At 42.6% G+C, this 144,179-nt stretch overlaps 3 protein-coding genes across 4 annotated transcripts in view; 1 reads left to right on the top strand and 2 right to left on the bottom strand.

The window, feature by feature from the left end:
* Positions 1–33,144: 33,144 nt before the first annotated feature.
* On the bottom strand, positions 33,145–98,988 carry SORT1 (sortilin 1). 2 transcript variants are annotated; one of them, XM_063140641.1, is made up of 20 exons: positions 98,803–98,988; positions 64,996–65,055; positions 61,346–61,419; positions 59,226–59,328; positions 57,737–57,901; positions 56,567–56,640; positions 54,555–54,604; positions 53,925–54,055; positions 52,874–53,018; positions 51,714–51,869; positions 50,249–50,355; positions 49,456–49,558; positions 49,056–49,224; positions 45,890–46,080; positions 43,887–44,076; positions 41,101–41,217; positions 40,361–40,469; positions 39,806–39,912; positions 37,268–37,379; positions 33,145–36,823 (listed from the first exon to the last, which is right to left on the bottom strand). In XM_063140641.1, exons 1-20 carry the CDS (start codon positions 98,986–98,988, stop codon positions 36,809–36,811), a joined length of 2,364 nt encoding a protein of 787 aa, XP_062996711.1. In that variant the 3' UTR covers positions 33,145–36,808. The 2 variants fall into 2 exon arrangements, with proteins under 2 accessions (XP_062996711.1, XP_062996717.1); XM_063140647.1 differs by lacking the exon at positions 98,803–98,988 and having other exon boundaries at positions 53,925–54,052; positions 64,996–65,049.
* A 9,569-nt stretch (positions 98,989–108,557) lies between these two features.
* On the bottom strand, positions 108,558–124,849 carry PSMA5 (proteasome 20S subunit alpha 5). Its single transcript, XM_063140630.1, has 9 exons — positions 124,665–124,849; positions 121,018–121,084; positions 118,366–118,492; positions 116,817–116,884; positions 114,897–115,004; positions 114,731–114,789; positions 113,131–113,233; positions 111,528–111,614; positions 108,558–108,835 (listed from the first exon to the last, which is right to left on the bottom strand). The coding sequence occupies exons 1-9, from the start codon at positions 124,691–124,693 to the stop codon at positions 108,758–108,760; spliced, it is 726 nt and encodes a 241-aa protein (XP_062996700.1). The 5' UTR covers positions 124,694–124,849; the 3' UTR covers positions 108,558–108,757.
* Positions 124,850–141,925: 17,076 nt separating this feature from the next.
* SYPL2 (synaptophysin like 2) overlaps positions 141,926–144,179 on the top strand; it is a 17,396-nt gene continuing 15,142 nt past the window's right edge. Inside the window, exons 1-2 of the mRNA XM_063140667.1 lie at positions 141,926–142,033; positions 142,245–142,316. Of these exons, the coding sequence (XP_062996737.1) occupies positions 141,977–142,033; positions 142,245–142,316 (129 nt within the window). The 5' untranslated portion in view covers positions 141,926–141,976. The remainder of the gene's footprint in view (positions 142,034–142,244; positions 142,317–144,179) is intronic.

Below are 144,179 nucleotides of genomic sequence, written 5' to 3'. Positions count from 1 at the left end.
TTAGACACAGCTAGTACCTCAGAGACTTAAAGCTACCCTGCCACACATTAAAGGGCTGGTGGATTAAAAACTGTGTTAGACACAGCTAGTACCCCAGAGACTTAAAGATGCCCTGCCACCCGTTAAAGTGCTGGTGGATGTAAAACTGTGTTAGACACAGGTAGTGTCCCATTCATTGGGATCCCAGGGACTTATAGCTACTCTGCCACCCTTTAAAGGGCTGGTGGATTTAAAACAGTGTTAGACACAGGTAGTCTCCCATTCACTGGAATTCCAGGGAGTTATAGCTACCCTGCCACCCATTAAAGGGTTGGCTGATTAAAATCTGTGTTAGACACAGCTAGTGTCCCATTCATTGGGATTCCAGGGAGTAATAGCTACAATGCCACCCGTTAAAGGACTGGCTGACTAAAAACTGTGTTAGACACAGCTAGTGTCCCATTCATTGAGATGCCAGAGACTTATAGCTTCACTGCCACCCATTAAAGGACTGGCTGACTTAAAACTGTGTTAGACACAGCTATTGTCCCATTCATTGAGATGCCTGAGACTTATAGCTTTACTGCCACCCGTTAAAGGGCTGGCTGACTTAAAACTGTGTTAGACACAGCTATTATCCCATTCATTGGGATCCCAGGGACTTATAGCTACCCTGCCACCCGTTAAAGGGCTGGCAGACTTAAAACTGTGTAAGACACAGCTAGTATCCCATTCATTGGGATGCCAGGGACTTATTGCTACCCTGCCACCCATTAAAGGGTTGGCGGACATTAAAATGTGTTAGACACAGCTAGTACCTCAGAGACTTAAAGCTACCCTGCCACACATTAAAGGGCTGGTGGATTAAAAACTGTTAGACACAGCTAGTACCTCAGAGACTTAAAGCTAACCTGCCACCCATTAAAGGGCTGGTGGATTAAAAACTGTGTTAGACGCAGCTAGTAACCCATTCATTGGGATGCCAGAGACTTATAGCTACCCTGCCACCAATTAAAGGGCTGGCAGACTTAAAACTGTGTTAGACATAGCTAGTACCCCAGAGACTTAAAGCTACCCTGCCACCCGTTAAAGGGCTGGTGGATTAAAAACTGTGTAAGACACAGCTAGTAACCCATTCATTGGGATGCCAGAGACTTATAGCAACTCTGCCACCTGTTAAAGGGCTGGCTGACTTAAAACTGTGTTAGACTCAGCTGTTGTCCCATTAATTGAGATGCCAGAGACTTATAGCTACCCTGCCACCCGTTAGAGGGCTGGCTGACTTAAAACTGTGTTAGACACAGCTAGTATCCCATTCATTCAGATGCCAGAGACTTATAGCTACAATGCCACCCGTTAAAGGACTGGCTGACTAAAAACTGTGTTAGACACAGCTATTGCCCCATTCATTGAGATGCCAGAGACTTATAGCTTTACTGCCACCCGTTAAAGGGCTGGCTGACTTAAAATTGTGTTAGACATAGCTAGTATCCCATTCATTGGGATCCCAGGAACTTATAGCTACCCTGCCACCCGTTAAAGGGTTGGCGGACGTTAAACTGTGTTAGACACAGCCAGTACCCCAGAGACGTAAAGCTAACCTGCCACCCATTAAAGGGCTGGTGGATTTAAAACTGTGTTAGACACCGCTAGTATCCCATTCATTGGGATCCCAGGAACTTATAGCTACCCTGCCACCCGTTAAAGGGTTGGCGGACGTTAAACTGTGTTAGACACAGCCAGTACCCCAGAGACTTAAAGCTACCCTGCCACCCGTTAAAGGGCTGGTGGATTAAAAACTGTGTTAGACACAGCTAGTAACCCATTCATTGGGATGCCAGAGACTTATAGCAACTCTGCCACCTGTTAAAGGGCTGGCTGACTTAAAACTGTGTTAGACTCAGCTGTTGTCCCATTAATTGAGATGCCAGAGACTTATAGCTACCCTGCCACCCGTTAGAGGGCTGGCTGACTTAAAACTGTGTTAGACACAGCTAGTATCCCATTCATTGAGATGCCAGAGACTTATAGCTACAATGCCACCCGTTAAAGGACTGGCTGACTAAAAACTGTGTTAGACACAGCCATTGTCCCATTCATGGAGATGCCAGAGACTTATAGCTTTACTGCCACCCGTTAAAGGGCTGGCTGACTTAAAATTGTGTTAGACATTGCTAGTATCCCATTCATTGGGATCCCAGGAACTTATAGCTACCCTGCCACCCGTTAAAGGGTTGGCGGACGTTAAACTGTGTTAGACACAGCCAGTACCCCAGAGACGTAAAGCTAACCTGCCACCCATTAAAGGGCTGGTGGATTTAAAACTGTGTTAGACACCGCTAGTATCCCATTCATTGGGATCCCAGGAACTTATAGCTACCCTGCCACCCGTTAAAGGGTTGGCGGACGTTAAACTGTGTTAGACACAGCCAGTACCCCAGAGACTTAAAGCTACCCTGCCACCCGTTAAAGGGCTGGTGGATTAAAAACTGTGTTAGACACAGCTAGTAACCCATTCATTGGGATGCCAGAGACTTATAGCAACTCTGCCACCTGTTAAAGGGCTGGCTGACTTAAAACTGTGTTAGACTCAGCTGTTGTCCCATTAATTGAGATGCCAGAGACTTATAGCTACCCTGCCACCCGTTAAAGGGCTGGCTGACTTAAAACTGTGTTAAACACAGCTAGTATCCCATTCATTGGGATGCCAGGGACTTATAGCTACCCTGCCACCCATTAAAGGGCTGGTGGATTAAAAACTGTGTTAGACACAGCTAGTACCCCAGAGACTTAAAGATGCCCTGCCACCCGTTAAAGTGCTGGTGGATGTAAAACTGTGTTAGACACAGGTAGTGTCCCATTCATTGGGATCCCAGGGACTTATAGCTACTCTGCCACCCTTTAAAGGGCTGGTGGATTTAAAACAGTGTTAGACACAGGTAGTCTCCCATTCACTGGAATTCCAGGGAGTTATAGCTACCCTGCCACCCATTAAAGGGTTGGCTGATTAAAATCTGTGTTAGACACAGCTATTGTCCCATTCATTGAGATGCCTGAGACTTATAGCTTTACTGCCACCCGTTAAAGGGCTGGCTGACTTAAAACTGTGTTAGACACAGCTATTATCCCATTCATTGGGATCCCAGGGACTTATAGCTACCCTGCCACCCGTTAAAGGGCTGGCAGACTTAAAACTGTGTAAGACACAGCTAGTATCCCATTCATTGGGATGCCAGGGACTTATTGCTACCCTGCCACCCATTAAAGGGTTGGCGGACATTAAAATGTGTTAGACACAGCTTGTACCTCAGAGACTTAAAGCTACCCTGCCACCCATTAAAGGGCTGGTGGATTAAAAACTGTTAGACACAGCTAGTACCTCAGAGACTTAAAGCTAACCTGCCACCCATTAAAGGGCTGGTGGATTAAAAACTGTGTTAGACGCAGCTAGTAACCCATTCATTGGGATGCCAGAGACTTATAGCTACCCTGCCACCAATTAAAGGGCTGGCAGACTTAAAACTGTGTTAGACACAGCTAGTAACCCATTCATTGGGATGCCAGAGACTTACAGAAACTCTGCCACCTGTTAAAGGGCTGGCTGACTTAAAACTGTGTTAGACTCTGCTGTTGTCCCATTAATTGAGATGCCAGAGACTTATAGCTACCCTGCCACCCGTTAAAGGGCTGGCTGACTTAAAACTGTGTTAGACACAGCTATTATTCCATTCATTGGGATCCCAGGGACTTATAGCTACCCTGCCACCCATTAAAGGGCTGGCAGACTTAAAACTGTGTAAGACACAGCTATTATTCCATTCATTGGGATCCCAGGGACTTATAGCTACCCTGCCACCCATTAAAGGGCTGGCAGACTTAAAACTGTGTAAGACACAGCTAGTATCCCATTCATTGGGATCCCAGGGACTTATAGCTACCCTGCCACCCATTAAAGGGCTGGCAGACTTAAAACTGTGTAAGACACAGCTAGTATCCCATTCATTGGGATGCCAGGGACTTATTGCTACTCTGCCACCCATTAAAGGGTTGGCGGACATTAAAATGTATTAGACACAGCTAGTACCTCAGAGACTTAAAGCTACCCTGCCACCCATTAAAGGACTGGTGGATTAAAAACTGTGTTAGACACAGCTAGTACCTCAGAGACTTAAAGCTAACCTGCCACCCATTAAAGGGCTGGTGGATTAAAAACTGTGTTAGACACAGCTAGTAACCCATTCATTGGGATGCCAGAGACTTATAGCTACCCTGCCACCCGTTAAAGGGCTGGCTGACTTAAAACTGTGTTAGACACAGCTATTATTCCATTCATTGGGATCCCAGGGACTTATAGCTACCCTGCCACCCATTAAAGGGCTGGCAGACTTAAAACTGTGTAAGACACAGCTATTATTCCATTCATTGGGATCCCAGGGACTTATAGCTACCCTGCCACCCATTAAAGGGCTGGCAGACTTAAAACTGTGTAAGACACAGCTATTATCCAATTCATTGGGATCCCAGGGACTTATAGCTACCCTGCCACCCATTAAAGGGCTGGCAGACTTAAAACTGTGTAAGACACAGCTAGTATCCCATTCATCGGGATGCCAGGGACTTATTGCTACCCTGCCACCCATTAAAGGGTTGGCGGACATTAAAATGTGTTAGACACAGCTAGTACCTCAGAGACTTAAAGCTACCCTGCCACCCATTAAAGGGCTGGCTGACTTAAAACTGTGTTAGACACAGGTAGTACCTCAGAGACTTAAAGCTAACCTGCCACCCATTAAAGGGCTGGTGGATTAAAAACTGTGTTAGACACAGCTAGTAACCCATTCATTGGGATGCCAGAGACTTATAGCTACCCTGCCACCCGTTAGAGGGCTGGCTGACTTAAAACTGTGTTAGACACAGCTATTGTCCCATTCATTGAGATGCCTGAGACTTATAGCTTTACTGCCACCCGTTAAAGGGCTGGCTGACTTAAAACTGTGTTAGACATAGCTAGTACCCCAGAGACGTAAAGCTAACCTGCCACCCATTAAAGGGCTGGTGGATTTAAAACTGTGTTAGACACAGCTAGTATCCCATTCATTGGGATCCCAGGAACTTATAGCTACCCTGCCACCCGTTAAAGGGCTGGCAGACTTAAAACTGTGTTAGACACAGCTATTATCCCATTCATTGGGATCCCAGGGACTTATAGCTACCCTGCCACCCGTTAAAGTGCTGGCAGACTTAAAACTGTGTAAGACACAGCTAGTATCCCATTCATTGGGATGCCAGGGACTTATTGCTACCCTGCCACCCATTAAAGGGTTGGCGGACATTAAAATGTGTTAGACACAGCTAGTACCTCAGAGACTTAAAGCTACCCTGCCACCCATCAAAGGGCTGGTGGATTAAAAACTGTGTTAGACACAGCTAGTACCTCAGAGACTTAAAGCTAACCTGCCACCCATTAAAGGGCTGGTGGATTAAAAACTGTGTTAGACACAGCTAGTAACCCATTCATTGGGATGCCAGAGACTTATAGCTACCCTGCCACCCGTTAAAGGGCTGGCTGACTTAAAACTGTGTTAGACACAGCTATTATTCCATTCATTGGGATCCCAGGGACTTATAGCTACCCTGCCACCCATTAAAGGGCTGGCAGACTTAAAACTGTGTAAGACACAGCTGTTATTCCATTCATTGGGATCCCAGGGACTTATAGCTACCCTGCCACCAATTAAAGGGCTGGCAGACTTAAAACTGTGTTAGACATAGCTAGTACCCCAGAGACTTAAAGCTACCCTGCCACCCGTTAAAGGGCTGGTGGATTAAAAACTGTGTTAGACACAGCTAGTAACCCATTCATAGGGATGCCAGAGACTTACAGAAACTCTGCCACCTGTTAAAGGGCTGGCTGACTTAAAACTGTGTTAGACTCTGCTGTTGTCCCATTAATTGAGATGCCAGAGACTTATAGCTACCCTGCCACCCGTTAAAGGGCTGGCTGACTTAAAACTGTGTTAGACACAGCTATTATTCCATTCATTGGGATCCCAGGGACTTATAGCTACCCTGCCACCCATTAAAGGGCTGGCAGACTTAAAACTGTGTAAGACACAGCTATTATTCCATTCATTGGGATCCCAGGGACTTATAGCTACCCTGCCACCCATTAAAGGGCTGGCAGACTTAAAACTGTGTAAGACACAGCTATTATCCCATTCATTGGGATCCCAGGGACTTATAGCTACCCTGCCACCCATTAAAGGTCTGGCAGACTTAAAACTGTGTAAGACACAGCTAGTATCCCATTCATTGGGATGCCAGGGACTTATTGCTACCCTGCCACCCATTAAAGGGTTGGCGGACAATAAAATGTGTTAGACACAGCTAGTACCTCAGAGACTTAAAGCAAACCTGCCACACATTAAAGGGCTGGTGGATTTAAAACTGTGTTAGACACAGCTAGTACCCCAGAGACTTAAAGCTACCCTGCCACCCGTTAAAGGGCTGGTGGATTAAAAACTGTGTTAGACACAGCTAGTTGTCCTGAGACTTAAAGGTACCCTGCCAACCGTTAAAAGGCTGGTGGATTAAAAACTGTGTCAGACACAGCTAGTATCCCATTCATTGGGATGCCAGAGACTTATAGCTACCCTACCACCCGTTAAAGGTTTGGCGGACATTAAACTGTGTTAGACACAGCTATTGTCCCATTCATTGAGATGCCAGAGACTTATAGCTTCACTGCCACCCGTTAAAGGGCTGGCGGATTTAAAACTGTGTTAGACACAGCTAATACCCCAGAGACGTAAAGCTACCCTGCCACCCGTTAAAGGGCTGGCTGACTTAAAACTGTGTTAAACACAGCTAGTATCCCATTCATTGGGATGCCAGGGACTTATAGCTACCCTGCCACCCATTAAAGGGCTGGTGGATTAAAAACTGTGTTAGACACAGCTAGTACCCCAGAGACTTAAAGATGCCCTGCCACCCGTTAAAGTGCTGGTGGATGTAAAACTGTGTTAGACACAGGTAGTGTCCCATTCATTGGGATCCCAGGGACTTATAGCTACTCTGCCACCCTTTAAAGGGCTGGTGGATTTAAAACAGTGTTAGACACAGGTAGTCTCCCATTCACTGGAATTCCAGGGAGTTATAGCTACCCTGCCACCCATTAAAGGGTTGGCTGATTAAAATCTGTGTTAGACACAGCTAGTGTCCCATTCATTGGGATGCCAGGGAGTAATAGCTACAATGCCACCCGTTAAAGGACTGGCTGACTAAAAACTGTGTTAGACACAGCTAGTGTCCCATTCATTGAGATGCCAGAGACTTATAGCTTCACTGCCACCCATTAAAGGACTGGCTGACTTAAAACTGTGTTAGACACAGCTATTGTCCCATTCATTGAGATGCCTGAGACTTATAGCTTTACTGCCACCCGTTAAAGGGCTGGCTGACTTAAAACTGTGTTAGACACAGCTATTATCCCATTCATTGGGATCCCAGGGACTTATAGCTACCCTGCCACCCGTTAAAGGGCTGGCAGACTTAAAACTGTGTAAGACACAGCTAGTATCCCATTCATTGGGATGCCAGGGACTTATTGCTACCCTGCCACCCATTAAAGGGTTGGCGGACATTAAAATGTGTTAGACACAGCTTGTACCTCAGAGACTTAAAGCTACCCTGCCACCCATTAAAGGGCTGGTGGATTAAAAACTGTTAGACACAGCTAGTACCTCAGAGACTTAAAGCTAACCTGCCACCCATTAAAGGGCTGGTGGATTAAAAACTGTGTTAGACGCAGCTAGTAACCCATTCATTGGGATGCCAGAGACTTATAGCTACCCTGCCACCAATTAAAGGGCTGGCAGACTTAAAACTGTGTTAGACACAGCTAGTAACCCATTCATTGGGATGCCAGAGACTTACAGAAACTCTGCCACCTGTTAAAGGGCTGGCTGACTTAAAACTGTGTTAGACTCTGCTGTTGTCCCATTAATTGAGATGCCAGAGACTTATAGCTACCCTGCCACCCGTTAAAGGGCTGGCTGACTTAAAACTGTGTTAGACACAGCTATTATTCCATTCATTGGGATCCCAGGGACTTATAGCTACCCTGCCACCCATTAAAGGGCTGGCAGACTTAAAACTGTGTAAGACACAGCTATTATTCCATTCATTGGGATCCCAGGGACTTATAGCTACCCTGCCACCCATTAAAGGGCTGGCAGACTTAAAACTGTGTAAGACACAGCTAGTATCCCATTCATTGGGATCCCAGGGACTTATAGCTACCCTGCCACCCATTAAAGGGCTGGCAGACTTAAAACTGTGTAAGACACAGCTAGTATCCCATTCATTGGGATGCCAGGGACTTATTGCTACTCTGCCACCCATTAAAGGGTTGGCGGACATTAAAATGTATTAGACACAGCTAGTACCTCAGAGACTTAAAGCTACCCTGCCACCCATTAAAGGACTGGTGGATTAAAAACTGTGTTAGACACAGCTAGTACCTCAGAGACTTAAAGCTAACCTGCCACCCATTAAAGGGCTGGTGGATTAAAAACTGTGTTAGACACAGCTAGTAACCCATTCATTGGGATGCCAGAGACTTATAGCTACCCTGCCACCCGTTAAAGGGCTGGCTGACTTAAAACTGTGTTAGACACAGCTATTATTCCATTCATTGGGATCCCAGGGACTTATAGCTACCCTGCCACCCATTAAAGGGCTGGCAGACTTAAAACTGTGTAAGACACAGCTATTATTCCATTCATTGGGATCCCAGGGACTTATAGCTACCCTGCCACCCATTAAAGGGCTGGCAGACTTAAAACTGTGTAAGACACAGCTATTATCCAATTCATTGGGATCCCAGGGACTTATAGCTACCCTGCCACCCATTAAAGGGCTGGCAGACTTAAAACTGTGTAAGACACAGCTAGTATCCCATTCATCGGGATGCCAGGGACTTATTGCTACCCTGCCACCCATTAAAGGGTTGGCGGACATTAAAATGTGTTAGACACAGCTAGTACCTCAGAGACTTAAAGCTACCCTGCCACCCATTAAAGGGCTGGCTGACTTAAAACTGTGTTAGACACAGGTAGTACCTCAGAGACTTAAAGCTAACCTGCCACCCATTAAAGGGCTGGTGGATTAAAAACTGTGTTAGACACAGCTAGTAACCCATTCATTGGGATGCCAGAGACTTATAGCTACCCTGCCACCCGTTAGAGGGCTGGCTGACTTAAAACTGTGTTAGACACAGCTATTGTCCCATTCATTGAGATGCCTGAGACTTATAGCTTTACTGCCACCCGTTAAAGGGCTGGCTGACTTAAAACTGTGTTAGACATAGCTAGTACCCCAGAGACGTAAAGCTAACCTGCCACCCATTAAAGGGCTGGTGGATTTAAAACTGTGTTAGACACAGCTAGTATCCCATTCATTGGGATCCCAGGAACTTATAGCTACCCTGCCACCCGTTAAAGGGCTGGCAGACTTAAAACTGTGTTAGACACAGCTATTATCCCATTCATTGGGATCCCAGGGACTTATAGCTACCCTGCCACCCGTTAAAGTGCTGGCAGACTTAAAACTGTGTAAGACACAGCTAGTATCCCATTCATTGGGATGCCAGGGACTTATTGCTACCCTGCCACCCATTAAAGGGTTGGCGGACATTAAAATGTGTTAGACACAGCTAGTACCTCAGAGACTTAAAGCTACCCTGCCACCCATCAAAGGGCTGGTGGATTAAAAACTGTGTTAGACACAGCTAGTACCTCAGAGACTTAAAGCTAACCTGCCACCCATTAAAGGGCTGGTGGATTAAAAACTGTGTTAGACACAGCTAGTAACCCATTCATTGGGATGCCAGAGACTTATAGCTACCCTGCCACCCGTTAAAGGGCTGGCTGACTTAAAACTGTGTTAGACACAGCTATTATTCCATTCATTGGGATCCCAGGGACTTATAGCTACCCTGCCACCCATTAAAGGGCTGGCAGACTTAAAACTGTGTAAGACACAGCTGTTATTCCATTCATTGGGATCCCAGGGACTTATAGCTACCCTGCCACCAATTAAAGGGCTGGCAGACTTAAAACTGTGTTAGACATAGCTAGTACCCCAGAGACTTAAAGCTACCCTGCCACCCGTTAAAGGGCTGGTGGATTAAAAACTGTGTTAGACACAGCTAGTAACCCATTCATTGGGATGCCAGAGACTTACAGAAACTCTGCCACCTGTTAAAGGGCTGGCTGACTTAAAACTGTGTTAGACTCTGCTGTTGTCCCATTAATTGAGATGCCAGAGACTTATAGCTACCCTGCCACCCGTTAAAGGGCTGGCTGACTTAAAACTGTGTTAGACACAGCTATTATTCCATTCATTGGGATCCCAGGGACTTATAGCTACCCTGCCACCCATTAAAGGGCTGGCAGACTTAAAACTGTGTAAGACACAGCTATTATTCCATTCATTGGGATCCCAGGGACTTATAGCTACCCTGCCACCCATTAAAGGGCTGGCAGACTTAAAACTGTGTAAGACACAGCTATTATCCCATTCATTGGGATCCCAGGGACTTATAGCTACCCTGCCACCCATTAAAGGTCTGGCAGACTTAAAACTGTGTAAGACACAGCTAGTATCCCATTCATTGGGATGCCAGGGACTTATTGCTACCCTGCCACCCATTAAAGGGTTGGCGGACATTAAAATGTGTTAGACACAGCTAGTACCTCAGAGACTTAAAGCTATCCTGCCACCCATTAAAGGACTGGTGGATTAAAAACTGTGTTAGACACAGCTAGTACCTCAGAGACTTAAAGCTAACCTGCCACCCATTAAAGGGCTGGTGGATTAAAAACTGTTAGACACAGCTAGTAACCCATTCATTGGGATGCCAGAGACTTATAGCTACCCTGCCACCCATTAAAGGGCTGGCTGACTTAAAACTGTGTTAGACACAGCTATTATTCCATTCATTGGGATCCCAGGGACTTATAGCTACCCTGCCACCCATTAAAGGGCTGGCAGACTTAAAACTGTGTAAGACACAGCTATTATTCCATTCATTGGGATCCCAGGGCCTTATAGCTACCCTGCCACCAATTAAAGGGCTGGCAGACTTAAAACTGTGTAAGACACAGCTATTATCCCATTCATTGGGATCCCAGGGACTTATAGCTACCCTGCCACCCATTAAAGGGCTGGCAGACTTAAAACTGTGCAAGACACAGCTAGTATCCCATTCATTGGGATGCCAGGGACTTATTGCTACCCTGCCACCCATTAAAGGGTTGGCGGACATTAAAATGTGTTAGACACAGCTAGTACCTCAGAGACTTAAAGCTACCCTGCCACCCATTAAAGGGCTGGCTGACTTAAAACTGTGTTAGACACAGGTAGTACCTCAGAGACTTAAAGCTAACCTGCCACCCATTAAAGGGCTGGTGGATTAAAAACTGTGTTAGACACAGCTAGTAACCCATTCATTGGGATGCCAGAGACTTATAGCTACCCTGCCACCCGTTAGAGGGCTGGCTGACTTAAAACTGTGTTAGACACAGCTAGTATCCCATTCATTGATATGCCAGAGACTTAAAGCTACCCTGCCACCCATTAAAGGGCTGGTGGATTAAAAACTGTGTTAGACACAGCTAGTAACCCATTCATTGGGATGCCAGAGACTTATAGCTACCCTGCCACCCGTTAGAGGGCTGGCTGACTAAAAACAGTGTTAGACACAGCTAGTGTCCCGTTCATTGAGATGCCAGGGATTTATAGCTACCCTGCCACCCGTTAAAGGGCTGGCAGACTTAAAACTGTGTAAGACACAGCTAGTATCCCATTCATTGGGATCCCAGGGATTTATAGCTACCCTGCCACCCGTTAAAGGGCTGGCAGACTTAAAACTGTGTAAGACACAGCTAGTATCCCATTCATTGGGATGCCAGGGACTTATTGCTACCCTGCCACCCATTATAGGGTTGGCGGTCATTAAAATGTGTTGAACACAGCTAGTACCTCAGAGACTTAAAGCTACCCTGCCACCCATTAAAGGGCTGGCTGACTTAAAACTGTGTTAGACACAGCTAGTACCTCAGAGACTTAAAGCTACCCTGCCACCCGTTAAAGGGCTGGTGGATTAAAAACTGTGTTAGACACAGCTAGTAACCCATTCATTGGGATGCCAGAGACTTATAGCAACTCTGCCACCTGTTAAAGGGCTGGCTGACTTAAAACTGTGTTAGACTCAGCTGTTGTCCCATTAATTGAGATGCCAGAGACTTATAGCTACCCTTCCACCCATTAAAGGGCTGGTGGATTAAAAACTGTGTTAGACACAGCTAGTACCCCAGAGACTTAAAGATGCCCTGCCACCCGTTAAAGGGCTGGTGGATGTAAAACTGTGTTAGACACAGGTAGTGTCCCATTCATTGGGATCCCAGGGACTTATAGCTACTCTGCCACCCTTTAAAGGGCTGGTGGATTTAAAACTGTGTTAGACACAGTTAGTATCCCATTCATTGGGATCCCAGGGACTTATAGCTACCCTGCTAGCCGTTAAAGGGTTGGTGGATGTTAAACTTTGTTAGACACAGCTAGTACCCCAGAGACTTAAAGCTACCCTGCCACCCATTAAATGGCTGGTGGATTAAAAACTGTGTCAGACACAGCTAATATCCCATTCATTGGGATCCCAGGGACTTATAGCTACCCTGCCACCCGTTAAAGGCCTGGCTGACTTAAAACTGTGTTAGATACAGCTAGTATCCCATTCATTGGGATCCCAGGGACTTATAGCTACCCTGCCACCCATTAAAGGGCTGGCAGACTTAAAACTGTGTAAGACACAGCTATTATTCCATTCATTGGGATCCCAGGGACTTATAGCTACCCTGCCACCAATTAAAGGGCTGGCAGACTTAAAACTGTGTAAGACACAGCTATTATCCCATTCATTGGGATCCCAGGGACTTATAGCTACCCTGCCACCCATTAAAGGGCTGGCAGACTTAAAACTGTGTAAGACACAGCTAGTATCCCATTCATTGGGATGCCAGGGACTTATTGCTACCCTGCCACCCATTAAAGGGTTGGCGGACATTAAAATGTGTTAGACACAGCTAGTACCTCAGAGACTTAAAGCTATCCTGCCACCCATTAAAGGACTGGTGGATTAAAAACTGTGTTAGACACAGCTAGTACCTCAGAGACTTAAAGCTAACCTGCCACCCATTAAAGGGCTGGTGGATTAAAAACTGTTAGACACAGCTAGTAACCCATTCATTGGGATGCCAGAGACTTATAGCTACCCTGCCACCCATTAAAGGGCTGGCTGACTTAAAACTGTGTTAGACACAGCTATTATTCCATTCATTGGGATCCCAGGGACTTATAGCTACCCTGCCACCCATTAAAGGGCTGGCAGACTTAAAACTGTGTAAGACACAGCTATTATTCCATTCATTGGGATCCCAGGGCCTTATAGCTACCCTGCCACCAATTAAAGGGCTGGCAGACTTAAAACTGTGTAAGACACAGCTATTATCCCATTCATTGGGATCCCAGGGACTTATAGCTACCCTGCCACCCATTAAAGGGCTGGCAGACTTAAAACTGTGCAAGACACAGCTAGTATCCCATTCATTGGGATGCCAGGGACTTATTGCTACCCTGCCACCCATTAAAGGGTTGGCGGACATTAAAATGTGTTAGACACAGCTAGTACCTCAGAGACTTAAAGCTACCCTGCCACCCATTAAAGGGCTGGCTGACTTAAAACTGTGTTAGACACAGGTAGTACCTCAGAGACTTAAAGCTAACCTGCCACCCATTAAAGGGCTGGTGGATTAAAAACTGTGTTAGACACAGCTAGTAACCCATTCATTGGGATGCCAGAGACTTATAGCTACCCTGCCACCCGTTAGAGGGCTGGCTGACTTAAAACTGTGTTAGACACAGCTAGTATCCCATTCATTGATATGCCAGAGACTTAAAGCTACCCTGCCACCCATTAAAGGGCTGGTGGATTAAAAACTGTGTTAGACACAGCTAGTAACCCATTCATTGGGATGCCAGAGACTTATAGCTACCCTGCCACCCGTTAGAGGGCTGGCTGACTAAAAACAGTGTTAGACACAGCTAGTGTCCCATTCATTGAGATGCCAGGGATTTATAGCTACCCTGCCACCCGTTAAAGGGCTGGCAGACTTAAAACTGTGTAAGACACAGCTAGTATCCCATTCATTGGGATCCCAGGGATTTATAGCTACCCTGCCACCCGTTAAAGGGCTGGCAGACTTAAAACTGTGTAAGACACAGCTAGTATCCCATTCATTGGGATGCCAGGGACTTATTGCTACCCTGCCACCCATTATAGGGTTGGCGGTCATTAAAATGTGTTGAACACAGCTAGTACCTCAGAGACTTAAAGCTACCCTGCCACCCATTAAAGGGCTGGCTGACTTAAAACTGTGTTAGACACAGCTAGTACCTCAGAGACTTAAAGCTACCCTGCCACCCGTTAAAGGGCTGGTGGATTAAAAACTGTGTTAGACACAGCTAGTAACCCATTCATTGGGATGCCAGAGACTTATAGCAACTCTGCCACCTGTTAAAGGGCTGGCTGACTTAAAACTGTGTTAGACTCAGCTGTTGTCCCATTAATTGAGATGCCAGAGACTTATAGCTACCCTTCCACCCATTAAAGGGCTGGTGGATTAAAAACTGTGTTAGACACAGCTAGTACCCCAGAGACTTAAAGATGCCCTGCCACCCGTTAAAGGGCTGGTGGATGTAAAACTGTGTTAGACACAGGTAGTGTCCCATTCATTGGGATCCCAGGGACTTATAGCTACTCTGCCACCCTTTAAAGGGCTGGTGGATTTAAAACTGTGTTAGACACAGTTAGTATCCCATTCATTGGGATCCCAGGGACTTATAGCTACCCTGCTAGCCGTTAAAGGGTTGGTGGATGTTAAACTTTGTTAGACACAGCTAGTACCCCAGAGACTTAAAGCTACCCTGCCACCCATTAAATGGCTGGTGGATTAAAAACTGTGTCAGACACAGCTAATATCCCATTCATTGGGATCCCAGGGACCTATAGCTACCCTGCCACCCGTTAAAGGCCTGGCTGACTTAAAACTGTGTTAGATACAGCTAGTATCCCATTCATTGGGATCCCAGGGACTTATAGCTACCCTGCCACCCATTAAAGGGCTGGCAGACTTAAAACTGTGTAAGACACAGCTATTATTCCATTCATTGGGATCCCAGGGACTTATAGCTACCCTGCCACCAATTAAAGGGCTGGCAGACTTAAAACTGTGTAAGACACAGCTATTATCCCATTCATTGGGATCCCAGGGACTTATAGCTACCCTGCCACCCATTAAAGGGCTGGTGGATTAAAAACTGTGTTAGACACAGCTAGTAACCCATTCATTGGGATGCCAGAGACTTATAGCTACCCTGCCACCCGTTAGAGGGCTGGCTGACTAAAAACAGTGTTAGACACAGCTAGTGTCCCATTCATTGAGATGCCAGGGATTTATAGCTACCCTGCCACCCGTTAAAGGGCTGGCAGACTTAAAACTGTGTAAGACACAGCTAGTATCCCATTCATTGGGATGCCAGGGACTTATAGCTACCCTTCCACCCATTAAAGGGCTGGTGGATGTAAAACTGTGTTAGACACAGGTAGTGTCCCATTCATTGGGATCCCAGGGACTTATAGCTACTCTGCCACCCTTTAAAGGGCTGGTGGATTTAAAACTGTGTTAGACACAGTTAGTATCCCATTCATTGGGATCCCAGGGACTTATAGCTACCCTGCTAGCCGTTAAAGGGTTGGTGGATGTTAAACTTTGTTAGACACAGCTAGTACCCCAGAGACTTAAAGCTACCCTGCCACCCATTAAATGGCTGGTGGATTAAAAACTGTGTCAGACACAGCTAATATCCCATTCATTGGGATCCCAGGGACCTATAGCTACCCTGCCACCCGTTAAAGGCCTGGCTGACTTAAAACTGTGTTAGATACAGCTAGTATCCCATTCATTGGGATCCCAGGGACTTATAGCTACCCTGCCACCCATTAAAGGGCTGGCAGACTTAAAACTGTGTAAGACACAGCTATTATTCCATTCATTGGGATCCCAGGGACTTATAGCTACCCTGCCACCAATTAAAGGGCTGGCAGACTTAAAACTGTGTAAGACACAGCTATTATCCCATTCATTGGGATCCCAGGGACTTATAGCTACCCTGCCACCCATTAAAGGGCTGGTGGATTAAAAACTGTGTTAGACACAGCTAGTAACCCATTCATTGGGATGCCAGAGACTTATAGCTACCCTGCCACCCGTTAGAGGGCTGGCTGACTAAAAACAGTGTTAGACACAGCTAGTGTCCCATTCATTGAGATGCCAGGGATTTATAGCTACCCTGCCACCCGTTAAAGGGCTGGCAGACTTAAAACTGTGTAAGACACAGCTAGTATCCCATTCATTGGGATCCCAGGGATTTATAGCTACCCTGCCACCCGTTAAAGGGCTGGCAGACTTAAAACTGTGTAAGACACAGCTATTATCCCATTCATTGGGATGCCAGGGACTTATTGCTACCCTGCCACCCATTATAGGGTTGGCGGTCATTAAAATGTGTTGAACACAGCTAGTACCTCAGAGACTTAAAGCTACCCTGCCACCCATTAAAGGGCTGGCTGACTTAAAACTGTGTTAGACACAGCTAGTACCTCAGAGACTTAAAGCTACCCTGCCACCCGTTAAAGGGCTGGTGGATTAAAAACTGTGTTAGACACAGCTAGTAACCCATTCATTGGGATGCCAGAGACTTATAGCAACTCTGCCACCTGTTAAAGGGCTGGCTGACTTAAAACTGTGTTAGACTCAGCTGTTGTCCCATTAATTGAGATGCCAGAGACTTATAGCTACCCTTCCACCCATTAAAGGGCTGGTGGATTAAAAACTGTGTTAGACACAGCTAGTACCCCAGAGACTTAAAGATGCCCTGCCACCCGTTAAAGGGCTGGTGGATGTAAAACTGTGTTAGACACAGGTAGTGTCCCATTCATTGGGATCCCAGGGACTTATAGCTACTCTGCCACCCTTTAAAGGGCTGGTGGATTTAAAACTGTGTTAGACACAGTTAGTATCCCATTCATTGGGATCCCAGGGACTTATAGCTACCCTGCTAGCCGTTAAAGGGTTGGTGGATGTTAAACTTTGTTAGACACAGCTAGTACCCCAGAGACTTAAAGCTACCCTGCCACCCATTAAATGGCTGGTGGATTAAAAACTGTGTCAGACACAGCTAATATCCCATTCATTGGGATCCCAGGGACCTATAGCTACCCTGCCACCCGTTAAAGGCCTGGCTGACTTAAAACTGTGTTAGATACAGCTAGTATCCCATTCATTGGGATCCCAGGGACTTATAGCTACCCTGCCACCCATTAAAGGGCTGGCAGACTTAAAACTGTGTAAGACACAGCTATTATTCCATTCATTGGGATCCCAGGGACTTATAGCTACCCTGCCACCAATTAAAGGGCTGGCAGACTTAAAACTGTGTAAGACACAGCTATTATCCCATTCATTGGGATCCCAGGGACTTATAGCTACCCTGCCACCCATTAAAGGGCTGGTGGATTAAAAACTGTGTTAGACACAGCTAGTAACCCATTCATTGGGATGCCAGAGACTTAAAGATGCCCTGCCACCTGTTAAAGGGCTGGTGGATTTAAAACAGTGTTAGACACAGGTAGTCTCCCATTCACTGGAATTCCAGGGAGTTATAGCTACCCTGCCACCCATTAAAGGGCTGGCTGATTAAAATCTGTGTTAGACACAGCTATTGTCCCATTCATTGAGATGCCTGAGACTTATAGCTTTACTGCCACCCGTGAAAGGGCTGGCTGACTTAAAACTGTGTTAGACATAGCTAGTACCCCAGAGACGTAAAGCTAACCTGCCACCCATTAAAGGGCTGGTGGATTTAAAACTGTGTTAGACACAGCTAGTATCCCATTCATTGGGATCCCAGGAACTTATAGCTACCCTGCCACCCGTTAAAGGGTTGGCGGACGTTAAACTGTGTTAGACACAGCCAGTACCCCAGAGACTTAAAGCTACCCTGCCACCCGTTAAAGGGCTGGCTGACTTAAAACTATGTTAGACTCAGCTATTGCCCATTAATTGAGATGCCAGAGACTTATAGCTACCCTGCCACCTGTTAAAGGACTGGCTGACTTAAAACTGTGTTAGACACAGCTAGTACCCCAGAGACGTAAAGCTATCCTGCCACCCGTAAAAGCGCTGGTGGATTTAAAACTGTGTTAGACTCAGGTAATGTCCCATTCATTAGGATGCCAGGGATTTATAGCTACCCTGCCACCCATTAAAGGGCTGGTGGATTTAAAACTGTGTTAGACACAGTTAGTATCCCATTCATTGGGATCCCAGGGACTTATAGTTACCCTGCTAGCTAGTACCCCAGAGACTTAAAGCTACCCTGCCACCCGTTAAAGGGCTGGTGGATTAAAAACTGTGTTAGACACAGCTAGTAACCCATTCATTGGGATGCCAGAGACTTATAGCAACTCTGCCACCTGTTAAAGGGCTGGCTGACTTTAAACTGTGTTAGAAACAGCTAGTATCCCATTCATTGGGATGCCAGGGACTTATAGCTACCCTTCCACCCATTAAAGGGCTGGTGGATTAAAAACTGTGTTAGACACAGCTAGTACCCCAGAGACTTAAAGATGCCCTGCCACCCGTTAAAGGGCTGGTGGATGTAAAACTGTGTTAGACACAGGTAGTGTCCCATTCATTGGGATCCCAGGGACTTATAGCTACCCTGCCACCCATTAAAGGGCTGGCAGACTTAAAACTGTGTAAGACACAGCTATTATTCCATTCATTGGGATCCCAGGGACTTATAGCTACCCTGCCACCAATTAAAGGGCTGGCAGACTTAAAACTGTGTAAGACACAGCTAGTATCCCATTCATTGGGATCCCAGGGACTTATAGCTACCCTGCCACCCATTAAAGGGCTGGCAGACTTAAAACTGTGTAAGACACAGCTAGTATCCCATTCATTGGGATGCCAGGGACTTATTGCTACTCTGCCACCCATTAAAGGGTTGGCGGACATTAAAATGTATTAGACACAGCTAGTACCTCAGAGACTTAAAGCTACCCTGCCACCCATTAAAGGACTGGTGGATTAAAAACTGTGTTAGACACAGCTAGTACCTCAGAGACTTAAAGCTAACCTGCCACCCATTAAAGGGCTGGTGGATTAAAAACTGTGTTAGACACAGCTAGTAACCCATTCATTGGGATGCCAGAGACTTATAGCTACCCTGCCACCCGTTAAAGGGCTGGCTGACTTAAAACTGTGTTAGACACAGCTATTATTCCATTCATTGGGATCCCAGGGACTTATAGCTACCCTGCCACCCATTAAAGGGCTGGCAGACTTAAAACTGTGTAAGACACAGCTATTATTCCATTCATTGGGATCCCAGGGACTTATAGCTACCCTGCCACCCATTAAAGGGCTGGCAGACTTAAAACTGTGTAAGACACAGCTATTATCCAATTCATTGGGATCCCAGGGACTTATAGCTACCCTGCCACCCATTAAAGGGCTGGCAGACTTAAAACTGTGTAAGACACAGCTAGTATCCCATTCATCGGGATACCAGGGACTTATTGCTACCCTTCCACGCGTTAAAGGGTTGGCGTACATTAAAATGTGTTAGACACAGCTAGTACCTCAGAGACTTAAAGCAAACCTGCCACACATTAAAGGGCTGGTGGATTTAAAACTGTGTTAGACACAGCTAGTGCCCCAGAGACTTAAAGTTACCCTGCCACCCGTTAAAGGGCTGGTGGATTAAAAACTGTGTTAGACACAGCTAGTGTCCCATTCTTTGAGATGGCAGAGACTTATCACTACACTGCCACGCATTAAAGGACTGGCTGACTTAAAACTGTGTTAAACACAGCTTGTATCCCATTCATTGGGATCCCAGGGACTTATAGCCACCCTGCCACCCATCAAAGTGCTGGCAGACTAAAAACTGTGTTAGACACAGCTAGTGTCCCATTCATTGGGATGCCAGAGACTTATAGCTACACTGCCACTCATTAAAAGACTGGCTGACCTAAAATTGTGTTAGACACAGCTATTGTCCCATTCATTGAGATGCCAGAGACTTATAGTTTCACTGCCACCCGTTAAAGGGCTGGCTGACTTAAAACTGTGTTAGACACAGCTAGTACCCCAGAGACGTAAAGCTACCCAGCCACCCGTTAAAGGGCTGGTGATTAAAAGCTGTGTCAGACACAGCTAGTATCCCATTCATTGGGTTCCCAGGGACTTACAGCTACCCTGCCACCTGTTAAAGGGCTGGCTGACTTAAAACTGTGTTAGACTCAACTAGTGTCCCTTTCATTAGGATTCCAGGGATTCATAGCTGCCCTGCCACCCGTTAAAGGGTTGGTGGACATTAAACTGTGTTAGACACAGCTAGTATCCCATTCATTGGGATCCCAGGGACTTATAGCTACCCTGCCACTTGTTAAAGGGCTGGTGGACTAAAAACTGTGTTAGACACAGCTAGTGTCCCATTCATTGGGATGCCAGGGACTTATAGCTACGCTGCCACCCGTTAAAGGGCTGGTGGACTAAAAACTGTGTTAGACACAGCTAGTACCCCAGAGACTTAAAGATACCCTGCCACCCATTAAAGGGCTGGTGGATTTAAAACTGTTTTAGACACAGCTAGTATCCCATTCTTTGGTATCCCTGGGACTTATAGCTACCCTGCCACCCGTTAAAGGGTTGGCTGACTTAAAACTATGTTAGACACAGCTAATGTCGCATTCATTGATATGCCAGAGACTTATAGCTACGCTGCCAGCCGTTAAAGGGCTGGTGGACTAAAAACTGTGTTAGACACAGCTAGTGTCCCTGTCATTGGGATCCCAGTGACTTATAGCTACCCTGCCAGCTGTTAATGAGCTTGCTGACTTAAAACTGCGTTAGACACAGCTAGAACCCCAGGGAGGTAAAGCTAACCTGCCACCCACTAAAGGGCTGGCTGACTTAAAACTTTAACACTACTAGTGTCCCATTCATTGGGATGCCAGAGACTTATAGCTACACTGCCACTCATTAAAAGACTGGCTGACCTAAAATTGTGTTAGACACTGCTAGTGTCCCATTCATTGAGATGCCAGAGACTTATTGCTACCCTGCCACCCGTTAAAGGGTTGGTGGATTAAAAACTATGTTAGACACAGCTAGTATCCCATTTATTGGGATGCCAGAGACTTATAACAACTCTGCCACCTGTTAAAGGGTTGGCAGACGTTAAACTGTGTTAGACACAGCTATTGTCCCATTCATTGAGATGCCAGAGACTTATAGCTTCACTGCCACCCATTAAAGGGCTGGCTGACTTAAAACTGTGTTAGACACAGCTAGTACCCCAGAGACATAAATCTACCCTGCCACCCATTAAAGGGCTGGTGGATTAAAAACTGTGTCAGACACAGCTAGTATCCCATTCATTGGGATCCCAGGGACTTATAGCTACCCTGCCACTCGTTAAAGGGCTGGCTGACTTAAAACTGTGTTAGACTCAACTAGTATCCCATTCATTAGGATTGCAGGGATTCATAGCTACCCTGCCACCCGTTAAAGGGTTGGCGGACATTAAACTGTGTTAGACACAGCTAGTACCCAAGAGACTTAAAGCTACCCTGCCACCCATTAAAGGGCTGGTGGATTTAAAACTGTGTTAGACACAGCTAGTATCCCATTCATTGGGATCCCAGGGACTTATAGCTACCCTGCCACTCGTTAAAGGGCTGGTGGACTAAAAACTGTGTTAGACACAGCTAGTACCCCAGAGACTTAAAGCTACCCTGCCACCCGTTAAAGGGCTGGTGGGTTAAAAACTGTGTAAAACACCGCTACTGTCCCAATCATTGGGATCCCAGAGACTTAAAGCTACCCTGCCACCCGTTAAAGGGCTGGTGGATTAAAAACTGTGTTAGACACAACTAGTGTCCCAGCGACTTATAGCTACCCTGCCAGCCATTAAAGGGTTGGCGGACATTAAACTGTGTTAGACACAGTTAGTGTCCCTGTCATTGGGATCCCAGGGACTTATAGCTACCCTGCCACCTGTTAAAGGGCTGGCTGACTTAAAACTGTGTTAGACACAGCTAGTGCCCCATTCATTGGGATGCCAGGGACTTATAGCTACCCTGCCCCCCATTAAAGGTTTGGCGGACATTAAACTGTGTTAGACACAGCTAGTATCTCATTCATTGGGATGCCAGGGACTTATAGCTACCCTGCCACCCGTTAAAGGACTGGTGGATTAAAAACTGTGTTAGACACAGCTAGCGTCCCAATCATTGGGATCCCAGGGACTTATAGCTACCCTGCCACCCGTTAAAGGGCTGGTGGACTAAAAACTGTGTTAGACACAGCTAGTGTCCCATTCATTGGGATCCCAGGGACTTATAGCTACCCTGCCACCCGTTAAAGGACTGGTTTACTAAAAACTGTGTTAGACACAGCTAGTATCCCATTCATTGTGATGGCAGGGACTTATAGCAACCCTGCCACCTGTTAAAGGGTTGGCGGACATTAAACTGTCTTATACACAGCTAGTACCCCAAAGACCTAAAGCTACCCTGCCACCCATTAAAGGGCCGGTGGATTAAAAACTGTGTTAGACACAGCTAGTATCCCATTCATTGGGATCCCAGGGTCGAATAGCTACCCTGCCACCCATTAAAGGGCCGGTGGATTAAAAACTGTGTTAGACACAGCTAGTATCCCATTCATTGGGATCCCAGGGTCAAATAGCTACCCTGCCACCCATTAAAGGGCTGGCTGACTTAAAACTGTGTTAGACACAGCTAGAACCCCAGGGACTTAAAGCTACCCTTCTACCTATTAAAGGGCTAGTGGATTTAAAACTGTGTTAGACACAGCTAGTACCCCATTCATTGGGATTCCAGGGACTAATAGCTACCCCATAAAGTATTTAGTTAATTCTTCCAGAAAAGCGTCACGCAAACGGAGTTTCTTTACTCTGTGATATAAAATTTTTGCTGCCGAAACGAATGCTGTTGCTAATGTCTTTGTCAGTGCCTTGGAAATCCATGACAATACCTGGATTCCTTGTCTGGGAGTCGACAAGGCTCGTCAGGACACACCGAAGAGAGTCCCGGGGAGATGACATCGTGGGGGAGAGTGAGATGCAGGAGCTGAACTCGTCCGCCGCACGCACGCAAACACAAACACACTGAGGGAGAAAAGTGTTTTGCAGGAGGAGCCACCGCCGCTGGGATGCGCCAGAAGAGCCGCCGGGTGGGAGGGGGCATTATTCAAATGGAAGAACACGTGAGGGGGAAGCGGCCCGAGCTGCGTCTTTGAATGGGGTAGAGATTCTTCCGCAGGCGACGCTGCCTAGCTCACAGTACACACAGTAAAGAAAGAGGCGCTTCTTTTAGGTACATCTTTAAAAAAGGCGCCTTCGCAACAACATGTAGATCTGGCCCAGATCGGTAGAAGCCCTATGGGGACCACCGTCCCAGTGCGTACCAAGGTAAGGGACCTTTTGAAATCCCTATTGGCTTGGCCTCCCCTTCAGGTGGAACTGTGGGTCCGGAGCACGCTCGAATCCCAACCCAGGAATTCTGTGAGACCAAGCAAAACAGGAATGTGGACCTGACAGCCTCTGTAAGTAAAGAATGTAAAGTTTATTACTCACCCCATAGAGCATGTCTTGATACCCTAAACGTATTGTGACCTTGTTGCAAGGCATGATGTGGCCTTTTCCTCCTTTGGAGGCTGGTTTGAGTTTCCTGACTCCTCTTCATGAAATCCCAACTTCCAGCCTGATCACCTGGGGGTCTTGGAATTTAATGAAATCTCTTTTTGCATTTAAGAAAAGAGAATATTGAGGATATAAGGACACACCATGTTTCAGAGGAGAGGAAAACCCGTACCTTCTGGGTATTTTGAGCCATATACAGAGTGGTTTGCCAGACTGAGCTAGTAGATGAACTGCTGTCTGACTATTGCAAGAACCTAATGAAGTGTGTTCAAGCTTCTCATTCACAGGTAGTCAAAAGATTGCATCAACTACTAGAGCCTGGAGATTGGATCTATATCAAATTGTTTCAAAGGAAGAACGTCCTGCCACCGAGGTGGAAAAGTCCGTATCAGGTGCTTCTTGCGACCAACGCCGCTGTTAAGGGTAATCAATGCCATAAGTGTGAGGGCTACAACAGCTGGGTCTACTTCTCGCACTGCAAAAGAGTGACTGCCGACACCAGTCAAGAGATGACACCAAGGGACAGAGACAGCGATTCCCAACGGAGCGATGCAGGCTGCCCAGCCCAGAAAAACCTGACTGCAGTTGCGGATGGCTTTCTCATGACCACCAGATGGACTGCTAACCCCTCGGGAGACCTCAAAGTGAAGTTGAAGAGACTGAACTGACAGGATTTGCCCTCAGTGAAAACTGGTTTAGAAACTAGTTATTCATGGGTTCAGCCACGCTGGCCTTACTTAGTGTGTTTGCTTTTCACAGTCATTATTATTGTTACTATAATTCTGTTGATAGAATTCTCATGAAAAGAGAAATCTTATTAGTCTTCCCATTTGTAACCCCTGTGAGTTCCTTCTACTAAGGCAACACTTTCCTTCATCATGTAAAGCAGGTAGAACAAGACTCAGAACAAGACCCACTACTGGGTCTGTTCTCACAGGCCCAAAGATGCCAAAAGTGGCCTACCCATATTTTCAGTCCTGGCCAGTCATGAGTGGGATGGGGAAATGTCTCCTGGATGTAGGCCCGAAGTAACAAAAAAAAATTACCCTCTAGCACAAGTGGGTACCCTCCCCATATGCTAATAGTACCCAAATATATGCTCAGATGAGCCAAGGGAAAAGCAGGAGTCTGGCAGATCCCTTCCAAGACAGTCTGACCAATGTGCAGATTATATTTGTCTATGCATATGCAGCTGGAACATTTTGGCAATGCAGAGAGAGTGTCCACAAAATGCTTCCGTGCAGTGACCCTGGCCTGTGTTCCCTTTCATATATTTCCTCCTCTGGGAGAACCCTGAAATCCTTGCCTGCTCCCCAGATTCACAATTATCTCAATGCTAATGGAGGAGCAATAATAGAAACGTACCTCAGAGGAGCTGTTCCCTTTTATGAGGCAGGTGCCAATCACATGGATATTTTAAAATTATCCTCAGCCCTAGAAGAACTGGGAAACTCTATGGCCAAAGCCCTCGGAGCCATGAGTTCTGAAATGGGGCCAGTAAGGAAATTGTCCCTACAAAATAGAATGGTTGAGGGAGCCCAATGGAACTTTTGGGGACCACTATGGAATTCATTAAGTAGTTCAGGGAAGAAGATACTCATAGCTCTGGGTTGTATATTTATGTGTTTTGCTTGCTTCCAAATGTCCATTTGCTGCTTCAAGTTGTATGTTGGGAAGGCTGCCAAGGCCATCAGCACATGGCTGACTTAGAACTGTGTTGCACATAGCCAGAGTCCCCTTCATGAGGACGTCTCAGCTTAGCAATGATGACCTAATAGAAGGTGGCTTAATGATGGGGCATCGTGATGGATCCTTCCTGGAAATGTAGCTGAGTGTGAGGAAACCGCCAGGGTGAAAAGCCCAGACACATTGAATGAGATTTCATATTAAATTAGAACTCTTGTTTGAGCGACTACAGGAAAACAACAATTTCACCTGAGGCACATCTTCCCATCGCTAGTTTATAGAGCACAACCTTTCCCAACCTAGTGCCCTTCAGAGGTTTTGGACTATGATCCCCAGCATTTCTGATCATTGGCTGTGCTGGCAAGGGCTGATGGGAGTTGAAGTTTTTTCCTGTATAATATTGCCAGGATTCGATCATTTTTGTCTGTCTCCTCTGCCAAAATGCTTGTTCATGCACTGGTTATTTCTCGGTTGGACTACTGCAACCTTCTTCTCACGTCAGTCCGTTGGTTTCTGTCCACCACTCTGCCACTAAGATCATCTTCTTGGCTCGCCGCTCTGACCATGTTACTCCACTTCTGAAATCTCTTCATTGGCTTCCAATTCACTTCAGAATCCAATATAAACTTCTCCTGTTGACCTTCAAAGCTTTTCACGGTCTAGCTCCTTCCTATCTCTCCTCTCTCATCTCACACTATTGCCCCGCTCGTGCTCTTCGCTCCTCTGATGCCATGCTTCTCGCCTGCCCAAGGGTCTCTACTTCCCTTGCTCGGCTTTGTCCATTTTCTTTTGCTGCCCCTTATGCCTGGAACGCTCTTCCAGAACATCTGAGATCCACAAGTTCAATTGCAGCTTTTAAAGCTCAGCTAAAAACTTTTCTTTTTCCTAAAGCTTTTAAAACTTGATACTGTTTGGACTTTATACTGTTATACTGTTAGTTTTACCCTACCCTGTGCCTGTTTACCCTACCCAGTGCCTGTTTGCATTCTCTTCCCCTCCTTAGCGCTCTACTATGATTTTAATAGATTGTAAGCCTATGCGGCAGGGTCTTGCTATTTACTGTTTTACGCTGTACAGCACCATGTACATAGATGGTGCTATATAAATAAATAAATAAATAATAAGTTGAAAACATTAGGAGGGTACCAGGTTGGGGATTGCTGATATATCAATATATGTGGAGTTTTATGGAGAAGGTGCCAACAAAGGTGAGCCAATTCAATTGTACCTGCCTAGGCTTCCTTTCGGGTACAAACGGGGATGGCAGAGGGCAGCCACCTCACATTGGAATTGCATAAAAGCAGAAGAAGCATATTTATTGGGTTTTTTAAAACGTATGTTGTGTATGCTGCATGTTTTTATGGTTTCAAATGTATGTTGTGTATGCTGCATATTTTTATTGTTTTAAATTGTATATGTTTTTAATTTTATGTCAACCACCCAGAAAGCTTTGACTATGGGGCAGTAGAGAAATGTAATAAATAATGATGAAGCAAGGATGGCTGGAGCAGAAGGTTGTTGCCTTGATGTGTCACGTTATTCTACCCCTCCAATAGACAAAAATATAGCCCGCGTATGCTTTCATCTTATCACCAAGAATGTAGGTGTCACTGAAGAGAAATGAGATGCTTCAAAGGGGATTAGCTAAATGTGGTCCAATTTCAAAGGTGTGGTTGGCTGGGATGCAAAATTGGGTTTGTTCTGCAACACTCAAGTTATTCATCTCCCTCATTGCTTCCCTCCCTTTAGCTTCAGACATTCTATTAAGACTTCTTTTATTACTATTTCACTTACCTTTGGCAGAGCAACATCAGTTAAAATTATGTCCAGGGAGGAGATATGCTGCTGCAAGATTGTCTGTCATGTCCTTGGCCTGGGAAGGGAGAACGAAAGCCTGCTGTCAGAAAATACAGAGGGTAGTCTCTGGCTTGCCCTTTTGCCACAGCCAGCCATCTGCTCCCAATGTGAAAACTGACACTAGATAATCCCAGGGTAGTGGTACAGGGCTCACAAGTAGGCCATGTTGGTACATAGTTTATTAGCTGGGATGCTGACATCTTTCACCATCCCCACCCTTCAGAATGTCCTATTCCCTTTGAGCTTAGCTGCAGTCTTCACAATAAGTGGGGGTGAAATGGATTTTCCCAAGGACACTGCATTACAGCAGGGCCTGGAACTCTACTGTGAACCCCTGTTTAGACTACAGCTTCACATACCATGATGCACCTTTGGGGAATGGGCGATTAGCTCCAATGTAGCCATTCATTTCCTTCAGGTCAGGAAGTTCGTTGAGGTTGTTTTCAACATTTTATTTGGTATTTTGAGCCACATGCCTAACAGAACGGCTTGGGCAAAGGTGTATGAAATTAATATGAAGAAAACAAATTATGTCAATAAAAGTGTCAACTGGTAGAATTAAAAATATCTTTATAAAACACTCACTAGAACTAGCCCAGCCTTCCAAAAGAGCAAGATTAAGCAGTTTGCAAAAAAAAGCTGCCAGGTAGACCGTTTTCCCTGGAGAGTAAGAAAGAGGGCCGTGTCACCACAGATCACGGCTGGGGAGCCTATGGCCCTTCAGATGATGTTGGCCCTCAAATCCCATCAGTCCCTCCCAAGATGAGAGTTGTTCCCCTTGGAGCCAGAGTTCAGGCACTCCTTGCCTAGGAGAGGATTCTCAGACGGGGACAGGGCTCCTTCAGATGAAACTGTGCTGGGCAAGTTATTTTCTTATCCAAAACCCTCCCCCACTTTGAAAGAAATCCCACTTAAACTCACTTTCAAGATAGTATTAAGATCATAGGTGTTATGGAGTTATAGAAGAGGGCCACATTTATGGCATGCATTTGACTTCTGGACTTTGGTCACTGGTGGTTACATCAGCATAGGATTGGCTGGTCTGGACAATTGTGCTTGATAATTATTTCCACAAATTAATTCTTATTAAATTCTACCCCAGTTTTCTATTTTTTTAAAAAAAAACAGCACTGAGAGCCAGTGTGGTGTAGTGGTTAGAGTGTTGAATTGGGAGTTGGGAGATCCGGGTTCTGGGCACTATTCAGCTGTGGAAGCTCACTGGGTAAGTTTGGGCCAGTCCCAGACTCTCAGCCTAACCTTCCTCACAAAGTTTTTGATGTGAGGATAAATTGAGAGAACGAATACGTATGCTGCCTTGAGTTCCTTGGAGGAAAAAAGGTGGGATATAGATGCAATAAATAAATCATTTTATGAAACACACAAAAATAGCAAACAATGCAAAATGATAACAAACCAAAAAAAACCCAAAACTAAAGGTTTTAAAACAGCTGCCAAGGAAAAGCTTGGCAGTGCCTTAAAGGCTAGACCTGGAAAAAGTTTATTGCTCCAGAATTTGTTTAGCTGTGGAGCAGTATATAAATGTTGTAAATAATTATTTCATGGTTCTGATGTGTCCCTTTTATGTTATGTGGTACATTTGCACATATGCATCTGTAAGCCTGTATGCATTTATCTATTCATGCCACATGAACTCCGTATACTATTTGTTTCACCAGTTGAATGAATAATCAAATAGATAGCCCAAGCTGGGTTCCCCTATCATACCCTCCTCAAGCCAGTGGACCCCATGAAATTGATTGGGTTGCCTACCCCTTATTTCCATCCCTGGGGATAATTTGAGGGGGATTATTCATTCAGCCCTGTCCACCACTGGAATGCTGCCCACAAGAGTGTCTCCAAAACAGAACTCAGTCCTCAGGCTCAAAGAAATTCATCACCCCTGAAATAGATGAGTCCTTCAAACAGAAAACTGTCTTATGATACTCCTTCAATTAGCCCACTGTCCTCAGTAAAGCAGGGCACCTGGCCACCATACGCAAAGCTGTTATCCAGAATTACTGGAATTGGAATTCAGGATGTGCCAATTTTGTTATTTTCTCTGGGTGACCTTGGGCAGGTTGTTTTTCTTCATTGAAAACCAGCCCTCCTTCACCTTACAGGTGTGACAGCCTGGCATCTTGAGCTGAAACCATCTGGGGCTTCTTCTACTCCCCTCTTTGGTGCATTGATAGAACTGGGTGGCCAAATACCTATACCAGGAAATGGTGGTTGTTTTGAAGAACTATCAGTGATGGTGCCAGTGGCAGAAACTCTGCTGCAGCAAGAGACCTGTCTCTCCTGTGAAAGACTGCAAACAAGACCAAGATTTTAACACATTTATTTCTTTGTTATGTTTCTAGCCTGCCTTTTCCTGTAAGGAGATTGAGGCAGCATCTGGTGCCTCGGATAGCTGCCAGGGCCCAAACACTCTGACCAGGCCCACCTTGGATACCTGCCCTGGACCCCTTAAGAAACATATTCTGGCCTCATCCTCAAAGCCCCACCAGGCAGCTGGGCCTAGCTGCTGTTCTAATTTCCCACGATGCCCTAGAATGAGATTATTAACCCCACTATAACACAGATCCAGTTAAACTGCAGAACACACTGTACGTGTAAAATATATATTTTGCTATTTTTAAGAAGTACATCACTACAGCAGAGCTATTAATACAGGGTGTTTAAAAATATAAATGGATTTCAGCTACTGGCATTAATGCCTAGTATATTTAATTCTTCTTATAAATGGTAGCTAGAATGGTTGTGCAGAACCAGTGAGCATCTAGAGATGTCAGTGCTCTTGAGGAGGAAATAATGTGGTCTGAATTCACGGACAAAGACAACCTCCTCACCCTCTAAGTGCCCCTCCAGGTTAATCCCTCAAATAGCTGGGCCAAGCGAAGACTCATTTGACTGCTTAGCAAAGCCTTGACAGGGTTTTTAGGAAATTTCACAGGGTCTCAACATCTCCTCGTGAAATCCATGACATGGAATTACAGAAGACTCGTCATGAAAACATACACTAAAGACATAATTAGCAGGTAGAAAGACCCACAATGACACTTATTAAATGCTATTACCTCTGCTCTGAGAGAAGCAGAAGTGTTCTCAACACTTAATGGTGGTGATGAAAAAAGTACAGAACAGAAAAGACAAAGTCCCCTGTTACAAATTCAAAATGAACACTAAGAATTTTTCCTTTACTGACTGGTAGACCACTGAAAGTATATAGTCACTCAGGAAAGTGAATTTATTTCTCAACATTATAGTTTCTGAAAGTTGCTATTAGAACGTGATGCCTACAGGTGTATCTGAGACTTTTCATAGGCGAAACACCACACCAGTGGTCTGTAGACTGCCAGATAGAACAGATATAGTTGTTTTTGTAAAACTGTTTATAATTGATATGGCCGTTTTGAAAAACTATTTGGCATAATTGTACCATCAAATATAATAGCTTTTGTAAAGAAATAATTAACTGGTCTAGTGCAGTGTTGTCAAATTTTTTATTCTTGAGTGTGTTTATTTTGATTTATTTGGTGATGATAAAAGGACAAATCAATATATGGAAAGTTGAATTTACATGCTGGAATTGCCTGGATCGTCTTAAATTCAGATGACAAGCAGAAGCCCTTTGAGAAAACACAACAGAGCACATGATTTTGCTGCGTGGATATTATTCCATTACCATTCTCCAATCAGGTCCAGAGCACAGCAGCTATTTTCTTTTAACAGTAGATAGGATATCAATTGCTACAGTTTGTTCAAAATTCCAGCATAATTTTTAAATTAGCCAGCTGGGTGGAAGCTGTATCAGTTGCGTAGTGATCAATTTTGAAGTGCAGGAGTTGAGCATAACAGGCCTCGTCGCCATGTTCCTAAGTAGAATTCTTTGTCACACCCCCAGAATATATTTTCTCGATTATTTATTCTCACACTAACACCCAAGTTAAAAGCTCTGTCCCATAAAATGCAGACATCCAAAACAAATTACTAATAAAAGCTCACAATTAAATTTACAGGGCATGTGTCATCCAGGATCTATCTTCTGTGAGAGGAAAGACCCTCCATCCACTTTTTTAGGCCAGCCCATCCCACCCCCCATTCATCCAGTGCAGTAGGGTCTCCTGTGCAGCATGTGTTAGGAGGTTGGAGGGGCAGCTGTGGGGAGGAGGGGCTGGGTAAGACTACTGTTTAAACCACTGGAGCAAGGGTGGGAAACCCTGGACATCTTCCCCTGGCCAATTTGGCAGCCCCCACTGCGTGGACCCTGAGTCTCTACCCAGATTTGGTGGTGTGGTTGCAGGGTAGGGTGGAGGAGAATGCTAATTTCCCTTTAAAATAAAGCACATGCAACTCGTTTTAAAACAAATTCATTCTCCCAGGTGTGTCCAGGGAGTGCAATTTTACTTTAAAACAAACTGCATGGCTTGCTTTACAGGGAAGTTAGTGTGTTTTTCCCACTATAGCAATGGTAGGGTGCAGCCCCCTGAACATGACCACTGCTGTCTTACGGGCTGCCTATACGGCAGCAGGTTATCACCGTGATAAGCAAAACCCTGCAGTTTGTTGCTTCAGTGCAGCGGCAGCTAATCTTGTAGGAGCAGCAAAAGTGCAGTGTTTCTGGCAAGCAGGCATGCCCCCTGCCCAATCAGGGGTCACCATCCACCCAGCCATGACTCCAGAGCACCGATGGCAGATACACCGGACTCGCCTCGCTCCGGGGGGAAAGTTTGGGCAAATCCCAACTTTTTTTTCTCTTTGCAGCTTTGCGGGAAAGCCCCATGATAGCTGCGAGGTGGCTGCTGCGTCGTATAATCAAACCCACCCACCCTGGGACTTCCAGTGCGTATAGACAGCCCCCTAGAGTGAAGCAGGTATCCCAAAGGAAATGAAAGACGTATCCGGCCTTTGCTTGTTTTCCTCACTCTGGGTTCCTATGCTAATCTATAGCTACAAACCTATACTAGAAAAACCTGAAAGCCTCTTATCAGCTCATTCACATACCAGAGCCAGGAGGATGTTAATTACCCTGACGCTCCAGCATCATCATTCCTGTGTTCCTCTGCTTTCCTTCTTCACTACACCACTGCAGTTCTTTCAAGAGTTCATACATGATGTGATTCACAGGATGGTTAGTTATTACTTGATAATATGAACCATGTGGGATGGCTAGCATCAGTCATCATGTACTATCCAACAAGTCTTTACTGACCATTCCTTGTGAATTGTTTTGCTCAGAACAGCTGGATGGAAAACTTTTATTTCCATTTCATGAGCCTTTACTCCTCTTTCATGAAGCAAAGCTAAGGGACTCACCAATTGTAATGCAGAGGCAGTGCCACAGATTGTTCATGGGGGAAACAGGACTATAGTTATAGGGAAGCAGAATGGTTGGAAGCAGAGAGTGAGGAAGGGTCAAATGTGAAATGGTAGCTCAGTCTGCTCCTGTCACTTCTACCTTCCCTTTCCACACCTATGAGAGGAAAAGGTAGTGCTAGAAACTACAAAGAGTCATAGCTAATCTGTATCCTTTATGTTCAAGTATTGTGCCATGCAGCAAGCCTGAAAAAGGTGCTAAATGATGCTGAGTTGTTCCTTATCACCATGTTCAAGCTCTGCAAACTCTAAACTGAGAAACACTGTCCTAAAGGCAGGACAGTAAAGGCAGACAACAAAAAGCAAAGACAGACAACATAAAAGTCCAATAAAATTCCATTTTTTTTATTTCTAACCCCAATATTGCAAATATACAGAAAAATACCAGTACAAATTTATAATATAGCCAGGCTTATTTACAGACTCTATACATAGCTCCTTCCTTTTCCTTCTGCACCTTACCTCAGACAGTACATCTTAAGAAATTCTGCGTAGAGAAGTGTATCAGCTATGGCTTTTTGTTACGTAGTATTCTACAGCCATTATGCATGTTATGGAGTCTTTTTAAAAATCTGGTCTGCCTTAGACATGTCGGGAAGACAAAGCGCATGCAATGGCAACATCCCTATGGCTGCTTTGTTGCTTGGGCAGCAGTGAGAAAGATGTAATGTTATCTATGTATTCACCACTATGGAGGCTACTGTTGCCTAGGGCAACAAGTATGTGTTGGCAACTAGCCCCTGGTTCATTTACTGGGGAGGTTTCAAGTTACTGGGAATGTTCTTACTGTATCAGCCAATGTATTTCAATAGGTACCTATGATAAACATTCTTCTCCTGCCTGCCTTCTAGAGATGCTTTAATATATGTGAAAGTTGGACATAAAATGGGAAGAGTCAGCAGTCAGATTGTTATATTCACATCGTATTGGTTAAGGTCTTCTCCAGCTCCATTATAAGTTCTCTTACATTCCCAGTCCAGTACATGGAGTTTTAGTAATCACATGCATAGCAGAGCAATTTAAATTTGGTTCTGTACTGGAGAGAGCTGTACACAAAAAAAGTTTTTTAAAAAAGGGGGGGAGAGAAAAAGAAAAAAAAGAACAGTTTTGGAGCACCTCTGTGAGACACAGGATTATTTAGCCCTGTTCAGTTCAAGGTACTATGAATTTAACAAACATACTGCCCTATAAGTGAAAAAGAATCAGAAGAATCATTTTAAGTGGAGTAAGATTCTTTTGAGGATAGACATTCCTTCCCACCATTTGTTGGTGCACCTTTCTTCAATAAGGGACAACAACAAAAAATGTATACAAGGGCAGGATCTACACTACTGCTTTAAAACGGTTTATAACAGTAGGACAACTGTTGGGGCCCAGGACATACCCCAGATACAGTTTTCAAAATGTTTTCCAAGTGCCATATGTAGATCTGGCCCAGGTGACTGGAAAAACAGGGATTCAATCAAATTATGCAGGGGTGCAAGGGAGGAAGCAAAGGCATTATCAAAAAGCACAACAAAGTAAAAAAAAAACTGAGAGAAAAACAAATCCAGGACAGGAACTTGCTTCCAAGATTCTTAATCTTGTATTACTACTACCAAAGGTGGAAAACTCTGTGACTTTACCTCTTAACTACTTGGAAATACTCAATAACTTTTGAATATCTAACATACCCTACTTCATTTGATACTAGTCACCAGTGAAATGCTAACCACATACCTCAAATAGATTTTAAACACATACCTCACTCTCATTGAACATACTGGCTGCATGACATGGTGAACGATAATGAGAGAAATATTAACAACTCACCAAATCAGAACACTAACCTAGACTTTTGCCAGCAGGAGTATGAATGTTAAATCAGAACAGATCTTATAACTAGTGATGTTGCCAAAACTTGCAACTACCTGGATCAGAATAAAAAAAACTTGTCCATCTTGTAATGCTCACCTCCATTACAGAGCAAGCTCACTTCTCAGTGAGCTCAGCTAACAATCCACCCCTCTGCACTTCCCGCCCTACCATCCGCAATGCTAAAATGGCAGCATCCCATACAGCAAAGATTTTGGGAAATATACTGCAGATCCCAGGACTCCTTGTGCCTGAGATGCCTGCTATGGCAGTATGCTAGGTAATAGGGAGGGAGGGAGGGAGGCCTCGCAGTGAAGCCTCCGGTGAGAACTCCCTGCTTGCACGACCCACTCTTAGGTAAGCTGGGGAGAAGGAAAGTAGGGTGGGGCCGAGTGCAGGAGCTTGCAGTGATATTGGGGAGATTTGTAGGGGTGAGAGTGTCAGGTGATCAGATCCAGTCATGCTCCTGATGACATCATTGGGAGTACCATGGGAACCAAACTTTTTTTTTATTTTCTTTTGAAAAAGCTCAATTCTAAAACAAGCAGAGCTCATTCATCAATACCACCACACCTTCTAGCAGATGTGGTCCTCAATGAAAGGAAAGCAAGGCTTCCAATAACTAAAAGTATATTCCCATGAGCAGGTATGCCCATGAAAATTCCTCCTTTGTGCAGCTAACATTATATGAATGCTTTTGTCTTAATAAAATGTGACTTGCACTCCCCTGTATTGGATCAGAACCAAAGCCTAATGTAAAGGTTAAGAAGTACCACCGGGAGCCTACACTGATCCACATAACAAAATGAGTGTTAGGAAGGTCATTCAGTTCATTCATGCCTCTTCAAACACCTCAGCCCCTTAATGGCAATGGAAATCAAACACCAGCTATGCCACAGATGATTTCCTATTTTGTGTTTCCATGGCTTCTGTTCAGCAAGAAGCCCTCTGTTCCTACTCCAACAGATGTTAGATTGGAATTCTTCTATTGACAATTGGCATCCGAACAGACCAGCTTTAAGCTACAGAATTAAGATATTTTTTAAATAACTTTGTGAAGATTCACTTCACAATTCTGTGAACTAAGTATTATTGGAAAGCAGAGTATGACTTCATATGGGCAATGTAGCAGTCTAACTGTACAGGTAAGTGAGGGTTGATAAATGCACAAAAAGTGGAGCATGGGCTGCAACCACTAATCTATTGCTTTCAAGAAAATGGGTGCATAGCAAAAAACAGAACATTGAACCACATCATGTTGCTTAACGAAACTTTCCTTCAAGAACCCGATCGAAAGCACCTAATTTCTGTTACTTCAAGAGATCATAACATTCTAAACAAGTCTTATTTTTAAGAGATTTGTGCTGCTTAATCCTACTGTTTATAAAATTATCCTCTTCCCACCCAGATATTTTTTTTCTTTTTTAAAAAAGATTTATGGCAGCACACACGCTGATTTCACAGTTAAGTTCCTTGCAATTGTAGAGCCCAGCCACAGTGTTGCTCCGAGACTTGAAATTATCTCTGCTTTGCACAACACACATCTATGCAGTTGATTACACTTTAGTTAAAAACAAAAAAACAGCCCCGTTTCAGGACAAAGCCCTTTGGGATGCTGGTTAGTTCTCAGAGTTCCTGCCCCAGCATCTCACTGCTCTGCTTGCTAGGAAAAGTGCTGGTCACGCTGCAGGAGCTTCAAAGCAGTATCATCACAGTGTTGAGTCAAACATGTCCCCTACCTGGGAATTTGGGCCATTCTTCCAGCAGCAAAATATATTGTACCTAGTAATGCTAATATTTTAGTGAAATGTTGCTTCCACTTTCCTATTTAGTTCTCCTTTAAGAGCAGGAAAGAAATCTGATTAAAATAATGTTACATTTTTAAAAAGAAGCTTTCCCTTCTTCCTTATTCAGAGCTGCAGTGTCTTCTCCCCACACCTTACCGCCCCCGCCCCCAATGCAGTTCTTGCAGTCTTGCTGGTTTAAGATAGTTTGATGGAAGCAATAGAAACACAGAATCCCTTGGATATGGGGAAGGCATCAAAGTTGGGAATAAAATGGACTGTCGGCATTCATGCCTTTTCGTAGCAGCATCCAAACCCATATGTATCCAATTCTAGTAAGATCTGCAATATTACTCCAGGAGGTCCTGAGCAGAAAAAGAAAAAGAGAAAATTCTTCTTGTTAGTATTCAGGATCAGAATTCTTCCCAATTTTTCTCTGGCAAATGTAAGCCAAGCATTCTATTAAAATAGTTCTTAGCCCCACTAGCCCCATTCAGAAGACACCTTAAACCATGGCTTTAACCATACTGAATAAAGCAAAAAGCCTTATTCACTATGGTTAAAGACATGGTCTAAGGTGTCTTCTGAACACAGCCTGGCTTTCTGGCTTAACCACCATGGTTAAAGCCATGGTTTAAGGTGTCTTCTGAATGGGCCCACTGCCTCACAGAAACATAGTTATGGTATTTTCAAACAGGCACAGGTCAAAATCACACACTGGGAATTCCCATTTTTCAGTCCAAGCTGACAAATACTGCTTAGAAAAATGCACAGCATACATTCATACTTATTGGGTCACAATCACTTGCCTCATCAGAATCATCATGGTAACCAGTTTTGCTGGCCCCTGGTGTTTCAAGTCCTTCAAAGCCATTAGCTTCCGCATGCTGTTGTAGGACGGAATATCGGTGAACCAGAAACCTAGGGGCATGACAAACACAGATGAAAGAACTTGACCCAGGGCTGTTTCACCTTTGGTCAAAACAGATCAGTGCTCTTTAAAATAGAAGTGAAGATAAAGTCCACAGCTTTTCAGAAAGACTCCATATGTGGGTTATTGTTGCTGAAATACAATTTCTCTGGGTAAAGCACAACTGCACTATAAAGGTAGAAAGGATCAAAACAGATATTTTAAAAAGGTGAAGTATTCTAAGTGGGCATGGAGCTGGCAGGGGGGCATTCACTGAGCCTAGAATTAATGCACATGGTTCTAGATTAAGTGCTAAGTGCCCTCATCAGTTTGAATCTAGACATTTCAAGCACACCAGACATAACTTCATGTTTGGAACAATGTGACAGGTACAAAGCAGGAAATTTAAGGTGGAGAAGTGGCAATTGGAGGAATTGCTGAATTTTTCTCCTGCTTACAATTTCCTCTCCCAGCACCCAAACAGTGGCCACCTTCTCCAGCTGCTTTTTTCCAAATGGGGCTTACCTCCAAACTCAGAGCACATTTAGAAGAACAGCAGCTGGAGTGGAGTGCATTTAGAGAGGGTGGGAGTGAAGAGAAGAAACTGGGAAGGGTTCACCACCACTTCCCAGTTTATATATGCATGTTTGCGTTCTAAGGATCATAGGTCTGTCACAGCAGTATCTTGTTTAACTGGGGCTCTGGTAATCCATACACTGCAGCAGAAACAAAAGCATTCTAGACTAGTTTTGCCTGACTCGCAGGGAAGCAAAACTTATTCTCAACATTCCACTCCGATCTGAATCCAATTTCACTTCATAGGAAGACTCCTATCCCTAAACAAGTACTAGGGTTCATTCGCACATTACCACCAAGGCACAAAAACTGCTACCATGTACTCTAATTCCACACAACACCGGCAAAATTTGCAAAGAGGAACCATGTGGCTGAGCAAATTATGCAATTCCTTCCCAGAGAGGGATGATGCAGAACAGGAAAGAACCACATCATTTGCCCAATCCACCTAATTCCTCTTTAAACAATAGTGGTGTAATGTAATGCCTCAACAGTAATAACTGAATTAAAGCTTAGCCTGTTCAGCAAGTGAACAGCAATTACTAAAGTGTGTAAGAAATACTTTCCTGGCAAGATCGTTTCATAAGGATGTCATTACCTTATGTGCAATTCTATGTTCCTTTTAGAATGGAAGAGGATCACTACCTACAAGGCCTATTTGTGTAGTGAATACTATGGAAATACAAATAATCTACCTCCAGCTTACATGATAGCTCAGTTCAGACAACACATTAGTCAATGCAGTGTGAAAACTGCACTCAAAGGTTGAGTTCCTAAGGGGTACTCCCAACACAACATGTTCTAGCTCCACCATTGTGTGACTGTGTGATACCGTGGAGTTGAGTAAAATCCATCACAATGTTTGACTGACAGCTCATCAGCCCTCTCTCCTCCCCCTAGTCCTCCTGACAGAATCCCATCAGCCATTGCTGCAAAAAAACAATCCCGGCAGCTCTCCTAGAGTGGCACTCACTCCTTTCGCCGCTCTTGCCACCGAACTCTGTAGCCAGTGAGAAAAGTCAATGCAATACAACGGGAAACTCCACAGAGCCCTCTACACAACACGCAACACAACAGTTGTGCAGGAACTCTCCCCTGCACAATGTGGATATTCTCCATGGAGTGTTTTTTTTTTAAAAAAAACAATCCACCATTGCGTGGAGTTTTTGCGCCAGACAACACATTTCTCAATAGTGGTGTAAAAACTCCACTGTGGAGTTCTGAACTGAGCTGATGTGTAGAAAGAGCTTACGTAGCCCTGCCTCCCAAAGCCAGAGACCAATCCCCCACCCCAGTAGCAAAGTTCTTCCAACAACCTTTTATTTTCCATGTTTCCCATTATATACAGGCTGCACACACACCCATCTCCGGCACTGAAGCAACTAATTTAGAGACTTCTCCCTTAGTGGAACTAGTCCACCACCGTTCTGACCATTCTACAAAGCCTGTGTGGCCAGGACATGCTTTTCCTTTGATTGCCCAGGCAGCATGGCAACGTTCAGTATACATGGGAGGCAGGCAATGTACCAATATTGAACCTGGATAGAATAATAGGGCATAGCTGTACTAGAATCTACTCCAAATAAGCTCAATCACAATGTGCATGATAATGTCAGGATAAATTAGGCAATTTTGTCTGGTCTAAGACATTTGAGATTTAGCGAGATCAGGCGGATAAAGATTTAGAACCTGTGTAGGACAAAAGGCTTGCCATGGAACTATTGCTAAGAAGGCATGCCTTTGCCATCAAAACACGCTAGTCAAATCCAACTACTTCAGCATCTATGTAACAAGAGGGCAAAATGTGTATGCTCTGACAGTCCTTTAGAACTTATGTTGTCATCCTGCCCACAAGCCTCACCTTCCCCCACAAACGTATTTCTTAATGATGACTACTCCAGCTACAGCAGTGATGAGCATCAAGCCTATAACAGCCAGGATGACTGGAGTGGAGTTGGAGGAAGCAGACTGTAGAAAGAAAGGAGAAAGGATTGGTTAAGTTTATATAACATATTATTAGAGGACAAGACCACTGCAATTACTAAACCCTTTCTACAAAAACCTTTCTAGCATATTTCTTCATACCTCAAAGCCCTGCATGGCACAGTAGTGCTGAGAAGATTTGGGAAAGCAGAATGAAACTGCTTATTTTGAAAAGGGTGAAGGCCTCTGTCACTGGATTCCCTAGCTCAAAATGCTAATCACACCTTTAGCAGCCAGCTTGGAAAGCTCATTCATCCCTCCGCCTGCAGAGAGCTGAGGTTAATACTAGCAAAGAAATTTAAGAAAACTGACTTCTCAAACATTAACTATTAGCGGGCAGTTGTTCTTGCATTCATTTTACAGTGGCTAGAATGTTCTGTCTAGTCTTGCCACCTACAGTTCTTCCATCAGATTTATTTATATTTTTACCTACCAACTGACTGGGGCTCAAGTAGTTGCTTGTACATTTTTTTTTCAGATCAGTCTCTTCACGGTTGGGGTTCTCCCCACCAAGACATTTGTCTCCTGGAATCTTCCGGTATCTGGAAATCAACAACAATCTCAGTAGGCTATTGGGAAGTTCCTTTTTACATGAAACCGCTTCCAAAGCCAGCAAAGATTAGCTAACTGCTTCATAACCCCGTCATCAACGGAGGCTGAGAAAACAGTCTCATCATTACCAGGCTGGCTAACCTCTCATCAGCGCAGAGCTTTCAAACATTCCCAACAAGCCAGGATTCTTTCAGGCTCGCCCACTAAGAGGCGTATCTACGTCCCTACACTGGCCCTGAGGAAAAAATGGAACTCATGAACTCATAAATGCTCACTTTATGGTCCCCAAATTATTTCAGTAGTTCTTCTTTTGCCCACAGAATGTATTGGATGAATTGTCTTAAATCTATGACAGACCTCCAGACTTCTTATTCCTCTGGAGTTACACTGTGATGGTCACAACTGCAAGAGGAAAGTTTCTTACTTCTCCAGCTACCCTATATTCATTGAGAGGAAGAAGATTATTTTACAGAGTACTGTGGATCCTTGGAAAATAATCCTTTTCCAAATCCCTGCATGTAGAAGTAAGCCAACTCCTACACCAACAATAACTTGCTACTGAGTTAGGATATCAACTCACATACTAATGCTAGTGGACTAGAATCTTATTTTAAAAATTACCCTTTGGTCTTTAACCGCTCTCGCTTCCCATACAAACAGAACTCCAGATCATGACCCTTCAGTTCTGGCTGCTCCACACATTCAGACTGATTTTCTGGGCGGAAGTAGCCAAAATCGCTGCAGCACAATATACAAGAGCAGGAAAACAGGCATTTAACTCATCCAGGGCACAAGCATCAATTCATATTTCATTATCACTGCAAAAGGCTGAAAGGGGCTGGAAACAGATTAGAGGAATTGGCCGCAGCCTAGCCAGGTCTTTGAGAAAAGGATGTCTGTCCATCCCTTTCCACACACATATAAGACTCTTGGCTTGCCTGTGGTGCAAGCTGAAGGGAAAGAACCAAAGGGCTCTTGTCCTGTGGTGTGCAGCCTGTAAACCAGTGGTGTTGAACCTCTTTCAGCTTAAGGGCTGAATTCAATTTTGGAGAAACTGTCAGGCTCTGCATTTCAAGGGTGGGCCAAAGGCAAAGGAGTTTGGGGTGAAACTACACACACACACACAAAATTAAAGCACTTATTACTTGTCACTAAATATTAGGAGAGACATTTTGACTTTTTAGAACTGGGGATAAAAACTGCACAAAAGCCAAGAAACCACCAAACCATTAGTGGTCAGGAGGAATGGGAAGGGTGGGCCTGCTCCTGAGGAAGCCAGACTTCACTACAATAACATATTTCTTAGCTACATCAAGATTGGCAATACTACATGAGTATTTGAAGAGTATTTGGAAGATGCAGTTGGTCCAGAATACAGTAGCAAGAATGATAGTGGGCGGTGGTTGCCAACTTGCTTCCAGGCATAATTAAATGTGTTGGTTGTAACTTTTCAAGCCCTAAATGGTTTGGGGTTCAAGAAACTTGAGGAATTGCCACCTCCTACACCATCCTGCCAGCTCTTGAAGAACAGAAGGAGAGGCCCTTTTCTGCGTCCCATCTGTGGAACACCTTGTTCTGTGAAGTGCAGATCGCTCCCTCCCTGGCCCTTTCTTTGCTGGTTGGTAAAGTCCTTTCTATCCCGGCATGCTTTTTCCTGTTAAGTATCAGCTGTTTTATTTAAAGTTTATGTTTTACCTGTGGTCCGTCCTTTGTTGTATTTTTATTGTATTTTATGAGGTTGTGTTTTTAAATTGTTGCAGGCTTTACAAACTGAAACCAATGATACATTTTTAATAGCTACTCAAGAATTTAGTGTCTACACTTCATCTACTTAACTGCAATTACATCACTGGCCCAATATTCTAAGCATGTTAAGGAGGTGTTGTCCTGGAATCTCTGATTACTTCCTGCTATAAATTGGCATCTAATTATGTGGTACTTTACAGAAAATTGCAGCTGGGAGTAGATGATACAGATACTCTGTACAGCCAGAGGTCTTATTGCTGGCTTTGGTACAGTCACCATTATCCTCTCTGTGAGAAATATAAAGCTGAACTCTATTGTGAGGGATCCAGGTAGTTTTCGCCATTTCACCAACACTCAAAAGCACCTACTGTAATAAATTTTGTAGTCCAGACAATGGCTGTGCAAGTGTGATGGGCACATATTTGCTAGTGCCTGCGCTGTAATAGGCTGCCAACCCCATAGTCCTGCTCCTTAATGTCTGCACCGCACCCTGACTTCTTAACATTTCACACACACAGCCCATTTTCTTCTTTTTCTTTAAACTGTACTTTTTTAGGCAGCAACCCTATACCCATTTATCTGGAATTAAGCCCCACTGAACTTAAGATGACTTCCTTATGTGTAGACATGTCTGGGATTCTGTTGTTGGGGCCTGAATGTTTCCCAGCTATCCTGTAGGAGTACTTGACAGCCTTTAAAACAACAAAAAGTGGTGAATATAAGCAAGGCTGAACACGGGGAATTTCTAATGCAAAATCTAGCAGCTTTATGAGAAGCCCTTGAGTGGCAAGCTCTTCTTCAAGATCAAGTTGCTAGTCTGTAACTACAAAGAAGGGCATGAATATTATTTCAGCAGCATCTTCTATACAGGGGTAAGGCAACTTGTGGCCCTCCAGATGTTTTAGCCTACAACTTCCATCATCCCATAGCATTGGCTAAGCTGGCTAGGGCAGATGGAAGTTGTAGGCCAAAATACTGGAAGGGCCACCAGTTGCCACCACTTTGCTAAAGAGGAGGTCTTGGTAGGGTTTCTAGAGGTCTATGTGTGGGGTATTTGCTGCCTTGCACAATGTGGCTTCCTTTACTTCTCCAGGAGCCTAGTCACTCACTTGCCATTATATATTTATGGCCCCCTATCCTGCCCTTCCCCCACTACCGGGTCCAAGAACTTCATATCTTGCCAAAACCAAATTCTGAATCCATGTAACGAATGCAAGTTTGCATGATTTATTCTACTTTGGATGATTGTTGCCACTTTTGTCCCAAATAAGTAGTGCAGGGGTAGATGCAGGCACATGATATGACATCGGCTGGTGTGGAAAATTTGCCAACTCAAAATCTTCCATGTTTGTTCACCTACAGAAAATAGACCAACATTGACTTGAGCATCTTGTTGGTTTAAACTGATAATTTAATTTGGGCTGCAAAATTGAGGATTTATTTTTGGAAACCTCTGGTTCCACTGTAGTTGGATAACTAATACTTAAATCGCTTGACTACCTCTCAAAATATTCACTTACATATATAGAGCCACACACTGCATTCCCTTAATATTTCAGGGAAGCTCAAATGGAAATAGCTATGGTTACTCCACTGGCCATTTCAGAACACTAAAAACACTGTGATGGAGAAGAACGATGGGAGGAATTCCCCAAACTTACCAAAGGAAGTCATCTAATGTGCAAATGCAGACAGATGGTTGCTTGGTCACCATGTAGTCACGGCCATTCTGACAGACAGATGACTTACGGAGTCGTAGGTATTCCTCCTTGTAACCTAGTATACAGCCATCTGCAGGGTTACTGGGGTCATTGGAGTGAGCCAACCACTTTGTATAGTCCTTCTCTTCACCTAAGGAAGAAACGACAACTCCTGAGACAGCCAAAAGCTACTAAAAATAATAATTGGTGACTCTTTCAGGTGCTTTCCGCAGAATTCTGTGGCGGAATCACCCACAGAATAAGGGTGGGGCCTCACTGGAATCCAAGGCAGTTGCTTTGTAGTTCTTACGGTTCCAACACCTTGAGTGAACTACATATCCTGTCGTCCTTTGCACACCACTACACTGTTACCCACTAAGTCAAAGCAACAAAGAGCAACAAAGAGCAAGAAGGTAAAAGAACAAAATTTCTCTCTCTTCTGTTTCTGATTAAAAGGAGTGCATTTTGGGGATAGGGGATGACAGGAATGGCTTTTAAGGATGGGAGAGAGACTGAGGAATTTTTCTGAGTCTTTACTTCAGCTTGGGGAAATTATCTGAGTTCTTGTATTTTCTTGCTGAAGAACCCGTGTAATTTCCAAGTTGTGTGTGTCCATTTGATTGCAGCTGGAATAACTGAGGTAGTGTCTTATGTAACTTGAAAAACTAACCTGTACAGTCTTAAACAGGCACAGTATCACACTAGCAGCCTATACAACAGTGGAGGGGAACCTCTGACCCACATACCTAATCGAATCCGCTGATGTTCCCCATCTAGCCTGCGAAGGTTTTGGCTCCCTCTGTGGGCCCTGATCTATGCCCAAGTCCCATTCCCACCAGGGGCACTTCCCCCCAGTGAAGGGGCAGGAACACCCATTATCTTCCATCACTGATCTGAGATTACACGGGGATTCCCCTCCCTGCCTCAGATGAGGACGCACCTGGAGTGCTTCAGCCACAGCTTTGGCTGGGACCATTTTGCCTTCTCCACACTTTCGCCCATCAGGGTGTTGGCGAAGCAACCATGACAACAAAGCAGTGGCTGGTACTACAGCCAATGCTGCATGTCAGTGAATAAAGATGTCAAGGGTGTGGCCATTCCCCCCAATATCATCTGGCAGGTGGGGGCGTGGGGGGCTTCTGGGCCCCACCCCAATTCAGTTCCCCTCCCCTGCCATACAAGATGCTCCAGTTGAGTCATGCAAATATAGTCAAGTCAGTTTGAAGGCAAGCAGCCTCGGCTGGACTACTGCAACCTTCTTCTCTCTGGCCTTCCTTCCTCTCACATCAGTCCGTTGGTTTCTGTTCACCACTCTGCCGCTAAGATCATCTTCTTGGCTCGCCGCTCTGACCATGTAACTCCACTTCTGAAATCTCTTCACTGGCTTCCAATTCACTTCAGAATCCAATATAAACTTCTCCTGTTGACCTACAAAGCTTTTCACGGTCTAGCGCCTTTCTATCTCTCCTCTCTCCTCTCACACTATTGCCCCGCTCGTGCTCTTCACTCCTCTGAGGCCATGTTTCTCGCCTGCCCAAGGGCCTCTACTTCCCTTGCTCGGCTTCGTCCATTTTCTTCGGCTGCCCCTTACGGCTGGAACGCTCTTCCAGAACATTTGAGAACTACAAGTTCAACCGCAGCTTTTAAAGCTCAGCTAAAAACTTTTCTTTTTCCTAAAGCTTTTAAAACTTGATTTTGTTCTGACTTTATACTGTTAGTTTTACCCTACCCAGTGCCTGTTTACCCTGCCCTGTGCCTGTTTGCATTCTCTTCCCCTCCTTATTGTTTTATTATGATTTTATTAGAATGTAAGCCTATGCGGCAGGGTCTTGCTATTTACTGTTTTACTGTTACTCTGTACAGCACCATGTACATTGATGGTGCTATATAAATAAATAAATAAATAAATAAATAATAATAATAACAACATCCCTCTTTGTTATAAGGAAAGAAAGATTACTCACAGTCCCTTTTGAGGAGATCATTAAAGTCAATGGTATATGAGATCCACTGGCGGGACAGAAAGCTCTCTCTAAATCCCCAGATACTAACGTTCATCGACTTGGCTCCTGGTTCTGATGCCAGGCCAGTAAAAGTAATAGGTTCCTTATTGAAAATGTAGTTGTGCCAGCACTGGCCTTCATCTGTTGAGAACCTAAAAGAGGTAATGATTAGAAATGAGGTTTGGAATGATCACTGTGGGTCATTTAAAATCACCAGAAAGCCACATGAAGCCTTTGGCAGCCCCCCTAATGCAAGGCAGGTTAAGGGAATGTTAGGCCAAACTACATGCTCACTGGTCACTCTGTAAAGCCCTACATGGTTTGGGTCCAGGCTACCTGTGGGATCACCTTCTCCCGTACAATCCGCCCTGCACACTCAGGTCCTCTGAGAAGAATCCACTTCAGTCTGCCAAAATTAGGCTGACAAGTATTACTCAGAGGACCTTCTCTTCTGCTGCTCCCATACTGTGGAATGGCCTGCCAGAGGAGACTCATCGACTTAATAGTCTTTTAGCATTTAGGAAAAAAAGGAAAGGAACCTCTTGTGCAAGCACTTGAGTCATTACTGACTCCTAGAGGGGCGCCTGCTTTCGCTGATGTTTTCTTGGCAGACTTTCATAGAATCATAGAATAGCAGAGTTGGAAGGGGCCTACAAGGCCAACGAGTCCAACCCCCTGCTCAATGCAGGAATCCACCCTAAAGCATCCCCGACAGATGCTTGTCCAGCTGCCTCTTGAAGGCCTCTAGTGTGGGAGAGCCCACAACCTCACCAGGCAACTGATTCCATTGTCGTATTGCTCTAACAGTCGGGAAGTTTTTCCTGATGTCCAGCTGGAATCTGGCTTCCTTTAACTTGAGCCCATTATTCCATGTCCTGCACTCTGGGAGGATCGAGAAGAGATCCTGGCCCTGCTCTGTGTGACAACCTTTTAAGTATTTGAAGAGTGCTATCATGTCTCCCCTCAATCTTCTCTTCTCCAGGCTAAACATGCCCAGTTCTTTCAGTCTCTCTTCATAGGGCTTTGTTTCCAGACCCCTGATCATCCTGGTTGCCCTCCTTTGAACACGCTCCAGCTTGTCTGCGTCCTTCTTGAATTGTGGAGCCCAGAACTGGATGCAATACTCTAGATGAGGCCTAACCAGGGCCGAATAGAGAGGAACCAGTACCTCCCGTGATTTGGAAGCTATACTTCTATTAATGCAGCCCAAAATAGCATTTGCCTTTCTTACAGCCATATTGCACTGTTGGCTCATATTCAGCTTGCGATCTACAATAATTCCAAGATCCTTCTCGTTTGTAGTATTGCTGAGCCAAGTATCCCACATCTTGTAACTGTGCATTTGGTTTCTATTTCCTAAATGTAGAACTTGGCATTTATCCCTATTAAATTTCATTCTGTTGTTTTCAGCCCAGCACTCCAGCCTATCAAGATCACGTTGAAGTTTGTTTCTGTCTTCCAGGGTATTAGCTATCCCGCCCAATTTTGTGTCATTTTTATTTCTTTAACATCCCTTATTTCCTTTAGCATCCCTTTTTATTTGTTTTAGCATCCCTCGCTAATCTCAGCTCATTCTCAGCTTCAGCCTTCCTGATGCCATTTTGGCACTTCTGTGCCACCTGTCTGTACTCTTCTTTTGTAGCCTGGCCTTCCTTTATTTATTTTATTTATTTATTACATTTTTATACCGCCCAATAGCCGAAGCTCTCTGGGCGGTTCACAAAAATTAAAACCACAAAAAAACATCCAACAGGTTAAAAAACACAATTTTGAAATACAGTATAAAAAGCGCAACCAGGATAAAACCACTTCCTTCCACTTCCTATATGTATTTTTTTTGTTGTTTTCAGGTCATCTCTAAGCTTTTTGTGGAGCCACATTGGTTTCCTCTGTTGTCTTCTATCTTTTCTCCTTGTTGGAATTGTTTGTAACTGTGCCTTTAAAATTTCCTTTTTTAAATACTCCCACCCATCCTGCACTCCTTTTCTCATTAGGCTCACTTGCCATGGGACCTTACTTATCATAGTTCTGAGTTTATTAAAATTTGTAGCGGGGTGTTTTGCCATTGCCTTCCCCAGTCACAGTTACCTTTCCCCCAGCTAGCTGGGTACTCATTTTACCAACTTCGGAAGGATGGAAGGCTGAGTCAACCTGAGCCGGCTGCCTGAGAACCAGCTTCTGCTGGGATCGAACTTAGGCCATGGGGAGAGTTTCGGCTGCAGTAACTAACTTGTACCGCTGCATTTCGGCTGCATTCTGTGCCACACGAGGCATTTAAGAAAGCTATAAAGACTGATCTATTCCGGCAGGACTATCCAGTGGAATTTTAGGATGTTTTTAGGATGTTTTAATAATGTATACTAAGTTTTTAATTCAGTTTTTTGTATTTTATACTTATTGTTGTTCTCCGCCTCGATCCAAACGGAGAGGCAGGTAAGAAATATAATAATAATAATAATAATAATAATAATAATAATAATAATAATAAAAATAATAATAAAAATAATAATAATAATATACAGAAACCTTGGGAGCTACTACTTCTCCAGGAGAGTGCAATTGCAATGGAGGCCAAGGCTAAGAGATTTAATCACTCCTTCTAGCTGCTTTGTTCCTATATGGAGTTCCAGGTATATTTACCTCAAACAGAATCTGTTCTGTTTTGGAATATAGCTTGTTTTTTAAATGGTACACAGGGACAAAAACTGGCCTTCTTCTGAAAAATTTTGTCCAAAGCAACTGCTTCAAGGAAAGCTTGGCTCTACTTGTCTGTTCGAGGGTGTTCAGATACAAGACTCTTAGTGCTACCAATCATTCTACATCTATTCCTCCTTAAGAGATTTTTTGTGTGTGGAAAGAAAAAAAGACTTTTGAGGGCAACAAACTGAAGATAATGTCTGGCCCCCCCAGGAAAATTCTGTGAATTGAAGCAGGCTAATTGCGGGATAAAAGCCTTGCCGGAAAGCACCCCTAATGTTTCATACATTCTAAACTAAGATTGATCCAGTTACACCACTATTCTACAGGGACCTTGAACATGATAGTGACATGATTGTCAGGAGGGGAACAATGAATCTCTCTTGTCTGCCCACCGTACGAGAATTAGCAAAAGTGAGCTCCTGCTTACTTAATCATATTGATAGGATGATGGGTTTGCTCCACAGCCACAATGATGCCCCCAGAATCCAAGATGGCATAGTGATGTGGTCCTTTCAGCATCCGTGCCCAAGTGTAGCCGCCATCATCAGAAATGTAAACATCTGGGTTTGTTATTGAAATGGCATCTCCAACGCTTCCTGCAACATAATGCCCAGTACAATGGAAGTGAGTACACTACAGTTTTCTGTTGAAGGACAACCACATTTGTTCCTTCCAAAGTTGACCCACTCTTTCCAAGAAGGAAAAAAACCCAAGCCCAGGGGTTAGATCTGTAGAATACACAAGCCAGACGAAGATCACAAGTACAACCTCTGCACTTTCCCATTATTTCAACTTATCCTATGCATGCATAAAGGTTAATTCCTTACCGTGAGCAATGACAATTCCAACAGCATTAGGTTCAGACAAAGGTGCCATCGGTACATTCAGCTTCTGGGAGATGCTGTAGGATGCATGGATGTGAAGGCTGCACTGTAAATATAAGATAATCCAAATAAGAAAAGGAGGCAAAATACAGGGATATAACAGATTTGGCCTCATTAAAAGCAAAGCTAGCAAAACTGGTTGAGACTCAAAAAATCTACCAAAGGAGAATCTCTAATGCCGCAAAGCCAAGGCAGATTGATCTTAAGCTTCAAAGCCTCGCTGGACAAGACAGCATGTTGAGAACAGAATATCTATACGGCCTGAGGCATCTTCTTCCTCACAAAAGCCCATTCCTTCCAGCTTCTTGAAAGAGGCTGAATTGTGAAGAATTATCTGTTATCACCATTTGCTCAGATTGGGCCCAAATCACTATAAACTGTTTATTCAGCATTCCGTTTGCAAATGCTGAATAAATATGCCTATTTTCTTTTTCTATCTTTATTGTGAATTCTATGGATTACCCTGTCATGGCGCTGCTATTGAAAGCCAGTGTCCCAATGAGCAATTCCAAAGGCTACAGCAGCTTCAATAAGCTTAAAAATTGGCACCCAAAATCAACTGATAGGCTCCCTGTCCTATCACACCCTAGCCTTACATTCCAGCCTTAACTAAGTTTACTAGGAAGCTTCAATGTCAGTAAAAGCTACTTCCACACAAACAGCTTAGAACTACAGCCTGGACCTAGCAATATTTTCCTGCATTTCATTTCTGCCATTACAGAAAAGACAGACAAACCTTTTCCTTATTTTTAGCTGTTGAGTCGCACTCTGCATTTTCAGGTTTCCTCAAGTTCACCCATTCCCCTCCTTGATCAAAGGAAATCACCGATTGAATTGAATTATCTGGGGGGGAGGGGAGAGAGAGAAAGAGGAAACAAGTAAATCTTTGCTTTTCTGTGATATATTCTATGCAACATACCCTCTAAAAATTTTTAAAATTGACATTTTGCTTTGTTTCCAGTCCATGTTACAAGCACCATCCCAAGCAATCAAGTTTGTTTGTTTGTTTATTTATTTATTTATTACATTTCTATACCGCCCAATAGCCGGAGCTCCCTGGGCGGTTCACAAAAGTTGACAAGACATCTTGCAGAAGCAGTCTGAATGCTTACAAAACTGACTAAAGGACATTTTCACTACCAAAGAGCAATGGCACTCTCCCAAACTGAAAGCAGAAAAAAATGCTGCTGTGTTTTTTGAACCATAGTAGAAAGAATATCCTACTGAGCAATTCAAAGCCAAAAGTTTAGGGGAAAAAAATAAAGATTACTGAGAAACACACTTTAATGAAGTTTAAAACATCACCTGAAATTTGTTCAGGAAAATGTAGATAAGCAAGAAGAACTTTACCCTCATGTCAGGAGCACCAAACTTACTTGCAACGGAAATAGCTTTATTTCTACACGAACTACATGGTCAAGTTTTAAGAAACTACACAGGCATTTAAATTGAAAATAATGAAATAATATAAAATAGACAGTTCCACCAAAGAGGTAGCTTAGGTCCAGGGACTATGGGCACATCTATACAAGGCTTCTTTCAGGAACGTTATATGCTGTATGAATATCCACTTCACATTGGTTCATTCAGAACCAAGCATGCAATAGTCATTCACCTGTCTGCACAGCAGATGGGGATGGAAACAATGCCGGTCTGCCTTGTTTACATGACTTTAGATACAACGTTATGTAATTGCCCCTTCTCTTGGGGACAACTTTTCCAGCATTTACAGTTTGACACTGAAGCGCCAAATCAGAAATGGGAGTCATTCCTGTGCAGATGAGCCATCTTTCTGCTTTGAAGAAGACACCTGTGATTCCCATTTATAGGAAGAGTGGAATTGCCAGCCTTACATCACAACTTGCCATATCTGGCCTTCTCACTTTACTCAAGCAGACCTGCACAGCAAGACACTGCACTGTCTTAGAAACACTGTGAAGATAACAGGATTACTTCCCACAGTCTAAATACTTATGAGGCAACCCAGCCTCAAATAAGCTCATTCTAAGAAGCCAGAAAGCATAAGCTTTATGGAAGTCCTGATTAATTCTGCTGACACACACACCCTCCCCAGAGAGGCCTCAATTCCACCCCATGAATAAGTTAAGTTTTAGCTACTTTCTTAGAAGAATTCTTGCTTCAGTCCAGCCACTCTCTAATCCCTCTGTGACCATCACACCAGGCCAAGAGTGAGCACTCACCCTCTGAGAGCACGCTAGTGATGTAGATGCCTCGCAAGGAGGTCACATTGGTGAAGTCTGTCTCTCCTCCAGTGGTGGTGTAGAGGTGCCTTTCTAGAGACTTAGAATATATGATGCCTTGATCATCAGAAGTGTAGATTGTTCCATATCCAGTATCTGCAAGCAAACAGCAGATTGCAAGGGTTGGGGGTCAGAGCCACACAGAACAGGTCAACTTAGCACTATCAATATCCAATATTAAAAGTTACCAGGCCTGGAAAGCTGGCTGTATATAATCTATGTCCATTTCAGAACACCCTAAAATCTATTACAGTAAACTGGGTGAATAACTAAATGAATGAGAACTATCATACAGTGTGCTTGATAACTAGTGTGGGAAAGGGGGGGGGACCAAAAGGATGCCAAATGTTTGTAAACACAACTGGCACCAAGAGTAGCTTCCCAAAGTGATGATTTTAAAATATTCTGGCTGTCAGTTTACCAAGTATATGATTCAAATGCTTTACCATTCTGGTTAAGTTTGTCCACACTTTTTTTAAAAGTGTGTGTGTGTGTTATTTCTTGGATTAACTTTACTTATTTAATTTATATATCACCCTTCATAATAAATCACCCAAGCGGTTTGCAAATAAAAATATAAAATGCAAGCACGAATAAAATGATCATATGAAATCCCTAAAATGCAGCCAGCAGGTAGAAATTAGTACAACAGAATTTTCAAACAAAACAGAAGACTCAAAGGTCTCCTGAAAAACATTTAAAAGACACTTTTGATGCCTATGCTGTATGCTTTTCATCTTCATAGCTTCTCTGAATGGCAGTTTTGCAACCCAAATGAAGCACATTTTGGGCCTGGTCACATAACAGTGTGCTGCCTGAACCCAGGACTTTTTCTATAGGGTGGCTTGTTAAGCATGCAGTGTGGTTTGTTAACCACCCTGAACAACCCAACAACATGGGTTCCCAAGGTGGCTTGTTAGAGAAAAATAAGAAGCCACCCTGTGGAAAATCTCCTTGGTTTAGACAACATCCTAACCCACAGTTCAACAACAACCCATGCTCAACCACTGTGTATGGGTTAGCAGGGTGTAGGAAGGAAGTCATTGAGATTTATATCTATTTAAGTACACACCACCCATCCTGTCTCCTCTCTTTCTCACCTCCAGGTTCATCTACATGCATGAACACCATGTCATCATTAGCTGCCAAGATAGAGTAAAACTGTTCTTGTCCTACTGAAGGAAGCTGGGCCATGTTCCAGGTTTCACCTTGATCCAGTGACACATGGATTCGCCTTGTAGTTCCCTGGAGAACGCAATGATTGTTAAAATCGCTGATTATTAAAATTGTTTTGAGATATGTGTGTGTGTGTGTGCATGCACATGCATGTGTGTTTACTGACAGTTTATATGTTTCAATGTAAACTCTTTTTATATTGTGTACAATATTGTATTTTTAAGTTTTTTAATCTCTGCAAACTCCCCAGAGAACTTTGGTTATTGGGCAGCACAGAAATGTAATAAATGAAATGACAACATTATTTACCTTCTCGTACCACCCATACTGATGTTATTGGTATTTGTGTCAGAAGATATTCAGACCAAGAAACAACAAGAACCACAAAAAGAAATCCCACCAAAAAGTCATGATACTATGCAGAATAAGTACTTCCCTCCAAGAATTCCCTTAGTCATAGAGCTAAAATATTTTATTTTGGAGTGGGAGCTGTAGAGATCCTTCCTCATTATATGCTGAAACACTACCTTTAAAATAGAATAAAAACAATTTTCTTTTTTTGGTTTGTTTACTAATTGGCAACTTCAGCAAAAAATAACACATTTTTGTTATTTATGCAAGGGATATTTATCATTCAAAGGACTGCTCTGTCACTGTGTAGCATTAAGACATCTCTGTTAAGATATGTCAAGATTTCTTAATAAAAGCATCGTTCATGATGGTGATGATGATATACACTGTGTTGGGCTTTTCACATAGTATTTTTTTACCTCTTTGTAACATGATTGCTGAGAACATGACAAACACAAACTAAATATACACCAAGACTTGTCTTGTCGTCTTTGAGCAAACTTAAATATGAACTACTATAACCCAACAACGTGACTCAAGCACTGGACTTCCTTTACTATTTGTTGTAGAAACTAAGCTCACAGGGCCTGTAGAAATCAAAAAGAAGAAGAGGGAATTTCCTACCTTTTCTGTCATCACAGATGCAAAGAGGAAGCGCCCACCTAGGCCAAAGGAGTAGATTTTGTTTCCTATCGTCTTGAACGTCTTCCCAAAGTCTTTGGTTCTCTTCAGTTCGAGTAACCCAAGATCAGCTTCTTGAGAAGAGGTACATGAATTAATATTGCTCCCATTAGAAAGATATATAAGCCCCCCTTCGTGCAATACTCACACAAAGAGGGGTTATAGGGCCACACGGCTGGCCCAACCACCACAGTCCGCTTCCCAATGTCCGTGTGTTGAGCATGAATAACAGCAAGTCTATGTGCATAGGCTTCTCTTTTGCAGACATCCATTCTCATGTGTGGATGTCAGGGGACAGAGGTGGGAAGCCATGAGACCTCATGGGCAGAGCGTCACAGCTGTGTGAGTAATGCATGCCGAGGGCTAAAGAATAACTAAAAGAAAGCTGGGAAGAGCTGAATCTCTTAACTAGGGCCATGATAGATTTATAGTGCTGACCTTATTCGTATGTTGCCCTTCAGTTTAACATGACTTCAAGGATGAGTCACAACAATAAAAATGGTATAAAATGCAAAAGAAAACTCAGAGTAACTCAACAGAAACACTAAAGTCATTGAAACAGGAAATACTTACTACAAGAACCATTCAGATAGGTAGTGAAGAAGATGGTTATTCCAGAGCCCCTAGAAAATATCAAGACAAAAGACACACAGCTTATAGTGCTGGGGGGAAGAAAGCTGGCTGACTAAACAATTCGCAATTCAACACTTCAAAGTAGTGTATAGGGAGAGACATTATGAAATATTGCAGCTTTGTTACAATGCAAACTATGTTAGTCCTTAGTGGCTGCTTTTGGATGTCACTTTAATCAATGACGGCTTAATAAACTACACACCGTAGCTTATTTTGGAAATGGTCCACAGTGCCCTGTCATACAAACAGGCTAATAAGATACTGTGTGCAGCTTATTCAGCTACTTTGCCTAATCTCACCCTTCCCCCTGTCCCACTGCAGTCCTCCCACCTGGGCAGTGCCACTGTTTCAGCCACTCATTACATTGCTGGAGGGGCTACAAGGAGGGAAAATCTTGGGTGCATCCAAAAGGGGGTAGCACAAATAAACCATTGAGGTTTTGCAGGATAAGGACCAAACTTCATACACAGTCTCCCCTAGTCAGGAGGCACCTGATTCCCCTTCCAAACCCTGTGCACTTACATCCAGAGGAAGGAAAATCCCAGGTGCAGAAAGGGAGTAGCACAAATAAAAGCTTGCAAGGTTGCAGAATTGGGACTAAACTTCATCTGCAGCCTCCCTTAGTCGCTCTTTTACAGTTTATTGATGTAGTGCATTCGGACTATGTCGGGGAGCCACTGCTTCACAGTTGCGCACTTCAGCGATCAGGCAAGTGGCATTAAATAAAGGTTTTCCTTTTATTAAAATTGTACATTAATGTTGTGCTATGTTGTGCAGCCATTTTTCATCCCTGTATCCCATTAGGGAGAGTCACGCAGCAGCTATGTGAACTGCTCTTCCAATGTGACTCTCCAGGGCAGTGCCTGACAGATGAGACAATAACCCATGGTGGATTAAATAACCCACTATGCAGACCGTGGTTTATCACACTGGCTGATTTCAGGGAAATAAGCCACCGTCAGTTAAAAAACAAACAAATCACTAGATGACACATTAACACACAATGGGTTCAATAATCCATGGCGGGTTATTTAACCCGTTGTGGGTTATTGTATTGCCCAAATCCAGTCATTATCATCAAAAATGAGGATCTTTGACAAAGAGTTCAGAAAAACTATCAAGCCAAAACACAGCAACTCTTCGGAGGTTAAGGATCCGAAGTAAAAGCATTTTAACAAGCAGCACAAGGCTTTTGCACTTTGTAGGGGAGGGCCACAATGAGACAACTCTCAGATTCTGAAACAGAGTCTTTGTCTTTCAGGACAGTTATAAAGCTGAATGCTTAGTGGTTCTGCAAACACAGTGGTTAAAAGAATGTACAAGGTCCAATATCAGCTTGCAAATAATGGGTGTGGTTGTTTTTTTTTTAAAAAAATGCTCCTCTTTCAAAACAAGATGCTCAAACCTTCTGCCCATAAAGGAGAATAAACCCTGCTGTATATTTTGGATAGCAAAGCATGTATTTCTATATAGGAAACCTAAAACCCAGTCACTAGGTTACTGCTACTAGCAATAATTTATCCCCTCCCCACAATAATAGCTAACTATCACTGCTAGCAATAAGGTCTCCCCTCTCTTCTCTGAACTGCAAAGAACTTGAGATGGAGGTAGAAGGAGTCCTTTTCATGCCTGATCTAACACACTAGGCCTGACACCAGAGAAGCAGAAGTAGTGAGAAGCATGAGTTGCACCACTTCAGAGTGTTCAAACAGTGAAAAATGCCAGTATAAACAGAAGGAGTTACAGTGACTTTTCTGGAAAAGCACATGCTACAAATGTGACCATGAGTAAAGCTCTCGAATGCCTTCTTAAGACTGAGAAAACAGCATTAAAGATTTTATTCAAAGGACAGTCATCTTTATGTTTTTGCAAACAGCCTGCTCCAGTGCAATCAAGAGAATATTAAACTACAAACTTTCCCTGGAGAGCGTGTTTGTTTTTCAGCTGCTCACCATTTGGCCAGGCAAACATCTTTGTGGATTTCTTTCCATTTCTCGCCAAAGGTCTTGGATACCCAGAGGCTGCCCTGAAACATTTAGAAAGGATTGTGCGTTATTTGAGGCATGACTTTCAAGCTCCCATCACAAATATTTATTTACTAAAAATACTTTAGCCCATCTTGCTCAGGATGGCTTACAATTTGATCAATATATTTTAAAAATAAAATACAAAATAGTCAATAACAGAGAGAGAAAGCAACACACAAAGCACTTCAACTCAGGTGCTGGTGGGATATGGAGGTGAACCTCCATAGAGGGTTTCAAAGCATGGGAAAACTCATTTGGGAGAAGACCTTTAAGTACCTTGATTCCAAAGCCATTTAAGGTTTTAGATCCAGAAACTGACCAGAAGCCAGTGAAACTGTTGTAACAAAAGGAGTCTCATGCTCCCAATGACCAGCTCCAGTCAGCAGTCTGGTTGCAATATTCTTGACCAGATGAAGATCCCATACTCTAAGCTTGCCATGAAATTAAACCTATAGCAGCTCATAATCCTCCTACAATAGAACTGTCTGTTGCCGATGTAAAGATTAGAAATATGTATATCCTGCACTTTCAATGTAAAACCACGCTTAGGATGACTCACACCATTATGACCACAGAACAGCTATAATTACTAGATATAAACTATGATCCTGCCAATTATAGCCACAGGGGGCCATGCAATAGCCCCCTACTCCCACACATCATGGGCCTGTGTGCATGTGTGAACCGCCCAGAGAACTCCAGCTATTGGGCAGTATAGAAATGTAATTAATAAATAATAAATAAATAAACCCACCATGGCTTAAATATGCCACCATGGCTCGTTTAAATCAGCAGCACATGCCATGGATTATTTGAGGGTTGTTTCCCCGTTAAACAAGCCATGGGTTTGGATGACACATTAAGCCATGTCCTTGTGGGTAATTAGGTTAATGGTACACAGCACACGCTGCCAATTTAAACAAGTCCCCATGGCTTAAACAAGCTACTGTAGCTTGTTTTGATTGTGTGAACTGGAGCACTAATTCTAAATGGCTTCTTGGAACTCAGATTTGGGGCTTAAATTACCACACCAGTGAAGAAATAAGCAGATAGTTCAATACACCTGCATGTGCATGTAAAATGACCAGTCCTTACTTCAGTACTAAGCACCAACAACAACTCAGAATTCTGAGGGTGATAAACTATTTGAGTCAAGGGATGGAAAGGTAGATCTGTCAGTACAAAGTTCTTTGCAAAATCAGATGATCTGAAGATTCTTCCTGTGTGAAATGGGCCAGATCTATCTCCGGTCAGTATCACCTAGACAAAAAGATAAACATGGTGATCACCTCTTATGTTTCAGCACATGGAGCTCATCCACACTACCAGTTTATCACAAGTACAAACATCATCAGAAGCTATGATTGCAAACAGTGTATTTTTAAAGGAGGCAAGTTAAGGCCCCATTAGAAAAATTGTAAGACAATAAAAAGGCCAGTTGGATAGGAGGACAGAATTTTTCAGTTAACCCTGACACTTCCCCTCTTGCTCTTGACCCTTGTGGAAATTTACAGTGCAAATTTGGACAAAGGCACTGATTGACCCTTGTGGAAATTTACAATGCAAATTTGGACAAAGGCACTGATTGACAATGATATGACTACTGCTGTTGCTGGTTTTGTCATTGTTATTGTTGCTGGTTTTATTGTTGGCTTCCGTTGTTTTTAATGCTATTCTACTGTCTTTATGTTTTTACTGCTTTTAATAATTTAACTGTTTTTACATATTTTATTGTTGTAAGCTGCCTTGTGACGGTGTTTGCCTTGAAAGGTAGCCAAGAAATGTTTTAAATAAACAAATAATAAATTAAATAAAAATATCCATAAAACCCAATAACCACCTTGATGACACCGGATGAACCGATGCTATGTGGATATTAACATTACTTCTGTTTTGGCAGAAAACTAATGAAAGTCAGAATAAATGCAGTGGAAGGCCAACAAAACCACTACTGCATTTAACTGTGGGTAACAAATACATCCTATGCAGCCTACCTGCGCAACAAACTTAATACAGTGCACTACAGAAGAGGGCAGGGGGGAAGAGTTAATATTTGAAAAGAATATGTTCTGCCAAGGATACCAACCTGCTCTAATAAGTGGAATTTGTGAAATTCACATAACCATGTCCAGACTATTGTGCGATTGCATTGACGATTTAATCTACAAAATGGCAGTTTGAACAAGCAGACAAAGGCTCTAATTTACAAGTGGGGAAATAGAAGCATCAAGAAGGATGTTATGTCATACAGCAAATCAGTGGATAACAGTGTATAGTTAGGTAGGTAGAGATTTTGTGGAAGAAGTCACACACATAATAAGGGTATCTAGGCCATATTGTGCCACCACTCTGCATGACTTGGCAAGCAACCAACAGCTGGAGAACGGGAACAAAGCTCAAAACCATCTGAGGTTCCAGGCATCTAACAGCAAAAAGAAGGTGTCAAATCTGCCCCCTACTATTAGACAAAACTATTAAATGCAGCCTTCAAAAGATCTTCCATCTTAAGACTAACTCCCATCTTTATAACAAAGGATAGGCTAAAAAAACAGCCCCCCAAATCATATTAGCAGACAATTCTTACCTTCCCTGAATTCTCTGGTCCAATAGCCATTCCAAACTCTGTTCTGATGAAAGTGTTGTTAATGAGATCTGTGATGTCTGTGAACGTTTTCCCATAGTCTTCACTAAGATGTAGGAAAGAGACACAAGTATAAAAACTCCTCAATACAGGAGGATACTGCAGAAGTCACTATTTTATTTATTTGTTTTCATTTGGAGGCCTCTTAGAGCAACTGAGAACACCAAATAAGTAACAGAAAAAACTGAAACATTTTAAAGCCACCATCTGGAGATTACATAACAGCCCTTGCATAGTGTGTTTTCGTTATGTGGTGAGCCAGGTATGTAGTACCTCGTCATGAGGTTGAGAACTTTCATACATGAGCATAAATATCATGGAAAAAATCACCCCACACACAATACAGCTGCTATACATGGACATGCATAATATTTATTTATTTATAACAGGCAATACATTTAAGAATTTATCCCTTTCCTTTCACATAGGCATCAAGGTGGACAACAAGATAAACATTTAAAACAATAATAAATGAAGAAGCAGATTAAAAAGCAATATTGAGCTGGTAAGTAAATACCCATAAAGTAGCATTCAATATAAAAGGAGGGACCAGTTATCATAAAAGTTATCATTTTCCAGTAAACACCTAGTTGGGCAGAGTGGACTTTGCTTGGCATCTTAAACATAAACACAGCATGCAAACACATCAAGAGCGAGACTTCCACAATTCAGAATTCAAGTATTTAAAGTGGTTGATGCTACATAGCAACTATAATGTGCCTAGCCCACAGAATCGAGACGGAAGATCGCAAATCTATCCTGCTAAGACTTCTACAAAAGATTGTTAACAACAATCCTTTGAGAAGGATTGTTGTTAGCAATGTCTCTTGTTTACCCATCTAACCATGCTGCAAATGCTTCTCCCTTCAGTTCAAACTTTCCACCTTGCAGCAAGTCTTCCTGTGCAAACCAAAGAGTGCCTAGGGCTTTTCTAGACTAAGAACAAAGCCTTTATACTAGGCTTGCTCTACAACAGTATGCAATGCCCAGTTGTGTCTCTCTCTCTTGGGCTAGCTACCGTTTCCAGCTTGTTTCAAACTTTGAATATGTTGGTATTGTTCTTAATGCAAGACCATAAGTAAACCAGAGATCTCTTCTGCCTCTTTGGAATCCTGAAGTTGGGAGCAAATGCACTCTGACCAGCCATCTACACAGGCAGAAAAGCTTAGAGGATAATTGAATTACTCAGCTGCTCCATGTCTTTCCCCATGCTCTTGGTTAAGAGAGTGCCACCATTGCATGCCCACCCTTGGCAGGAAAACTCTAGTAGTGGAGAAAGGCAAGAGAAGGTAAAATCAACCAGATCAAGAGTTACAAGGAAGGAAAGATCCTAATCACTGCTGCTCGCTTCTGTGTCTGGGAACGTGAGTGTATGACTGTGGTGGGGGCTTTTCAGAAAGCATGAGCTCTTCAAATGCTCTCATGCTCTTGCCACTCATAGGGCCTACCTGGATAGAGCTTTTTTCTCATAGGATTCTCAACAGGCAGAGTGGGTCTGGCTTTCGTATGGTCATGCATGAAGATGAACCAGACGATAAGGGATCCTGGGTCAGTGTGTTAATATTTTAGGGAAGACAGTGTAGCATGCATTGTTTACAAGCCAGGCATAGGTATGAATGAGCCCCCCAGAAAAGCTGCTTCTGGCAGAGAATAAGCCTGGCATATGAACTACTGTTAAGCCAATATGGCTTCCTCAGCTATTGCTGCTGCAATTCACTATGGATTTTTTTGGCCAGCTTATAGCAATTCTTCCCACCCACCTCCATGCCAATGAGTTGGGCTTTACAAGAGTTGGGATGCCAATGAGTTGGGCTTTACAAGAGTTGGGTTTTACAAATATATACAGGATACACTCTGGTCCACAGGAACCAATCCTGATTTCTGCCAATCCTCTCATCCTAGTGGTTTTGTAAAAAGGATGATCTATCACTAGTTCAAAAGCCCTGCCCCTAACAGTTATACCTAGGCAATTTGAGGTTGCTCCTTAATCCTCCTATACAGGATTTGAAGCCAGATGAGAAGGTTTGCATTCAGTTCCTCAATATTCACAATTATGTCCTTACCTTCGGTAGAGTTTAGATTGCCCAAAACTCATTATCACCAGAGGTACCTGAAATGTGGTCAACACAAGAATAACCTAGCAAGAGAGAAGCCAGTTAGCTCTGATAGTCTGAGAGAACAACTGCTGGAATTCACAATGTCTTAAGGCCAAGCAACTCTCCTACCCCAATAAGGACTAATTCATATTATCATATTTGGCGGTACATGGCATAGCTAATACAAGTTTACTTTTTACAGTGTTTTTGTGTGTGTGTCATGCTGGACTGAATTAACATTTTAACATATGTACAGTCCACAATACACTTTTAAAAAGTCTTTCAGAATATGGTTATTTGTAAAACAGATTTGTGCTGGAGAATTCAAAAGGTCAATTAAATACACAAAAATGCAGCAAGTAATTTACTGTTTATTCCCAAAATGGTTTGTCTAACTTTACAACTTTCCTTACTCTTCTTGATGACCTTTTGAAAAGGTTACTTAGTTCAGCCACCTACTACTTTGATATAATATCCTGAAATGTCAAGCTGCTCTTCTCCCCAAAGAGAGGATAACTCACTTAATCCCTGTTCACCTAACTGGCCTGACACAGCTTTCAGTTATTTATTTATTTATTTAAAACATTTATATCCCGCCCTATATCATTAAGATCTCAGAGCGGTGTGCAGATAAAAACATACAGCATAAAACAATAAATATGCACAGTTAAAAACAAATTAAACCATGATCCAAGTTAAAACAATATATAATTTAAAAGCAGTAAAAGCAGTTAATAGCTGATTGCTGTATAGAGCCAGAGTTCTACAGGTTAGTATGAAATATAGGCTTTTATTACAGCCAAAATTGTGCCATAACCCCTCTTATATCAAGGATGTGGTAAATTAAGTAATTGTTAAAGTAGGAATCCATTCCATCTTACTCTTACCTAGTTACTCTTAGCCATGAGCTAAGAAGCAGAGACTGTAAAACCCTAATCAAAAGAGGAACTTAAGCTATCAGCAGACTCTTACTTAAAAGGAGAGGGGAGCACTTAAGTATCTGTACAATTTTGATAAAAGTTGGATTAGATTCACTGTACAGCAGTATAGAAAGACTGAATCTGTAATGAAGTCCATCTTTGAACTCTGCATCCTGAAAACTGAAATGCCCAAGACCACCATTCTGGTTTGGAAACTATACGAACAGCTAATTTGCCTATCCATATCATGGGGAACTAGTAACTAAGACTTCACTTTGTAATCTTATAAGACATCTGTCACAAAAGAACCAAAACAAATAGACAGGGACTCCAACCATACATTTCAGGCTGAAACCAATTCTGGAATTCATTTATTTAAACATTTATATCCCACCCTATATCATTAAGATCTCAGGCGTGTAGTGGTGTCTGTTCAGACACATACCAGAGATGGAGATACCCTTTTATACTACAACAACACTTACATAATTTGTTCAGTAAATCAAGCACCTATTAATTAAATGTGTTGGGTTGAACCCTAGAGATCCCACAATAATTTTTACTAGAGCCTGGCAACTGGAGAGTACATAGGCTCATTGAAGGCTGTCAGTGGGCCTCAGGCAGGGTTTATTATTAATTGCAGTATTTATATACCATTCCATATCTAAAATAGGTTTACTGACAATACCACCAGTTTAAGTAAAGGGGTGGGGATAGTAGAAGTAGCAGGACATCACTTTTCAGCTAGCTTCATGCTAGGTGGGTTGAAATAGGGTTATAGCCTTGCATGGGAAGAGAAGAAATAGTCATTTCATTACCTGTTGTTTCTGGGCACTAATTCAAGTGTTCCCCATTGCTCCTGGGTTAAAAGGAAGCAAGTGGATGGGTGGGATATTTGCATGGACGTCCAGCAACCACAGATCTGGTACTTCTTCTCCTCCCATTCAAGGTTAACCCCTACCTCACTTGAGCTGGCATGAAGCAAGCTATAAAGTTATGCCACCACCCTTGCTATTGTCACCTGCACTACAACTTTCACTGCTACCTTAGCGGAGGCAGCAGCAGTAATGTGCTATTGCCTCCCTTACACACACACACACATGCACCGCTCTTCATTCTTGGGTGACCTGTCTGCCCACTATTTAGCGCACACGCTGATTTAGTCGCAATCTAGTTACCCTCCTAAAATTCAAAGTCAGTACAAAGTTAAATCAGCCTGAAGTGACACACGTTTTTGCAGTTATGAAATGTGGGGGTTGGGGGGAGATTATTTAACCCTTTCATCAGTACAAAGGGCATTGGATTTGTGATTTCATCAAAGGATAGGTGTGCCTATTTAAAATGATGAACACTTCACATATACCATTGTTTGAAGACAGGCGTAAACACTTGCATGCTTTATCTGAGAATATATTACATGACGCTTATTCTGAAGCAACTTTAATAGTTTAGCACTCTGTTTTCATGAGGCATATGCTTGTATTGTAATATTGACATTTTCAGTTATGCATATTGCACTAAACTGGCTCGCTTACTGGAAAAGCAATATTGCAGTCTTGATTTCATCTCAGAGACCATGCCCTCATATTAACAACGTCGATAAGGCTGCGCATTAAGGCGCAGCGCCGCCACTTTGATGCGCCTTCTGACCATCTACAACGGAAGGAGCACAGTTGTGGGCTTTCTGGCCACCACCGCCACGCCTGCCCACCCGAGCAGTCACGTGACTGGTCTGGGAGTGCCTTGGAGCATCTGCGCCCCCTCTTCTAAGGGTAGAAGGGGGGTTACGAAAAATGGGACTGACGTGTGTGTTTTTTGGTTTTTAAGCTGTAAATGCGAAGGATCGCATTTACAGCTAACTGGAGGGGGGTAAACAAGGGGGAAGGAACAGGGTGCTCCCTCCCTGGTGGGATTTCCAACCCACCCACCCCCGTTACATATATTTTTTGAAAACAAGGCTCCGCAGAGGTGCGGAGCCTTGCTCCAAGCTAAAAAAGTCAGGGTAAGTACCCAACATTTTTTAGTGCAGAGCTTTGGGGCTTTGCCCCTGGATTGCTTTGGAGTGGCGGCTGTGTCATGTAGATTACCTGCTGCCACTCTGAAACAATCTAGGGGCAAAGTGCCTGTGTAGACAAGCCCCCAAAATACCTATCATAGCTTTTTAGCAACTCTTTGTGTCTGTAACTTGGCTCAATGTTGCCCCACTAAAAAAAAAAAAGTGTTGGTTGCAGCTTGCATTTTGAGATATTTTTTTTCCTTGGGGAAGTAGCAACATCTTTGTGCAGGATGTGAAGAAAGAGGCGGTGAATATTTCTTCCTGTCTAACAAGGATTCAGAACTGAGGCAATTCTTACAAGTCTGGATGGGCAGCTAGATGTTTCTCACCAAACCCAGAGGGAGTCACTGAACAGATACAACACCTACACTGTTTCTCATCTCGTTCTTAGACCACGAGTACGATGGTAACAGCTAAAAGAAGAACCTAACTAGCTTGCAGCCCCTACATCTGGAGAGAATGACTCCTAGTGACTCACCAGACAGGAGTAATCTTAATCTTTCTATGTGGGAAGATTAAAGTGAAAACATCAATTATTTGAAAGTATGGAGTGATGCTCCAGGTGGAATTATTATTTCACATATTGTACTTTCATTTCTTTTGAATAGTTAATGTCTATCCAACCCATTTGTATTACTTACCCCGGTGCTGTCCCCAATCCAGGAGAGGGATACTGAGCCACTGAGATCATTGAAGACATGCTGTAAAGGCAATTACAAATATAATTCAGTCTATAATGTGTGAATGCAGCTCCCATATAAAAAAGGCACAGATGAAGCTTTCCCAGATCCATTAATGCAGGGAGTCACCAATCCTTTTGGTCCCAAGGGCACATTTAGGAATTTTTAAAACTATTGTGTGCACCATCATAAAATGGCTCCCATGGCGGATGTGGTTTGTCATCTAATGGCTGCCATGGGGGCCTGGCTAGTCAAGAGGTGGCGGAGGAGAAATAGTGAGGCTAGGAGGAAGAGGGAAATGGAAAGAGTTGCTTTCTGGCCCGCCCAATCTTCTTCTGTCCACACAGACCTTTCCCCTTTGCTCTCTCCCTACACACCTCTCTTTCGACTCCTAGGCTCTAGCCTCACTATTTCTCTCCCCCAAACTCTTTCCTCGCTGTTTCTCTTACTTCCTTATCCATAGCGCTCTCCTTTCTCTCCCTTCCTATCCTTGCTCTTTCTCTCCCACTCATCCCTGTCTCTTGCTGTTTCTCTCCACTCCCAGCCTCTAGCCTATTTCTCTCCCCGCCACCTCTTTTCCTCCCCATTCTCCTCGCCTCTAGCCTTGCTCTCTCTCCCTCTCTCCCTTTGCCTTGCTTTCTTTTCAGGTTCAGGAATAGGAAAGAGAACCTAGAGCCCTAACATTTCTCAAAATATGGAAGCAATGAGTGAATAGCGTTGTAGGTGCCATTGAAGTTGCCCGTAGGCACTACACTGGAGACCTCTGCATTAATAAGCTTGCCACCTAATATACCACATGTGTGCATTCTTTTTACTCAGGATATTGCTGGATTGTTGCTAACTCTGCAAGGCTGGAGAAATTGGGAGAAATTTTATGCAGGGGCTCTCCCACAGCCCTGTTTATATTTAAAAAGTCCTTAAGCCAGACAAATAACAAGGAAGAGATGCACAACCAAGTATTTACTCTCTGTGTCTCTCTCTCACACACACACAATCACAGAAGAAATAGCATAGGCTGTAGGCAGGTTGTAAACACCACTGTTGCTTTGCATTGCTTCTTCAAGTCATGCCATGTAAGACTCAGAAATGCCCAAATATATGTTACCACCACCATCAGCTTCTGATCACTTTGGTTTCTTTTCCACCATAATGGCTCGTTATCGAGGCAAACAAGCTGTACACCTATTATTTGATACGAGAAGCTTACTTGCCTTTCAGCATAGCCAACGCACCTAGTGTGATAATCCATTCTCCACTACCAGATGCCTGAGTATAGTCAAACACAACAACAAGGGGTCCTGAGAACATCTCAATAAGCCTCTATGATCATTAACGCTTTAAAAGCCCTCTTCCAGGAAATCATTCTCTTGAAGCACATGGAGCCCTCCTGCATTTCAGGAATATCCAAGTGGCAATGAGAAGGGCATCTGTTAAGTAGAGTGGTGTCAAACATGTATTCTTGTTTGACCTTGCAAAATTGGTCAAATGTTGCTGAAGCACATTCATATTCAGGCTTACTCCACAAGCGATTGGAAGATTTACTCCAGGTTATGAAAAAGAACCCCCGAGTCTTCTGTTCCTCAGAGTTAACCAAAATGTATTGAAGCACTTGAAATACAAGTACTAGAGTAAGCAGCACCGCTCTGTCATGATGCAGCTAAGGTTCAAACTACATGATACGCAGAGTTCAGCGATGCTTTTCTCCACGGTTTGTTTTAAAAACAAAAGCAGACTGCAAGTCTGAGCCGAAGAATGGTGCGCTGAGAGGCTGCTTGACCCTTTCCACTCATATCTGCTTTCAGCTTGAAATCACCTCCCCTCAGACTGCTTTTTCTTTTTTCTTTTTTACCAATGGGAGAAAATGGAAAGGTGTTCCCATCGTTTTCAAATCCCCAGCCTGTGGGTAAAAAGTAGCTTTTGGAGGGCCCTTTGAGGGAAAAAGTCAGGGTAAGGTCCCAACTTTTTTACCGCGCAGCTTTGACAAAAAGCCCTGCGGTGGTTGCGAGTTGGCGGCTGCGTCCAGCGCCACTGCACAGCCACTACGAAGCTTAAAAGACACATAGACAGCCCCTTGGTCTATTACTTTCATGAGCAATCATTTTGATAAAATTGATATTACAGGTTTTGGGGGCAAAAAACCCACTGGGAATCAAGGCTCCAGGACATCATTAATCCTCCTGCTACATTCATGGCTGCTTGCTTCAAATGCTGCTTTTACAAATCAGATGTTAATACTCACGCTGTAGAAGTACAGTATGAGGTGGTACCTCATAGAACTGTTAAGGCATTTTATTTCAACAACTCTCAACTCTCAGCCAGTTGTGAAAATGGGAGACAGGGTGGGTGGGGGAATGAAAATATGTATCACCAAAACAATGGTAAATAAGAGGAAAGTTGCAGGAGCAATGCATTTCGCAGACTACCAGATAGATAAAGTGCCTGAAGATCTTCTGTATTTTGCAGCGTTTGAAATTATTTCCAAAGGCACACAACTACACATATATAATAAATTTCAAAACTGGAGTAAGAGAATACTTTTTATCAGATATATCAATTTTTATATTCATCAACTGCAATGAAGAGCTCACCGTGTCTGAGGCTTTACAAGTCTGGCCGGGACTTCAAGTGAACTTCTATATGGAATTGAGGAATGAATCCCTCCATTTATTCATGGCAATAGCTTTCCCGATGGTGCCAATAAGCTACATTTTCTGAAGAAGCTTCACGCAAAACAGGAAAAAACCCGGAGGCCTATTGTTCTCTTTGTAAAAATAGCATTGCAAAAAAAAGTGCATTCCCTCTGTATAAAATATCTTCGCTTAGCATTTGCTCTTTATCATCAACTGTTTGATTGTTTGTCTAAACACTCTTGATTCAGCCATGTTTCCTTATAGAAAATCTTCTTCTTATTATTATTATTATTATTATTTATTTATTTATTTATTTATTTATTTATATAGCACCATCAATGTACATGGTGCTGTACAGAGTAAAACAGTAAATAGCAAGACCCTGCCGCATAGGCTTACATTCTAATAAAATCATAATAAAACAATAAGGAGGGGAAGAGAATGCAAACAGGCACAGGGTAGGGTAAACAGGCACTGGGTAGGGTAAAACTAACAGTATAAAGTCAGAACAAAATCAAGTTTTAAAAGATTTAGGAAAAAGAAAAGTTTTTAGCTGAGCTTTAAAAGCTGCGGTTGAACTTGTAGTTCTCAAATGTTCTGGAAGAGCGTTCCAGGCATAAGGGGCAGCAGAAGAAAATGGACGAAGCCGAGCAAGGGAAGTAGAGACCCTTGGGCAGGCGAGAAACATGGCCTCAGAGGAGCGAAGAGCACGAGCGGGGCAATAGTGTGAGATGAGAGAGGAGAGATAGGAAGGAGCTAGACAGTGAAAAGCTTTGTAGGTCAACAGGAGAAGTTTATATTGGATTCTGAAGTGAATTGGAAGCCAATGAAGAGATTTCAGAAGTGGAGTTACATGGTCAGAGCGGCGAGCCAAGAAGATGATCTTAGCAGCAGAGTGGTGAACAGAAACCAACGGACTGATGTGAGAAGAAGGAAGGGCAGTGAGAAGAAGGTTGCAGTATAATTGAGTTTCACTGTAGCACTATCAATGTTATTTCATGTTTCAGCAATGATACTATACATATAGAACATAGAAATTGATATATTGGAATTAGTCTCCTTGTTTGTTCTTTCTGTAAAAATAGCGTTGCAAAAACAGTTTGTTCTTTTTGTATAAAATATCTTTGCTTAGTGTTTGCTCCTTATCATTGACTGTTTATTTCATAGAATCATAGAATAGCAGAGTTGGAAGGGGCCTACAAGGCCAACGAGTCCAACCCCCTGCTCAATGCAGGAATCCACCCTAAAGCATCCCTGACAGATGCTTGTCCAGCTGCCTCTTGAAGGCCTCTAGTGTGGGAGAGCCCACAACCTCCCTAGGTAACTGATTCCATTGTCGTACTGCTCTAACAGTCGGGAAGTTTTTCCTGATGTCCAGCTGGAATTTGGCTTCCTTTAACTTGAGCCTGTTATTCCGTGTCCTGCACTCTGAGAGGATCGAGAAGAGATCCTGGCCCTCCTCTGTGTGACAACCTTTTAAGTATTTGAAGAGTGCTATCATGTCTCCCCTCAATCTTCTCTTCTCCAGGCTAAACATGCCCAGTTCTTTCAGTCTCTCTTCATAGGGCTTTGTTTCCAGGCCCCTGATCATCCTGGTTGCCCTCCCCTGAATACGCTCCAGCTTGTCTATGTCCTTCTTGAATTGTGGAGCCCAGAACTAGATGCAATACTCTAGATGAGACCTAACCAGGGCCCAATAGAGAGGAACCAGTACCTCCCGTGATTTGGAAGCTATACTTCTATTAATGCAGCCCAAAATAGCATTTGCCTTTCTTGCAGCCATATCGCACTGTTGGCTCATATTCAGCTTGTGATCTACAACAATTCCAAGATCCTTCTAGTTTGTAGTACTGCTGAGCCAAGTGTCCCCCATCTTGTAACTGTGCATTTAGTTTCTATTTCCTAAATGTAGATCTTGGCATTTATCCCTATTAAATTTCATCCTGTTGTTTTCAGCCCAGCACTCCAGCCTATCAAGATCACTTTGAAGTTTGTTTCTGTCTTCCAGGGTATTAGCTATCCCACCCAATTTGGTGTCATCTACAAAATTGATAAGCGTTCCCTGCACCTCCTTGTCCAAATCATTAATAAAAATGTTGAAGAGCACTGGGCCCAGGACTGAGCCCTGCGGTACCCCACTCGTTGCCTCTCCATAGTTTGAGAAGGTTCCATTGAGAAGGTTGGACTACCGCAACCTTCTTCTCACTGGCCTTCCTTCTTCTCACATCAGTCCGTTGGTCTCAGTCCACCACTCTGCCGCTAAGATCATCTTCTTGGCTTGCCGCTCTGATCATGTTACTCCACTTCTGAAATCTCTTCATTGGCTTCCAATTCACTTCAGAATCCAATATAAACTTCTTCTGTTGACCTTCAAAGCTTTTCACGGTCTAGCTCCTTCCTATCTCTCCTCTCTCATCTCACAGTATTGCCCCGCTCGTGCTCTTCGTTCCTCTGATGCCATGTTTCTCGCCTGCCCAAGGGTCTCTACTTCCCTTGCTCCGCTTCGTCCATTTTCTTCTGCTGCCCCTTACGCCTGGAACGCTCTTCCAGAACATCTGAGATCCACAAGTTCAATTGCAGCTTTTAAAGCTCAGCTAAAAACTTTTCTTTTTCCTAAAGCTTTTAAAACCTGATGTTGTTTGGACTCTATACTGTTAGTTTTACCCTACCCTGTGCCTGTTTACCCTACCCAGTGCCTGTTTGCATTCTCTTCCCCTCCTTATTGCTTTACTATGATTTTATTAGAATGTAAGCCTATGCGGCAGGGTCTTGCTATTTACTCTGTACAGCACCATGTACATTGATGGTGCTATATAAATAAATAAATAAATAATAATAATAATAATAACAACAACAACAACATTGAAAAGTACCCTTTGAGTCCGATTCTGTAGCCAACTGTGAATCCACCTAATAGTTGTTCCATCTAGCTTACTTTTAGCTAGTTTGTTAATCAGAATATCATGGGGCACTTTGTCAAAAGCTTTGCTGAAGTCAAGATATATGACGTCCACAGCATTCCCACGGCCCACAAGGGAGGTTACCCGATCAAAAAAAGAGATTAAATTAGTCTGACAGGATTTGTTCCTGAGAAATCCATGTTGGCTTCTAGTTATCACTGCATTGACTTCAAGGTGTTTACAGATTCACTTCTTTATAATCTGCTCCAGAATTTTCCCAGGGATAGATGTCAGACTGACTGGTCTGTAGTTCCCAGGTTCCTCCTTTTTGCCCTTTTTGAAGATAGGGACAACGTTAGCCCTCCTCCAGTCGTCCGGCACCTCATCCGTCTTCCATGATTTTGCAAAGATAATAGACAAAGGTTCTGAGAATTCTTCCGCTAGCTCCTTCCTTACTCTAGGATGCAGTTTATCGGGCCCTGGAGATTTGAACTCATTCAAGGAAATTAGGTGTTCTTTGACCATTTGTTTATCAATCTCAAACTGCAATCCTGCCCCCACAACTTCTGCTTCACTTTTTCCAGGGGGGTCATAAACCCGCTTTTGGGAGAAGACTGAGGCAAAGTAGGAATTGAGCACCAGCCTTTTCTTTGTCATCTGTTATCAATTTGCCATCCTCATTAAGCAGCTGAATCACCATTTCTTTCCTCTGTCTTTTACTACTCACGTATCTAAAGAAAGCCTTTTTATTTCTTTTAGCATCCCTTGCTAATTTCAGCTCATTCACAACTTTAGCCTTCCCGACGCCATTTCAGCACTTCTGCTCCACTTGTCTGTACTCTTCTTTTGTAGCCTGGCCTTCCTTCCACTTCCTATATGTATCCCTTTTTGTTTTCAGGTCATCTCTAAGCTTTTTGTGGAGCCACATTGGTTTCCTCTGTTGCCTTCTATCTCTTCTCCTTGTTGGAATTGTTTGTAACTGTGCCTTTAAAATTTCCTTTTTTAAATACTCCCACCCATCCTGCACTCCTTTTCTCATTAGGCTCATTTGCCATGGGACCTTACTTATCATAGTTCTGAGTTTATTAAAATCAGCTTTCCTAAAATCCAGAGTACGTGTATGGCTACACTCAACTTCTGCCTCCTTCATAATCAAGAATTCAAGTATGACGTGGTCACTTTCCCCCAGAGTTCCCGTAACTGCGACTTCATCCACTAAGTCATCCCTATTGGTCAATATCAAGTCAAGGATTGCCGATCCTCTAGTTCCTTCCTCCACTTTTTGTAGGAGAAAGTTATCACCCATACATGTCAGGAATTTCTTGGAAGGGCCGCTTTTGGCAGTATTGGTCTCCCAACAGATATCAGGGTAATTGAAGTCCCCCATCACTACTACATCACACTTCCTTGAAACACTCGCAATTTGTTTCTCAAAAGTTTCGTCCTCATCTTCTACTTGATTGGATGGTCGGTAGTAGACTCTGATTATCATGTTCTTTTTATTCCTTGCCCCATTTATTTTAATCCAGATGCTCTCGATGGGGTTCCCAGTCTGATCTGCCTGTATTTCTGTGCAGGGATGGGTATTTTTTAACATACAGTGCAACTCCACCTCCCTTTCTATTTCTTCTGTTCTTTTTGAACAAGTTATATCTGTCAATTGCTATATTCCAGTCATGGGAGTCATCCCACCAAGTTTCAGTTATACCTATCAAGTTGTATTTGCCTTTATGTAATAAGAGTTCAAGTTCATTCTGTTTGTTTCCCATGCTCTGGGCATTAGTATATAGACATCGAAGACCATGTGTTTTATAGTCTGGCTTTTTTCCTACATTGTTGCGGACACTATTTTGGGGCACTTTTGGAGCTGTTCTCTGTACTGCGGTGCATTGGCCTCCATCCATTGTTGCCTCGAAGTTTACATCTCCCGCCCCCTTAAGATTCAGTTTAAAGCCCTCCTGATCAAGTTCTTCATGCTGTGGCTGAACACATTCTTTCCAGCCCTTGTGAGGTGCAACCCATCCTTTGCCAGCATCCCATGTTCCAAGTAGTGTAGCCCTTGGTCCCAGAATCCAAAACTATTTTGTCTAAACACTCTTGATTCAGCCATGTTAGCTTGTTAATATAAACCGTATAAGTGCATTTCACTGTAGCACTATCAATGTTATTTCATGTTTCAGCGATAATACTATATATATAGAATATAAAAATTGATATATCTGATAAAAAATATTCTCTTATCCCAGTTTTGAAATTTATTATATATTAGTAGTTGTGTGCCTTGAGCATTACATTTGTTTGATTTTGTCAACTGCTGCCTTCTGTATTGATTTACTGAAATTATTTCCCACCATCCCAAGTGTTAAGACTGCTGCTTGTTTAGTAATCCAGTCAAATGGTAGCAGTTTTCAACATTAATACTACTCCCGTTGACTCTTGCATCTAAGAGACTTGCAATTAGGATGGTCATTTATAACTAGTAAAAAAAGACCACCAAAAAAGAGGGCAGTGATTTGCATAACATTTGCATATGATTTTTTTGCAAAGATGCATATATAAAAATTATAATTTAAATAGAAATACAGAACATTACATCAAAATTTGAAAGACCGTGACCGGGGGGGGGGCTAGCTATACATTTAAAAAGGAGCCATCTTTCATCCACCACAGGGCTTTCTCATGAAGCTGTGCATTGGAAAAAATCAGGGACTTTCCCTGATTTTTCCCACCACAGAGGTCACTACAGCTCTTCCTCCATCTGACCTCACTCCACCGTCACGCTGGGGCATTCCCGGCCAAAAGGTAGCCTCTGCTTGGTTGCCGGAAGCCGAGTAAGGGGCAGGGGGCAAGTCTGATGACCTGAATGGCCGCCAAGAAAGCTCGCACTGTCTCCTCCAGTTAGGATTACTTGCTGCCGCCCCACAGCAGCAATATCACAGTGTTTGGCGGTAGAGTGGCGCCAACGTGGCACTATGAAGGCAGGGTCCAGATAGCCTGTGTGTCTGCCTGTTCAGTCTGCTGCCCTGATGCTAACCACTGAAGGGCAACAGTTCTTACGATTTTTATCTTTAAACTAGAACTGGATAGGACATCACTTCAAATACAGGATGCCTTCAAATAGAGGATGGTCCTCAGGCAGGCTGTCAAATAGAGGACTGTCCTGTGTAAAAGAGGACACATGGCCACCTCATGGCAGTGAATCAACTGTATAGCAATATTGGGGGAAGGAAACCTTTCAATGCAACCCATTAATTCAAAACACTTTTGAAATACAAACAAACTTGTATGAAATAGTTTCTCTTCCAGAATATTTTTAATTATCAACATTACATGTCAGGGCTTTGGGTGGCAGGAAACCATTAATCTCTTCTTTTTCCTTATTTTACCATGAGATTTCACATCTCTAGGCAGGACAACAATTTTGTAAACTACCCAGAGAGCTTCAGCTATTGGGCGGTATTGTTGTTTATTCGTTCAGTCACTTCCGACTCTTCGTGACTTCATGGACCAGCCCACGCCAGAGCTTTCTGTCGGCCGTTGCCACCCCTAGCTCCCCCAAGGTCAAGTCTGTCACCTCCAGAATATCATTCACCCATCTTGCCCTTGGTCGGCCCCTCTTCCTTTTGCCTTCCTCTTTCCCTAGCATCAGCATCTTCTCCAGGGTGTCCTGTCTTCTCATTATGTGGCCAAAGTACTTCAGTTTTGCCTTTAGTATCATTCCCTCAAGTGAGCAGTCTGGCTTTATTTCCTGGAGTATGGACTGGTTTGATCTTCTTGCAGTCCAAGGCACTCTCAGAATTTTCCTCTAACACCACAGTTCAAAAGCATCTATCTTCCTTCGCTCAGCCTTCCTTATGGTCCAGTTCTCGCAGCCATAGGTTACTACGGGAATACCATTGCTTTAACTATGCGGACCTTTGTTGTCAGTGTGGTGTCTCCGCTCTTAACAAACAATTCATTCATTACTTTCTCCCCACATACCACCCCAAACACACACACTTGGTGACTCTGCTTGGTGACTCTGTCACTCTTTTTACATATTGGAGCAACTTTTGACTTTGCCAATTTGCATGTGCTGCAGTCTAAATACTTTTCACAAGATTTTAAATTAAGTCCTTCACACATATCAGGCATTTTCTGCAGTACTTTGAACCCTGCATGTCCCAAACGTCTATGCAACAGGTGTATACAATTGTCATGTACAGGTGTGTTGCTAAATACAGAACATACATCTTTAGAACCTCCTTCTCCCTTGGGCAACATTTCATAAAGATTGTTTTTCAGTACACCTAGAGCCAAAACCTCATTTTCTTTGAGCACTTTACATTCTTTGTTTGAAAACATTACACTGTATCCTGCATGGTCTAAACAAGACACACTTAACAAATTATGCTCAAGACTTGGCACACATAATACTTTGTTCACAGTCTCACCCAAACTTGGAATGAATACAGGTCCTTCTCCAGCAACAACTGACACTTTGCCATCTGCCAACGTAACATAGTCCCGGTTGGTAGGATGCAATTTTTTAAACAACCCCTTATTGTTCACAATATGTTGACTGGAACCACTGTCCATCAGCCATGTGCTTTTTGGGTCATTTTCAACAGCCTTGACCACGGAGACTTTCGGTTTTGCAGTTTTCTTTTTCTTGCCTGAATAAGCATGCTTCTCCGTCTGGCTAGGGCAATTCTTTCGCAGATGCTCTGTGGAACCACAACGAAAACAGCGCCTCACTGCAAACACTCGCTCCTTATCTTCACAAGCTGCTTGTTTGGTGGGAGTTTCTCTTGGCTTAGCAGTTTGCTTCTCAAGCTTCTTTTGCTCTTCTTCTAACAGCCGGCCGGTCAGAAATCGTAACGTCAGCTCACTTTCACGCATAGCCTCCAAACTCATGACAAGGCTATCCCATGAATCATCTAGCGAACTGAGAACAACGTAGACTTTATGACATTCAGTAAAAGTCATGCCTCGCTCTTCCAGGTCTGCAAACAATTGCCTCATCATGTTGAGATGTTCAGACACACTGGAATTCGGCTGCAGTTGAGCTCTGTACAGCTTCCGCGTTAGCGTGACCTTGCTCACGGCTGAATCTCTCACATAAATCTCTCGGAGATTCCTCCAGCATTCTTGTGCTGACACCAACCCACGAACATGTACAAGTTGATTATCTTCCAGACACAAAATAATGCTGGCTAGAGCTTTCTCTATACTTCTCTGTTCACCTTCATCTGGCTGAGCAGGGGGATTACTGACAACTGTCCATAAATCCTCCCTCCGGAGATATTGCTCCATCTTGACGCTCCACGCCAGATAGTTGTGCTCATTCAAACGGCTCAGGGACAAACCTCCCAACGCCATACTTGACGCCATCTCAAAAAACTGCACACAGATGTCTTACTTGCTTTCTTCTAGCCCCTCCTAGGCAAACAGCAACAACATTCACCAGGCTGCAGATTGAGAAGACTCTTCTTCACTTCCAGGACTCCAACAGCAATTTGCCACCACACTGGAACACCTCTAGTCAGGCTGAGCAATCTGGGCCCATAACCTGTCAAGAGGGTGATGTGTTTCACACCAGCAGAGCATGCACAGAGTGCAAATAATGCAAGCAGAACCAGAGGATCCAGGTAGCAGATGAAACAGTCCAATGAAGAAGGAAGCACTCAGACACAGTAGCTTTAACTACTAATCTAAGTTTACTTTACAAGTATATACAGAGTAAAATACAGAATGACGCTCCAGCAAACTCTCCAATATTCTTTCTCCAAACTCTCCACACTGATTCCCCATCAGTAACATATTTATACAAATGAACACCAATCACAGTGTTCTCATGTAATGTGAACACTGGATTGCATCAGCTAATTTGCTGTTCTGCCCAGATACTCTCCACCTGTGTATCTGGCCTCTTTCCAAAGTCTTGAGATGACTTCTTCTTAGGTCTCTAGTTCCAGCAAAAACTTACACAGGTTAAAAACCTGACAGGTTTTTAACCTGTGTAAGTTTTTGCTGGAACTAGAGACCTAAGAAGAAGTCATCTCAAGACTTTGGAAAGAGGCCAGATACACAGGTGGAGGGTATCTGGGCAGAACAGCAAATTAGCTGATGCAATCCAGTGTTCACATTACATGAGAACACTGTGATTGGTGTTCATTTGTATAAATATGTTACTGATGGGGAATCAGTGTGGAGAGTTTGGAGAAAGAATATTGGAAAGAATGCTGGAGCGTCATTCTGTATTTTACTCTGTATATACTTGTAAAGTAAACTTAGATTAGTAGTTAAAGCTACTGTGTCTGAGTGCTTCCTTCTTCATTGGACTGTTTCATCTGCTACCTGGATCCTCTGGTTCTGCTTGCATTATTTGCACTCTGTGCATGCTCTGCTGGTGTGAAACACATCACCCTCCTGACAGGTCATGGGCCCAGATTGCTCAGCCTGACTAGAGGTGTTCCAGTGTGGTGGCAAATTGCTGTTGGAGTCCTGGAAGTGAAGAAGAGTCTTCTCAATCTGCAGCCTGGTGAATGTTGTTGCTGTTTGCCTAGGAGGGGCTAGAAGAAAGCAAGTAAGACATCTGTGTGCAGTTTTTTGAGATGGCGTCAAGTATGGCGTTGGGAGGTTTGTCCCTGAGCCGTTTGAATGAGCACAACTATCTGGCGTGGAGCGTCAAGATGGAGCAATATCTCCGGAGGGAGGATTTATGGACAGTTGTCAGTAATCCCCCTGCTCAGCCAGATGAAGGTGAACAGAGAAGTATAGAGAAAGCTCTAGCCAGCATTATTTTGTGTCTGGAAGATAATCAACTTGTACATGTTCGTGGGTTGGTGTCAGCACAAGAATGCTGGAGGAATCTCCGAGAGATTTATGTGAGAGATTCGGCCGTGAGCAAGGTCACGCTAACGCGGAAGCTGTACAGAGCTCAACTGCAGCCGAATTCCAGTGTGTCTGAACATCTCAACATGATGAGGCAATTGTTTGCAGACCTGGAAGAGCGAGGCATGATTTTTACTGAATGTCATAAAGTCTACGTTGTTCTCAGTTCGCTAGATGATTCATGGGATAGCCTTGTCATGAGTTTGGAGGCTATGCGTGAAAGTGAGCTGACGTTACGATTTCTGACCGGCCGGCTGTTAGAAGAAGAGCAAAAGAAGCTTGAGAAGCAAACTGCTAAGCCAAGAGAAACTCCCACCAAACAAGCAGCTTGTGAAGATAAGGAGCGAGTGTTTGCAGTGAGGCGCTGTTTTCGTTGTGGTTCCACAGAGCATCTGCGAAAGAATTGCCCTAGCCAGACGGAGAAGCAAGCTTATTCAGGCAAGAAAAAGAAAACTGCAAAACCGAAAGTCTCCGTGGTCAAGGCTGTTGAAAATGACCCAAAAAGCACATGGCTGATGGACAGTGGTTCCAGTCAACATATTGTGAACAATAAGGGGTTGTTTAAAAAATTGCATCCTACCAACCGGGACTATGTTACGTTGGCAGATGGCAAAGTGTCAGTTGTTGCTGGAGAAGGACCTGTATTCATTCCAAGTTTGGGTGAGACTGTGAACAAAGTATTATGTGTGCCAAGTCTTGAGCATAATTTGTTAAGTGTGTCTTGTTTAGACCATGCAGGATACAGTGTAATGTTTTCAAACAAAGAATGTAAAGTGCTCAAAGGAAATGAGGTTTTGGCTCTAGGTGTACTGAAAAACAATCTTTATGAAATGTTGCCCAAGGGAGAAGGAGGTTCTAAAGATGTATGTTCTGTATTTAGCAACACACCTGTACATGACAATTGTATACACCTGTTGCATAGACGTTTGGGACATGCAGGGTTCAAAGTACTGCAGAAAATGCCTGATATGTGTGAAGGACTTAATTTAAAATCTTGTGAAAAGTATTTAGACTGCAGCACATGCAAATTGGCAAAGTCAAAAGTTGCTCCAATATGTAAAAAGAGTGACAGAGTCACCAAGCAGATTTTTGAGCTGGTGCATGCTGACTTGATTGGTCCCATGTCTAAAACACTAGGAGGGGCGAGGTATGCTTTAATCCTGGTGGATGACTATAGCAGATATGGTTTTTGCTATGTTATGAAGAACAAAAATGAAACGTTTGAAATTTTCAAAAATTGGCAAAGTTGGGTGGAGAGAAAATTCTCTACTAAGGTAAAACAACTTCAAAGTGATTTTGGAGGGGAATTTATGTCTACTGATTTTCAGAAATGGCTAAGGAACAAAGGAATCTCAGCCAGACGTAGTGCCCCATATTCCCCATGGCAAAATGGTGTCGCAGAAAGGCGAAATGGCGTTCTGCAAACCATGAAGGATGCCATGTTGGCTGATTCTGGACTAAAAGCACATTTTTGGGGTGAAGCACTGCTCACAGCAAATTACATTGTAAATAGACTGTGGAGTACAGCAGTTAACAGTAGTCCATATTTCCTAATGTTTGGAAAAAAGCCATCACTGTCTCATTTGAGAGTGTTTGGTAGTACTGCTTGGGTACATGTTCCAAAGGCTATTAGGAGGAAAGGACAGTTTAAAGCCAGGAAAATGACGTTCTTGGGGTATGCTCCAGGTTCAAAGGCATACAGGTTTTATGCAGACAATGGAGAGGTAATTATTTCCAGGTCTGCTGAATTCCAAGAGCAATGTAATTGGGAACGTTTGCATGGCAGTCAAGTGTTTTTGCCAGAGAGTAAAAATTCTGAAAAAACACCACAACTAGCGGAAGAGCAAGCAGCTAGGTTAGATAGCCAAACTTCTTTAAGTCCAAAGAAGGAGGAGGAGGAGGCAGCTACAAGTTCTTTTGTCCCCAGAAGGTCAGAAAGAAGTAACAAAGGCATTCCACCTGATCGTTTCACAGCAAGTGAAGTCAGGGTTTGCCAAGTGAGCTATGAGCCTGAAAGTTTTGAAAATGTACTGAAGCTCTCAAAGCCAGAGAAAGAAAAATGGTTTGAGGCCATGGATGAAGAAATGAAGTCTATGGCGAAGTACAATGTTTTTACCCCTACAATGCTACCTAAAGGTGAAAAAGCAGTAGGTTGTAGGTGGGTTTTTAAGAAAAAATTCTTGCAAACAGGAGAAACGAAATACAAGGCAAGACTTGTTGCTCAAGGGTTCACACAAAGAAAAAATGTAAATTTTGATGAAGTTTTTGCACCCACAGTAAGAGCTGAATCTATGAGAATTGCATTAGCTCTGGCTGCAAAATATGATTGTGAAGTTTTTCATTTTGATGTGAAAACTGCTTATCTGAATGCAGAACTAAAAGAAACTGTTTTCATGGCCCAAATTCCAGGGTATGAATCTCAAGTGCCAGGTTCTGTATACAAATTAAACAGGGCAATTTATGGTTTGAAACAGTCTGCAAGAAATTGGAACCAATGTTTGCATGAAGCACTTGAATCATTGGGTTTCAGTAATGGAATAGCAGATCCATGTTTTTACACAAAAAATGTAAAAGGTGAACAAATGTGGCTACTGACATTTGTTGATGACATCTGTTTGATTGCCAGAACAAAAGCCCAGGTTGAAGAGTTTGAAAAACAATTAGGTAAATTCTTTGAACTAAAAAATTTGGGTCAGATACATGATTATCTGGGAGTAGAAATCACAAAGAAACAAGGGGTTTATGAATTAAGCCAGAAATCAAAGATCAGGAATCTGCTTACAAAGTTCAACATGGAGGAGTGTAATGGTGCCAAAACCCCCATGGTGGCAGGATTTCAATGTAATGATCAAGATGCAGAATTTTGTGATAAGGAGATATACCAATCTGCAATTGGAAGTCTACTATATCTGGCACAGTGGTCTAGGCCAGATATAGCAAATGCAGTTGGCATTCTAAGTAGATTTGTTTCAAAACCCACAAATAGTGCTTGGCAAGCAGTAAAAAGAGTATTTAAATACCTGAAAAGCACTATAGATGTGTCATTAAAGTTAAAACCGTCAGACACATTATTTTTAGAGTGCTATGTGGACAGTGATTGGGCTGGCGATACCCAAAACAGAAAATCCACTTCAGGAATTGTGATAAAGTTTGGAAACAATTTAATTGGGTGGAAATCCAGGAAACAAAGTCTGGTAGCACTGTCAACTTCAGAAGCTGAGTTTGCTGCTTTATCTGAAGTCTGCACTGAAGTAATTTGGTTTGTACAATTACTAAAAGATATAAAAGTGCAGGTAGAAACACCAGTTAAAGTGTTTGAGGACAATCAGACTTGCATTCACATGGCAAAGTCTGAAAGAATGCATACAAGAAGCAAACATGTGGACATTCGTTACTGCAATGTAAGACAAGCTGTGCAAGAAGGATTAATTGATCTTATTTACTGTAACACAAATGAGAATGTTGCTGATGTACTAACGAAGCCTCTAAGTGTACATAAGCATATGAAATTAATCAAACAGCTTGGAATGATAAGTTAAATGTATATGTATAAATTCTAGTTTCAGAAAAAAGGAGGGGTGTCAGGTTTTTAACCTGTGTAAGTTTTTGCTGGAACTAGAGACCTAAGAAGAAGTCATCTCAAGACTTTGGAAAGAGGCCAGATACACAGGTGGAGGGTATCTGGGCAGAACAGCAAATTAGCTGATGCAATCCAGTGTTCACATTACATGAGAACACTGTGATTGGTGTTCATTTGTATAAATATGTTACTGATGGGGAATCAGTGTGGAGAGTTTGGAGAAAGAATATTGGAGAGTTTGCTGGAGCGTCATTCTGTATTTTACTCTGTATATACTTGTAAAGTAAACTTAGATTAGTAGTTAAAGCTACTGTGTCTGAGTGCTTCCTTCTTCATTGGACTGTTTCATCTGCTACCTGGATCCTCTGGTTCTGCTTGCATTATTTGCACTCTGTGCATGCTCTGCTGGTGTGAAACACATCACCCTCCTGACATAGCCTGTGTGTCTGCCTGTTCAGTCTGCTGCCCTGATGCTAACCACTGAAGGGCAACAGTTCTTACGATTTTTATCTTTAAACTAGAACTGGATAGGACATCACTTCAAATACAGGATGCCTTCAAATAGAGGATGGTCCTCAGGCAGGCTGTCAAATAGAGGACTGTCCTGTGTAAAAGAGGACACATGGCCACCTCATGGCAGTGAATCAACTGTATAGCAATATTGGGGGAAGGAAACCTTTCAATGCAACCCATTAATTCAAAACACTTTTGAAATACAAACAAACTTGTATGAAATAGTTTCTCTTCCAGAATATTTTTAATTATCAACATTACATGTCAGGGCTTTGGGTGGCAGGAAACCATTAATCTCTTCTTTTTCCTTATTTTACCATGAGATTTCACATCTCTAGGCAGGACAACAATTTTGTAAACTACCCAGAGAGCTTCAGCTATTGGGCGGTATTGTTGTTTATTCGTTCAGTCACTTCCGACTCTTCGTGACTTCATGGACCAGCCCACGCCAGAGCTTTCTGTCGGCCGTTGCCACCCCTAGCTCCCCCAAGGTCAAGTCTGTCACCTCCAGAATATCATTCACCCATCTTGCCCTTGGTCGGCCCCTCTTCCTTTTGCCTTCCTCTTTCCCTAGCATCAGCATCTTCTCCAGGGTGTCCTGTCTTCTCATTATGTGGCCAAAGTACTTCAGTTTTGCCTTTAGTATCATTCCCTCAAGTGAGCAGTCTGGCTTTATTTCCTGGAGTATGGACTGGTTTGATCTTCTTGCAGTCCAAGGCACTCTCAGAATTTTCCTCTAACACCACAGTTCAAAAGCATCTATCTTCCTTCGCTCAGCCTTCCTTATGGTCCAGTTCTCGCAGCCATAGGTTACTACGGGAATACCATTGCTTTAACTATGCGGACCTTTGTTGTCAGTGTGGTGTCTCCGCTCTTAACAAACAATTCATTCATTACTTTCTCCCCACATACCACCCCAAACACACACACAAACTTAAACCAGGTATATGCCCCAACATATACCTTGTGTAATTATTCAATAATTACTTAAATTATTTTAACCAGGAGAGGGTTGCCAAGAAGAACTTTATCCTGCAATACGCTTGAGAAGAAGAGTGATTTAAAAATGAGGTAAGCAAAGGAACCATAACTATGAAAGCAAGACTAACTGAGAAACTGATCATTAGATACTAGGGAGTTAAATTACCCTTCTTGGCTATGGCAACATAGCTGTAATTAGTAACCAGTCTAAAGAAGGGAGAGGTTGCTAAGAACTATTTGTGTACAGACTGCTCCTTTAATAAAGGCACTGAAGGGGCAGTGCCAATGCTGTTCCTGGATTCTTCAAAACTATATCAAAGTTGAGCTGTGCTGAGAAATGTCAGGCTACTGACAAGAGTTAAAATTAAGAATCAGCAGCACAGACAAGCTACAAACTAGGAGACAGCTTTTGGTGAGAGAACTGAAGCAAGAGAGGCAGAATAGTGACTATAAAATCCATGGTTATTAAACTGTAATGTGAATCAAAGCACTTTAAGAAGAGTGTGTATATATCTATATCTATCTATCTATCTATCTATCTATCTATATCACCATCAATGTACATGGTGCTGTACATAGTAAAACAATAAAATAGGAACACCCTGCCACGTAGGCTTACATTCTAATAAAATCATAATAAAACAATAAGAAAGGGAAGGAAATGCACCAAACAGGCACAGGGGACAATAAAACTAACAGTATAAAAGTAAGATCAAAATAAAGTTCTAAAAGCTTGATTAACTCAGAGCATCTCTTCACCAACAACTGTATAGCCATATTACTCCACACTATTTTCACACTCAATTCCCATCACAATTCAGGAATAGAATCTGAGATATTGTCCTTTGCTGCAATGATACTAAACCTGTACAAGGTTACTTCCCTTCTGAAGAGGTGAGAATTCAAGTAACATACCTGGAATTTCACATTTGTTTGTAAGGGCTGTTTCTTCTTCAAGAACTTCCATAGATTCAAATTTTAAACATGTTAATTCAAGACAATTGAATTCTTGCATCACTATTTTAAACACTCCCAATACTGCCCTTCAATTCAAAATTTCCAAGATAGTTTGCAGTAACTAATAAATTAAGGTGCCAGAAGATACCTAACATGGCTACCCTATGGATTATGTCCTCCCATTTTCAATGGAAAATTACCAGTTTAAGGGTACAATCCTACTGATTGTGCCCTTGGTGATCAGAAGTCCCTGAATTCGGAGATGTCCAATCACCCAGTGCACAGTGGGAGGAGCGTTAGCGGAGATCGTCAACTCCCCATCCTCCCACCCTGCCGGTTTCACTAGATTTAACGGAGTGCTGGACTAGATGGACCCTTGGTCTGATCCAGCTTGGCACTTCTTATGTTCTGAGATGCGCCCATCTAACAAGGGCACTTCAGGGGAGGAGGGGAGGAGGCTGGAAGAGGGCCGGGATAATTTATATCCTGCCGGTCTCCTCCCCTCCCCACCTGCTGGAATGGCCCCTTTCCTCTTCCTCAGTCACTTTTCCAACCTCAGAGGGCAGCCGTTGTAGCTTCTTCCACTCCTCAGCCCTTCCTTCTCTTGGCCTGGGCCTACAATTTTTCACAACTGTGGGGGAGTGAAATTCTATGGAAGTTCACGTTGAACTGTGTTGGAATGCAATGCCTGGAGAAGGATGATGGGGCATGGGTGGGGTGCGATTCTAAAAGGTTATGCTGAATTGTAAGAGGAAATGCATAGAGGAGATTTTGTATTGCTTGGCTGTGGGGTGGGGAATTCTGGAAGCTTAAATTGAATTGCTGAGAGAAGTCTCTTTGTTAAGATAATGACTCTAGGCAAGTCTACAAGGCATTTATTAACTATTGCTTTATATTAACTCCACCTAACCTACTTCACAGGGTTGTTGTATTTCCACAGTATAAAAGGCTTAACCTGTTTAATTTCTGTCTGCCACACAGCTCTGTTTTTTTTGCAAGGGGGGGGAGGATGGGGTTCTCCTAGGCTCCGCCCTCTCATGACCTCTAAATCACTCACCACGTCTAGGTTGTACCAGCCTCCACTGCTCTCTCAGGGTCACTACAGCCCCTTTATAAGTCAATATATGACTTATTTCAGAAAATGTATTTAGGATGGCAGTTTTAGTGTTTGATATACCATTCTTTTTCTTTCAGAGATCTTAACATGTGGGACACAGCCCACCCACCTAGAAACATACTTCGCCCCTTCTGTGCACCCCCTGAAATTTTTTTTCTGGTGCCATCGCTGTTTAAATGTACATGTCAGCTTTAGCTAGTTTGTATGTGGTAGGGATTGGGAACGTCTTCTCCAGTAACTTCTTACTAGAAACTCTTGGGATATCTGTCTGGCTCAATTTTGATTCCAGATAAGGATATAACCAAGCCTCCAGCTCACATCTTAGCTGGAGAAAGTTTACTGCTGTATGTAGTTAAGGGTTTAGTGTAATCTTAATAAACTGCATACTAGAGGGCTTGCATAATGTACCTGGAAGTAATTATTTAGGCAGTTGTGAATTGCAGAAGATAGTGATGCAGCAATGCATAGTTCTTCCAAAAGTTCTCAGTAAATATGGGTAAATTGCCTCAGTCCTAATTATAGAAGTCACTGAGGAGCCCGTATTTCCAAGAGCTGTTGCAAGTCTTTTCAAAGTAAAAAAATCACAAACAACTGACATCACATGTCATTCTCTCAAGTAAGTTTTGTGAGCCAAGAGTTCCAAGTTAACCAGGTTATCAACAGAAAACTAACATCTGTAGAGATTTATACCGGGTATTTGCCAGTAGGCAGTTTAATTCATGAGATCAGACTGGATGGAAACATACAATGGATCTATGAATTCTGATCCAGGTTTCAAAATAGGTAACCTTATACCAACAGTGATGGTATTCCACTACAAATCTAGAGAAACACATTCCTGCCAAACCTAATTATAGAGGGGCAGCAACAGATCATACATACCTTGGAGCACTTGCTGAATTTCGTAACAGATATTTCATAACAGATATCTGGCTATCAGGCAAGTGTAGTGCCATGCACAATGCTAACAGTGAAAAGGCAAATTGCTCAGTCAGTCCAATTGGCAGGAGTCAAAAGCAAGTTGAGTAAATCCCTGCATTAAGCTTGATAAGCAAAATTTAAACTGGGGCAGTTAAAGTTAGAAACATGTGAGATGGTCTCTCCAATTTTATTTGCAACGACTAACAAGTGTGAAATTTCGCACACAAGATAGGTGTCCAGTGAGATGCACAATGCCTTTAAGACAATGTAAAAGAAGTTATTCCAAACAGCTTTCTGGCTAATAGCACTGGCAATTCCAGATACTCAACTGATCAAGGAGTGTAATTCTGGCAACAGATTCAAAAGGATTCTGCCCAGGTTAGCCTGGAATATCAGTGGAAAACACACCAAGCACACTTCACATCTCACCATCCTACATCACAAGTGCCAGGCTAAGGAGTTTCAGGCAACTGGAGGTGTGATGCTTTCAACCTATCCCATCAGCCCACAGAGAGGCACACCGTGCCCAAAAGGCACCTTTGCCCAGGGCCTGTTTACTCTGCTACCAGCCCTGATCCCCAAAGATTACAACCTGCAGAAACTTCCCCGTGGAATAATGTTTTCAATTCACATATTCTATCTTGATGGATTTTTGTCATAAGCCTTGACTTTTTTACTAGAGAGAATTTTGGTGTTCAAAGATGCATCCAGTAACAAGTCATTCTTTTGAAATGGGGTTTCATCCAATTATGGAAAAAAGTCATCTGAGCATACAGAAATAACTATTTGTACTGCAACTGCTCAAGTGGTCAAGGATGATCCTGCTGCTGCACAGCTAAACACAGCTTTGGAGGAAGCTAGCTTGCAGGCCATAGGAAGGAAAAATATTATTTTCAGCCCATAGGCCAAATTGGCTCTAGGCAAGCATGTCAGGGGTACATGCCAGCAGTGGGCAGGGACACACCCAAAGTGCAGGGGAAACCACCCAGACTGCTGGCATGTGACCCCTGGCACGATTGCCCAAGTAACATTCATTCTAGCAGACGCACACACATACAAATCCCCATTCCTAAAAATGCCAGTCCTCCCTTAGAAGTTTAAAAAGCCCCCACTGACACTAATGAAGGCTTTTTAAAAGCTTGATTGCAGCAAGGGAGGGGGGCAACATTTCGAGGGAGGTGTTCAAAATTATGCATGATGTGGAGAATATGGATAGGGAGACATTTTTCTCCCTCTCTTAAAATACTAGAACCTAGTATCATCCCATGAAGCTGATTGGTGGGAGATTCAGGATAGATAAAGGGAAATATTTCTTCAAAGAACGAATAGTTAAAATATGGAATTCACTACCACAGGATGTAGTGATGGCCACCAATTTGGATAGCTTTAAAACTGGGTTGGATTATTTCCTGGAGAAGGCTATCAATGGCTTCTAGTCCTGATGGCAATGGGCTACTTCAAGTATCAGAGGTAGTAACCCTATATACACCAGTTGCTGAGGAACATGGGCAGGAAGGTGCTGTTTGCACCCATGTCCTGCTGGTGGGTTCCTGGGTGACAGCTGGTTGGCCACTGTGTGAACAGAGTGCTGAACTAGATGGACCCTTGGTCTGATCCAGCAGAGCTCCGGCTATTGGGCAGTATAGAAATGCAATAAATAAATAAATAAATAAATAAAAATGTTCTGAGCATTAAGAAGGGGATGGTTAGCCCTCCTCAGCAGCAACCGTCCAGCCCAAAACAGACCCCAGTTGCAATTAGAGTTGAAAAGGGTCTCCATTCATGGAAGATTTGTTCCCTTGCTTCAACTGGAACACCTCCAATACCTTTGCAATGAAGTAGGGCTTCAGAATGCTTTGTGAGTTGAGGTTCCACTACTAAGTCCAATCAGTCACTTGTTCTTTTAAGTAAAGAACTACACTTTCAACAGCTTTCTAAAGAAAAAATGGAGATACACTTCCTAGAAATTTGTTAGTGAAAAGAGTGACAAAATCAAGGCAAAGATAACAAGGTATGCTCATGCTGTACTTCAAGAAACAAGTCTTCAGTCCAGAAGTTCGCCACTCCTGGTCAAAGGCTATTAAGGTAATAAGGAACTATTTTGTATTTGAGTGCCTCACCCACTTTGGAACTCGACTGTGCCTGCCTTTCCAGGTCAGTTGCAGGGAAGGGCAGGAGGAGGGGAGAAGGTTGGACACTGGAAGGTGTCTGGAATGCTTTCCAGCAGCAGCATGCTCCCTACCAGCCTTTCCCTCAGTAAATGCTTGGAGGGTGGGGGGTGGGCATATGGCAATAATTTTTGGCTTGGCCAGCAGGACCAGCCCCACATTGTAGAGCCCTAGATACAAATACTCTAAACCCAACTGCATTTGTTCGGTGCACTCATACTAGGCCATCTCCAGTTGACCCTTGCAGAAATATTAACTAGTTGATTCAGTCTAAGTAAGCCATCCCTGGGGAACCTATTTATACTTCAAAATCCAAGCACTCTATCTCTACTTTACAAGTATCAACAATAACAAACATGCATGTGAATGTTCAGCACCCAGCAAGGCCAACTACACAAACAGATGATCCTTTCTCACCATAAGCATGAGTGGCGGGGTCCATTTTGGGACCCAGAAAAACCTGTCCTACTGGATATGCATACATGTTGCATTTCCTTGTTCTCTCTGCTACACACAATGAGTGGCGTTCACATTTCTCCTTGCCCTGGTCAGGCCCTCCTAAATAAATTTGCATATCCTGTTTAGTCTGCCTGTCCTTACTGGGATTCTATATTTAAATACTAATAACATTTCTTAGTTGAAGGAGATATGATAACCCACTGCTGGTTCAAGGTGCCATTAAACGATCAGCCCAATTCTAATTGGCCCAAATCCAAGAAGTGTGGACATATGAACTCTTTACCAATGGCAATGTTTTAGATTCAAAGAGACAGAATATCACCCTAATCTGAATTTGAGCTGGAGACAAGTGGCCTGTTCCAGAATCTGAAGAGATTAAAGACTGTGCAGTCAATGTCATTTCAGACTCTTTGAAATGGCTTGAACGAAGACATTTCAGAATTCTTAGTATTGAGCCCTGCTTGGTACTTGCACCCAAGTCAGCTAGTGAAGAAAGGCATCTGTGAAAGCAATATTTATATACTATTCTGCTTCTTCTCAATGATAAAATGCATATGCAGTGGAAAAAATGTTGGTGTGAATCCACCCTCATTAATTAATTAATTAGTTGGATCTAAATATCACCCAATTGGCAAAATCAGAGGTACATAAGGTGTTTTAGAATCATAAAACCAAACAACAACAAAATAAAATAAAAAGTACAACAATAAAAGTATGTGTGTTAGTAATATAGTATTAAACAAAATATTAAACAAGTTTAAAATGTTTGTCCTGGATTTTAAGAAACAGATGATTTTGCTTTATTGGACTTGATGGGAAGACTATCGAAAAAATGCTAATCCACCTGCCATAAACAATAAAAGATGCCCTCCAGTTTAAGTTCTATTTTTTGCAATTGCATTCTGCATCATGCAGGGCTCAGCTTGCCCTTGGTTCTCCATCATCACTTTTGGTAGCCTCTCTCTGCATGGGGATGAAAACTACCCTGCCTATGGTGGTATTCTAAATTGGGGTAATTACCCCATTGTGAATTCATGTCCAGAAGCCTGTAAGAGCTAGAATAGTAATTGCCCTCTATGAATTTCCAAGTGATTGAACAAGCAGGAAGTGAAATTCTACTCCTCCTCTGAAACAGGTAAATATACCATTTCTGTTCTCTCTTTTGATATTGCTTTGAAACTGTCCATTCTGGTCTTTGTGTGGCTATCTACGTGCCATTGAAATTCAAGTTTTCCCTGTTGCATAAGGGAAGAGTCTGCTGGTCCAGTAGTAAGGGTAGTGTACCAATCAAAGTTTTCTTTTCATAAATACTTGTAGCAAAATTAACTTTTGTAAACCGCCCCAAGAACTTCGTCTACAGGGTGATATATAAATGTGATAAATAAAATAAATATAAAATTAAGATGTGCATTCTTTACACTTAAATTTTGTCAGTGCTCTTGATCTAATTCCCCCACTGTATCTAGCACACTGTGTGCATGCCAAACTGCCAAAGGTCCTGATATTTCTGTGTAATTCAAGATGTGTGTTTACATGCACATGTGATCAAAGATACAGGCAGGAGTTTTGGTACCATCTTGCTTAGCCAAGGTTGGTTTATAAGGTACAGATGTTTTGGGAATTATGTTGTATTTTAATCACATCACTCATCATGCTATTTACTACAAGAACAGATAGTCCGCTCAACAGCCAAGTGACAATAGCAATCTTACTGTGTTCCATAACTACTAAAGCTTCATTTCTCTCGCTGAAAAGTTAGTCAAGATTAATGTTCCAGTTCCTCAGTTCGTCCACACGAAGACCGATAATTAATCAAATGATAAATGCCAAACAAAATATCCAATTACAACTAAAAATTGCAATAATAAAGATTTCAAATACTAACTCAAATGAGATACTGCAACTAAATTGTGTATTACAGATGCTGAGCTACACAAACATTGCATCCATATCACTGCAACCACACTAAAAATATGAAGGATTACCCATGCAAGAAAGGCTGGCAAGCTCAAATGCAACAGTAATGGCATGTTGGAAGAGTAGGTGGAGAATTCAGGTTTACAACAAAACAGACATTAAAATACTGACCTTGTTTATTCAGAGACTCCGCTCATATGTTGTTGATAACTCATTTAACATTCAGTAAGAGAAGAAAAACACAACTTAGCACTTTATTTTGCAAATCACCATAAAATTCACAAAGCAAGGTCATTAGCAGTTCAGCTTTACAACTTTTCAGGGTGAATAGAGCAAGGAAGCAAGATCACAGCGTCACAATGTGTAAAATCACAATGTGTAAAATCACATTGTGATTTTACACATGCAGATAGTGTTTTTATCCCTGAACTACCTAGACATCACTGTCCCAGCACTCATTTCTCTGGCTGTGGGGGATGGAGGGCAAAAATTAACAGGAAGGATAAACATGTATTTGCTGAGGTAACATGTTGTGCAGACTTCTACTGTTACTTTCTACTGTTAGTTTTTCCCTACCCAGTGCCTGCTTACCCTACCCTGTACCTGTTTGCATTCTCTTCCCCTCCTTATTGTTTTACTATGATTTTATTAGATTGTAAGCCTATGCGGCAGGGTCTTGCTATTTACTGTTTTACTCTGTACAGCACCATGTACATTGATGGTGCTATATAAATAAATAAATAATAATAATAATAATAATAATAATAATAATAAGTAACATGCAGTTCTGCACTGTTTCTTCCATAGCAAGGTGGTAAAAAGGTATCCAGCTATTCAATCCCTGAACAAGGGACAAAGAAGTTTTAGCACTCCCAGAGACTTGCTCAAACTCAGAAAAACCGGTTTGACCAGCATACAATGCCAGACTCCAAGGGCACTGCCCATGTAACTAAAGGCAAATCCATCATGGCTTATGATGGCGTTAGGTTCAGGTCAGGTAGGAAGAAAGCAAAACCAGAGGTAGAGCACGTAGCAGTGAGTCAATGAGAAGTTAATAACTGGCACTTTAATGCCATCTCTCCAGTGCAAGACTTTTCTCATTGGGCAAATTGCTGGCACAGCCAGTAATTTGGCTGTGACAGTAATCTGGAATTAGGAGTGGACTAGAAGGTTGCCATGTTTGCAAATGATGCAATATTATTTAAGGTGGTTAAATAATTATTTAGGGTGGTTAAAACAAAAAGGGATTGTAAAGAGTTCCAAAAACTTATCTCTGAACTTGGAGAATCGGCATTAAAATGGCAAACGCAGTTCAATGTAAGCAAGTGTAAAGTGGTGCACATTGGGGCCAAAAAATGTATCTCAACTTCATGTATATACTGGCAGGATCTTAGCTGGCAGTAGCTGACCAAGAAAGAAATCTTAGGGTGTGGTGGATATAGTGATGAAAATGTCAACATAGTGTGCAGCTGCTTAAAAAGAAGCAAATTCCATACTGGGTATAATTAGAAAAGGAATTGAAAGAAAAATTGCCAAAACCATACTGCCTTATATAAATCTATGGTTCAGCTACATTTGGAATACTATGTACAATTCTGGTCATTGCACCTCAAAAATGCTATTGTAGAGTTGGAAAAGGTGCAGAAAAGGGCAACCAAAATGATCAAGGACTGGAGCAATTACCAATGAAGAAAGGTTACAATGTCTGGGACTGTTTAGCTTTGAAACAAGACAAGTACAGGAAGATATGACAGAGGTGTACAACATTATGCAATGTTGGCAAGTTGTATGAGGCAGAGCATGCATGGACAACCTGCCCCAATATTTAGTAGAAAATAGAAATTCAGTGTAGCACAGAGTGAGTAAAGGTGTAAAGAACTTATTTATTTATTTATTACATTTTTATATTGCCCAATAGCCGAAGCTCTCTGGGCGGTTCACAAAAATTACAGAATACCATGGTCCACTTTACTAACACACAATAAATAAACACAATGGAAAGATGATGGAGATACCTCCCCCACAGAACTTTGTCAAAATATCAGCTTGCCTGTACCTAAGCTGAATGTTTTACATGCTCCCACACAGCACCCACATTATGCTGGCAGAATATTGGCTTGCAAGGAATTTTCAAATATAACTTTCACAACAGAGTAACATTATTAGGAAAAGGGACTTCTGATTATATTTCAAGAACCATGTCATACTGAAAAATAAAACAAGTTGCTTGAAACTGAGGAGTTGGCAGGATTTCAAGTTTCCCGATAAAAGTGGCAGAAAGAGTCACTGTAGATCTATGCTAACATTATTGTAGCAAACATATGCTAGCATCACAGGGCATTCTATAAACTCGATGAGCAACATTTCCCTTGTTCTCTTTCAGAAAGCATGCTCACAATATTAAGGAGTAAGAGCTATTGAAGAAGGCCTCACATCAAAACTTCGAAAAATAAGACATTTGAGAGGCCCACACTCCAGTACAAGCTCCAAAACAGTAATTTACATTTTTGTGTGTGTGCATGCTTTTAAGAATGCACATGTACTACTGAAAATGACAGAGCGAAACTATACAGGATTCCTAGTGAGAAAGCTGCAAGCTTTTTACATAAAAAGCAATCCTGGATGAATAGAAGCCAAAGCACCTGACACTTTTTCTGGACAGACATTACACTAAAATAATCCTTTTCTCCAAATCAGTGATGTGGGGTGGACAATCTTCCATGGTGGATAATTTTCCACTCCTATACATTCCCCCACAGACTTTTTCCATTCTAAAATGCATTTCATTCTAATATTAATTAGCAACATAATTAATGAATATAACACCAGTCAAATTTGATAGTTCCAACGTTGCAACTAGATTATATAATAGTTATTATTGCCTTCAATTAAAACAAATTAGACTCTGAGGAATATGCATCTTATTGAACTCATGTCTTAAAATATTTACATGTATTTCAATAAAAATAATTTCTAAGTCAATTATGAATTTGTTAAATGTAACATTTAGCCACCTTGTGCACTTTATTTTTTCTCCTAACCAATTTTTTCAGCTCAAGTACTTTGGTCTATTGCAAAAGTTTTATTATGGTTTGTTTTATTATGGTTTTAATTTTTGTGAACCGCCCAGAGAGCTTCAGCTATTGGGCGGTATAAAAATGTAATAAATAAATAAATAAACGTTTTAGTGATATTTAAATAGGAGATAAAGTTAGTTTTCAGTTTTTGTTATGAATTTGAGTGGCATAAAACATACTCAAATTGGACCCCAACCCATTTAAGACATGGAGTACTTTCCAGAAAACTCATGTCACTGCTCCAACCTCACTGCAGAAGGAACATGTTGGAATCTCTCACACACTGATAAGTCGTAATTGTGATGAAAGGGATAACTCCAATGCACCTGCAAGAGGGAAGAGTCCTTAAGATATGGAGAATACCCTAGCTAATTGATCCAAACTGAAGTCAGAGCGCTGCATGAGACTAGATCTGCTTTGATTTTCATTCCTTTTGAAATGTGTTGAAGCCTGTAAGGACAACGTGCTAGCTAACGCTTGCTCCCTAGTCTCCAACAGGCACCGCCTAGTCTATCACAGATAGCGGTGACAAAACAAACATCACAAGCAAACAATTACACATTCTTCCTTGTGTTGAAACACCAAGTTCTTATGAGATTTGTTTATTACAAAACTGAGAATCATGGAAGCTTTGCAATAAACCAAGAAAAAATATTCTTATGGGCAAGACGCAAGAGAACTGGCAAGAAAGGTATCTAGGCATTTTGTTTCCCACAAATGGAGAGAGTTGATCAAGTGGCTTATTTCCTCTGAGCCTCAAAGACTCTCAAAAAAATCATTTTAGTTAAAAGTTTAAAATAATCCAGTGTTAGGGTTTCAGGTAACAAATACTGATATCCAATTTCCAAAGTTCTACTGAAGGCACAATACATTAATTTGTTCTCAAGACACCCAACATATTCTTGTTTGTGACACTTCAGGGTAAAGAGGCATGTGGATTTGGGGAAGATAGGATGGGGGAAATGGAAGTTTCATTAGGGGGGGGGCACTGGTTGAAACCAGAAAGAATATGTGAAACAACCATATGTCAGGACTGTTGCATTTCACATTGTTAAAAAAAATCTATATGTTAAAAATGTAAAAAGGTACCGAGGAGGATTCATATCAACAGACAAGTGCTTGTAAAAAAAAAAGGCATCGAAAACCTACAGATGGAAAAAGGCAAGTGGATTTAAATGTCAACAAAATAATCCTAGGATCTTTCTTATTCCATGCATTGCGGGGGTAGGCTTGAGGTCCTCCAGCTGTTTAGGTCTACAACCCCCATATTCCCCTCATCATTTGCTGTACTGATGGAAGTTGTGGCCATCCAGATATTTTGGCCTACAGGTTGCCCACCCCTGGTGTATGGAGTGGACCCAAGCAAGAAATAGCCTGCTCATTATAAAAAGAAAAAAGAAAAGCAGACTGAATGCAAATCCATTGTCTTGCTGGTATAGTGCTCACCTTTCAACCAAGTTCAGGTTTCTAGGTGTCTTGGCCAACCAGAAGTATGAAATTGCTACTTTGCTATTTCAAATGGGTTAACAATTTGAATATGCATATAATGAGAACCATAGAAAATTATAGAAAAAGTATATTCCTGCTTATGGAAATTGTTACACCACACAGAACAGTGAATAGTTAGTTATATAACAAAATGACAATATCAAATTGCACACAGTAGAAAAACAAACATCAGCTGGTGTTGGGTATTCCTCTTCTCACATTTACCAAGGATGACACTTCTTTTTTCTACATACTATGGACAGAATTATCACATGCTTTTAGTTGCAAAAAAGAAAAAAAGTAAAGCATTAAGCTGCTTGGGATGTGGAGACGAGTACGTGGCAAGGATTTAAGCACTGCAAACAGCAAATGATCCGAACAGATTAGATTTTTAGGTTCACAAAATCCAGCAGCAGCATCTTAATCTTTTATTTCATTACATCATTATAATAAATATTTCCCTCTCATGATTTATTGTTTCTACCACAAGTTTAGCTTATTCACGCAATATTATTTAGCACTATGGTTTGAGTCCAGACTTAGACATACCACATACTGCTATCCAGAGAAGAGGGGGGGATATCGCCTTTGAGCCACACTTTGCTTCTCACAAGCAATGCATTTCAGTTGAAGAACTAAGCTGTGAAAGAGCCACCAAGGAGGAAATATGCATCACCATTATTTATTAAAACATTTGTTTCCCACCCTATATCACTGGGATCTCAAGGCGGCGTACAGATAAAATCAGAACAATATAAACATAAATAATTTACACAGCTAAAAATGTATAAAATCGTTAAATTAAAACCCGTAGAAAAAGTTTAAGACAAAGGCTCAGTTCACACAACACATTTCTCTACACAGTGGGAAAACTCCATTCAACAGTTGAGTTTGCAGGGGGTACTCACCACACAACATGTTCTAACTCCACCACTGTGTGACTGTGGACTCCTGTAGAGTGGAGTAAAACTCAACTCAGCGTTTGATTGACAGATCCTCTGCCCTCTCTCTTCCCCCAGTCCTCCTGATGCTATCCCATCAGCCACTGCTGCAAAAAACAATGCAGGCAGCTCTCCTAGAGCGACACTCACTCCTTTTGCCACTCTTGCCAAGGAATTCCATAGCCAGTGGGGAAACTCTACTCAACTCAAGAGGAAACTTCATGGAGCCCTCCATACAATATGCAACACAACCGTTGTGCAGGAACTCTCCTCTGCACAGCATGGATATTCAGTGTGGAGTGTTGTTGTTTTTAAAAACCAGACAACCGCCAGACAACACATTTCTCCATGGTGGTGTAACACCTCCACCATGGAGTTCTAAAACTACCATTGAGAAATGTGTTGTGTGAACTGAGCCAAAAACACACCTGGAAAGGGGAACTGAAATGGCAGCTGCGCAAGATACTAGTTAATGCTAGAGTGTAGACCCAATTTATCTGGTACTAAAATGCAGCAAAAAAGAAGAAGCCAGAGATATGTAAGGATACAAAAGAGAGTTCCAGTAATATGGGGCAGCAAGGGGAAATGGGTGGAACTGGGGACTAGAGAATGTGGTTAACAGAGATCAACAGCACCGGAGAAGTGAAGAGAGTATAAAAGGGCACAGATAGGATGAGAGTAAAATAACAAAACCAAGAAAAAGTTAAGAGAAGCTTAACTAGAATATGAGAACAAAGGAGAGATCCCATGCAGAGGAGAAGAGTAACATCGTAATAACATCAAAACAAATTAGGTGAAACTGAAGAATTCAAGAAAGAGGAAAAAGGTTTGAGAGAAAAGTCAAGAAGGCACAAGGAGAAGGATGTTGCAATGGTCAAGGAAAGAGATAACTAAAGAATATTGTAAACAAGAACGTTGGTTGCATCAAGACAGAGGAAATTATGAAGTTTATAAATGGCAAAGATGAAAGCCACAAGATTTTTCAAGTGAATGGATACTTAAGGAAGAAATGACGAATCAAATATAGCACCAAGGCTACAAGCTGGAGAAGTGTAAGAAATAGTTGACCAATCAAAGCAGAATATAACGTGAAAGAGAATAATGAAAGGGGTAGATAAGAGAAAGTCTTTTTTTATCAGAGTTCAAGTTTAAAAAAAGTATATAAAAGTCATTCAGAAATAAACAAAAAACAAAGCATAGTTAAAGAAGGAATAATAAAAAACGTAGAGCTTCCTTAATTAAAAGGATGCAAAGTTTTCTTGAAGATTGTACTACTTACTACTTCTTGTAGTAAGAAGTGATGGGTTAAACTGAGGAAATAGGTTTGAATCAATAACAACCCAAGCCACCCAATAAACTCTCCTTGAGAGAAGCTGGCTGGCAGACATTAGGGATAGTAGAGAACATTCTGGTGTATGCCAAATGGATAAACCCTCCATTTGGGACAAAACACCTTACAATTCCATCTGGACATTATAGATTCCAATGAAGGGAGGTTGATACATTATGGAAAGAGAACAATATATTCCTAGAATCATAGAATAGCAGAGTTGGAAGGGGCCTACAAGGCCATTGAGTCCATCCCCCTGCTCAATGCAGGAATCCACCCTAAAGCATCCTTGACAGATGGTTGTATGATGAAATATTCTTCATGCTTAGGAAGAGAACAAAGCCCTACTCTTGGTTTAATTCTATGTCCTACACCAGCTTTCCTCCTACAATGGGCAATTCACATGACCAACTGCCATACTGATTATACAGAATGACTGAATCTATGCAGACCTCATCACTTACTGAAGCAGTTACATGACAACTTCAACATAAACTCAGTTCAAAGCTGCTATGCTAACCCTAAATTCACTTTCAGCAGTTTTGCAACAGTACAGTAAATGTTGGTTACATTGTATGCCAAGTGCATACCAACTGTATTCAGCTGACCTTTTTCTGCCCCCCTCAGTGTACACAAACATGAGTAGTCACTAAATGCTGACTGTCAAGTAAAACTAGTTTTTCTGAAAGTGCGTCATGTAAAATGGACTTCACAATCAGCACTCACTGGTTAAGGTAAATTCTACAATCATTGTCCACTGAACATTGGTTGTAGAATCCACCAGATGTTGAAGTCCTTCAGAAAAAAACAGATAACCTGAACATATCAATTTAGGTCTTATTCACATAGCAGCTGTGGGTTTGCTTGTTTTTAAAACAAAATTGATCACATGAGCTGGTCACATGAATGCCAATTACATCCAGTGACAATAGCATGCATCAGTTTTTAACAAACGATACGCAGGATAAGAAGTTGGTGTGCTCCAAACCAGTTCTTAACCCTGGGAATAGTAATGATCCTCAACTATACATCGGATGAAGTAGACAGGCACATGTCAGAAAAAAATTAAGGTGCCACAAGACTCTGTTGTTGTTTTTGCTGCAAGAGACCAACACAACTACCTCTCAGCTATACAGACTCCACAAGTTGGATAAAGAAAATGCTTTCGAGCAAATTATATACAATACATGGGACTGGTGATCAGGATCGTCCACTTTTTTACAGCTTCAAGCCAGCCCTGGGGCTGCTAATCTGACTGGGGAAGTGGTGCTGGAGGAGGTCCTGCACCACTTCTCAAATTTAAGTGTGTTTGTGCACATCAGTCCTGTCCCAAAGAAGCCATTTGTCACACAGAAAACACACAACTACCTATGTGTCAATCCCTCTCCTTTTTAACTGAAATACCTCATACCTCATCATTCTATTCACGCCCATCTGAAGGTGTGGTTCTTTCTGCCTTTCTACATACGCACATCTGTCACCCTCTCATCTCAAAGACACACAAGCTTATTAGCATTGCATTGCCCAACGGTTAACTTCTCCTCAGAGTAATGCCAGGGTCCAAGCCTACTTGGACGACATGTCCCCTGGCCTAGGACCCCTACCCTCTAACTTCAGAGACATCAAGACTGCCTGCTTGGGGTTTGCTCGGCGCTTCTAAAAAATGAACTTTGCGTATGTTCAGAGGCACTGTCTATCATTTTATAGCACGGCCCTAAGGCTTAGCGCAGACGTGTAAAAGCGATGAAGCCATCAGACACCACCTCAGTGCTCGCTACGTACCTGCGTCAAGTTCTGTTCCTCATCACTCATGAACCGCAGCTTCCCGCCAGTCCACATAACCACCCAAATGGACACGCATCTGCCGAGGCCAGTGGCAGCCAGTTCCCCCCGCAACAGCAGGACCCTCTCACCTTGTGTGTGTTGCTGCCCAGCGCCTCCAAATCAAAGCCGCCGTCTGGCGGGCCGCATCCTGCCTCTGGCTCGTGTGCCCCTCGCCGGACCCGCCATGCCCTCGCCCCGAACCCGAGCTCGCGGCCGTAGAGCGGAGCCGCGAACAGCAGGAAGATCCCAGCGCGCACCAAGCCCGACGGCTCCATCCCTACCGAGCACAGCCTCCGCGAAGCGCTCTGCTCAGAGCGGGCGACTGCTCACCCGCCGTCCCGCCCACTGGCGCCTGATTGGGCTGCGCCGACCAGGTACACGCTGAAACCATTGGCTGCGAAAGATGTCGCTCTGATCTCCCATCGAACAACGTCCAGCCTCTCCTGACAGCTTCTTTCCTATTCGTGCAATGACCCCAGGCTCTATTTGCGAAATGGTTTACGGAGTTGCCAATCGCAGTACAGCAACCAGCCTGACCCAGTCATTGGCTACCCCCAACACCAGCTTCCTCCCTTTAGATGCTCTTGCTGGGCAGCATCACCCCACTTTGAAGAGCACCTTGCCCATTGGCTAATTGCCGACGAGCGTTTCCCCTTACAGATCCTCGGAGTAATCTTAGCCTCCTCGCCACTGCGCTCCTATTGGCGAGACTGCGGTGCCACCAAGCTTCTTTTTGCCTTTTCTTTTTTTTTTTTAATTGGTGGAAATCAAAGACTGCTCCTGACCTAGTAAACACCGTGGCAGCGCTCTTTCTCCGGAAAGCGGATCCCTCACATTAGCGGCGGGGACGGGGTGGAGGTTAAAGGTTGACAAAAATAAATATAGATGTATTGTTTTATTATAATACACACATTGTTTTATTACAATATTTGCCCACTTACACGGGCAAGTAGAGTACTCTAATGAAAAATTAAATGTGCAGCAAGGTTGTGGGTCGATCTCTGCTGTTGAACCATCAGTCCATTTTCTGGTCATCTGCTGGTATTCACTCATAAAAAAAAAACTTGCACACAAATCCCTACTGCCCTTATCTCAAAAGTGGCATTATATACCAGTTGGGTCTCTGACAAATTCATTAGCGGTCACTCACTTTCAGATCTTGTTTGAATAGGTCCCTGTTCAGTTTCAGGTGAACACCCTACTCTCCGCTGGACTTCTATGTTTCCAGCAGTGGGAGTCAGTCCTTGCTCCTTTATCCAAAATTGGATCCAGATTTAGTCATACTTAGACACAATGCAATCAGTGGGATTTGAGTTAGTCATGTCTAATTTAAATCCCACTGATTTCAGTGGGTCATCTCTGAAATATGACTAAATCTGGATCTAAGGTGTAGCCTGAGACCTGCAGCACAATCAATGCAATAGGTTCACTTTTGGGACACCACTGTCTATATAATAGACATAAAAGCACTTGTGGCAGAAGCCTACTGATCATTACACATACTAATATGCCTCCAGTTTCTACCCAAAAAACCCACAAAATCTATTGTCTACAGCCACACTTTATAATGCAACTGTATCTGTCCAGATTCAGACAAGGATTCACAACCTAAGGATTTAAAACAAGTATTTCTCAGACTACAATACCCCCACAACAAAGTAGGGGGATGAAAAAAAGGGCCAGACTAATAGCAGGAATTATCTACTACAGAACAGACCCAGAAGAGAAAACACTTGCCACAGGTAGCGTCCAGCTAAAACCATTTAAATATATATTTTACGATCATAGAATTATAGAATAGTAGAGATGGAAGGAGCCTATAAAGCCATCAGGTCCAACCCCCTGCTCAATTACATTTATAGCCTACCTTTCACTCTCTTGCAAGGAACCCAATGTGGCTTCCATGATCCCCTCCTCTCAATCTTGTCCTCATAACAACCCTGTGAGGTAGCTTAGACAGAGTCAGTGACTGGCCTAAAGACACCAAGTGAGCTTCATGACTAGCTGGGAAGTAGAACCCAAATCTCCCAAGTCCCAGTCCAACACTCCAAACAAGTGAACAGCACTGGCTCGTCCTGGACAATGATGCTTCCTTATAGCCCCTGCATGCCTATATTCTGCAAGTCTATAGTGGTAGGCTTGCACTATTTTACACTCATCCTGAAACAGCTACTTACCAGTATCAACAGACCTTGTAGGCCACCTTTTGGGGTTGAGGTGGTGAACTGGCCTCCACAGAACTCTTCAGGGACTGCTCAATTGGGAGGTGAGGCACACATGCACACCCATCAAAGATACACATCTTCCAAGCACTAATCTAGCCCTACATCTTTGTTTTTACAGATAAGTAGAGCATTGCCAAGCAGGCAAGTATCTTGAAGAAAAAGAATCAACTTTGATCCTCTTTGACCCCATCGTCAATAAAATGGCCTGCAGTCTTAAGGGGACAGAAGGATATTTATTTATTGCATTTGTATACCGCCCCATAGCCGAAGCTCTCTGGGCGGTTCACACAGAAGGACATGCTTCCATCCCAGATATCCAAAAGGGCAGAGACAGACCCAATGTTACTGTATTGGATTATTTTATGTAGGCCAACTCGGGGAACCTTCTGGACTGAGAGGTGGTTAGAAATCAAATTTTAATAAACGAACAACAGACAAGAATTCAGCAAGTTGTTTTGTTTTTAATTGAAGAATACACACAAATGGAGGCTCAGTGACATTGCAGCAGGTTCTATCAGTGTAGTGGCTGGAGTGTTGGACTGGGAGTCGGGAGATCCAGGTTCTAGTCCCCACTTGGCTATGGAAGCTCACTGGGTGATTTTGGGCCAGTCACAGACTCTCAGCCCAACCTACCACACAGGGTTGTTGTTGTTGTTGTGAGGATAAAATGGAGATAAGGAGGTGGATTTTGTATGCCACCTTGAGTTCCTTGGAGGAAAAAAGGCGGGTTATAAATGCAATCAATCTACCTAGCTAGCAGTAGTTTTATGATTGTCACAACATAGGTAGAAATGGTAAAATAAGCATGAAACTTCAAACAGGAAATTAGCATGTAATAGAAACATTGCAACATGAAACTAGGAGGTGGGGGCTCAGGGGAGAAAAGAGACAATAGTGGTGTGTAACAAGAACCACAAGTTGCTGAAATAACATATAGGTATTACACAGTATCATGGACAAAAATGGGAGAGAAGAATAACTAATAAAAACAGACCAATATTAGAGTTGTAGTAGGAGTGGGGGGGAAATAGTCCAAGAAGCTAGAGAATAAACATGGCAGAACCCCAACCTATGTTTACTCAAATTCATAGGTGCCATTGAAACCTTAAATTGAGTTTAAGGCTGCAGTAATATGCACACTTACTTGGGAGTTGTTCCCAAGTAGCGTGCACAGGGCTGCAGACTTAAGATTCAGTTTAAAGCTCTGAAGGGTCACTGGACTCTTATACATCTGCTTAGGATTGAGTATTTGGACATTCATATAAGATGTAGTTAATCAACCAGTCAAATACAGCCAAAAGCCAACCTTTATGCATTACAGAATATATAAATTGTTAGTTATGTATGAATGTCTAAACCAGAGCTTTCCAAACTTTTCATGTTGGTGACACACTTTTTAGACATGCATCATTTCGCGACACAGTAATTCAGTTTTACTAGCAAACCGGAGGTTAAACTAACCCCCAAGAGATACAGACACATACATAAATTGTAATTACGAAATGTATGGGGACACAACATATCTCATGAAAACCTTTCATTTATATTTTTAAAAATATATGATTTGCAAGATAATAGCATACATTTCTAAGACTTTTCACATTGAACCAATTTTGTCAAGCTGCGATCGAGCGGCGGTTGAGACGGTGTTCTATCAAAAAACTGGACCCATGGAATTTCTCGAATGCATCATTCCAGGTGCAGCTGCGTTACCGGAAGTGACGCGGAATCAGCTGTTTCGACCCGATTACGCATACTGCACATGCGCAGTACCTGTATGATCCCTCGACCGTGGTGTGCATACACGGATACAACGGAAGGGGAATATACTAGTGCACCATACTAATTGGCACCTTTGCTGCGTAAAAATGCATGCAAGTTGGTATTGCTTATTTCAAATAGACTCAGAGGTTTCTCATTACATTCACGTGACACACCTACACACTGCAGCTGACACACTAATGTGTCGTGACATACAGTTTGGAAAGCTCTGGTCTAAACAGAAGCCAAGTGGTGTTTTTCCTTGCCAGGGCAAAGTAGTTCTGTTGAACTGTTTATGCAATTAAATATTATATTTTAACATCAAAAGACTAAGCATTAAGTAGTTTGAGGGTCAGGATTTGGACAAGAAAATGAGCAATTTAAAACTTGAGTTTTGCGAAGGGCTACACTATAGGTTGAAAAAGAATATTTCCAAGATTTTGATGAGTCTCCCTCTCCCCACAGAGAGTATGCAGTAGACATAATCTCTCATCAAAAACATTTAATTTATAGATTCTCCTTTCCCTCTTAGAGGCATCAAGAACTGTAGGAATATTTATTAAAATGTAGCTGCTGTATTTGGTTTCTTCGTCTTTGCCTTTGGATGGTAAAATTGCCTGCAGTCTTAAAGGGAAGGAAGGATATGCTGGTATCCAAAGCAACGCCATTTCAAAAAAGTAGAAGAAACTCAAATATCATATTGTTTTATGTAGCTACCTTGGAGAATGTTCTGGATTGAAAGGCAGAATAGAATTGTTTTTTTAAAGAAAGAAACCAGAACAGCTAAGAACTCAACAAATGGCTGATTCTATATACATTTAAGAATTTTTGAAATGCTCCTGAAAACCGTACCACCAGAGCAAAGTTAAGTGAGAAGTTGGGGAAAGAATGAAAATAAATCATTTGTGTCTAATCTGAGGTGGTAGATGCCAACATTCTATAGAGGGCAATGTGAAATTACAGGCCAAGGACAGCTTGATTTCAGGGAAAGCATCCCAAATGCAGCAAAACTCAAAATACTCTGTGGATCACTGAATTTAATGCATTTCTGTTCCTTGGGGAGATTCGCAGACAATTATTCAAGATGACCACTTTGGAAAACAGGTTATTAGCACCTAAGTTCATACTTAGTTATGACTTGGTTATGACCTATAAAACCCTATATGGCTTGGGTCCAGGTTATTTGAAAGACCATATTCTCCCTTATGAGCCTGCCTGTGCTTTAAGATCTTCTGGAGAGGCCCTTCTTTCAGTCCCACCATCTTCACAGGTGTGCTTGGTGGGAACATGGGAGAGGGCCTTCTCGGTGGCTGCTCCAGTGTTTTGGAACTGTCTTCCTGGGAAGCTAGACTGGCTCCCTCCTTGATGGGCTTTTGGAAGCAGGCTAAAACTTGTTTGTTCCAGCAGGCTTTGGAGAGTAATTTGGTCCTCCATCTATGTTAATGACTTATAATTTTGTTGTATATTTTAAACATTGGTTGTTGTTGTTTTACATTTCTTTTCCTAGGTTTTACAATGTATGTTTTAAACTTTGTAAGACCGCCTTGAGGCCCAGTATTGGGCAAAAGGTGGGATACAAATAAATATAACAACAACAACAACAACAACAACAAAGACTGCAAGTGTTCCACTAGGACAAATAGGCAACCTAATGCTGCAATAATGTAGTCCGTGGGAGGGCATTCCATGGGTCATAGGGTATGTCAGATCTCCCCCTCCAAAAGTGGGGGATCTGACCTCAAAACCCATCTCCCAGCCACTGCAAAGCTTCCAAGGCCAGTACTTCTCCAACATCAGAGTAGGGAAAGGAGACATATCCTCCTGGTCTCCAGACATGTCACCTGTGGGAATCTAAACTTTATGCAAAATCTGTGCACATGCATATGTTACACATACATATACTGTATATTGCTTATGAGATGGTGGCATGGGCATAGGTCAGATGGAATAAGGTCTGCAAGTAAAGGCCTCTAGCAACAGAAGCAGTGGAGCTTAGATTAGCATATGGGAAGAGTGATTTGGAAAGTTACAAAAGAGGAACTCAGGAAAGTACAGGCATTTGGGGTATTTATGGGGAAAGTAAAGTAACACAACAAATGATGAGGAAGTTGGAGTTTTCAGTAGGCGGTCCAACAGTTGTGGCAGTGGGGCGAAGGGGAGGTACGAACAGCTGCGTACATGTATAGAGACAATTAGCGATTGAAATTGACAACATAACCAAGCTTGGCTATAGGGATAAAAGTAGAAGACATGAAAGTGGAAGGATGTGGTCACTCCTGCCTGGGCATGACCTGCTAGCAGGAAGCTATAATGGGTAAAGTATGACAGCTGTGCTCTTACAAACTTGCATAGCATGATTTCATCTCATGTTCTAAGTTGTTCAGATAAGTCTGTCTTTGTGTATGCTATTTATATGTAAATGGGTTTTATACTATGTAGAATGCATTTTTAAGGTTTTAATCTTTGTAAACTGCCCAGAGGCTATTGGGCAGTATAGAAATTTAATAAATGAAATGTTCTAAATGTTAATACTTTTTGCATGCTCTATATTCTGCTAACTAGAACCACGGTACCATTTCTATTACTGCCTTGTAGTTATTAACAATAAGTAAAAACCCTAAAATGCAACTGGCACTGAATGTGGTTTTTGGCTCAGCAGCTGTGCTCTTCACCCCCATAGAACAGTGGTTAGAAATCTCCAAGGTGCCCCAGATGGCCCCACACAATTTCCCGACCACTGATTGTTTGATGGTTCCTCAGCTATTGCAAAGTTCTTCCTTATTCTCAATGGTCAAAATGTCTCTCCAAAGGTTTAGTAAAAGCTTTAAGCTAAACAGATGTTGGTATCCTTTGTTTCTGGCATCACCCCTTTTGCCTTTCACCCCAACCACCACTGGAAAGCAGCTCCCAATAGCTTCTCCAAGGGCTGAAAGAGGTTAAACAACCCTACGTTAAAATAAGCACAGAATTACAGAACAGGATTTGCCTGTGACGGAAAGGTGTAGGATTCATCTGAAGCAGGGCCTAAGTGTATTTTGTGTTGGCCATTGGCTATACCAATTATCAATACATTAACCAAATTAAAATCGATTATATGAAATAGAACATGGCAAAGGAATGGTTGAAACCATGATTGCTAACATGCACACAGATTGTGAGCAGAACACCAATATTTTCTTTTAGTAATACAAATTAAAAAATGGGATATTAATACTAAAGTTGTGGGCTCTCATTTGGCATATTTTGGGTTAGACATTTCAGAACCAGCCATGGTATTAAGTGCCTAAAAATGGCTAAAGTTGAATAAACAGGTACAAAAACCCCTCAAGGGAGGGTGTTCCATCTGTACTGGAGCATATAGTGAAATACATCCTTCAGATAGGGGAGGTAGTATAGCTGTTCATGTGTATTAGGAGTTAAGTATCCAATAGTTTACTCAGGAAAACGAGGAAGGAAAGCATTATAGAAAAGTGCAGCATCTTGTAGGCAAACATAATTTGATCTGCAGGAACAATACAAAGTTGAATCTTTCTGAGCTTGTAAATACAGTAGGAACAAAGTAATTGCTTCAAATATTGCTTTCTAATAGTTTAATTGCCCATTTACCTGTCCTACAGCTATGACACAGACTTACATTTATTTTAAGAGTATCGCATAGAAATATAGGAAACTGCCTTGGTCCATCTAGCCCAGCACATTCACCACTGACTGGTGGCAGTTCTCCAGGGTTTCCTAGCCCTACCTGGAGTTAACAGAAATTGAATCTGGGACCTTCTGCATGCAAAGGACACAATTTTCAAGATCTGACTTCTTGAATAGGCTGCAGCAGCCAAAGTGATTTGGTTATGCTCTTTTGAAAAGATTAAAACAAAGTCCTCCATTTGGGCTTCAGAGAAATCATGGCAGGATCACATGGTAGCTGGTACCAGTAACCACACTTCAAACAGAATAAGAAAGGCTTTGTTTTAAGTGCAAGAGATGCTTCTACACACACACAACCAAGCAAAAGCTAGATAAAAATGAACTATTCTATGTCCTGAAAAGACTCATGTTCCTTATCAGAGATTTTTTAAACACACAATTCTCGCTGTAAATTGCACTGAACTAATTTAATCTAGGGTTGCATTTGACCTATGCTTTACATCCTCTAGAATTTTATACGCCCATTGTAAGCTTATATTGAGATGTGGCTGTGTTTATAAGTACACAGAAGGCACTAATAGATTAGTCACCTGTTATATGTTAACCATTACCTAGCCTAATATAAACAAGTCATTTTCTGCTTATTGCTCATTACACCCATTAACTTCCGCTTGGCCAAAGCATAGCTTATTTGGAACATACACAATCATTGCAGTGTTAACCTTTACAAAGCCCCAAGGGTCTTCAGAACCCAATTACCACATACACCACTAGCAAACATTTTTATAGCACTAATGACATGCTAGGCAAACATTTGCTAAGCTTTCAAACAAGTCAGACAATTCTTAGCTTTCTCAAAACTGTACATCCTACACAAGTCCCCATCTCCATTTCTTCAGAGCAAGAAAATCCAGTATTTGGCTGGCTTCATAATGTACCAAGCTTGTCTTAGAACAAACAGAACTGCTCAAACATCTTGAGCAATTAGAACTAACACTTTGATTAGAACAAACACTTTGGGAGATTACTCCAGACTTCTTCCCACTTTGATTATTAGAAACATCTATCTCCCATCTAAATATGTTAATAAAATGCTGATATGCATTAGAAATGAACACGGGTATGATACCTTACTGGCCCGTGGGCTTCTGTCCTAAATGAAAATAAAGCTAATAAAAGCCATTTGGCCACAGTATCAAGTATTTAAAAAGAAATTCAGACCAGATGGTTTACGAACTGAACATTTAAAATATGATCATCAATTCAAGAGGTTCCTTAGCTAGGAATTCAGTTCCTATATAGGATAGATGCATATCTTTTTCCATAGGAACACACAAGTGAAAGTATATAAAAGTTTCACATTTATTATTGTTCTGCCTACAAAATGTGGTTTTTTAAAATTATCTTTAACATTCATGATACATCTGCAAGATGCAGAATTAGATCACTTCACTAGTTGAAATGTGTTGCCTTGTTGAGATTGTATGTTCCACATGAGGGAGCTGTGCCATTTGAATGGCTAGAAATGGGAACTCCAGAAATGGCTTTTGAAGGCTGCAACATGTCAAGGAGTTAGATTACTAACAATGCTGTCCAGAAAAGGAAGGGAGTTCAGCACAGTAGTAACATTAGATCAGAAAGATACCAGACACCAGCAATTGTGCCACATAAGGGAAGAACCACACAATTTTAACTGTACTGGACACTACAAACACGAATAGAATTTCAGTATTTTAAATATACTGTACTGAATTTTGGATGCAATCTTTCAGTGTGAAAAAGGGCAGGGTGTCTAAAACATTTCCCCGAAGCACACACTTTTCACAATGATTTACTGCACTGATCAGCTGTTGCTTCAGTACCAGTGTGTTTCAGATCAGCCTTCCTAGCAACAGTGATGTTGTCGCTGTTGCTAGGATGAAAGCTGATTTTGGTTTTAAAAAAATGGGGCTGAAGCAGCAGTGAAATGGAGTTGCTAAGAGGCTTGCTCAGAAGCACCTCTGCAATGTAAGATTATCAGAGACGAGAGCACTGAAAATTGTGGGGGGGGGGATGCACTTCTAAACCCTTTTGTGTCCTACTCAAAAATGGTTAAAAAAAAGGATGTCAATTTCATAGGTGGAGGGAAGAAAACGTTTACAAAATGTGCCCATTTCAGTTGGCATTAATTTTAACCATTCCTCCCATCCCAAAGCTGTATTATAGAAGAAGAAACGTAAGAGTAACAAAATGATTTATTCTAGTTTCCTCTTACTGAAGATCTTTTTTATGTACAGAAACTGTAAAAAAATCTTTGAGCCGTTGTTTAAGAGCAGGCATATGTGCTGCTGAAATAAAGTTACGGGCACTGGAAAAAACTGAAGATTCAGTTTGCTGTGATTAGGGAATGAGGCAGTTGGAGAGGTTCTACCCCTCATCAAATATCTTTGATGACATCTTCAAGCTCCTCTTTTGTGTACATGTGGAATTTCATCCCAGGTTGCACTGTCGCAAGCTGCAAGGATGGAGAAAAAGAGTTACAAATGCTTATACACATTAGGAATTGACAGCACTAGACACAGACCAGACAGATTACTGCACATGGAACAGATGTTACTATTGGACTGTCTGAACTCTTTTGGCTCATGAATCATAACACATACCAGGTCCCTAAAATAGCTACCTGAAACCAAAATGACTTCTAATAGCCTCTATTTCTTTATAGCCAAGGCAGAACCAAGAAACTGAGTGTGCTTTGTTCGGCCTTTCCTTTGTCAGAGTGAACCTAACAACTTATCATACTGCAATCTTTTTCTCCAATGCTACTTGAACCTAATCCATGCAATTCCTTCCCCCCTCAAAAAATAGGGAAAGCAGCATCGTATGAACTGAACCTCTGCACAATTGAGTGTTCACAGAATGCCTGGTTCACAGAAAGCATTATCGCCATGGTGAAGAACTATAGTACTTAGAATGGAAACTCTGGATGCAAGAAAAAGCTGCCCCTTCCCCCACAACTAGCTATTGGTTAGCTCGGTTGTCTTGTTCAATGCTTTGGGAGCAGAAAAGCATTACACAAATAAACAATAATAGCGAGTTAAGGGCCAGTCTTGCCATTGTACCCCACTATTAAACAAAATGCTGGTATGATAATATACATGGCAAGAAACATCTTCAGATAACGTTCTCGTATGTACTTGGGCAACACTATTACAGGGCCTAGTACCATCAGTGGCTCATCCTCCAACGTGAAGCATGCAATCACTTGTCAACAATATCTCTAAGAAAGACAATAAATTGACATAAATCTAGCAAAACTGAAAAGCCAGTGAAAGAACATTTCAATCTCCCAAGATACTGCTGCTAACCTCAAAGTCACCATAGTTCTGGGGCCTCCAATGTGATGCCTGCAAACCTCTCTTGGCCCTTACCAGGCTCCCTGCCCCTGCTGATTTGTATTTTTGTGAACCGCCCAGAGAGCTTCGGCTATTGGGCAGTATAGAAATGTAATAAATAAATAAATATTTTAGAATTTTTAGGATTTTTTTAAAAAAACCGTGGAGAATAGCATGTTGCAAAGTGAAGTGTTGGCCTCTAGCACCAGATTCATTTCCAAGAATTCCTCTAGGCTGCAGAGCCATTCTGAGAAAATAAAAATGGGGGTGGCAGCAGCCCAGTACTTTGTTTTGAAGCTTGCATAGCCATCCAGAAGAAAGAAAAAGGCAAAATGAGGGTGGTAGGGAGCGTCCTGTAGGGCCAGAGAGGGTGCGTGTTAGCTAGTTTGTTTTGTGTGGGCACGGTGTTGGTTTGCCTGGCAGTGTGTGTGCACATTTCAGCATCACCAGTTCGCCTTCTGTGAAGTCGGCATTTTGTTGTACTGCTGGAGGCAAATATGTGATTTGGCATTTGGTACTCAGATCCCCACCTCTGCCTTGTACTCAGTTCCATTAATGGCAACCAGCTTAGATGGCTTTAAAAAAGGTTTAGACATAATCATGATGGAGACATCTATCAGTGGTCATTCGTCACAATTACTATATGGAGCCTCCAGGCTCAAAGGCAGAAACTGAATACCAGTTTCTGCGGAACAACAGTAGGACAGGTCTATTGTCTTTAAGCTCTACTTGTGGACTCCTTGGAAACAAGCCATTAGAGAGCTTCGGCTATTGGGCGGTATAAAAATGTAATAAATAAATAAATAAATAAATAAATTAACCGCCGATGAAAACAAAATCTTGAACTAAATGAACCTTTGCTCTAATTCAGCAAGGCTCTTCTTACTATGAAGAACAATGTTTAATCTTTGTCTTAGATCAGAGATGGAAAACATGTTGTTCTTTAGTTGTTGTTGGACTGTAACTCTCATTAGCCCTAGCCAGCAAAACCAACAGTGAAAAATGATGGGAGTTGCAGTCCAACATCAACTGGAGGGTGCTATACATTCATTATCATTATTAAAAAGGCTACAGCTTTAAGAAGTCTCATCTACAGAGAATTACTATGCACTAGTGAGCAGCAAAGATTTTGCTTCACAGTACATAGCATTTGCTCCCCGATGCAGACACTTTAACAATCCAAATTATAGATTTGGCATTGCTTCAGATCTTAATATAGGAAACCCTGAAACTAATGCAATTTTTATTCCCTTTACTGTGAGTGCCAAGGAATCACTGCTGAGCAAGGAAAACCCATTTTCAAAGGAGCAGGCATAGTGACAGCCAAGCATGTTATCTGTCTTTTACTAAGAGTTCTTGCTGAAGGTTTCAAGGTTTTGGAACTCCAGCAATGAGGATTTGCAGATCTTAATCATGGTCTGAGGTCTGTTTCATTTTTAAACAAGTAATCAGAAAATGCATTTCCAGAAATCTACAACTGTCCAATGACCAAACACGCCATTCATCTATATTGTCCCTAGCTACCAACGCAGAGAAGAGATTCTCCATATGCACCAAAACGTTAAGACACCAGAATAAATTAAGGCTGTTACCATTTGGGCAAGAAGATAGCAGAACTCTCAAGACTAAAGAACATCAAGTAACTAGCAAAGCAGCAGTAATAGGTAAGAGATCTTCAAATATGACAACAGCCTCATATGAAGAGCCAGGTGTTAGCTATGGGGAATAATGTACTACTCATGACAAATCTAAGCCACTTTCACCTCTGCTGAAATTTCCTTACTCTGGAAGCTAATGGAGTAAAATACATACCTCAATGTTAGTTGCATTCAGTTTTTCTTCCATAACTTGTTTTAGAATTTTAAGGGATGACTTGATTGCTTCTTTCAGTGTCATTGACTGTTAAGAGAGGTCATGGAAATTAAGGGTGGTACAGGTATGATGGTGGCTAGATGAAGATTACTTTAAATCTCCATGTGAAGGGTGACTCCATGTCCAGCAGCTTATCACAGGGATTGGACAATTCTTTCTTGAGCTGCAAACGCTAAAAAGTCTGCAAGAGTGTACACAATGGTGTGTATTCTGTCTAGTGAATCACCATATACAAAATGAAAGGACAGATAGGACCATTGCTCCACATGGTGTTTTAGAAAAAAACTGATATAATTAAATTAGTTATTAATCCTTTGGCTGATAAATATTCTCTAAAAACTTTACCCGCACTTAGACACAACTCATAACTACGAAAATAATTTTGCATTTGAGAGATGCAGGCTTCAGCAACTGGATATATTATAACTGAAAACTGATAAAGAAAGGCAATTTTGGTTCTCTTTTATCTTTGAGATTAGAAATCTAATTGTTGTTTCTTAGTTTCTTAGAAGGGCATTTGTAGAAAAGAAGTATTGCAGCTATCAAGTCTAATATCAGCACAAAGTTTTTATTGAAATATTATAGAAACTACATTCCTTCATGAAAAGTCCAACCCAAGTGAAGTTCTCAGATCCAAAGCCAATTTTGGTTAACCTGGTATATATACATGCAATAAAATATCCTAATACCAAATGTGGACAAGTTCACGTCACAAGCATGCCTGCTTACCCTACCCTGTGCCTGTTTGCATTCTCTTCCCCTCCTTATTGTTTCATTATGATTTTATTAGAATGTAAGCCTATGTGGCAGAGTCTTGCTATTTACTGTTTTACTCTGTACAGCACCATGTACATTGATGGTGCTTTATAAATTAATAATAATAATAATAATAATAATAATAATAATAATAAAAATACTACTACTTAGATGTTTCTGAGTGTGTCACACACTGAGCATGTCGATTGTATAGCACACATTTTACAAGCAGATCCGGGACAACTTTGTTGGAGAGTTGGGAGCACTTCCCCATCCCCACAAGAGGAAACTATTGCTGTTTACTACATAAACTTTAACACAGATTAGGGATGGACAGCGTCACTCAAAATCTAGTTTTTCATGTGGATAATGTCAGAAAGAATGCCACTCTTGTCCCATTTACCTCCATTTTCTCACCAAGAGACTACAATAAGACATGTTAGTCCAAGAGCCAGAGCAGGATTTATTTACCCAAAGAGTGCAAAAGCTTCGTGAATATTTTTTGTTTACATATGACATAAGTGTCTCAGAAAAGTGAGTCTTACAAAATTCCAGTGGTGGGGGGGCTGCGTTATGACATCATCAATATGGCTGCCACGCTATTATTAGTTGCCACACTTAAACATGCATAACTTCTCACCCGTTTATGCTACAGAGATCCCAAACAAAAAATATTCACTAAGCTTTTGCAGTCGCTGGGGTAAATAAAACCTTCCTGGCTCTTGGACTATGTGTCATGGGCTCAAGAAGCCTCCCAAGATATGCTTTTTAGCTGTCCTCTTATTACCTTGTGATAAGCCTCTTGAAGAGAGCTTTGTGCACCTTCTGAAGCTGATCCAATTGCTCTAGCATCACACTGTACGAATGTCCCAGAAGGGTCCATGTGAAACCTACACAGAAAAGACAAATCGGAGATTCATACGTTAAGAAAATATTTAGTACTTCAGTATACTCTGTGGCTTACAGTTGGAAGCCAAGATAAGCTCAATGTGGGATTCAGAGGGGGTGCTGCAAGCCTCACCTCTTGTAGCAAGAACACAGTGAGCGAGTATGCGCGCATGTGCGCATCAGCCAAAGTGTTACATTTGACACTACTGGGAGACTAGTGGAGTCAGCCACAGATATATTAGATGGCTTGGATCTAGAGAATGTTACATGGTGCTCTGTACTTGAAATGAGCTGTCCCGGCACTGCTGCACTACACTACATTCCCCTAAATAGATACTTCTCTGTGTCAGTAAATCCTCCAGAATACATGTCATCACACAGCCAGGTAAGTGAAAATGACTTTTGCTCAAACATGGGGTTCTTTGGCTCCAAACAAAAGTATTTGGGGAAGATGCAGGGAGCTCAGATTACCTTTCATTGCTTTAAAGCAGGCTGTTCGTGCACTGCCTACCCCAGGCCTCACTGATGCAGATGCTGGGTGAAGATTTTAACATACTTTGCCCCCTTCATTTGTTTTTTGGTGGATGTAGCTCTTTGTTTTTCTCATTCACTCTCAAACTTCACTCATACCATTTTAACTGAGCTGTCTCTCCTATGAAATTCAGCAATGCTTTCTCCTTTAAAGAGAGCTTGTAACTTTTAAGTGCAGAGAGCTTCTGGTTACAAGTGCTCGCTCAACCCCACCTAAGGAATGCCACAGCAGACGACATATATTAGGTTACCGGTGGCTCTGCTAGTCCTTCTGAAAAGACGAAGGAATATTTGCACCTTCCTCTATTCATTCTAAACTTGTACTTAATCATACATTTGGGATGAATGCAATTGTCATTTTCTGTATTACACAGTGACACTCAAGCAGCTCTTGAACACGTATCTATGGATAGAGAATGTATTTCCTTGTATGCCAATCTTATAGACAGGCATAACTATAACGCATACAGTAGCTCATGCCAGCATAGCTAGAGAGGAATATACCAAAGGCAAATATATCATGTGAGGCTGTGTGACTGCATTTCCATCGTAACAAATTACTGCACCATATCAAGAACATTAGGTTGCACCACAATCGTTCACTGCAGTGATCAAGAAATCCTCGGGTGGTTTACAGGTAAGCAGCATGCAACACTCCTCTACCTTATTGCCTCTGACAATTTCTATGCTGGGTAATAACTTTGCATTTACTAGTATTCTACCTTTAATGATGGTGGCAGACCCTAGCAAAAGAGGTTCTGGATGCTGAATAAGTTGACATCATCAACCCAATCTTTATTTACTGATAACGGCGGTTCACAGGATGTCAGTTAGCCCCCTTGACTTGCACACAGCTTTTTGCAGAATTCTAGGGTGTTCTATTTCCTGATCAAGTACTGGAACTATAGAAATACATTCTGCACCTGAGGACACATGATCCCAAGTGAAAAAGCAAAGGTCAAACTTACAGCTGAGGTCCCTTTTCATCAATTCCTCCAAAGAGTAGTGCCACTCCAAATGGCCTTGACTGGAACAAAAACACAGAAGGATCCAAAGTATAATGACTGAGTAACTGGGTTAGGCAACTGCCAAAATTGTGTATTTAGAATATAATTGACACAAGCACCTACTCACCATAGCACCTGGATCAGCATCTTCTTCTCCAAACTGTAATGCTAAATTGGACACAGCCTGTGTCACACTCTCTACAGTCATGGTTTCATTGTACGTAAACCAGTGATTCTGAGACGGAAAAGAAGAGATTGATCAATGTATCCCTTTTCCTATGCTGGTTTCCGCCCCCCCCCCCCTTTCCCCCCAATATACACAGAATATCTTCAGAAGAACAAATCTGATGCAAAATTCTGACAAAACAAATGAAGAATCTTATCTTACTTTTATAATAAACAATGGTCAATTTCTTCAAATTAAAGGCCCAGATTAGAGCTGTGAAGGCTTACAAAAATGGGGAGAAAGACCAGAAAAAAATTAGGAATAGTTTCCCAATTTTACCAAAAAATCCCTGAGGAAAAAATCAGAACACCCTGTTTAAATAATAATAATAATCCCCGCCCCGTTTTTATTGTTTTTCCCAAGCCTTCACATCTCTAGCTAAAATCCTCATCAGCAATGATGCTACTGGCCATATATTATCCAAGCAGCTTGGCTACGGAGGGTCCAGTGAACCCAAACTGAAAAGCCTGTTAGGTGCAGCACCTCAGTATAAAAGGAGGCGATGCATGAGGATGCTGTGTGGCATCCTCAAATTATGCACTGCTGGATGTCCCTAGTAGAGTGCCTTATATACTGGCTTGTGGCCTAGACAACACCTTTCCAAAAGCAATATTTGGCAAGTGGTGTTATGCAAGTTAGGAGCAACTCATGACGTGCCATCTCTGACTTGACTTAAGCCCCTGTCCCAAAAAGAGCAAAATGAGATAAGCTCCATGTTGAGGGTGGGAGAACTGCCAGATAAGAAGAACTGCACAACAGATCACACACCAAATGCATTGTGGTGTCAAGAGGGAGCTGGAAGGAATTGGGCAAGAGCTTAATGTGGTTCATGGGCCACCAGTTGGTCATTCCTTAGCACAGTATGTGCCATAAAGCCTAGCCATCAGACCAAGATGAGATACTTTATAGCATTTCCAATGCATGCTTACCTACGGTCCTTTTACTGTCTCCAGCTGCATGGAAGCCACATTTCCATGAGCAGCTTTTACTGAGGCTGTAATTTTAAATGGCTTAACCATATGAAAGGGAGCTGATTGAACAGATCCCAACCAGAGAACCAAAACCTTGAGGTTGGATCATTCAAACATTGGCCCAGCTGCAAAGAAGGCACTCACAGAGAAATGGTTCATATGACGTTAGGGTGACTTTAAAGGGCCCCTCAATCTTTCCTGAAATTGTTCAAGGAAGGCATTTATATGGTCAGCCTAGAAAGATTATGGAGCGCACTGGCTGGAATGGACAATTCTATTTAAACACACTTCCTCAGCAAGCAGAGTTCTCAAAGTTATGACGAGGGTAAGGAAGAGGGATGGGCTGTACTTGTACTGGAAGACTTGTGTTCAGTTCATGTTAAACTGAGGCCACTCGACAAGCACCTTTTGCTGGTTCAGAGTGCTCCTGTTTCTTACATGATTAATATGATTTTTCTTTTCCTAACAGAGTATTTCAACAGGGAAATAGAGCATCAAAAAGCTTTCAAAATTATGGTCAGAGCAGTGAAAGATACTGAAGATCCTTTTAAAACACACAATGGTAGCATCCCCTTTTACATCACAAGCTCTTCTTACATTCAAGTAAATAGATAAGTGGTTATTAATCCAGGAAGATTGAGAGAAGTACATTAATGGGACCTTACCCTCACCTTTGCAAAGCATCCTTGAATTTTACACATTCCTTACACATGGACAAAGCTTTAAGTGGCTCTCTATTAAACTCTATTGCCATGTTTATTAGACCAAACCAAATGGCTGACATGCTAACAAAAGCAATGAGAGGCAGAAAGGCAGAGAGACTCACTAGACATCAGCATTTAAGTGTTACCTGTGTCTCAACTCTTGCTTTGTCAATTAATGTCTTTGCATCAGCTATTAAGCCACTCATTGCACAACCTGGAGAAAAATGAAGATACACAATCATTAATCATCAATTAGCTTTCAGTGCGCTAACCAATAAGAAAGTTTCAACTTCCTATGAATCAAAAGCCCCTGCACTACACAAAAGGTATATGTCCCAACAGCTGGAAGACAAAAGAAAACAGAGTTCAAATCAACTGTGAAATGAAATGCCATCTTGCAAAAAAGCTTTACTTGACTGATACTAAGATTTTTCCACACAAAGCAAAGCAGCAAATAAACTAGCCTCTTCATCACTTCCTTCCATTTTCATACAAAAAGCACTGTTTTTTATTATTATTATTCCTCTGTGTTTCTGAAGTTTAGGCAAGAGCTCATAGAACCTGCTGGGTAAAACACATACATATTTCTCTGCATAGGCCCTGCCTATTTGTATGGATTAGCTGGCAGAAACACAGTAAGAGATAAATGTCAAGTCAGACTCTATGAAAACCACTTAACTTCCTGACAAAGTGGCATTAAATTTTGTTGCTGTTTTTTTTTAAGCTCATTAGCATCTCAGGAGCATGAAGCAATACCCATTTTAAAATAGGGTTGTGCACAAACCATACCCATGAGGAAGGTGTGCTAGAAGTCAAATGGCCACAACACAGATACTGTACAAAGAAATTTGACAGTCGTCTTCATGCCTTAGAGAAATATGAGAACATCAGTGTTACATGCTTAGAGTTGATTTTAAAAACCTAAGATAGCCTAACAAATGTCTTCTACCTGTGTCCAGGGAAAAATTAAGACTGCCTTGGGACAAATCAGTCCTGAAAAGATGAGATTAATATTAAATAAAGCAGGGGTTCACAACTTATGAGCCCCCAAGGGTGCCCTGACCATCGACAAATCCTTCCTACCAATTTCTCCACTCCCTTTCATAGAGATCCTCATACAGGTCACTCTTTCCACGTCACTGCTAGTGTGAAGAGAAAGAGATCTGTATCAGGATTGCTGAAGTGTGTGCCCTTGGGCCAAAAAGGTCATACACCCCTAAAATAAAGGGAAAGGAAGGAACACAGAAAATAAAGTTCTCAGGAACAAGCTCCAGTTTTCAACTGGTATGTGTGCGTGCCTATGCAAGACACTGTCTTGAGCACAGAGGACATGCTAACATTAGTGGTCCAATCAGTGAGCTTCCAGCACAGAAACTGGCTGGAGATCAAGCGTTTACATTGCAACTCCCTGCCCTCCAAGTTCTAAATTTGGGGACAAGCTTTCACTAGTGAGGTCAAACAGAAGTGAGTTACAGCTGCTGCTTCCTACTCCTGCAACTATGTCCTGCTGGCCTAGAGCCTGGAAAACCAGTGACCACGACCATTAAATATTAATGCACCACCAAATAAAGTGTAGTACATAGCTCTGTGACCTGTACTACAGGATAATTTCTCATTAGACCAGCAGAGGAAAGTTTTTATTCATGCACATGCTGAAATTTACTATAGGAATAAATAAGCTCTTATTACTTTTACCTATGTGAGAATCTATTTCTACAATTTTCTCAATACTGCTGGGTTCCATAAGTGGGGAAGTGATCCTCTTCTCCACAGCCAGGCAAACCCCTTCTGATGTCTGGATTCCAATTGCTGTGGATCCAAGCTTTTAAAAAATGAAAGAAACAGGAAAAGATCACTTTCAAACCACTTTTAACATTTCACAGAACTATGTTTCTGGAATGCTCATCCTAACCTACATCACTTGTGATTACCAAATCCAGAATATCAGGAAAAACCCTATATATTAACTATGTTTATAGAAGTCTGAGATTTAAAACTATACCCCTCACATTGTTGAAGCATTTGGTAATACAGCCCTTTAAAGTACTAATCTTTAGTTATGCACTTGCAGTCACCTTAACATTTTGCTCTGCAAAGTAATTGGAAAGTGCTAAAAATCCTTAAACACCCTCAAATTGGAGAGGATCGTTTCATCATAGTTTACCCTGCTATATCCACAAATCAGCTACTCCCATTAACCTTTTAAGTCCAATTTAAGGCTATTAATTGGAGGACAATTTAGAAGAGATCAGATTTCATAGCATAGAAAACTTAACTTAGCCTAGTTAAGTTTTTGCTTTTGACAGCTTTCTTCCATGTTCGACAAAAACTAATGCTTTAAAAAACGTTTTTAAAAAGAGAAATTTACTCATGGGCAAAAGTGCATCTTCTGAGGTCAATCATTATAAATATGAAACAATAGTTCAGTTTATTGCACAAATTATGACTGTTTTGTCTGTTAATCAAACAGCATGAACATGTTCTAGAGAAATACTGTTCTGCCCAGAAACTACCAGCCCATGTTACTGGAAAATCTTAATTCTTCAAGCTTAATTCTTCTCACATTTGTATAGAGAGCCAAACAGCAATCCTTTCTTCACAGTTAGACAGGGTGCCAATTTTTTCTTACTGGCCTTGCTAGCGAAGCCCCCAATATTGTGATTGTCAAGTTCCTTCCCTGTGTCCCCCTCCCCCCACTTTCCAGCAAGAAAGGCAAGCAGGGAGCATGCTGGCTTGGTTGCTGCTGGGTGGAGGTGCCTCCAAAGACAGCCCCCCTTCCATCATTTCCTGTGGAAAAGGCAGGTTGGAGCATGCTGACTTTGAGCACTTGGAGATGAGATGTGCCTGTGCTAGGGAGGTTGTAGGGTTTACTTCTCCAAGATATTGCTGGGAGGGGTTAGGGATCACTACACAACTATCAGGTTAATTCCTGTCCACCTCTGCAGCTTCAAAGCTGTGAAGAAAGCTGGACTCTTGTCACATTCACCAGAGGGTGGCAGCACAGTCACCATGGCAAGCATGGCGGCTGAAAATGTCAAAGCCTGCACGTATTTGTCATCTGCTCATATGACCAATGTAACAGGTGAGTCAGGATTTTAGCTGCAGCAGCTACTCCTATGCTCTGAAATGTATCTTCAACATCACGCAAATTGCTAATTCAAAGACACCCAGTTCTCACAACTACATTTCTCCATTCTCATCACTTACTGGAGAAAAGTAAATGTGAACTGGACTTTAAGCTTATTGTATGGTAAAAGAAAGAAAGATAGATTTGCTGCCTGCAAATCCCAATCCTGCAAATTCACTATGTTACAGATTATTATAATTACACAAAGTATGCAAACATTTTATACAATCAAGTTTTATTTAAAAAACAGCTTCTCTGAAATAAGCTCTGTACTGATGGTGATAGTTTTTTATGGCCTAATTGCAAAATAAGAAGAAGCAGTACTTAGGGAATAGTTAGGTATGCAGTATGATGAACTGGGAATTGTATTTGTAGGAAAAGCAAGTGAATGGCAAAAGCTGTTGTTTGCTCTGGCCATGTGGAGTCCCTGATTGGTGTCTCAAAACCTCTAGTAATCACTGCAATAATCTTTTAAAGATTTTTTCCTTGATCATGGAAGCATGATGACTGAAGAATAAGTCAAGGATACTTAGTACCTTGGTGAACACAGAACTTGTTCACTACTCTGCAGTATCCAACGCGACATAAATTATGTTGCAGTACTTAAGAGATGTCTAGAGCAACAGCAATAGTTTTAGCTGGTGTGACAGGTTTTCTGGGGAATCCTATAGTGTGCTGTTGGCACTGTCCAAGAAGTCCCTCATGCTGGTGCATCATAATTTGCATTAGTGTTTGGGTTGCCACTGCTTCCACCAAGTTACCATATCTAGCTCACGAAGAACGTCTAACTGTGCCTGCTCTTCAACTCAAGCTGTTGATCTTAGTACCTGGTATTTTTACTGAGATGGAAGCAGAGCATGGAGAAAAAAAATATCCATATAAACATTTAATACAGGTGTACTGTACACAGACTTGGTCACATCAAGAGTGAACTGAAATTAACTTAACTATTTACCTTACACTTTTTACAAACATTTAAGCTATATGCACCTGGGTACCATTAAGGAGCAAACACCATTCCTAAGCAGGAAAACCAGTACCAGCTGCTTATTGCCTGTGCTATCTTCTGTGCTCCAGACAGGCAACACAAGTTTAGAATAATGTTGTTCAGATTGTACAACTCAATTTTCCCACTGTTTTGAGATTTCCGATTCCAACTCATCCACCCTTGTGCAACAGCTTGAGGCTGTTTATAAAATAGTTTCAAGTACTTATCGTACCTTTATAGCTTCAATAGCATATTCCACCTGGAATAGTCTTCCCTCTGGAGAAAAAGTGTTCACACCCCTACAATTGAAAGAAAAAAGTCAAACTCACAACATAATCCTATGAATGCTTCTTCAGAATTGTGTTCCTAGAATTACCCCCTTAGAAAACAAATCAAAAACTTCATAGTATTAGAAGGTTACTTATTCAATAGAACTAATGGGCAGTATTGAATACTGCTGCTGTTCTTCTGTTCATCTGTTGTGCCAGTGGGAACCACTGCTAGCAAAACGGAAAGCTAACGCTTCTGAAAGCAACCTCAGAAACAAGTTGAAAAGCTAGTTTCTGGAATGGGACAGGTTAACAGGATTCCTTTCTGTGAGTTCTGTTGACCTGCCTCGTTACCAAAAAGAGTGGTTCAGTTCATTTGTGAGATTGCTTTAGGAAGTGCTGGCTTCCCGTTGTGCTGGTGCGGTCCCGCTCGTGCGTGGCCAGCATTGGATACTATCCAATGATGCCAAGTCCTGTAAATAAAAAATTCTTTCTTTCTTACATTTCTGAACTGCCCTTGCATTTCTCTGGGTAGTGTACAACAGACTGAAAACATAATACAGAACAAAACAGCATGGGATAAAACTGAACATGTTTCTTTTGTGAGTGGGCAGGTGTCTTGATGCATAAATATCTGTCGCTTAGTACTACTATTACCACTAATACAAATGAGGCCCAGTATTGGGCAAAAGGCGGGATACAAATAAATATAATAATAGTGAAAATCAATTATTTTGTTCATGAAGCAATGCATTATTGGTGATTGTACCATAGTTTATGAATTCATAATTGTTTTGACTAAGAAAGTGGCTTGTCACCTTATGGCTTATAAGGAATGACAATTTGGGGGAAAAGATCAGGTAAGGATTGAATAAAAGGTACATCCTTATTCTTTTATCAGTAAGAATCCCAACACATATTCCACAGGAATGTTTTTTTAGAATGACACCATTAACAGATGTCATTAGTCAATATCCCACATAACTTTAGGAATACACTGCAAATTCAGATATTCAGTTCGTTGTGAAAAAAAATCTACATGATACTCATGCAGCTCCAATTAACTACATGGGGTTTAAAGGCAGAATAAGTCCCACAAAGTCAGCTTTTCTATAACCATATATAACCCGGTCAAAGCTAGCTTAATGAATAAAGAGAATCCTCTTTAGCATCTCCCATGAACATGAAGACCAGCTAAAGAGCGTCCTGACAAATTTTCTCTGGAAGGTTTTTCAAATTCCAACTATTTTTCCAAAGCCATACAAAGATAATCTGGGGTAGGCTAGCATTTAGCAACTGAGAGCCTTCATATAGGCCAAAATTATGAACCAAAGCTAAATCCGTGAAATAAATTTTAAACTGGACTCCCAATAAGATGTTGGAATTATCTTTCCCACAAGTATCCCAGAGTACTTGACAATGCTTGTTCGGTCATTAATACTTGGCTTTTATTTTTATTTTACATTGCAGTTTTATTTTTTACATTATATTTTATCGTGTTGTATTTTATGGTTTTAATAGTTGTAAACCACCCAGAGAGCTTCAGCCATTTGGTGGTACAGAAATGTAATGAATAAATACATATAAAACACTGAAGGTGCAATCCTATAGTATCTGGAAAGCGTCCCAGGTACCACAGGACTTTTTTGGATTTCCCTTCATGAAGCTGTGGTCACTGCTATGACTTTGGGAGCAAGACTCCAAGATCCACCCCTTTCCAGCCACTGTGGAAAAAACTGTGGTGCTTGATTTCCAAGGTCTCAAAAGTGATCTGAGAAATCAAAAGGGGAGTGTTCCAGTGGAAAGGCCGGGATATGCAAAATCCTCTCCAGCCTCACCCACACCAGCAGGACTACTCTAGATTGGCTCAAAGGCCCATTTAGAAGAAAATGTTTAAAAAGAAAAGAAAAAAGAGGATGGAGAGGGGGAAATTACCTCCATTTGAAATTTTCTACATAAGTGAATTAGTTTGCTTTGTGGGAAATTAGTTCTGAGTTGATAGTCTCAAGACTGAAGTGTTATTTAGCTTCAGTTGATCAAATGGGATGAATCATTCATAAGCTCTGCCCAACTCAAAACAAAAGTGAAAGCTTGAAGACTGATCACAATGACTAAGGAAACTGGTTGAGGCCTTACTTACATAGTAGTTCAGATAATACAAGACTGTATTTCTGTTCAGCCACATCTACTATGAACAGGAAAATTTTAAAACTTTGCCAATGTTAAAGCTGTTGTTAAGTATCAGGCTAGTGTTGTTTATGAATGTATGACTAACAAAGAACTTAGGAACGGGGCACAAGACTCTCCAGGACAATACAAGCTCTGGAAATACATACACAAACAAGAACAGGGCTGTTGTGACCAACCAACATTATGATTAAAAACAATCTGCAACATTTGCACAGTATGGGTTTTTTGTTTTTTTAAAAAAAACGTTCTTAGTCAAGTGGCCACTGCATTACTCCTGGAGAACTAACTTTTGCAGTTTAACATTCACAAAGCTCTGCTTTTTTCCACTTTGCTGAGAAAGATTTAGCAAAGGCTGCCCCCCCAAAAAAAAAACCAGAAGGGGGTGGGTGGTCACTCACCCTTTGACCTGCTGCTGTGATAGGCTTCTGCTGAAGAACACAAAATTCTAACCATACCTTCTGGGAAGTTAAATCTCACGAATTTTAATAGGACTTGGCCCCACGTGAGTGAATTTGCCCCTAAGCCGTCACAACACAAGTATAAACACCTTCACTGGTTATCTTTTTTTTTACAGTTGGTAGGTTATACAACCGTTTCTCAGGCATTTATGCAGGCAGCCAAGCCGAAGCGCCTCCGTCTCAAGGAAAGATTATTATTATTATTATTATTTATTTATATAGCACCATCGATGTACATGGTGCTGTACAGATAACACAGTAAATAGCAAGACCCTGCCGCATAGGCTTACAATCTAATAAAGTTGTAGTAAACAATAAGGAGGGAAAGAGAATGCAAACAGGCACAGGGAAGTGTAAACAGGCACCGGGAAGGGTGAAGCTAACAGTATAGAGTCAGAACAAACTCAAAGTTTAAAAGCTATAGGGAAAAGAAAAGTTTTTAGCTGTGTTTTAAAAGCTGTGATTGAGTTGGTAGTTCTCAGGTGTTCTGGAAGAGCATTCCAGGCATGAGGGGCAGCAGAAGAAAATGGGCGAAGCCGAGCAAGGGAAGTAGAGACCCTTGGGCAGGCAAGAAGCATGGCATCAGAGGAGCGAAGAGCACGAGCGGGGCAATAGTGTGAGATGAGAGAGGAGAGATAGGCCGGAGCTAGACCGTGAAAAGCTTTGAAGGTCAACAGGAGAAGTTTATATTGGATTCTGGAGTGAATTGGGAGCCAATGAAGAGATTTCAGGCGGAGAGAAAGGAAAGGGTACCTGCACGCCCTCCATGGACCCCCCCCCCCCAGCACGAGCTGGTGAGCTTGGGCAAAAGAGTGGGGAGGGGACGGAGGAGTGGATGCGCCCGCAGCTGCTGCTGCTGTTGCTTCCGCAAGCATCCGAAGTCAAGCGAGCAGGCCGCCCGCAGTGACTCAGCCCCAGCCTAGGACCAGGCCGCGCTTCCTTTTGCCCTGGCCGCAACTCACCTGTCGTACTCGGAGCGAGTGAGGAACATGGTGGTGGTGGCGACGAGGCTGCTGCAGCACCGGAAGAAGACGGACTGTACACGGGACGCAGAAACGGCAAGTCCGAATTCAAGTCTCCACTCTAGGCCGGGGATGGCTGCGGCCCTGTCAGCGCAGCACCCGGTTTCACAAACCACTGTGCACCGCGCATGCGTGGAACTCCGCGCCGTACGCGTTGCGTCCCACCGACCAATAGGGCTCCGAAGCGGGATCTTGCAACGCCGTCGTGCAATTGGTCCTTGGCCAACATTCGTCCCAGGCACTGATTGGCTAGCAGTTGCCATGGCCGATGGAGGGCATCATTCCTTGTAGCTGATAGAAGCGGAGAACAAGGAGTAGCAGATCGGAAGGCGCAGCGAGAGGGATGTACGGGCAACGTATGTTACATTGCCCGGGGGTTAATTGAATCATTTCCCCCACCCACAGTAGTGCAGCTCTGTAATTTTATAATCTGAATTTAGGGCACCATCCTATTCATGTGTGGACAAAAAAGTCCTACAACTCCCAGCATGCTCCAGCCAACATGACTCTCTGGGGCATGCTGGAAGTTGTAGGATTTCTTTTTGTCTACTCACGTTTAGGATTGCGCCCTTAATGATCTTAAGCGGGGAAGGACATTATTCCCTGCTTTACAACCGCTTCTACATTCTTGATATATTCGAGCAAAAAAAGAAAAGAAAACACCAACCCTGTTTGCCAGGAAATATTCTGAGCACATGCAGTTTCACCTTTTAGATTCAAATGAAAACATGATGCCATGGAATAAGGAAGAAGTTTGCTTTTGTTGCCATCGTGCTAAACTTATCTACTTGGGAATAAGCACCACTTTGGTGTAGAAAAAGCATAATATATATTTAAAAGTAAAAATAATGAAATGAGCATCTGTACCCATGTACAGGCCCAGCTGGCTCACCTCAGACTATAAGACTTTTTTTTTTTAAAGGAGAACGGATGTTGCAATAAATAGCATCAGCCCCAGTGGGCTCTGGTATACCCATGCCAACCCAGATGTTGACATCAGGTATGTTTGCCCCTGAGCTTATCACCTGCTGCTATTTGGGTGATCATTTGGCAGGGGGTGGGGGTTTGGCCCCGAGGCCCCTGCTGTAGTTTCACCACTGCACACTCCAATTCCAGTAATAATGTCAGGAGTAAGGCTTTCATGAGAAAGTATTAAAAACAAATATGCATCCAGTGAAACTTACAATGAGCTGCCTAGTACTTGGGCAAATCAATAAACTCATCCATCCCTGAATTGAGAACTTTAATTGGCAGCGGCTCTTGTTTCCCAGCCAGAGGTCTTTCCCTGTTTGCCAAAGAGTGAAACTGGGACTTTATCCATATGCTCTGGGAATTATGGGAGTCATCATTCAACACATCTGGAGGGCACCAAATTGGGAAGGGCTGCTCTACTTATTCAGATGTTTTGTAACTGGTAGTCCACTAATCCTAGGACAGTCCACTAACCCTAGAATGCCCCCCCCCTCACACTCACAGCTATAGTAGCACACTCACGAACGCACAGTCATCCTGGGTTGTGGTCCATGAAGCAGGGATTCTGAGACGGCGGAAGGATCCACAGGTCTATATTGAGCTAAACGCCAAATCTCAGGCAAACAATGATCATAACAAAGAGACAAGGCCCCCGTCTTTACGGCGGCGCTTTGGCACCACAAGGTGCCTTTCTCCCACACTTGCGTTCTTTCCCAGCATCTGCACAGGAAGGAACACAAGTGCAAACTTTGCGCTCTTTAAAAGTTAAAAAAAAGGGGGGGGGGAGGTGAACGGGGCCATTCCCCCCCCTTTAATTTTTTTAATTATCTGTATCTCCGCAGCTGAGGAAATACAGATAATAAAAATAAAAAAGGGGGAAAGGAACGAGGCAGCTAGAGGAGGACGCGAGGAGAGGGGGCAGGGACTTGGGGTGAACCACCTCTACTCCATTTGGTTGGCTGTTCTTCCCCCCATTTCTTTTTATTTTTCTTATTTGTATCTGCGCAGCTGCAGAGAAACAGATAATAAAAAAAATATTAAAAAGGAGTTATGCCCCGTTCCTCTCCTCCCACCCCCCGGTTTTTTTGGTATGTTTTTTACTTTTACAGGCATGGGGTGGCCCATGACAACCAATTGGGGCGCCATGGGCTCCGCTGCCAAAAAAGTTTGGGTAAGTGCCCGACTTTTGGGGAGTGGAGTTTCCAGGTTTTATCCCGGATGGCTCTTCTACTGCGAAGCCACCCTGGAGCAAACCCTTCATGTAAACATGCCCAAGCAGTAGTTAGTGATAAAGAGCTCCATCACATCTACCTTTTCTTTTTGGGGGGTATACATCTGCGTTTTCCACCTCCATTTACTTAGTGCATCAAGTGCTGGTCATTTTCACGTGTGTGCATTGTTGCACTATTTCGCCTTGTTTACCTTTTCATCTGTGCCTGCTCGCACTTCCTGGTATCGCCGCCCTCCCCTTCTCCTTCCCTCTCCAGTTCTTTGGTTCTTGTGGTTGATGGACATTCTGATGCACGTGGGCACCTACACTCCCCCACTCTGGTTTAGTTGTCTAAAGTATAGCAATTTAGCGTCATACCGTTTAACGTCATACAGCGGGCAAAAAACTTTGAAACAGGTGGATGATAGAGCAATGAGAGTGAGGTTGGAGCAGTGAAAGTCCATTCGACCTACTCGGCGCACTGGAGAACCGCCCCAGCCCTTCTTTCATCAGCAAGACCGCCCTTCAATGCACACGCCCCCAAGAAGGGACGTTCTGTGACATAGCACGAGGACGGCAATACATGGGGGCGGGGGGGGGTATCTGTGGAGAAAGAATACCACACTTTTCCTGCCCCAGAAAAACACGAGAAATGGAGGGGAAGAGGCGAGATGACTGCAGGACAGGAATGAGGTCATGTGAGGCTCGCGGGGCAAAACGATAAACAAAGCAGGACGAAAGTGCAATAAAATGCTGGTGTGATGGAACTCCTAGTCTGCAAAACATAGGACAAAACGCAAGCCGGAGGCAAGCAAGAGTAAGGGCACTGGAAAGGCAGAAGAGATACTTGGGAACCAGGGAAGGTGTGTTCTAGAGCAAGGCTGTCAAATTCAAGACCCATGCACATAGTTCATTGAAAAATCACCAAGTTTGATGGAGAGAAAAGGCAAGTAGTAAGAGAGGTGGCTAACATAAAACACAGCCATAACCATCCTGTCCCCACATACCATCCTATCATATCTTCTTGGCTGTGCTAAATCTCTTCAACTACATGACTGTTGGGCCCACTCATCACCCTCCAGACCAGAGCACACCCTGCAGCTCCCAATTCCCTGTCCTTTCCCTTCCCAAGTGCTGTTAGCCTTCCAAAATCCCCACCCATGCCAAAACAGATTTCACCACTACCACTAAATGTGCCCATAATTCTAGTTTCCTGATCTCCTGGTACTGGCAAATGGTAAATTCCACTTTGGCATCTGTTCTATTAGTTTAAATAGAAAGTCAAGGGGACTGCATGGAGTAGCAGTCATTGTTAAGCCAGCCTTCAGCCATACTAAGAAAATTGCTTCTTAGGCTGGAGAATGGTTCAGTAATTTGTACAGAGTGTGACAGGGGTGCTGTGGGCCACACAGAGGGCCTTATGTTTCACAGCAATCTACTAGGGCACACCAGAGTGACTTGAGCTAAACAATTCACAGCAGGTTGCTCAAAAAGGAGAGCAGGAGAGGTCCATAGAGTTATATATGGAGGAGGAGAGGGGTGTCATTAGAACCTGTTGGTTATCGGACTCGGCAAATCCATTTCTCAGTCTTCCAGTGCAGCTTCTAAAGTACCTACACTTTAGGGTGACCATATGAGAAAGAGGACAGGGCTCCTGTATCTTTAGCAGTTGCCTAGAAAAGGGAATTTCAGCAGGTGTCATTTGTATATATGGAGAACCTGGTGAAATTCCCTCTTCGTCACAACAGTTAAGGTGCAGGAGCTATACTGGAGTGACCAGATTTAAAAGAGGGCAGGGCACCTGCAACTTTAGCTGTTGTGATGAAGAGGGAATTTCACCAGGTTCTCCACATATACAAATGACACCTGCTGAAATTCCCTTTTCTATGCAACTGTTAAAGATACGCCTAGTATCAAGACTACAAAATAGTAAGTTCCAAATGGTAGTTGGGATTCTATAATGTGGAGGTAAGCAACGAGGCAACTATGAGTACTAGCGTGTCCCTGAACACCTTTCTTGGTGCCCATCGAGCTGCCCTATCCCCCCCCCCAATTTTTCAATTGCTTTTTTAAAAAATAGGAATGAGGTTGGCACCATGGCTGTCTCCGCTTGCCCCCAGGATTCCCTGTGCGTCATATTAACACACAAGGACCCACACGAGACCAGCCTGGATTTAATGGCTAGTGTAGACATTCCCTGTGTGTAGAACACGTTGTTTCTCATGGGAACTCACGTATGGCATTTTGCCTCTGTTTGGAACCCATCTATTGAATCTCATGGTCTCTTGTATTACATTGTTCTAACATGTGCTACTAGCAACGCCTGCTGCTGGCAATCTGCCTGGTTGGCAGTCTGCCACCAACCCATTGCGGCAAGGGTAGGCAATGTTTTTGGACTTGTGAGCTCATTTGGCAATTTGAAAAATTATCCTGGGCACCACCACAAAATGGTTGCTGTGGGGGGTGTGACTACTCACAAAGGGCAAGTAACCTGTCCAATGCAGGGGTGGGGTCTGGGTCCCAACAAGTAATTAACTCCTTTGAAGCCACAGTTTTCAGTGCCAACCTCATTCCTATTTTTTGAAAAAGAAGCTCGGTGGGCACCAAGAAAGGTGTTCAGGGGCACGCTAGTACTCATGGTTGCCTCGTTGCTTACCTCCACATTATAGAATCCCAGCTACCATTTGGAACTTACTACTTTGTAGTAAGTGATACTACGTGTGGTTACTTGGTAGTGAGACTCAGTAAGTTCAATGTGATTTACTCCCGAGGAAGTGTGCATAGGATTGCAGGCATAGACTCCTTTCTTGCTCTGTCTGAAGTTGGACAGCCAGAGAAGATAGCCTTTCATCTCCACCCCTTTCCACTGATAACACTGTCTGAAAACCCAACCACCAATCTTCAAGCTCAGATTTACAATGCAGCCACTTTACACAGACCCCTGGTAAACTCGGCATACATCGCAGAACAAGGCACATTACATCATTTCTCAACAGCAAACTGGGTCATTTTTTTTGCATTTGTCAACTTCCTAAAAGGACTACATTTCAAAATGACTAGACCATTTAAAAACATTAAAATATACTATTTTTATGCCAAGCATTAATTTCATGGCCCAAGTTTCCTAAATATAGGAGGAATGCTGAGCCAGCCATAAGTGGAGCAGGGCAGAAGGAGGACTCTGTTCTATCACATAAGGAAATATGCTGGAGGTGTAAAGTCCAAGGCTTAAATAGCAATTCAAGAGAAGGAGGCTCACATGTGGGTTTCAGGTTGCATTACATCCAAGCCTATAATAAAACCCTATGCTCTCCATTACATCTGCCAAACATTTAATTTACTGTATTAAGATGCCAAAACTGTAGCCACTTTTGCAGAAAGAGGTGAAGTGCTGGGCAAGGAACAGGAGTGATGAATGCGCATATCTGACTTTCTGTGAACTATACTAATTTTCCTTGGGTGAAGTCAGGTTAGGTTTACCCGACTTCCTAGAAATGAAGCAGAATCTAAGCACACCAACCAGTTCTAAGGTGCAGCAACTGCCCTAGAAACAGCTATAGATAGACTTGCTCTTTCTATACACAGAATCTTTGAGCCTAGAAGGATGTGCATTTCAACTGCACTTCTATATTATTTTTCATCGCACCTCTTTATTATTTATCATTGCACTTCTTTATTTTAATTTTCCCCCCAGAAGTTGCTGTTTCTTCATGTTACAAATCAGCAAATGAGAAAATATTCTAAAGGGAATAGAAACTTGGACTCTGGCTTGTCATTCAGCTATACGTGCTAGAACTTCTTAGCAAGCACCTGCTTAACTTGCATCATCATCATCATCAAAAATAAAAATAACAAACAAGTTCATTTTCTCTTTGAGCTGTAATTCAATAAAGCAAGCAATTTCCTTGTGCTTCAGATTTTTTAAAGGAGGGGGCACAATGAAGAGAAAAGTATTCAATTCTAGCCTCTGAAGAACTTGAAAGATTAAAATGGTACAGTTCTGTTGTTGTTTATTCGTTCAGTCGTTTCCGACTCTTCGTGACTTCATGGACCAGCCCACGCCAGAGCTTTCTGTCGGCCGTTGCCACCCCTAGCTCCCCCAAGGTCAAGTCTGTCACCTCCAGAATATCATCCATCCATCTTGCCCTTGGTCGGCCCCTCTTCCTTTTGCCTTCCTCTTTCCCTAGCATCAGCCTCTTCTCCAGGGTGTCCTGTCTTCTCATTATGTGGCCAAAGTACTTCAGTTTTGCCTTTAATACCATTCCTTCAAGTGAGCAGTCTGGCTTTATTTCCTGGAGTATGGACTGGTTTGATCTTCTTGCAGTCCAAGGCACTGTCAGAATTTTCCTCCAACACCACAGTTCAAAAGCATCTATCTTCCTTCACTCAGCTTTCCTTATGGTCCAGCTCTCGCAGCCATAGGTTACTACGGGGAATACCATTGCTTTAACTATGCGGACCTTGATACAGTTCTAACTGTTGTTATACCTTTCCTGTTATTAAAAACAACAACACTCAGCAAGAAACCAATAATAATAATAATAATAATAATAATAATAATAATAATATATTTATTTCTTACCCACCTCTCCCTTTGGATCGAGGCGGGGAACAACATTAGAACAGGAATCAATACATCCTAAAAATTCATGATTTAACATTGATCTGGATAGGCCTGCCGGAAAAGGCTAGTCTTTAAAGCTGCCTTAAAATCACAGAGAGAGTTAATTTTACGAATCTCCTCCGGCAGACCATTCCACAATCTGGGGGCGACAGAAGAAAAGGTCCTCTGGGAAACTGATGTCAGCCTAGTTTTAGCTGACTGAAGTAAGTTCACCCCAGAGGACCTGAGTGTGCGGGGCTGACTATATGGGAGAAGGCGATCCCACAGGTAACCTGGAGGGAATCTACACACCGTTCCGAAGGCGCCCCGAAGCCACTTGAGGGCGCCCCGAAAACGCTCGTGTAGTACGTACCTTAATCGTCCCCAGAAGAGGTGGAGGAGGAGGCGTGCTTCGGCGGCGCAGACTGCGGGCGGGCTGCTCCAGGCTCTGTTTCTTTAGCCAGCAGGCCCTGCGAGAGCTCCTAGCAGCGGGGCTGGGTCGTGGGAGGGAAGAGAGCGGACAGGCGAGGAAAGGGGAGGGCGCCTCCCACGCCCCCGGGACCACGCAGGGGCCTCCGCCGCCGCCCCTTTCCTCTCCCGTCCGCTCTCTTCCCTCCCACAACCCAGCCCCGCTGCTGGGAGCTCTCGCAGGGCCTGCTGGCTAAAGGGAAACGGAGCCTGGAGCAGCCCGCCCGCAGTCTGCGCCGCCGAAGCACGCCTCCTCCTCCTCCTTTTCTGGGGACAATTAAGGTACGTACTACACGAGCGTTTTCGGGGCGCCCTCAAGGGGCTTCGGGGCGCCTTCGGAACGGTGTGTAGATTCCCTCCCGGACCCAAACCATTTAGGGCTTTAAAGGTAATGACCGACACTTTGTACTTTGCCCGGAAACTAATTGGCAGCCAGTGGAGTGATTTTAATGTTGGGATAATATGCTCACCCCTAGATGTACCGGTGACCAACCTGGCTGCCATATTTTGAACTAGTTGAAGTTTCCAAACTAGGTACAATGGTAGCCCTATGTAGAGCGCATTGCAGAAGTCAAGCCTTGAGGTTACCAGCGCGTGCACTACTGTCTTTAGGTCTTCTGACTCTAAGAAGGGGCGCAGCTGGCATATCAGCCGAAGCTGATAGTAGGCACTCCTGGCCGTCGCATCCATCTGGGCTGTCATTTGGAGTGACGGATCCAGGAGCACCCCCAAACTGCGAACACAGTCTTTCGGAGGAGTGTAGCCCCATCCAGAACTGGCTGACACACCTCCAAACCTAGGTCAGCGCCCTTGACAGCAAGCACCTCTGTTTTGTCTGGATTCTAATTACCCACATCCTAATTACCCACATGTTTAGTTTTTAATCGGTTTTTAATGCTTTATGTATGTATGTTCTGTGTTTTAGAGTTTTAAATTTTGTATACTTGTTTTTACCTCAATTTTAGAATTTCTGTAAACCGCCCAGAGAGCCCTGGCTATGGGAGCGGTATATAAGTTTAATAAATAAATAAATAAATAAATAAATAAATAATTCAGCTTCAGTTTGTTTTTCCTCATCCAGCCCATTACTGCCTCCAAGTATTCATTCAGAGGAGACACACTATCCTTAGCTGACGCTGTTATTGAAGGCATAGAGATAATAAATAAATAATAATAAATTGGTTAGTCATCTTAAAGGTAACACAGGACCCTGATTGCTGTAAATCTAACACAGTACTCTTATGCAAATCTGTTTCAATTCTCAAATGCACTTTTTAACATAAAAACTTACTTTGCTTTTGCAATGCCTCAAACATTTTTTATGAGGGTCCCTTAACATGCTGTATGCTAGAATAGTTACTTAAGTCAAAGAGATTCTAATTGATATATCTAGATTCACTGTTTTTGTTTTTTACCTTTGGATATGTATTAAATTATATCAGAATCCACACCAAGGATGCAAAATTCCAATTTACTTTGTGGGTTTGCATCAACTATCTAGATTCTGTGATCCTTAGCATATAACATTTCACCCTCAAATAGGCTCTGGTTTTCATGTTTTTGCCTTTCTGGATGAAAATAAATATATATTTGAAGGTGGCAATTTTATTTTTCACGAGACTCTACTATGGAAACTAGCAAAACATTATACAACAGTGTTATTCATAAAGTCACCATCTTCTTCCCCCTGCCCTGATTGAAACTCTCTGCCAGAGGCAGGCACAATTTCAACTGAAGCAGCCGTTGGCCCTGTTCAGAAGACACCTTAAACCATGGATGATGATGAAGATTATATTTATATCTCGCCTTTTGTCCAATGCTGGGCCTCAAGGTGGCATTACAAAATTTAAAACATATACATTAGAAACCTATAAATAAAGATATACAAAGGTTAAAAGTATATTAAACATATTCCAATATTAAAACATTTAAAATGACAATTTTAAGGCCTTAACCACCGTGGTTTAAGGTGTCTTCTGAACAGGGCCTTTCTCAGCTTGGTGATGAAGTGATTGGAAGGCAGAACCTGTTGATTTCTGCACATCATGCAGCTATTAAAGGCACAGAGCCTCTGTCCAGAAAAAATGCCAAATTGTCATTCTGAGGCAGTAAGTGAACCATCTCTATATCCAAATGGGCTGGTCATTATTATAATTTTATAATATAACAATGGAGAGCAAGGGTGCTCATTGTTCCATAGTAATAGTAGTAGTAATAACAATAAATTTGACTGAGCTGACCCTGGAGTAATTATGGTAATAGTAACATGCCATAAATGGCAAAAAGCCCTCCCCCAAGGAAACTCCTCCCACCAAGGCAGGTTTATGCCAGGCATAGTCTATAGTGAGGAATACAGTAAACCATGCTGGCTTTATTTGGGCCTAAATCTGCATCAGGGGATAGACCTGGTTTACAGAGATGATATTGGCCTTAACTCTGACAAGGCTGATTGGGTGCAGAGTGTCCTTGCCCATTGATGAAGATGGATTATCCTCCAGGATTAGGGAAAGCAGTAAGAGCCCACGGAACCCTGCAAGGAGATGGCAGTGGTGTGATAGTGCACGGGGCAGCAGCTACCATTTCCGCCTCTCAGAAGGAACAGCCTAATACAGATGGGACAAAATGTGAGTTTGTAAGGCTTGGCAAGATAATCTATACACAAGCAACATCTAGTTAATATGCAATGCTAATCTTACATAGAGTAGATCCATTGAAGTGAATGGGACTTAAGTTAGTTGTGATCAATTTGTCTCATTTATTTTAATGGTTGTTCTCTACATAGGACTTGATTATTAGATAGTATCCAGAGAAAGCAGGTACTGAAATTGTGGGGCAAATGAAAACACTATGTATTTAGTGTTGGTGCGAGATATGTCAAAAAGAACTTGGTGGTGGCTTCAGATAACCATTTGAAGTTTAATAGATGCCACTCAAAAATTAATGATAGCTTTCTCTGGGTAATGAGCTGGTCATCTTTATATTTCAGCACACCTTTTTCCAATCTGGTGCCCTCCAGATGTTTTATATTACAATTCCCATCAGCCCAGTCAGCATGGCAAATGGTCAAGGATTTGAAGAGCTGTAGTCCAAAACACCTGGAAGGTGCCAGGTGCGGGAAGGCTGCTTCATCACATAATGATGTAACCATTAGCAGCAGTTAATGTTCATATAACCACTCAAAGGCTGAGTTCTGACGACACACAAATCAAAGGTTGTTTTCCATTTTGTTCCTATCCCCACCCCCCTGTTGATTCGCGTGTCCTCCAAACTCAGAATCTCAGGTGATGTTTGTAATGATAATGAGTTTCCTACTTTATGGACAGAACTGATAGATGACCTGCAGGATGTTTGGTTACTGCTGCCCTTTGGTCACTTCTTAGGAGGCCTTCATGCTACAAATAGTCATTTGAAACTACCTGGCATTTGGAGAGAAGGAGGTTGCAGTATTCTGAAGTGGGAAGAGAAATGGAAGATGGAGGGTTCATTGAAGTTGGAGTGAACATCTTCTGGAAAATAAAATTGTTTATTTATTTATTTATTTATTACATTTCTATACCGCCCAATAGCTGGAGCTCTCTGGGTGGTTCACAAAAATTAAAAACATTCAAAGTATAAAACAACAGTATAAAAGTTGTTGGGAGTTGATGGTGCGTGCGGGCAGGGAAATGCAGAGCCAAAGGAGAAGAATATACAGAGCTGGGAACGGCTGTATTTTCCAGCTCTGCCTCCAGTTTAGCAGTGTTTAACTGTGCTTGTGCTAGCCTTCTACTGTAACATGACTGTGAATGCCATTCCAACGTTGCATGTGAGAGTGCAAGATAGTTGTGCAAACCCTTCTATGCTGGGGTGTGACAACACCTGGAGAGAAATAGTGGCAATAGAGACCCTCCCTTTCTCCATATTACATTTGTATCTTGTCCTTCATTCAAGAAGCGCAGGATAGACCTCATGAAATCCCACCTCATTGTATTTTCAGAAGAACCCTGTAAATAGATTAGGTTGTGACGTGGTGCATTTCATGGGTGAGGTCCAACATAACATGCACAACACTACACTGCCTCTTCGGAGCGGGCTTGCCAGGAAGTTTTTAGCATATGCACAATTTCCCCATAGCACGGCACACATGGGAAAAACAAAGCAGTGAAACTATCTAGGCAAGTGGGTATGTGTGAATCATAGCGTGTGATATAATTAAGCAGAGCAGAATGCATGAGTAAACTGGAGTACAGATAGGTTGACCATATGGAAAAGAGGACAGGGCTCCTGTACCTTTAACAGTTGTATAGAAAAGGGAATTTCAACAGGTGTCACTTGAATGCATGCAGCACCTGGTGAAATTCCTCCTTCATCACAACAGTTAAAGTTTAAAGCTGCAGGAGCCCTGCCCTCTTTTGTAGAGTGACCAGAAAGCTCCTTTTCATATGGTCACCCTAGTATAACTATCCTTTTAAAATGTGGTAGGAATGAGTTCGGCCATCATTTTTTGTTTGTGGGGCAAGAACAGAGGGAAAAGTGGAATTTTGCAAAGAAAGGCTATTTTATTTCTAGATCTTTTATCAAATGGTGTTGTCACCCTTGACAAAATGACTCAGAATTTGCAGCTGTAATTCAATTACCCTAGTATCATAATACACACACCCTGTTCAAGGATGTATTTGCTTGAAAGCAAAAACATATACGTATGTGGTCCCCAGGAAGTTGGAGACTATCTGTCCAATTCTTTATCTGTAAAGAGACTTAGGGGATATTCTTATCTCATAGCAAGACGTTTCCAGATAATGACAGATGAAGACTTTTCTTCCTTGATAAACATGGAGCTGCTTCTGTTTTGGCACTCCATAAAGTTCGTACATCTGAAAACTGATCTGGAACAGCTCCACGTTTAATGAGGAGTTTGCTATAATTCAGGAGAGTTCTGAGTAAATGTCTGAAAGTCAACCTGAAGAATGCTTTTTGTCTCTAACAGTGCAATCCTATACAAGTGCCATTGGATTCTATGAAACTTACTCCCAGGAGAGTATAGGATTACAACCTAACTGAAGCCAACAATGGTTCTTCAGGGAAATTCTCGGAGAAGTAACACACTGAGACACAGCTAAGTGTGGACACAGGGGAGTTAGATGGGCCTGTAAATAGAGCAGGGTATTTTCCTAGGAGCGATCCTGCTGCTGTGTCTACCTTAAACCCTGCTTAGACAAGAATATGTGTGGTTCAAAGTATTTGATTTAACAGTAAAATGGTCTTGGCTTAATCAGAACTGCTGCTCTGTTAATTATGATGGGAAGTGAAGGGCTTTATTGTACACATGTCTGAAGAAGTCCTAAGGGTGAACTGTGTTGAAAAGGCTGCCCTATGCATTAGCAGTAACAGCCCTCTGTCTTTGGAGCTCCACTAGGAGACATATAGCAACTTCCTGTTTTGCACCATTGTTCAAAGCCATTACAGAAATGACTTTATTCCACTAGCTCTGACTTTAGGATGTCCCCTTGACTCAGTGCCTCCTCTGTTTCTCTGGCACTACTTATAACAAGATGAAATGCAACTATTTCTAAAATTAATAAGTGTCCATCAGTGAATGGAAGTTGGACACTGTATTCTAAACAGTGATATTAAATTATCGCAGGCCAGGTGAGAACAATTTTGCGAACACAATTTGAAAAGTAGGCTTTTATTTTTACATGTGTATGGGACAATCTGTAGCTACCACTAGCATCAGCTTAGTTCCTCTGAAAGGAGGTCCAAACAAACTGGCGAATCAAATCCTGGCGTGAAGTTGCTATTTTATTAATAGAATGACATGAGCTGGTACCAGGGAGAAAATAATTAACTCCACTTGGAGGGAGACAAGATTGGCAGCTTGGTTGGCTCCTGCTAAATGACAAGATAGTCCTGGTAGCTTCATTCTCATCCACTATATTTTGAATCTTATGGTTTTGCAAAATCTACCAAGCTGTATATGGATGAGCAATTTTGTAAGAGCCAAATTTTGGATGTTGATTCTAGGTGTTATTTTTTAGGCTTCCCAGAAAACCTTCTACTATTGGGAAGGGGAAACATAGGTATAGTTCATTTTGAAAATGAACCAAAATTCACAGCATCGTTATGGATCTGGTGACATGCTCTGTAGAAGTATTTTGGTAACTAAACATCAACGTACCTTGAACACGTATTTTCACATTGAGGCACTATGAATTGTTGCATCACAAACAAAATGCACATTTCATACTACAAATATTTTCTGAATTTCATTTTATTAGCAAAATCTAGTTCCCATGTGCGACAGCCACAACTGTCCCATGTATGGATTATGTTAGGAGATAGCTGCAGTACTTTATAGCTCCTTATTCAGTAGCATGAGGATGCTAGTTGTAAGGAAAGGAGTTGTGATAATTAAAAGCAAAGCTAACTCAAGCAAGCAAGATCCATGCATAGATAGTACACTATTAGATAGAATAGTACCATTCTATTGGTACACTAATTCCCTTCCTGGCTTGGGATCCACTGTTCTTGCAGCTGAATGACCACATCTAGCAATTGGGACTGTGGTTTCTGATGCTGGATTGTGCCATCCTGAATGTATGGAAGAGCATGCAGGTGTATATCCAGATGTGCATTCTTTGTGTGAGATCTCAACCAGTATGGTGTGGGTGGAGCACATTCCCATCGATACTGTTAACATGTTTTAAACTTATACTGCTTACAGCTTCATTACAGCAATTAATGTGCATTAGCTTTCCATCTGTTGGGCATAGATCACATGTCTTGTCTTCAAATTATTTTGTTTTCTTTTTTACTAACTTAGATTTTTATCCTACTCTTCAAAAGCCTCCCAGAGTGATTAACAATAACTTTAAAACCACAGCCACAATAAATACAATAAACACGAAGAACAATATTTTAAAAATCATTAAACATTAGCAGCAAAAGAGATAAAATTGCTGGTTAACACACAATGGAATCAGTATGTAAAAGGCCTAGGCAAAGCAAATATCTTGGTTTGGCACCAAAAAGGCAACAGACTTAAAGCTCCATCTGATGAGAGTTTTATTGCATGCTCATTACTGGGCACTCACGGATTCCTCAGAAGTAGCTCACATGATGTCGTCTGCCTCTTGCGCATCTTCTGCCCTTCTGGTTTTCCTTGCGCCACAAGAAAAACACTGAAATATCCAATTGTGGCACTGATTCTTTGGAAACCCCTTCATTGAGAGGTTCATCATTTCTTAGCACTTCTGACCTTTTAGGAAGCAAGCTGAAATATTTGCATGAGCAATCTCTTCATCTCCATTAGGAGTTGAGTATTGCTTGGTTTTAATGATGGTGATTACTAAAAGCCACCTTAGCACACAATCCTGTACTCAAGAGTCATTGACTTAGAGTTCCATCACACCAACAATTTATCACACGCTCGCCATTCCTGGTATATGGTTTTGCAGTGTGGTACTCACATGACATCATCCCTGTCCTGCACTCATCTCACCCCTTCCCCCCTTGTTGTGTTTTATTTTGGTGCGGAGAAATTCAGGATTATTTTCCCCTCTTGCTTTTTCCTTTGCTGGGTGTGTGTGCTAATGGAATCTTGCTGATGAGAGGGGAGGGCGAGGCAGTTCTCCTCCTCCAGCACGTCGTCGTAGAGACTTGTCAATTGAATGGACTTTTTAGTGTTCTAAGCCCCCATTGCCCGCAGAAACGGAGCCCAGATAAAACCTTAAATAATCTCTAGATAACAAAGCCAGAGCGAAAGGGGGAAAGAACCCACACCCATCAGAGTACCGCAACCAGTGAACTGGAGGAAGAAGGAGAAGGGGCAGAGTGGAATAAAAGAGCGAACAAGTGAAAACCCATGTGAAAGGGATCGTGTGTGATGGAGCCCTTGCAGCACTTATGAAATGGAAGTAAAAAACACGGAGACAAACCAGAGGGGAAAAAATAGATGTGATGGAGACCTTATTCATCCTATGCATGTTTAGACAGAAAAAAGGTCCTACAACTCCCAGCATGCCCCAGCCAGCCATGCCTCTAGGATTTGGCAGAAGACAAGATATGCTGCCAGCGTAAAAGATGTGTTGGTGGAACACCTCAGATAAGCCAGTGGAACACTTCATTAGCGGACCTATTCTGGCAGTGAAACCGATCAAACAGGGTGGAATTCTGGCAGGATCGTGGCAACACTGTAGAGGAGCATACTTACACTGCATCCGATTCTACTCTAGACTTTAGCCACACACCCTGGGCCAAGAAAATGTTATCCTATTGACTTCAGTGAGGCTTTTCTTTTTCTTTTTAAAGGTAAGATGAATCCATTCTGGACTGGTCTTAGGGGTAGATGAGCTAAGTGTTTGCTGCGTTGAGCTGGGTTACAAAAAGAAGCACTAAAGGTGCAATCTTATGCATGTTTAGACAGAAAAAGAACAGCTCCCAGCATGCCCCAGCCAACCATGCTGGTTAGGGCATGCTGGGAGTTGTAGGATGTTTTCCTGTCTAAATATGCATAGGATTGCACCCCAAATGTGTCTTTAATCCCCCCCCCAAGACTGTACAAACTGTTTGGGTACTACCCTATTTCTTCAATTCTAAGACACACGTTTTTCCCCATATAAACAACATCTCTAAAAATGGGGTGCGCCTTAGAATCGAGGGTGTCTCTTAGGGGTTTTTTTTTTCTGTTGGTGGTACTGAAATTAGTGTGCGTCTTACAATCGATGGCGTCTTACAATCGAAGAAATACAGTAACTTACAAAAACTTCCACCAATTAACTTTAAAGTGTGTTTCTTTTTCCATTTCCAGTTTGATGTCACTCATTCTAGATAAAAAATCAGCAGAATGGTTTTACCTTGAGGTAAAACATTACAAAGCACTAAAAATATTATAAACACTGTAAGCACTATTAAAAATGAAAGTTATAAGCTCAGGTTAATATTTATCCTAGGGCCAGCCCTCCACTGAGGCTAAGAGAACACCTGGCCATGAAGAAATTTGGGTTCTGGTGAATAGCTGTTCATTAGACCTCATTGGTTCTGGGGGTTCACAGGAGCACAATGCAATTAAATATGTAGCGTCTGACATCGGACAGAGAACAACAGGTGCTTCCATCAAAATGATCAAGGAAAATTATGTCAATAAGCAAACAAAGCGAGCGATCCACTTATAGAGAACCATCTCCGTCAAAGAATGGTTGTTTCTTACGTTATTGCAACTTTTCAAACACACCACGGCAAAAAAGAATTTGTGAAACATTTGCTTTGAAAAGTCTTGCTTCCTTTCAACCTTAATTCCAGTATGCATTAAGCTTTCTTTAATTAGCATCACCAGGCCTCCCCCCCCCCCGGGGGGCAACATCATAGCTCTTCCAAGGCCCCCTCTAAAATGTTCCAAAATTCAGTACACTCAGGTCTCCTCCCTCGTGGCATATCGATACGATCCCATCTTGATGACGCCATATCCCTCTTGTGCATTTTTCCGCGTAAGTCTTGCAGTATCCAACACTGGATCGATCCCGGCAGATCAACCCAACCAGCAAGGCGCGCGTGTGCACTTCTACCGAATCGAGACCACTGGGCTACACTAGGGCTGAGTTCGGACGACACACTAATCAACCGGGGGCGGGGGGGTAATAGGAACAAAATGGAAGTCAACCGTTGATGAGGGTGTCGTCCGAACTCAGCCTGGGTGTGACCGTCCGCCCCTTCGAAGGGAAGGAGGAGCAGGAGGCGGAGGCGCTCCTGCCGGCGCTCCCGCCCTCCCCGGCTCGTGGAGCCGAGATCCATGTGCGCCAGCTGCGAGCCCTGCCGCCCCGTGACGCGCTCACTCTCCCTTGCGAGTTTGACAGGAGTCACGACGGGGCTTTTCCCCCCGCAGCTCCGTGGAGGAGGGAGCAGCCGCCGCCGTCTCCGACTCCCCTCGCCTGGACCACCCCTCCGCCCGCGCGCCGGAGAAGCAACGAAGGCGCGCTCCGCCAGCCCACAGACGCGCCGAGACCGACCGGCACCCCTCCGAGCATGTCCGAGCCCAGCGCCCAGACGGCGGCGGCAGACAAGGAGTCCCGAAACCCGGTGGTAGGGCCGCTTTCCTTGCTGGTTTCTCTCATTCTCTCCCCGCCGCCTCATTTCCCTCTCCGCATTGTTCTCTCTCTCTCTCTTATTCTCTCTTTTCCCGACGCCCCTTCCCAACCCCAAACCCCTCTTCTTTTTTGCTTTCCTTCCTGGCTGACCTCCTCCCTGCCCTTGTTTCTCTCTCCCTCCCTCCCTTTTTTGCTTTCCTCGCCAGGCCCAGCTGCTTTTGGGGCTGCGTTGGGGCCGCCTGGAGGAGCCCCTGGGATTCATTAAGGTGCTGGAGTGGGTAAGTTTGCCATCCAGTGCAACTTTTTTTTTACAGGCGCTTTCTATTTCAGAACCGGGAAAAGAGGGGGGGGGGGGATGACGCACGTGCTCAGCAATGCCCCAGTGCAGCTCTAGAAGTTGCAGGAAAGGCAGGGAAGGGGTGTGTGGGTTTATTGGTGGAGGGGGGTGGGTGACTTTCTGGCTATGGGGCCCGGCCGGGCACCCGGGAGGAATAGCCGGGGAGGGAGGGAAGGAAGGAGTGCCCTCTAAGGCAGCCCTTCTATGTGCAAGGAGTCTGGGTTTTTTGGGCTGGGGTATGTACGGAGCTGGCGTTAGCAGCGCTCACATTTCACTCGGGCGGGTTTAACCTTTCTGGAGCTCTGATCCTGCACATACCACGCCTTAACTTGTCCCTGAGCTCACGAATTCTCTCTCTTAGGCTTCCCGAGGGGAGATTAGAAACCCTGGACTTATTTAGTCCCCAGCAAGTGTGGAGAGCCTCCAGGGCTAAGCTTTTCTGTGTATTCCTGGTGAGGATGTGCACCTAGGAGTAGTTGGTTGCCATGAAAATCCCCACATCTCTGCCCATCGCAGAAGTTAGGAAAGCTTTTTCTTTTTAGCAAGGTGGAGAAATTAATGAGCCTTATTAGACCCGAATGTACTCTTATTCTGAAAAGGGAGCACCCATGAAAAAAATTGCTAGGAGCTGTATTGTTATGTTAATCCTACAGCACTCTGGTAACACATTTGTACCAGCATTTACTTTGTCTTAAGCCAATGTTGGCTAAAGAAGTGTCTTCCTTCTTAAGGGAGGAAGACACTTTGACAAAAGAAGATGGTGTTCAGACAACATGCTAAACAAGCAGTCCCCAACCATTTTGGCACCAGGGACCGGTTTCGTGGAAGTCAATTTTTCCACGGAGCGGGGGGGGGGGGGGGTTGAAGGGATGTTTTTGGAAGCCCCTCTGCCCCACCCCCCACTCCAGCGTCCTGGCTTCGCTTTGGCTGGGTGGGCGCCCAGCCGAAGCGAAGCCAGGACGCTGGGGCAGGCGGGCGGCTTCGGAATAGCGCACCCGGAAGTTGCTTTTTCAGAGCGTCTTCCAGCCGGGCACGCCGTTCCGAAGCCCCCCACCCCCGCATCCTGGCTTTGCTTCAGCTGGGCAGGCGAGATGCCCCCCCCCCCGAACCCAGGTATGCTGGGGTGTGTGTGAGTGGGTGTGAAAGCAGCTCTCTCAGGGGACATGTAGCTGATGGCTTTGATTTGGGCAGTTGTGCAAACCAAACCCAGTACTTCCTAAAACATTGAGAAGAATCACGAAGGGACTTGAGTGATAACACAGAGTTGAGCTGACGTCTCTTTTATAGAATTGTGCAGCAGGCTTTGGTAGATTTAGGCTTCAATGTGAAGACACTACAAATGACTTTCCTTACCTATAAACCACACTTTATATTTAATGTTCCATTAAGATACTGTCTGGGAAAATTTCAGATCACTGGTTTTTTTAGCCTAGCTATCTCTCGGTGGCAAAATGGTTGTATGAATCACCCCTAAGAGATTTTCATTTGGCCAACATTTTAAGCATATGTCAAACAAAGAGAATCTTCCATTGTTGGCCTTTTTAGTAAAAAGTATGGGAAACGCTAACCTAAATACACTCTGGGTCGTGAACCAGGTTTTGAGATCTTTTAATAGAACTTTGATAGAATCAATGGCAATGCTTGATTGTAGTAAAAATAACTACTGAAGAGGTATGGTAAAAAAAATAAAAAAGCAGTTTCCATTCTCCTAGGCCATGTTAGGTCCTCTTTTTGCATGTTTTTGTATCATGAGTGTGGGGAAGCATTTGTTGTGGTGCATGACTTGTCCAGGACATCTGTTGTG

This window comes from Elgaria multicarinata, chromosome 1, assembly GCF_023053635.1.
Source record: "Elgaria multicarinata webbii isolate HBS135686 ecotype San Diego chromosome 1, rElgMul1.1.pri, whole genome shotgun sequence".
Lineage (NCBI taxonomy): Eukaryota > Metazoa > Chordata > Lepidosauria > Squamata > Anguidae > Elgaria > Elgaria multicarinata.
This window is presented reverse-complemented; position numbering and strand designations above follow the sequence as displayed.

Excerpts from the sequence above, each read along its gene's own strand:
- PSMA5 (XM_063140630.1), bottom strand. The coding sequence starts at position 124,693 with ATGTTCCTCACTCGCTCCGAGTACGACAG. Across the intron at positions 116,885-118,365 it reads AGAAATAGATTCTCACATAG|GTTGTGCAATGAGTGGCTTA; the intron begins GTAAAAGTAATA and ends ATTTTTCTCCAG. Across the intron at positions 115,005-116,816 it reads AAGCAAGAGTTGAGACACAG|AATCACTGGTTTACGTACAA; the intron begins GTAACACTTAAA and ends TTTCCGTCTCAG.
- SORT1 (XM_063140641.1), bottom strand. The coding sequence starts at position 98,988 with ATGGAGCCGTCGGGCTTGGTGCGCGCTGGGATCTTCCTGCTGTTCGCG. Across the intron at positions 59,329-61,345 it reads CAATCTAAACTCTACCGAAG|TGAAGACTATGGGAAAACGT; the intron begins GTAAGGACATAA and ends CCTACATCTTAG. Across the intron at positions 49,559-50,248 it reads CAGCTAAAAATAAGGAAAAG|TGCAGCCTTCACATCCATGC; the intron begins GTTTGTCTGTCT and ends TTATATTTACAG.